The sequence below is a fragment of the Oncorhynchus tshawytscha genome, linkage group LG03, assembly GCF_018296145.1.
Source record: "Oncorhynchus tshawytscha isolate Ot180627B linkage group LG03, Otsh_v2.0, whole genome shotgun sequence".
Classification (NCBI taxonomy): Eukaryota; Metazoa; Chordata; class Actinopteri; order Salmoniformes; family Salmonidae; genus Oncorhynchus; species Oncorhynchus tshawytscha.
In genome coordinates, this window is record NC_056431.1 from 16228810 (window position 1) to 16372337 (window position 143528).

A 143528-nucleotide genomic window follows, 5' to 3' on the forward strand; every position below is an offset into this window, starting at 1 on the left:
AACGTGAGAGCAACATGACATAATTTCTCACATCTGTATCCCCTGAAACCAGTCACTGCAAATCCAGGCTGCATGCACGCACACACACACACATATACACACACACACACACACACACACACACACACACACACACACACACACACACACACACACAATGTATGTGAAGAATGTATTAGATCAAATTGGCATGTAAGCTATTATCATCATCATCCAGTGAACCCCTTCCTCCTTCCCAAGCACCCTGTCTTGTTTCAACTTAGTTGCACACCCAGTGCTGTGATATCACTGTTTGAAAGGGTAAGTCAGCCCAAAAGGTTAATACAAAAGAGGAACATTTAAGCAGGCAACAAAACCAGTCATTTTCCCAGTCTGTTTTATTTCCCTCGGCAGCAGTGAATGTCTCAATTGAGACAGTAGGAAAACTGCAGACAGAGGTCAAAGTAGAACAGTCTCCTGAAAAGACAATCTCATAATTGCATTGAGCAAAATTCGTAACAATTCATGTTACATCTGAATGTTCTCATACTGATAATCAGACGTATTAGAAATGTGAGACATATGAATAGAACCAAAGGGAGAGTGTGTTCAGAACATTGGAACAGATCATTGTCAGTAGAAGGTCAAAAAAGGACATTAACAAATTCTAAATCAAACGGACCGATGGAAGGCATAATCACATGTGCATGCCTGCGCCATTTAGAGGTTTTCATAAATCAACCTTGACAACTTTAGTAATTAATCAAAATAATTAACAGTCAAATGATCTGAAATGCTTGTAATGTAGATTGCATACCAGTACTCATTTATCCAAGTATTGGCAGATTTCAAATCAGGATGAAGAGTATCAGTTACCAATTTCAATTATCATACCTGCTAGCTGTTCTCTTTGGCTAAATAAGCCATCATTGATACACAACATCATCTATTTGCTGTATAAACACAGTTAGCCATGTTGCCGTGGAGTGCTTTCAAATTCAATCACTTGGTCTTCATAAGAGTATGTTATTAACTTAATACTCATAAGGCTTGGAATTCATCGCTTTAAACAATATTAAATAGAAGACTAACAGACGTTTTGACATAGAAAACAACAATCATTCACTAGAAATGAAATACACTTTCATGACATGCAGGCAAAAGCAATACTGTTGCCTGTTGACATACAGCCCCTGTACAGGTGGCCCACCACTTCAGGCGTAATAATTATATTGTGGTTTATTCCAGACCCTCATAACACTTTATATTAAGTTGCCCTTATACCATGTAGTTACTCAAACTGCAGAGAAGGAACATAACAATGCTTGAGTTGCACTAAAAGGATAAGTGACAAAAAATGTTTGACATTAATTACCAATCTAGTTACATGAAATAAGACAGAAAATTATATTTGGTGTAACTACATGGCATTGCTGTGACTTAATGTAAAGTGTGAGCCTATCGTTTTTTTTGTTTACATTCAGTCTGTGCGTTTCCCCAGTTTAAGAAGTGAATCCCATGGCTTGGTTTTAATTCACCTGAATATGTAAAGACATTCTAGGAGTGCACTTAACTCATTTCGGCCAAAACTGGTGCGGCACAACTGAAAGGTACAAAAAAGGCAACCGATCTGTCACAACGTAGGTCAGTCTTCGAGAAGTGGCCTCGCGTTTCACAAAGTTCAATCTACTTCCCCCCCTCACTTTAAATAGTCGTTATTGTAGAATTAAAACTAGTAGGCAAGTAGGCAAATTCTCTGGTATCTACAGTTGTACAGTTAGTTGTACAGCTCTGCAACCGAGAACGGCTAAAGTTTCTGTGACACTATTCTCATTTCATCTCATTAGTCAGAGGGTTGCTTGCAAGGTCCTCCCCCTCAATGACACCATTGTGATGGAGATCAAAGGAATCATTGTGGTGAATGAAAGTGTTGATATGCTTCTTTATTCCAGAAAGAGAGCCAGAGGTGGTCTGGACTTGTTTCCTGAGGCCTGCATTAGCCAAGTCACTTAAAATAAAATACTGCAAAATGGTGGCCACAGTCGGAATGGGAGGATGACTTGGGCTTCAACCTATAATTTGAAGAGTAATAAGTTATTCTGAAGCATCACAGAGCATATTCAAATGTGCTAGTGCCATAAAGTAGGCCCACCAGTACTGGGCCTTTAATCTTGATTGAGCTTATCCTCTGTGTTGACATCCGTTTTTGTAATTGTCAGTTAATGTCAAAAGCAACCCAGTTTTCATGAAGTGTTCCATCTTTGACGGATACTTAACTACATCCATTCAGTTTCTCAACGGATCAACCTGACTGAACATTCCAGACCTTCTCTGCTTTGCTCGGAGTCCCAGTCTGTCCCAACATGGCAGGTAACCAACCAAGGAACCTGTCAGTCTCTCAGTAGGAAGGCAACAGGAAATAGTTTAGGGGGGCAGGGAGAGTGAAACGCAGCCTTCGTTTGGAGACTTCTGGGTTCTGAGCCGTCCTATAAGGGTCTCCATAATAAAACTCCTGGCTGAATCAGTGCAATTCGGGCTGTCTGGTTTAAGAGAATCCTAGTGGTATTGAGGGTCTTTGGTGGTTAAATCGTAGGTGTCGAGTTAGGTTTTCTGGGTTGTGACGTCCGTACTGGAGGTAAAGGGGCACGTCTATGTGAAAGAGAGAGGGATATAGAAAGATAGAAAAGGTCACCTCCAGCTTTTGTTACAATACTGTACAACGCCAACTGTATGTGTCTATCTGCCCATTCATCTGACATCTATACATTCATCAACTTAGCCGAACAATACAGCCACTGAAGTACCTGGAAGGGATGGCTGCAACAGGAGGGCCAATAGGTGGAACTGAAGTTATACTCGCTCCATGTTGAACGGGGGCACCAGATGCAGCGTACCCAGGATGGGTGGGATGTGACGGGGGGTCCGAAGGCAAGGACTTCCTGGGGGCTGGTGGTTTTTTGGGTGGTACAAGGGCCTGAAGAAAATACAATAGAAACATATAATACAATCCAGGTGTGACACAGGATGATTTTTGTTGATTATAGCCGTCTCGTCACACAGAGTTTAGGTAACAGAGACAAGACAATTGAAGATTGAGGGCTCTAGACCAACTCCAGTCCTTGGGGAACTGATTACTGTCACTTTTGCCCCAGCCACAGCTAACACACGACTCCAATTATCAACTAGTGATCTTCAGTTTAAAAACGCAATTCGTTTAAATCAGCGGTGTTTGCTAGGGATGAGGAACTAGTGTGACCACTATGGCTCCCGAGGACTGGAGTTGCCCATCCCTGCTCTAGACCAAAAGTAGATTTAATTGATTCACTTTTGGTTTAGTTAACTGTTCTGACAATAGTACTAGAAATCATTTATGCGACTTGCTGATATTGATGTGTTGAAGGTTGCCTGCTTGTACATGGACGATGCAAACTACACTCACTGGCCAGTTTATTAGGTACACACATCTAGTAGAGGGTCTGGGCATTCCACAAGGGGTCAGAAACGTTCCACAAGGAGGTTGGTCCATGCTGACGCAATGGCATCATGCAGTTGCTGCTTATTGGACGGTGGTATATTCATGCTGCGAACAGCCTGTTCCATCTCATCCCGAAAATGCACTATTGGGTTAAGGTCTGGGACTGCGCAGCTCACGCCAGGCAATGTTTTTTCACTCCTCGGTTGTCCAGTGTTGGTGATCGCGTGCCCACTGGAGCCGCTTCTTGCTATTTTTAACTGATAGGAGTGGAACCCGATGTGGTCGTCTGCTGCAATAGCCCATCTGTGACAAGGACCGATGAGTTTTGCATTCCGAGATGCTATTCTACACACCACTGTTGTACTGTGCCATTTGTCTGTTTGTGGCCCACCTGTTAGCTTGCACGATTCTTGTCACTCTCCTTCTACCTCTCTCATCAATAAGCTTTTTTTGCCCACATGACTGCCGCAGACTCGATGTTTTGTTTGTCACAACATTTTCAGTAAACCCTAGACACTCATGTGAAAAGCCCAGGAAGGCGTCCGTTTCTAAGATACTCGATCCGGCGCGCCTGGCACCGACTATCATTCCATGCTCAAAATTGCTTAGGTCACTTATTTTGTCCATTCTAACCTTCAATCAAACAGTAACTGAATGTCTCGATGCCTGTTTTATATAGAAAGCCACGTGACTCACTGTCTGTAGAAGCGATCCCTTTTTGTGAACGGGGTGCTGTACCAGTGAGTGTATTTACACTACACCAATATATTAAGCATGGTTTAATATGCAAATGAAGTATCAACATCAATAAAATGCAGTTAAAAATGAAAATTTCACCTAAATATTTTTTTATTTTCAAATAGTTACTAACATTGCCATTAGCTATAGCTATAGATTAGCTGTGCATTCTTTTGTAACCAACTTTTTAGAGCCACTTCCACTTCTGTCTAAGGGAGTGAATATGAAGTACTTTTTTATCTGCATTTGCACATAACTGTAAATTCAGCAATACAATACAATTCTGAACTAAAGCTTGATTAGTGTGATTAGATTCATTGTCTCAAATAATTAAATTCATCGAATCAACCAATCAACGACAGACTCCTCAATTAACCACACAGTCAACCATTAAATTCCTCCACAATCAATTAACCAACCCACCCCACTCATCACATAAATCAACCAATCAGACCCAATGCCAATGCCCACATGCAGCCATGTCTACATGCTACTCTGGTACCTGGCTGCCTGTTAGCACAGGGTCAGGGGGTAGAGGCTTGGTGGGAGGAGCTGGCCGACTCAACGATGGCTAGAATAACGGACGGAAAACAGAAGAACAGGAGGAATAGATGGAGAGAATGAGAGAGAAGGGTGAAGAGACTAACCAAAGGAAAGGGACTATTCAGCTATTCTAACTGAATGAGACTCCAGAGTAGTCACAATACTCAAACGTTTGCCTTTTGTACGATAAAAACAACAAACTTCAGATGAATTCTCATGCAATGAGATGTCAAAGACACAAATCATTTCTATTAGCAAACCACAGAGACGATACAGCTACAGTGGGGCAAAAAAGTATTTAGTCAGCCACCAATTGTGCAAGTTCTCCCACTTAAAAAGATGAGGCCTGTAATTTTCATCATAGGTGGAAAATAAGTATTTGGTCAATAACAAAAGTTTATCTCAATACTTTGTTATATACCCTTTGTTGGCAATGACAGAGGTCAAACGTTTTCTGTAAGTCTTCACAAGGTTTTCACACACTGTTGCTGGTATTTTGGCCCATTCCTCCATGCAGATCTCCTCTAGAGCAGTGATGTTTTAGGGCTGTTGCTGGATTTTCTTTCTCTCATTTTGTCTGTCATAGTTGAAGTGTACCTATGATGAAAATTACAGGCCTCTCTCATCTTTTTAAGTGGGAGAACTTGCACAATTGGTGGCTAACTAAATACATTTTTGGCCCACTGTACCTCTATTCATTCGCCATCATGCTCAGTTCCATGCAGGTAACAAATGCACTCTAAAGAAATGGCAGAGAATCCATTACGTTACTATTGACAAGACAGATTCCAATCATGGAAGTAGATGATAAGAGGGAAAGATGAGCGACACCAGTGCTCCTCAAAGCCATACAGTTGAGATGGATTTGCCCACACTGACCAAAACGTTAGAAATCAGCAACTTGACCAAGATACTTTTTGAGGAACAGTGGTAGGGAATCTACACTGAGTGTACAAAACATTAGGAACACCTGCTCTTTCCATGACAGATTGACCAGGTGCATCCAGGTGAAAACTATGATCCCTTATTGATGTCACCTGTTAAATCCACGTACAGTAGATGAAGGGGAGGCGACAGGTTAAAAAAGAAGGATTTTTAAGCCTTGGGACATGAACTGTGTATGTGTGTCATTCAGAGGGTGAATGGGCAAGACAAAATATTTAAGTGCCTTTGAACAGGGTATGGTAGTAGGTGCCAGGCGCACCAGTTTGAGTGGGTCGATAACTGCAACACTGCTGAGTTTTTCACGCTCAACAGTTTCCCGAGAGTATCAAGAATGGTCCACCACCCACTCAAGCCAACTTGACACAACTGTGGGAAGCATTGGGGTCAACATTGGTCAGCATCCCTATGGAACACTTTCAACACCTTGGAGAGTCCATGCCCTGACGATTCAAGGCTGTTAATGAGGGCAAAAAGGATTGCAACTCAAAATTAGGAAGTTGTTCCTAATGTTTTGTACACTCAGCGTACATTGACTTTAGAGCGTCAGCTAATTAACGATGTAGCTCTAAATTTGAATGTTATGTAATAATGCCTACCGTGTTTTTTAGGCATCATCACAGAAGATTCGACACACAATTTACGAAAGTGAATGTAAATAAAGAGATTAACAACTCTGGTGTGTGGAGCCACAGTCTTTGTCAACTGGTTCAATTATTGTGTCTCAGCACATAGGCTACTCTTCCAGATCTAAACTGGGGATAGAGTTCGCTCATGTGGAGGGTTCTTTTGCTAAGTGCAGATTTACACATCTAAACAGGAGAGTTAATCTTGTCCTAAATAAACCCCTGTTAAGCATTAGACACTGTGGCTACTGTTGGCGCTTACTAGGAGGAACATGCTCCCCCCCCCCATGCCAGTAAGTAATGCTAAATATTCAAAGTAATGCTGTGGTTGGTTTTCAACATCAATTTGTAAGTCACCCTGTACATGCAGGTTTCCATTCAGACTGACATGTCATATCCTCATAGAATATATTTTTCGTAATATCCAATTGGTAGTTACAGTCTTGTCCCATTGTGGCAACTCCCGTACGGACTCGGGAGAGGTGAAGGTTGAGAGCCATGCGTCCTCCGAAACACTACCCTGCCAAGCTGCACTGCTTCTTGACACACTGCTCCCTTAACCCGGAAGCCAGCCACACCAAATTTGTTGGAGAAAACACAGTACTGGCGACAGAAGTCAGCGTGCCACAAGAGCACGATAGTACAAAGAGATCCTGGCTGGCTAAACCCTCCCCTAACGACACAGCCTGGGATCAAACCCGGGTCTGTAGTGACGCCTCAAGCACTGCGATGCAGTAACTTAGACCGCTGTGCCACTCAGGAGGCCCCCTCATAGAATAATTTTAAAGAAACAGTGTGATGGCATGGCCTTCTAAACAGATACAAAAACAGTGATTGCTTGAGAATCAATTTTGGAACCACAGCTCTGAACAATAATAACTACAACTATTACTACATATGGACGAAGACCTCGTCATTAATGGTAACCTCTGACTGTACCTGGTTGTTAGGGGGGCTGGGGTCGGGGGGCAGGGGCTTGGTGGGGGCTGGCCGTTTCTTTCTTATCTAATGATGGATATTTGGAAAAAGTAGAGGAACAAACACGGCTTTGCTATAATACTGCAACTACACATACATAAAGACAGAATGTTAGTTCTAGAAAACATGAGGATTCTTATAGATAAATAATGATAAATAAGTTAGAGATTTCATCTCATTGCATCGTACACACAAGCATTTTTCAAGCTACCCATCACCTCACAGGCCTAGGCCAGGTTACCTGGGCTTGTTTTAAGACAGGGTCAGGAGGAAGTGGCTTAGTAGGCGGAGCAGGTCTGTCCTGAACCTGATTGGAGAAAACAGGAGGCAAAGGGTTTTGACAGCCAATGGAAACATGCATTGGGGGGGGTAAATTAGTTATTAGAATTAAGCAGAACATATACAACTCAGATTGAGAAAAAATGAATTGGTTTCTTGAACATATGCTGAACAAAAGTATAATCGCAACACGTAAAGTGTTGGTCCCATGTTTCATGAGCCGAAATAAAAGATCCCAGAAATATTCCACACAGAAAAAGCTTATTTCTCTAAAATGTTGTGCACAAATTTGTTTACAACAACTGCATTTTATCGATGGCAATTTGAATGCACAGAGATACCGTGACAAGATCCTGAGGCCCATTGTCATGCCATTCATCCGCTGACATCACCTCATGTTTCAGCATGATAATGCACGGCCCCACGTTGCAAGGATCTGTAAACAATTCCTGGAAGTTGAAAATGTCCCAGTTCTTCCATGGCCTGCATACTCACCAGACACGTCACCCACTGAGCAAGTTTGGGATGCTCTGGATAGACTTGTACGAAAGTGTGTTCCAGTTCTCGACAATATCCAGCAACATCGATATAGCCATTGAAGAGTGGAACAGGCTACAATCAACAGCCTGATCAACTCAATGAGAAGGAGATGTGATGTGCTGCATGAGGCTAATGGTAGTCATACCAGAAACTGATTGGTTTTCTGATCAATGCTCCTATCTTTAAAAAATATTCTGTGACCAACAGATGTATATCTGTATTCCCAGTCATATGAAATCCATAGACTAAATAAATGTATTAAATGTACTGATTTCCTTATATAACTAACTTAGTAAAATCTTTGAAATTGTATGTTGCATTTATATTTTTGTTCAGTGTAGTTACTGTAGACCTTGTTTATGTGTTAGATGCTTTTTAAAATTTCTTTATGCTCCCCATCTTCAGGCAAATCTTACATAGCTCCCCACATGAAAGAAATACTATAGTATACAGTGCCTTCGGAAAGTATTCAGACCCATTGAATTGTTCCACATTTTGTTACGTTACAGCCTTATTCTACAGTGGATTAAATGAAAATAAATCCTCAGCAATCTACACACAATACCCCATAATGACAAAGCATCAAGAATGGTCCATCATCCAAAGGACATCAAGCCAACTTGACAACTATGGGAAGCATTGGATACAAAAAAAATACAAAACAGAAATACCTCATTTACATAAGTATTCAGACCCGTTGCCATGAGACTCGAAATTGAGCTCAAGTGCATCCTGTTTCCATTGATCCTCCTTGAGATGTTTCTACAACTTGATTGGAGTCCACCTGTGGTAAATTCAATTGATTGGACATGATTTGGAAAGGCACACACCTGTCTATATAAGGTCCCACAGTTGACCGTGCATGTCAGTGCAAAAACCAAGCCATGAGGTTGAAGGAATTGTCCGTAGAGCTCCGAGACAGGATTGTGTCGAGGTACAGATCTGTGGAAAGGTACCAAAACATTTCTGCAGCATTGAAGGTCCCCAAGAACACAGTGGCCTCCATCATCCTTAAATGAAAGAAGTTTGGAACCACCAAGACTCTTCCTTGAGCTGGCCGCCCGGCGAAACTGAGCAATCAGGGGAGAAGGGCCTTGGTCAGGGAGGTGACCAAAAACCCGATGGTCATTCTGACAGCCCTCGAGAGTTCCTCTGTCGATATGGAAAAACCTTCTAGAAGGACAACCATTTATACAGCCCTCCACCAATCAGGCCTTTATGGTAGAGTAGCCACACGGAAGTCATTCCTCAGTAAAAAGGCACATGACAGCCAGCCCGCTTGGAGTTCGCCAAAAGGCACCTAAAGGATTCTGAGACCATGAGAAACAAATTGGTCTGATGAAACCAAGATTGAACTCTTTGGCTTGAATGCCAAGTGTCACATCTGGAGGAAACCTGGCACCATCCCTACGGTGAAGCATGGTGGAGTGGGAGACTGGGAGACTAGTCAGGATCGAGGTTAAGATGAAGGGAGCGAAGTACAGAGAGGAACTCCCGAGTGGTGCAATGGTCTAAGGCATTGCATCGCAGTTGCTAGCTGTGCCACTAGAGATCCTGGTTCATGTCCGGGTTAGGGGAGGGTTTGGCCGGCAGGGATATCCTTGTCCCTCTAGTGACTCCTGTGGCGGGCCGGGCGTATGGACGCTGTCACGGTCTCAAGGTGTACAGTGTTTTCTCCAACACATTGGTGTGGCTGGCTTCCAGGTTAAGCTGGCATTGTGTCAAGAAGCAGTGAGGCCTGGTTGGGTCGTGGTTCCGAGGATGCAGGCCTGGTTGTTCCGTGGTCCCGAGGACCTTCGCCTCTCCAGAGTCCGTATGGGAGTTGTAGACTATGAGACAAGACTAACTACCAATTGGATACCACAAAATTGGTGAGAAAAAAAGTACAGAGATCCCTTGATGAAGCTCTGAAGCAGGTTCTCAGACTGGGGGCGAAGTACTGAGTAAAGGGTCTGAATACTTAAGTAAATATGATATTTCAGTTTATTTGATAAATTTGCAAAAATGTCATTATGGGGTATTGTGTGTAGATTGATGAGGGAAATAAACAATTTCATACATTTTAGAATAAGGCTGTAACCTAACAAATTGTGGAAAAAGTCAAGGGTTCTGAATACTTTTTGAAGGCACTGTAAATACTGTAGTAGTACTATATTTATATACTATAGTATTCACTGTAGTGTTTTTTTAATTTACTGTACACTGTAGTGTTTGTGTGGACATGACTGTAGTATTTACAATTTACTATAGTATAAATGCAGTAGTATTTCTATAGTTAGAACTTCCGCTTCGGGGGTATCCAGATTGTCAAACCGGCCTTGAGCCATCCCGGAATATTCTGTAATACCGGCACTGAACAGAAGGGGTGCTATTTTCAAACTCCATTGAGCCTCTGTAATCCAAAGGTTAGCAATGTTGATTTTGCCAGAAAATTCTACCCGCTGACTTACAGCTGCACTATGTTCAGACAGCATTCCTGTGTATATTAAGACACCACTGAGTCAGCGCAAGATATGGCTCAGAAAACGTAATGCGTTGTACTCTGAATTGACCCATTATCCCAACTGTTACACCGTGAAGACAATGGGACAATTAGGAGTACAATACATTTCTCATCCCTGGATTGAGGTACATTTTAATCTCCACAGGAATGCTGTTTGAACCTAGTGCAGCTATAAGCAAGCAGCTTGGATCTGCTGGCTAATAGATAACTAGCTACTAAATTAGCAAACCAAATGCCCAACTACAGAGTAGTGAGTATATTTTAGACAGTTAACTTAACAGTTCTAAGATATCTAGCTGTCAAACATTTAGTGATGAATTCCATACTGTATCTAGATCACCTGGCGTGTGCTGCGCAACAGTGTGTGACTCACAAGGCTCCGGTCTTTTGTCATTGTGTGCTTGGAAACAAACACAATGTGATTAGGGACTATCAGTAAACTTCACAATGAAAAATAATGTGACAGGTGGAAGATAGGAGATAAAGAAGATTGCATTCTAACGTATTGCACAAGTTGACTGCAGGTACCCTACTTAAACAGAAGCTAAAATAAATAATAAAATAAAGTTTCAAAGATATTGACAGTATTGAAAAAACATCTTGTGGCTATTTCCAAATACCCCAGTATACGGTATACTGCCCAAGCCTAAAATACTATAGTATTTATTATAGTGTTTTAGTTTTATTATCTTTGACATAGAATTGGTGGCTTTCTCCTTGAGGAATCCTACTGGACAAATACTAAAACATTTCCATAACCTGTAGGTAGAAATTCTATAGTAACTACTACACATGATTAAGGTATACTACAGTGTGTAGTACAGTATTCTACAGTACACTACAGAATTATATAGTAAGCACTACACAATCGAGGGGAATACCAGTGTGTCGTACAGTATTCTACAGCATACTACAAAATTCTATAGTAAACACTACACGATCGAGGGATACTACAGTGTGTAGCATATTATTCAACAGTAGGGATTAATATTTTCCATACAAGTTCCAATACTGGGAATAATTCATATTTATCCTGAAAGTTCCGGTAAATAGCAAAAAAAAAAATCAGATGTGCCCATTTAAAGAGTTTAAAACCAAGATATGTTCACTCTGCCAGGGTTCTCCCCAAATAAGAGAGTAAAGATTTCAGAGAAAATTAAACTGATATTTAGTAACGATAGAGTAACGGTCTTTGATTGCCAATGACATCGTTGTGAATTGCGAAACAGGCCGTTCATAAATTCTGAGCCTTACGTTCCTCAATTAATTCAGCAAATTTCAGCAGTAAGCCATCTCGACACAGAGCACACCCAGAGTAGAGTTGTTGAATCACTCAAACTTTGTAACGACAGTCAAACAAAAAGTCAAATTACCAAAGTTGCTAAGCTTGCTAGATAACCTTCAACGAATGACAGAATATCTCCTCTTTTTGGCAAAAATCGAGTTAATGATCATACGAATAGCAGATCAGCTCAAGAATAAACAGGAAGATGAAGAGTAGAAATAGTTTAAACATCAAAGTAACTCTGTTTTCAAAACATCCATATCTACTCCCATATTGTTTGTTGAGCACACATTCTCTACCGAAGCTCTATGGCAGCAAGTCCAAGACAGCGCAGAGAAGTTAGAGAAGTTAAAGAGATGTTAAAGCGGTATTTTGACATGCATAGGCGAGAGACATGCTTTGATAATGCAACCTATGGATTACAGAATAAAGTTAGGAATTTTCATGCAAAACAGGAGTCAGGGTTTAATAAAATAGCCTAGGCTTTAGGACAGGAGAATATATCATTTCCCCCTCATCCCTACCCATAGATTTCATGCCTGTGACAGAGAGGACTATGTAATAAATTGTGCATAGGCCTATCAAATTTGTGACTGTCTGAAGACTCACTGAAGAGGCAATGACAGCTCAAAGAGGCACATGTTGTTTTATAGGCTATACTGTAGGGCTTTCCTGTAGGGTTCATTAACTGCAGTCGAGTCGCGTGTGCAGTCCAGCAGTCGCAATTACGAGTGTACTTTGAATTTATCGTGACTTTGTGTGAAGTAAATACGCTAGACTAAAGGCTACCATGCGACATCCTGTTTGGATAATGTGCTATTAAATATTTTGCTAATCTGATAATGCGCATGTTGTGTATTTTGTGGAATTGCATTAGTGCCGACATTGGGGAGCATTTTTGTAATTTTCCAGGTGTTGTCATTTAATCTTTTCGGGAAATGTGTGTTCATGGGTCAGTCAAGGGATCTCGATTACCCATGTTAATCCCTATTCTACAGTTTACTACAGAATTCTATAGTAAGTACTATAGTATTCTATAGTAAATTGTAGTATTTTTTCATGTGGGTCAACTCAGAGAGATTGACGTCTGCTAAATAGCTAATATTATTACAACAAAGTCAGTGTTATCGATTTCATGTACCTATAATAAGGGCACATATGAACAGTGCAGGTGGAAAAACTATTTGAGTGACAGTCAGGGAAGGCCAGGCTGGGTCATCGTGGTACCTTGTTAGAAGGCGGAGACGGGGTCATTTGGATGTCACTCTGGCGGCTCCAGTGGTACCTCAGTGGTTGGACCTGTTCCCCGTTACGAGCATCCACTCGCTCGGTGGCCGGTGTCCTGGGAGACGGCACACACTCACACATTACCATAAAGTTCATACCACAATTTCAATAATTGGGTGCTGACAAATAGTAAGCTGAGCACTGTCATAAGAGTTAAGAATGATGTTTCTCTATAACACTGGTCCAGCCCTCAAAGAATGGCTGTTTGGTTACAATACACATGATATTACAACCTAGGGGAATAATCAGTTCTGGTTCTAAAGAGTCAAAGGTCATTGCAGTGGTACAGTACAAGTAGAAATGAGGTTGACAGAAGTAACACTCAAAATAAGCTTATAGAACTGAGAATCTACAGAATGGTCACCATCACTATCCACAAAACCGGCTCTAAAGGAGTCTTATCTAAAACATTGAAGAAATGGGGAACTAAACTGGGGTGAGTTTCCCAAAGCCTTCGTAGCATTTAGTTGGTCGTTACATCCTACTTAAAGTGCATCGCTAGTATCTGAGCTGATTACTCAAAAAACATATGTTGAACTAAAACTGATCAATCAAATTCTCTCTCTTTAGATTATAGTGACTTATTTTAATATGGACCAACGTTCACGGATATTTTTGCAAACTAGAGACTCTTGGTTGTTATATGGAACACTAAGCATTAACGTTGCACTTCAGTAACGATTCGTCGTAAATACACAGCCCAGAACTGAGCAGCTAGAAACTAATTCCATGCCTTTACTCTACCCTTAACATTTAGTACCTTTTAGCCTGTTCCACAGCAAACACCAAGCCCCAACTCTCACTATGGGCCACACTTACCCCACTGAATTATGAGTAGTGAAAAACACAGTTAACTCTGACCTCCATTGATTGATGAAGTGCAAGATAATTGGACACGCACAAGGTTTCAAACTTGCACATAGTTGACTATAGCCACTTTCATTCCATTATAGCTATTAAAAAAACACTATGGCCGAAATTCTGTCCATACTGATAGCGGTTTTCTGCACTGCGCAAACATATACATACTATATAAACACTGTAACTAATATGTGAACACAGCTGGTATCCCCTGGATCAGGGCTCTCACCGGCTCTGTCGGCGTCCGGTGCCCTTGTGGAAGAGGCTGGTAGTGCCCAGGCAGGGCAGGTTGCGGTGACAGCGGGGGAAACGCAGGGCGAGGAAGAGGAGAACCACTGGCAGGATGAAGAGGAAGATGACCAGCAAGGCCACACGTCCCGGGTCAGATCCTGGAGATACAGAAAAAATGGAGGTCTTGGTTATCATGGCAGACATAGAATTAAAGCTGGGTGCAGGTTACTTATTTCATCCTACTTTTATTGATACGGTGTCCCAATATATCAAGGATTTGATTAAGATAAGGAGTGTAAATCTATGAGTGCAGTCAGGTTGTGCATTAACAGAGGAACGGTGAGGTACCTCTAGGTGCTCTTGCAGGGCCACTGTCCACACTGCCTCCATGGCCCGTGTACCTACAGTCTGGAGGAGCCCAGCCCACGTCACAGTGGCAGTTCTTATTGCTGTTGCACACCTGGCAATGTCAGAGAGAGGATATTGAGCCATATTATTCATTTAACATCAACAACAGTTTGGACCAGTCTATTGTGAGCTATACAATATTACTTCTATAAGGGGAGACAGGCAGCTGGCTTGCTTACCCCGTGTCCGTTGCATTTGCTCTGACACTCGTCGACGCCGAACAAAGACACATCCTGACACCGCTGGTTCCAACAGGCCTGAACCACAACATGGTCAGTAATAACAATCATCATTTTAGATATGCATGTAAGCTTAGATAACAACACAGAAAACCTCCCTATTCCAAAGGGTCAAATGACCCGTTCCACAAAAACAGAAGTATTTTGCATTGTATTTCTATAGTTGAGGAAATGCCCACCTTGCCAAGACCACACGCGGTGCCCTGTGCCACCATGGCAGGGTCGGAGACGTCGTCGCCAAGGTGGAAGTAGGTTCCCCGGCAGACAAAGTCGCTGTAGTTAAATTTTACTTTGGTGGTCAGGATCTCAGCGCTGGTGCCTAGCAACGGACGGTCGTTGCCTCCCTGGCACTGGAGCCTCCCACAATGCACATCTCTGAAAAGTCAGACACAGTCAGAGCAACAGTCAGACATATGGAAGTGTTCATTAGGCACCAAATGGAAGAAAAAGGACTGAATCAGGGCAGGACTACAGGAACTTACCAATAAAATATGCTAATGTGTAATCTGTTGCAAAACATTTTGCTACGTTGTTCCTTAATGAACGTGGTACCTACTTGCTAGGGCAGGGAATGTAGGTTCCGTTGGCCATCTGGCCACAGTTGCCATATTTGTTGCCCTGTTTGTTGACGGAGGAAAAGCAGACAGGCGGAGCCCTGGTGGAATCTGAAAAGAAAAGGGAGTTCAAACAATCCCAGTTGTCTCAAAGATTTTACAGTAAAAGTGTCTGAACAACACTGCCTCCTGAGTTTATGAGCCATTCTTAATTCTCCATCTCTGCAACATATGGCATATGAAGATTTGATATGATGTAATAACTCGCCAAAACAGTTTCTTCAATCAAACACTAGTGGTGACATTATATATAGGAATCCTTTGTCCAGGGAAGTATTCTCTGTTGCTTTTAAAAGTTCCAGTTCCGCTGACCAGTCAGTCCAGAACTCTGGGGTTCAGATCTCTTGAGGTTCCACAGTACTTGGTCAAAGTACTGAAACAAGTCAAAATAACTAGCCACTAGTTCCCCAGTGGTATCACTCCCAATGGCTATCGGGTCCAGAACATTTGACCAATAGTGCAACTCACTAGGTCCCCACAACATCTGGCATTGTGTGTTGAGGCTGGCGCAGACACCGCTGTAGCAGTAGGAGGAGCCTTCCTCGCAGGGCTCGCCGTTCTGCAGGAACACGTTGGGGGGGCAGTAGGGAGAGGTACCAGTGCAGTGCTCTGGGAGGTCACACTCCCCCAGGGGCTGCCGACACATCCATCCACCTGAACGCAGCTGGTCAGACAGAGAAAATAGACAGTAGATCAGTAAAGGAGTTTATGATTTGCACCTTTGTTCAGCTTCTTGTGATAGATCATGTAATAGTTTAGTTCATTAGGATCACTAGCTATTGCACATGCAGCAGCTACTCTTCCTGGTGTCCACATAAAACATACGTGACAAAATATAGAACCGTAATAGACAAGAACATAACATATATAATTATAGTTATAATAAATATGAGACTAATGAACTGAGCTGATTTAAATGTAGGTGTTCAGTAGTGTGTTCAGTGATGGGGTTGAGTGTGTGAGTGTGTGTCAGTAAGAGTCCAGTGAAGGAGACAGAGGCAGAGAGGCTTGCCCACCCTGCAGTTGTCACAACAGATGCCATCGGAGGAACACTGGGCCCCAGGAACCAGTTTACAGGTGGTGGCGTTGCAGCAGGGATCGTTACACTCCTGGACACCCAGAGACAGAGACACTTAATAATTCATCCTAATCCATAAATTAGGGATCTTCAACCTTTTCTTTCCCAGGGATCCCCTCCCAGGCAAACTGGCGACCCTGGGACCCCCATCATACGTTAGTAACATAAACATTAAAATAACCAAATAAAATGTGAAATTTGATATATATATTTTCGCGGGCCCCCTGATTGAATACCCCTGACCTAAATCATAAAGTCTGTTAATTGAATTATCATCTATGGTGGCAGGTTGGTGATGAATCTTGTCATTGGAATGAATCTTGTCCAGGAGGCAGCTCTGCACGGTGGTCAGTTCCTGGCTCATCCACAAAGCCATAAAATAAGATTTTAAACCTAACCTTAACCACACTGCTAACCTTATGCCTTTACATTAAATTAAGATCAAAAAGCACTTTTTTCCATTAATTTTGTATGATATAGCCAATTTTGACTTAACAGCTGATCCATCTAGAGGAAACCGCTCAGTGCTGCTTCCAGGGCAAGATTCATCCAAATAAACGTCAACCTGTATCTATGGTGAGTTATGCGGTCCTTCCTAAAAATATCAAATTTACTGTCCAACATACATCCAGCAGGCCGCAGTCACACTCCTCTCCCTTCTCCACGTAGAGGTTTCCACAGCGTGGCCCCCCCAGCAATTTCTCAGGCTGGGGCACGTTGAAGAGGCACATCCCCCCACCATGGAGCAGGCTGAGGGACAGGTCTCTGGCACTGCAGCTGCTGAACAGCTGGCCTGGCATGAAACTGGAAGAGAGGGGCAAAGAGAACAAGACATTTAGTGGATGCTCTTATCCAGAGCTTCTTAGAAGTGCATTAAAATGAAGTGCCTAAAAATGAACATAATACAAGGCAAGTGAGGATCACAGCTGCACATAACTGACCCTCTGTTTTGTATCATCGACATTGCAAGGCCTGGTGCTTCTGTAATTCACATCAAACCTAGCCCACCATAGCCCGCTAGACCCTCACCCAGTAGATGGCTCCATGATGCAGCCTCCCAGGCGTGGTTCATTCTGACACTGGCAGCGCCGGTCGGCCGTGTCGTGATTCATGCCCAGATTGTGCCCGAGCTCGTGGGCAATGGTGGACGCCACCCCCAGTACACTGACCAGGTGATCCTACCCACGGAGAGGGAGAGAGAGACACAAACACAGAGTCAGTCTACCACCAGACTTATACTGTCATTGTGGGGCAGATACCCCTGTACTCCACTGATAAACCTAACTGAAGCTAACTAACTCACCACATTGACCCCTCCTGACCGGTCCTTGGAGCACATGGAAGACTGAGATGCCATTCCCACTGTAGTTCCATCAAATGAGCCCCCCCTGGAACAGATCAAACACATACAGTTATAGTTAGTCTATTTTCACAAAGAGGCCATCCACTGGTATATACACATGTATTTGGGATGAATCTGCTTCCATAATGTACAGGTGTGAGAAAGGCACCGATTAACTTCAACCAAGTCCATTTGACTACTCACATAATGAGCTGAGCATTGTCGTGGCGCAGGCGTGGCAGCAGCTCTCTGGTGCGCCACTCCAGGAAGCGGTTGAGAGTGTCTGAGGGGCTCTTGTCAACCTGGATCTTATCCTGGTCACTCCAGATCTCCACCCCAGTTAGAGCCACACGCACACTCAGCGGCCGATAGAACTAGAGAGGGGTAGATGAGGACCACCATGACAAACCAATGAAAATCTAATACAAATATACAGTGGACAGTTTATTAGGTACACCCATCTAGTACCGGGTCGGATCCCCCTTTGGCTCCAGAACAGCTTGAATTATTTGGGGCATGGAAACGTTGCTCAATTTGCATCAAGGGACCTAATGTGTGCCAGGAAAACATTCCCCACACCATTACACCACTGCCACCAGCCTATACCGTTGACACCAGACAGGACGGTGCCATGGATTCATGCTGCCTATGCCAAATACTGACTCTGCCATCAGCATGACGCAACAGGAACCAGGTTAAGTTGGACCCGGCAATGTTTTTCCACTCCTCAATTGTCCAGTGTTGGTGATAGCGTGCCCACTGGAGCCGCTTCTTCTTGCTTTTAGCTGATAGGAGTTGTTGTTGTCTGCTGCAATAGCACATCCGTGACAAGGATTGACGAGTTGTGTCTGAGATGCCGTCCTGCTCCATTATATGCCTGTTTGCCTGCACGATTCTTGTCATTCTCCTTTAACCGCTCATCGAGCTGTTTTCACCCACAGGACTGCCGCTGACTGGATGTTTTTTGTCTGTGGCACCATTCTCTGTAAAAACCTACACACTGTCGTTGGTGAAAAGCCCAGGAGGCCAGCCGTTTATAAGATACTGGATCCAACGCGCCTGACACCGACAATCACACCACGCTCAAGGTTGCTTAGTTCGCTCCTTTTGCCCCTTCTAACGTTCAACCGAACAGTAACTGAATGCCTTGATGTCAGTCTGCCTGCTTTATACAACAAGCCACAGCCACACTGTCTGTAGGAGCGAACCATTTTCATGAACGGGATGCTGTACCTAATAAACTTGGTGTAAGACATCCTCCAGCAATTTAATTAGACTTTTGAAAAGTGATATCCCAAGTATAAATACAGTAAAGTACACACACTAAAGGGTGAAAACATTTGTTTTTCGCAAAATAATGTTTTTTAGACACCTGCAAACTTCAAGGAGTAGGGCATTCAAGGAGTTGGTCTGTTGGGAATACACGATATCGTCGGCCTCCTGCTTGCTTGAGGAACAATAGAGGAGCAGGAGACGATAGAAGAGGAAAGGCCTACCCCACCACTTGTGCCATGTCACAACTTACCTGGACCACTTACTGAGATGAGGCTTTTGTCAAGTAAATCAGGTGTTAAATGAGGTGAAAAGGAGACAACTTTAATATTAGGTTACATACCCAGTCTACTTGGTTGGCCACATCCAGCATTCGATAGATGATAGTCTTGTTGATTTTCTGATAGTTACGGTACTGTAAAAAATAACAGTTATTGGTTAGGACAATAGAGTCAGAACATGATGTGATTGGTCTAAATGTACTGGGGTCTCTTCAAAGTGCAGCTATGTCAGTGCCTCGCTTACAATAGGGGGCATTGTCGTACATTAGCCTTATCGTACATTACCTCTTTGTGATCAGCTACAAGCACAAGCTCTATGTACTTGGTCTCTGAGAGAATGTCCCTCTTACTCTGCAAAAAAGCAAAGTGTAAACAAAAGACATTCGGGCCAATGTACACTATACGTTGTCGACAATTTCCAGCAGTGGCAAAAACGTCAGTAGTTCTAATCCCAGGATAAACAAACATTTGATTGTGCTTCCAGCCCCTCTCACCCTGTGTGGGACTTGTGGTGGGATGTGGATGGGAGGTACAGGTGTATGGGAGATCCCACAGCCCCCAACACTACCCCTCTCCAGAGGTCTGGTGGAGTAGAGCAGGTGCATCCCCTCCTCCTCCTCCTCCCCTCCACTCTCCTCTGCCCCCTCCTCGTCCTCATGTTCTTCCTCAGGCTGCAGCTCAAAGCTCAGGGTGGAGTTGATGGCCACCACGCCCCTGAGAGAGTGGGGAATAAACAGGACTCTCTCAACAGGGAGTCAACAGGGACAAAAAATGCCATCCAAGTTCAAAGTAAATACAGTTACTTCATGTGAGGACATTGTTCAAGGCTTTGCTAGCAACCAGATTACGTTCGCTACATAAACATGACCCTAAACCGAGTATATGGCCACATGGTCTGCCCACGCAGTAAAGAGCTCTAAATAACTCCAACTCTAAATAAAGGTCAAGAGGATTTTCCATGGATTTCCGCCAAGTTCATTTGGATATCCCTAAAGTACCCAAGCCAGAGGAAGGGACCCCAGATTAAAACTGGCGCTCTCTCAAATCGGGTGATTAGTACGCTTGAGGAGGTCAGAGTTCTTTCAGATTAATCTGGATTGGATTAAAGCCACCTCACGGTCGATCACTCCGCCCCACTCACATAACCATGACGCTCACATAACCATGAGGTTGTCCGTACTGCAGGTGAAGTGAAAGTGCCCTTAGTACTAGTAAAGTAAAGACTAAGGGCACTTGAAGTGCTGCAGGTGATGTGCCCTTAGTAAAGACTTCCCCTTTATAATAATAGGTTTACCATATAGTGCACCACAAAGGGTTTAACTGAGGTGAGTGATTAAGTGGGATAAGGCTGACCCCTGTTTAGATCACTTTACTGGTTTTAAATGCATTAACCATTACATAACAGAGAAGGAAATGCATATGCTTAAGGTCATAAGGTCATGCGGGTAAACTTATTGAGCTGTTAGGCTCTATTTCATAATGGAAAACCTAAAAGGCATGATTACACAGTATGAATTTGTATGATCTCACTTCCATGGACACCATTCTCAAATCAAGAATGTTGACTGGGTACATCAACAGGGAACATTGATCGCATGCTGTTGCCTTGCTTGTGAAGTTCCGTGAAATTGTACATTCCTTTGGGTAGTGACAGAGGGGAAATTATCCTAATTTTGACAGGCCACATACCATCCTGTAGTTTTGACAGAGAGTTAAAGTTGATATTATTACCTGAGTCCAGAGCAGGTACTGAGAGCCACCCTGGACTGTGGGAAGCCCCTCACTGAGCCGTGGTAGTAGCAGTGAGTCTAGGAGATAACAACCAGGGAGAGAGTAGTCAACATAATATAATGACAACATTATTATCCAAGCTCATATGAACTAACTTACCGTTAACTATCCCTATAACAATTCTACCTATAACAAATCAGAACATTTACAACACATGACTTACCACTGTGCTCTCCTCTAAAGAAACCCCAGTGCCATTAGGGAGGTAGTAGAAGACATTGGGGGGCCTGGGCAGGAGATCACTGTAGGGAGAGGACAGGGTTACTGTTACTACTTCCTCTAAAGATTTGTATGAAGTCCGATTTTTTTGTTATTGCTAATGATAAACCCCTTTATGAAACTATGAAGTCTTAACAATGGCAAAGGTTGTGGCATCACATCTCCCCATTCAAGTAGCTAAGGCCTAATATTAAAATATGTCATTTTCTGATATTTCAAAAGGGAGTATATTATGTTAGTGAGCTTACTGGTTTTTCTCCAGGTCCAAAAGATAGATGCTGCCTCCAAATTGAAGACCACACTGTAGCTTGTCTGGGTGACCGTTCTGTGAAAGGAAAATAAACATACACCTGGTCATGTGTACTGTGATTTGTATCCTCATAAGTTAGTGGATAATTTAACTAACTGTATTGCAAAAACCGGTTGGACATTTCCCCCTAACAACTGTTGTGCTAAAGGTGAACAAGGACTTTGTGTGGCCAAATTAACTCATCGTCCAACAAAAATGACTGTTTGCTGTTGTTATTGTAATCGCTCAATGTTTCAACATGGTGTATTCATGATTAGCATGTGATGGGTGTCTTAATGAGCGAATGCAGCCAAGAGCAGCTTGAAGTGGCAAACAGGGCAAAGGGACAATCTTCTTAGTGAAACAGCAGCAATATCCAGTACCACCATGTGGTCTTTCTTCATAAACCTGCGAAGGTTAACGGATTCAGGCTTAGGAAGTCCTGTATAGTTAATAAAGAACAGGTTATGTACACAATGACCTATATCCTTTAGAGGCTGATGGACAACATTTCAGATGTAGTAGACAGCTATGAAGCTCTTGTCCTTTCTCTGCACTAAAGTTCCATAATTACACAATGCTCAGATTGGATAATACTATATACTTTGAATCCCTTCAGCCAATCAATACTCATCCCATCAAACCAGTCAGCAGACATGAAATGAGATGGTGCGATTAAAGTTATACTTTGTCTATGGCTGCAGCTGCCCCTGAGCACTACCGGTCAACGCTTACACCTGTATGCTCTCTAAAATAGACCCAGTCTCTAAATGCGTGCAGCACCCAGTCCTTGGTAGGCACTGGTACCTAAGCACAATACTAGAGCCCAAATGGGCTGAATCAGACTGTCAGCCAGGGTTACCCCTCATAGGCACTAAGGACCAGGCTATAAATGGACTTCCTTTACCTGCTGCACATTTCTCTCACCAAAAGCAGAGGCAGCACGGAAGTGGATAAATTACATCCTATCCCTCTTTTCATGTCCGTTTCCATCTCATTATAGTCATTCCCCCCAGCGGGAACTAACCTGTCTCCCCTCAACACCGTCTCTCTTCCTGCCAATCAGTCACTTTCTAGCGCGTTTAGCGGCTCCACCTTTGAAGACAGTGAGTAAGTGAAACCCTTCCTGTTGGTGCTTTCCTCCTTCCCCACTGCAGAGTGCTGCTTTCTCCTCTCCAGCTAACTGGCAGGAATTGGCTGAGGCTTGGAAATGGGACTAGAACTAGGAGTACTGGCAGTAAGGTAATGGGTGGTGACAATATGCCAGAGAGGTCTGTTCAGTTCCAAGTAGCGGTTAGTGACTATGAGGAACCAAAACGTCTACCTCCTCTGTGGACCGGCGAAATCATGCTGGATAATGTCATTGCCGGGTACCTAAATCCAACAACAACTTACACCCAATTCACTCAGAAGTATTCTACTTTCCACAGTCCCAGAAATTTTGTAACGTCATCATGGTTCATATGACACAACGGTGTCCCTTTACCATAGGCTCCAAGAGGCTATTAGTAATAACATAACTATTCACACTGGAACCTAGTCATTGGATATGTGCAAAATATAACTGGCTCCACATCCAATAATATCATAATCCAAGAAGAATTCCAGAAGTAGATGCTAATAATTAAGGGGGATTTCCAATACATTTGAATGAAAACACAACTCTGGTCAATTTCTAGTTTCTATAGTCTTTATTATAATCAGAGTGCTTTGGTGAGGTCATTCCCCACATTACGTAAGGAGAGTGTGACTGACTTATGTTGGGTGGGTCTGTGTTGTTGTACTGCCAGGGCAAGAGTCCAATAGGTAACCAACAAAGACTCCAGGCACAACGGTGATCTGGCTAAAAACTACAAGGCAAAAAACTAACTACAGTAAAATGTCAGTTATGCAACCAAAGAGAAGAAAGAATAAGGGAGAGAAAGAGATGGGAAGACATACCGTACATGTACACACTCAAACATCTGCAGCTTTTGGCAAGCTGCCTTGGATTGTGGTTTTGGGGTGAGAGGTCAGAGTAGAAACAGGGCTCCTTCCAGAGCACAGCAGAGCTACATCTGTTCAGGGCTCTAGTGGAGGATCACACCCAAATATCTGTAGCTCAGCCATGAAACACCCACCCTCTCCACACTTTGTTTGTCATTGCCTCACTTCTACCTTTCTCACCCTCTCATTTGAGCATTACAATTTATCTTACATTCTCTCCTCGTCTCTACCTTCTATTCTCTCCCCCCTGCTGAATGAACCCTTACGTCACACTCGCTACAGGTCTCTCGGTTCACTCTCACTGGCTTCTTACACCTCTGTCACTCTATCTAATCGACAACCATGTCCACTCCATCTCTGCTGCCATTACCTCTCCTTCCCCCACTCTCTCTAACTTCACCCTCTCCTCCTCTTATTTCCCTCCTCTCCCTGTGTGAGGTAAATGTCCCAGGCCGATCTCCTGCTACTAACAAGATGAGCTCACCGCCACATGAATGCTGGGTGGGGTCCATTCAGACCCAGAGCTGCTTGTGACCCACAGCAGAAGAAATAAACCAGGGAGGAGGAGAGGGGAACATGGGCGGAGGGGGTGTAACGGAGGAAGGGAGAGAGGGAGGGACAGGGCAAGTCGTGATTCCTCTCCAGCTCTTTCAGCTCAACGGAAGAGTGCAAGGGAGGGAAATACAATCAGTCAGCTCCTGGGATGTCTGTCTTCCTCAGTCCCTGTAGTGCGTCTCTGTTATTTAGTCTGACCCAGAGCAGCCCTGGATCCTGTTTATGGATCAAGTCTGGACATGTGAATGGAGTGTGCACGTCCACTATCTGGGGGAAATCTCTGGGTTAGTTCATGACTTGTGTATCCCTTTGCATTACAATAACAGCCAAGTGAATTCATGTACAATGGACAACATGAGGTAGAGGAGTGTCACATTCAACTCCAGTCCCAAAGGGAAAGTGATGTTTGCTGGCTCTGCTCATCTTCCCTAGCACTTGACAGATTCATATTGATGGACCAGAGAGTGAACACTTCCTGTTTATAGATGTTCAACAGATTGTGGTATGAAGGCAAGAGTGAAAACCATTTCACTGGAACTCATGTGTGCCTCTGTTTTCTTTACTGCTGTGCATGGATATCCAGAACTAACCTCACCAATAGGAAAAGCCTGCCTACCTGCCTGCCTGGCATTACCTTCACTTGGGCTCAGAGAAGTACTCAGTGATTTGAATTACTTTTGGGGTATAATGAATGATCTGGTTATATAAACAGGACCCCTGGTTGGGGATTTTATTTATTTTTATTTCACATTTATTTAACCAGGTAGGCAAGTTGAGAACAAGTTCTCATTTACAATTGTGACCTGGCCAAGATAAAGCAAAGCAGTTCGACACATACAACGACACAGAGTTACACATGGAGTAAAACAAACATACAGTCAATAATACAGTATAAACAAGTCTATATACGATGTGAGCAAATGAGGTGAGATAAGGGAGGTAAAGGCAAAAGAAAAGGCCATGGTGGCAGAGTAAATACAATATAGCAAGTAAAACACTGGAATGGTAGATTTGCAGTGGAAGAATGTGCAAAGTAGAAATAAAAATAATGGGGTGCAAAGGAGCAAAATAAATACAGTAGGGAAAGAGGTAGTTGTTTGGGCTAAATTATAGATGGACTGTGTACAGGTGCAGTAATCTGTGAGCTGCTCTGACAGCTGGTGCTTAAAGCTAGTGAGGGAGATAAGTGTTTCCAGTTTCAGAGATTTTTGTAGTTCGTTCCAGTCATTGGCAGCAGAGAACTGGAAGGAGAGGCGGCCAAAGAAAGAATTGGTTTTGGGGGTGACCAGAGAGATATACCTGCTGGAGCACGTGCTACAGGTGGGTGATGCTATGGTGACCAGCGAGCTGAGATAAGGGGGGACTTTACCCAGCAGTGTCTTGTAGATTAACTCAAGACCATTCTTTAACCAGCTCAATCCACCACACTTTCCCTACAGACACTATCTTAAGTAGATAAGAGCCCCTCTATTCCCCTCACGTAAAGAATCAGTCTTACCATGCTTGGGTGTAAGACAATAATGCCCCCCCTCACACACTCGGCCGTCTTAATGGTAGGATAAAGGGTTGGGGTGGCAGAAATGCTGACTGTCAACACAGAGCGATCAGGCTCTGAATTAGCTGAGATCCCCTTCTTAAGCTGTATTAAGGTGAAGCCCCTGCTGCACGCCTTACACAGAGCTCTGTGTGTGTGTGGTGTCACAAATCCATTCATAACCAAGTTGGTGTGGAGTCTAATAATAGCAGGCACCAGAGAGGTGAGCACTGAGCAGCAGAACAACTCAACAAAAAAGCGTTACCTGCAAACTGATAACATGTCATATACATGTCTGTATTTTCTTCTTAAAACATTTATTTCCAACATCAATGTGGCAACTGTCTGAAAGTTTGTCTGACAAAGTAGATCTAGTCATGGTTCAACGTTGACAGAAGCTATTCAGGCCAAGTCAAGTGCCTCTCCCAAGAGGACACAAGTCGCCTGCTCCACCGTAAGAAATGAAACTAACACTGTGGTGACTGGCATGTTTTCTTCTTTAATATCTCACACATACAGTGGGGAGAACAAGTATTTGATAACCTGCAAAATCGGCAGTGTTTCCTACTTACAAAGCATGTAGAGGTCTGTAATTTTTATCATAGGTACACTTCAACTGTGAGAGACGGACTCTAAAACAAAAATCCAGAAAATCACATTGTATGATTTTTAAGTAATTAATTTGCATTTTATTGCATGACATAAGTATTTGATACATCAGAAAAGCAGAACTTAATATTTGGTACAGAAACCTTTGTTTGCAATTACAGAGATCATACGTTTCCTGTAGTTCTTGACCAGGTTTGCACACACTGCAGCAGGGATTTTGGCCCACTCCTCCACACAGACCTTCTCCAGAGCCTTCAGGTTTCGGGGCTGTCGCTGGGCAATACGGACTTTCAGCTCCCTTCAAAGATTTTCTATTGGGTTCAGGTCTGGAGACTGGCTAGGCCACTCCAGGACCTTGAGATGCTTCTTACGGAGCCACTCCTTAGTTACCCTGGCTGTGTGTTTTGGGTCATTGTCATGCTGGAAGACCCATCCACGACCCATCTTCAATGCTCTTACTGAGGGAAGGAGGTTGTTGGCCAAGATCTCGCAATACATGCCCCCATCCATCCTTCCCTCAATACGGTGCAGTTGTCCTGTCCCCTTTGCAGAAAAGCATCCCCAAAGAATGATGTTTCCACCTCTATGCTTCACGGTTGGGATGGTGTTCTTGGGGTTGTACTCATCCTTCTTCTTCTTCCTCCAAACATGGCGAGTGGAGTTTAGACCAAAAAGCTCTATTTTTGTCTCATCAGACCACATTCTCCCATTCCTCCTCTGGATCATCCAGATGGTCATTGGCAAACTTTAGATGGGCCTGGACATGCGCTGGCTTGAGCAGGGGGACTTTGCGTGCGCTGCAGGATTTTAATCCATGACGGCGTAGTGTGTTACTAATGGTTTTCTTTGAGACTGTGGTCCCAGCTCTCTTCAGGTCATTGACCAGGTCCTGCCGTGTAGTTCTGGGCTGATCCCTCACCTTCCTCATGATCATTGATGCCCCACGAGTTGAGATCTTGCATGGAGCCCCAGACCGAGGGTGATTGACCGTCATCTTGAACTTCTTCCATTTTCTAATAATTGCGCCAACAGTTGTAGCCTTCTCACCAAGCTGCTTGCCTACTGTCCTGTAGCCCATCCCAGCCTTGTGCAGGTCTACAATTGTATCCCTGATGTCCTTACACAGCTTTCTGGTCTTGGCCATTGTGGAGAGGTTGGAGTCTGTTTGATTGAGTGTGTGAACAGGTGTCTTTTATACAGGTAACGGGTTCAAACAGGTGCAGTTAATACAGGTAATGAGTGGAGAACATGAGGGCTTCTTAAAGAAAAACTAACAGGTCTGTGTGAGCCGGAATTCTTACTGGTTGGTAGGTGATCAAATACTTATGTCATGCAATAAAATGCAAATGAATTACTTAAAAATCATACAATGTGATTTTCTGGACTTTTGTTTTAGATTCCGTCTCTCACAGTTGAAGTGTACCTATGATCAAAATTACAGACCACTACATGCTTTGTAAGTAGGAATACCTGAAAAATCGGCAGTGTATTAAATACTTGTTCTCCCCACTGTATAATCAATCTGATCCTAATGGGGCTGGGAGCTACATGCATTTCATCAAAAGAAACTCGTAGTTCTTTTGAACTAACTAAAATAATAATCTGTATTTATAGCATTGTAGTGTTATGCGAAGAATATACACTCAGATCTTTTTGCCTCGAGAGAACATTTACGATCATCTTATCTATAGCTAATCTTGCTTTGTTAGACAAATAAAGATCTACTTTTGATGTGATCAAGTTGCAGGGTAGCATAGTGGTTAGAGCATTGGGCTAGTAACTGGAAGGTTGCAAGTTCAAATCCCAGAGCTGACAACGTACAAATCTGTTGTTCTGCCCCTGAACAGGCAGTTAACCCACTGTTCCTAGGCCGTCATTGAAAATAACAATTTGTTCTTAACTGACTTGCCTGGTTAAATAAAGGTAAATAAAATAAAAAAATTATCATGGTGATTAATTGCACTCAGTTTCGAGTGGTGAATTTAAATACTTTTAATTGGTGTTATTTAGAGCACAAGTGGTGGCTCTAACTTCTAAGGTCACACTTGGCTCGGGTTGGTGTGATCTTTATCACGTGAATACCCTGGACGGGGAAATGGAACGTTACAGGAATTACATTGTTCAGGGGATGGGTGGGTGTTGATGAGGGTGGACGGACAAAGTTTGAATCACAGACACATAGTCACACCCCTCCCATATGGCACCATCCCCCACCTTTCCTCTCATTTCTGACAAACAATCTAAAAACAGGTCCCGGTTACCATGGTTACACATTGCGTGTACTTTGAGTGAGTATGTGAGTCACTGGTGTTATGTTCGTCAGTATGAGCAGTAGGCTGTGGGTGCAGTAACCTCATGACAAGTGAAAAACGGCTACTCATTCATCAATGACTGCAGTGATTTAGAGGATAAACCACACAATAATGTAGGAATTAGGAGTGACTCTCCACTGAGTCTTAGCCAATGAGGCCCACTCAACTGTTATTTGTATGACAGTGCAGTGCCCTGGTTGGTTTTGAAACCAGTAAACAAACATCTGGGTGCCTGATGGAGACTGCTTTGCCAATGGGATTCAACCTTTTGAAAGTTAACATTCCAATCCTCTAGCTGGCTAAAAAGTGATGTGCAAAAATGTAGCCCTGTCATGCTCTTATTCTCTACTTTCCTCTATGTGTATGTGGAAAGGAGGAGGGTGGGGGGTCTGCTGTCTGTTATATTAGCACAAAAAAGGAAGCCAGAGGAAGGAAGTAGGTGCCTTGACATACTTTACAGGGAGCTTCCAGAATAAAACCTATGATCTGAAGAAGGTGGGGGGGACTGGGGCACTTTAAGAGGACGGACACTTCCTGTGCAGCTGACAGGAGGTCTGAAATCATACCCTGTAGAATTCCCCCATATCACTCACTCCACCCAGAGAGGAGAACATCATAACACTGACGACCTTCGAATAGAAATAAATGTGAGCCTCACAGTTGGAATAACCAGGTGTGGGTTTGATGTTAGTCTGAGATATAAAACTGCATTTTAAAATTAGAATTCCTATAAAACCTGTAAAAATAGAATGGTTATTAACCTCTGACACTATCTAAAAACATAAAGGCCACGTTATAAGTGCTCTGGGATCACTGAATGAAGAATGGTAACATGTAAGCATGGAAATAGAAGGCAGGTAGTGAAGTAGGACCCAGAGTAATAGTATGTATGTGAATGGCCCTGTGTAGAATGATACTCTCACACATACATTCTCTTGATTTCTGTAGACTCACCTGCAAGGCCTCACTCAGACTTCTCTTGTGTCCGTCCACTACCACAAAGGGCCTGGTCCTCTCCAGTGGCTTTCCGTGTCTACTACCATGGTGGTGCAATGGACCTGGGGACAGGGAGAGATGGGATTCATAGGAAAATATTGTCTTATGTCCCTTGAGGCGCTATATTCAGATGAATAAATAACTTTGATACTATAACATCAGCGGATGGAGAAACTATTTTGTTAGTGCTAGTATTGACCCTAAAATCTAAATTCTCAGCTAATGGCAACCTATTACCCAGCCGTAGTAGTCAGTGAACACCTTCCTCATGGGGCAATGCTAATTATAAGATCAGGTTAGCCACATCTCAGATGGATATCCCTTAATAGTAAGGACAAACTAATGTGGTATACAGGCTTAGGGTAGGAAATGCAGGAAATCTACCATTTTCATTAAATGGTTTCAATATGCCAGGAAAACAACTCTGCATCACAATCTAAACATGTACAATTCAAGATAATTGCACAAACCAATCAGTGATGCCGGATGTGCTTATAATAGCTCATGCTCTCCCTTTCTCAGCCGGCATATCTTCTGACTCCTTTCTTCACACACACATAAAACAGACAGCTGCATTAACATCAGTACAAGAGGCTCTGTGTCCCCTGTCCGTTCCTAGTACAGCTGTTGTCCAGAGCCTGTATTAGGCTTGTTATAGATGACTGGCTGGCTGGCAGGTGTCTCGAGGACAAAAAAGCAGCAGACCACCTCCCAATGCTCATTTTACAATATCCTACCTATGTACACTGAACAAAAATATAAATGCAACATGTTTTCATGAGATGAAATAAAAGATTGCAGACATTTTCCATACACACAAAAAACATCTCTCAAATGTTGTGCACATGTTTGTTAACATCCTTGTAGTGAGCATTTCTCCTTTGCCAAGATATCAAGAAGCTAATTAAAACAGCATGATCATTACACAGGTACACCTTGTGCTGGGGACAATAAAAGGTCCCTTTAAAATGTGCAGTTTTGTCACACAATGCCACAGATGTCTCAAGTTGAGGGAGTGTGCAATTGGCATGCTGACTGCAGGAATGTCCACCAGAGCTGTTGCCAGATAATTTAATGTTTATTTCTCTACCATAAGCCACCTCCAACATCATTTTACAGAATTTGCCCGAACGGTACTTGAACATGTGCCCTGCGACTGTCAAGCCAACAACTTAAAAGTTAAGCGAAAAGGTCTGAATCTCTTCACTGGGTGTTGGGTTTGACAGTCACTGAGCCAGGGTCCAAGTCCTGGTTGGGCTTACACCTAAATTCACTAAAAACATGTTATTATAAGTGTTTAGAAAGTAAAGGTATCAGATAAATATTAATTGTAATTGGCAGAGTGTTACATGCTAGGCTCCAGTATCGAGAGAGGTTTAACTGACTGTAGGATAGGTCTAAAAATGTAAGGTAATTTTGGATGCATTTGCGAGTGCCCAGGCAATGACTGAAATTAAATTTTAATGACAGTTCCTTTGAAGTTGCCTGGGCTAAACTAGGGTTACTACAAATACCTACTTGTAAGTGAGGAGTGAGACGATACTGTTGTTGCGTTCAAAGGAGACAACTTCTCTTGTGGCTTCTGCATCTCTGTTTTATTTGAGTTCAAATGACTTTCCGCCAGCAGATATTCCTGCAAATCGTTATCGTCCAGTAATCCTAAACGGCTACTAAGTAACGTATTTGATTGAGTACCGCGAAATGTAACAGTCTCGAGTAGCACCAATGTTACCAGAGCTCCAGACAGAAACATTGTTGCGCAGTGACATTGGCTCGTGTCCATCAATTAATCCACCTAAAGGATGTAAAACAAGGCATTCAGAAACGGAGAAAGGCAACAGGTTCTGTCGGAGGCAACTATATGGCTACCTCAATTTGCCTACAAGGGCAATTGTCAAGCGAAAGTCCATGATAGGCATCCACAAAAGCACGCGCAGAGCAGAAGTGTTGCATGGGCCAGTCAATCAAACGTGTAACTTTATTTCAAGAGGCTTCATTTACCTGCGCCATTAGCCCACACCATAAAGTCCTGTAACAAACCTCTAAACAAGACCGGCCCGCTGTCCGTAGCCTCTGGCCACAGTTATCGCAGGGTCATATTTCCAGTACCGTTACCTTCACACTCAGAGCTACTACAACATATGTCCCTTCCGTAGCGGAGATGAGCCACTGTGATCTTGTTAAATTCCCAAAGTGCTATCCAAAATATCTTAATTCCTGAAAGGCAGACAGTTTCGCACATGCAAGACATTCGGGCAAAAGACTGAGTGCGTGTTTACAGCGATGGTGTAATCGCATTTCAACCCCCGTACAGGGCGGGATTTTCTCTTGTGCTTTAACTCTTTACTGCCTGAATCTTTCTGCGCGGTCACATTCTAGACGGCCTTCTAACAAACCTTACACAACATTTATATATAGCAAATAAAAAAATAGATTTATAAAATCCTGCATTTAAGATAATTAAGTGTGACTAAATTATGCAAACGTTTACCTTACACAGACATAGGCTATTTAATCTGACAATATGTCATCCTATTGTCTGAACATCCCAAATAATTAGCTGGATCTCCAGTTGTCAATTGTTAGCATTACTAAATAAATAAAACCCCTGTAGAAGCAAATGCTATTGTTATACATGTCTAGTCGATTTAACTATTAACTAGTCACAGGAAATAGAACTTTGGACAGGGATTCAAGGAATGAAACAATTTCCTTCAGAACAATACTTGAAAGAAATGAACCAAGATAAACATTTAACAGTGTGTGATGAACAACTGTTCATTCGGCAAGTTTGCTTTTATTGTTATTGAAGAAGATTGAGGACCAAAACCTGTAATGGGCTAATATGCTAAATATCTTTACGGTGTCTGCATGTGATTTAGGTGGTCGCCCTAATGGACATAGTACATGTCTGTGTCTGAACAGCTTTCTATTGGATCCCAGGTACTAGTGGGGACACAGGCGTAACAGATCCTGCCCAGGTCCCTCCAGCACTGGGGACAGTAGGCCGCCTGGCAGCCTGAGACTGTGCACTCCACAGCCCGGTCACCCCTCTGCCTCTCCCCACACACACAGCACCACCGCAGCCTGCAGCCCAGCCTCTCCAGTCTAGACAACACACCAGACAACACCTGAGCGGGAGAGAGTGGAGGTGAAGGGGAGAGAGACAGCAGAAAAGTGGGAGGAACAGAGAGAGTGGGATGGGGAGAGTACAGGAGGTAGAAGGGGCAGTGTTAAATAACAGTACAATTCAATGAAAGGAACATATTTTCCCTAATTAGATTATTGGGTGTCGCATGGAACGAAAAGCATTAGTGAAGACAGAAGAGGATAATACAACAGCATGTAAGACCGGATGGAGAGAGAAGGGCCCAGGAAGGAGAGTGGGAGGGAGGCTGCATCCCAAAGAGTTTGTGTTTGTTTAGATTCGTCTTGGACATCATTCCTGGAAAAGAGTGAGCCCATTTGACTTCAAAATTAAAAGGCACTGTCATTCTGTCATGAGTTCTCAGAGGTCATCCAAGAACCATCCCATCAACTAAATCAGGAAATAGAAGGGTTCAAAGACCTTTAGGAAAATAAAGATGTTTAAACTCTGTTTAATGAGAGAGTAGTTAAATACACACAGTACGCACTGTTTTCTCTCCTGTTCCTAGCTGCATGAGTCGTGTCCGTTGCCTTTTGGTGTATGAGATGCGCCTCTGGATCTGCAGGTTATAAAGGAACAGAGCGCGCCTCTTCTCCCGCTAACAGACAGGCAGCCACAGCAGAGGGTGGACAGACAGAGAAATGGGGCAGTCAGATAAATGACAATGAGCTAATATACTGTGTAGAACAGTAGGGCCACAGTCAGGTAAGATATAGAAAAATCGAGACATGAAAAGATAATAACTTTTTTTCTGTTGAATGAGATATTTGAATCACCCTGAACATGGGTTCTAGACTTCACCACTGCTGTATGAACACTCAATACTGTCCACTATGAGGATGCTTCTGGAGCGCTGAACACCTGAGGCCAGTTGGATTAGTCTGTGGGCTGCACACTTTCACCATGTTGCACGTCTCTCCCAAATGCTTTACGTGCAGCAGCTTAATTTTGCTTGATTTGTGAAACTAATCCCCTTCAGAGAGCATAAGTGGAGGACTAATAACAGTAATGACACTTCAGCTGATTTAGTGCTAAGTGAAACACACAGAGGGCAATCCTTCACTCTATCTACTACGCCAGTCTCTCCCCTCGCTGTAGTTTCTCTATAGGTGCTTTCACACTGGCATTTTCAACCCTTAAGTAAACCCAGGCAGCTATTCAATTATGATCCTGGAATGGCAAAACACTTCTGGTTTTTCTTCCTACTTGATCTATTGCACTCACCTCATCTGGTGTCCCAGGTCTAAACCAGTCCCTGATTAGACAAGAATGAAAACCAGAAGTGTATTGGACCTCAAGGGCCAGATTTCAAACATGCATTTTCAACCCGGGCCAGAATTTTAAGTGCTCAAAATGCCTTTGAAATGCTCTCCCTGTTGTGGAAATGCCAGCATGAAAAATGTCTGTATCCCCACTTTCCCTCCGTTAATCTCTTACTCCCGCTAATTCTTAGTTTCTCTGCATACAGTATACACGCCTTTTTCGCCCCTCTGTGCAGTACTGTAGGTAGGGCTTCAGTATGAGCAGAATACGTAGTGTCTAAGGCTATTACAATAAGCTGCTCTCAGGTAAGCACTGCTTTACTCGACACACACGAGCCAGTGCATTTCTTACAGGATTGGGGGAAAAGGGCCACATTCACTCTGTGTACACATTGTGCTAAAGCCTATTGAATTATAAACTGGGTGGCTCGAGCACTGAATGCTGATTGGCTGACAAATCCGTATACCACGGGTATGACAAAACATTTATTTTTACTGCTCCAATTACATTGGTAACCTGTTTATAATAGCAATAAGGCACCTCTGGGGTTTGTGATATGTTGCCAATATACCATGGCTAAGTGTTGTGTCCAGGCACTCCGCGATGCGTCTTGCCTAAGAACATATATGGTATATTGGCCATATACACCGCACCCCCTTGTGCCTTATTGTTTAAATATACCTCAACCAGCAATGGTGCACAAGTTTGCATGAACAGTTATATCTATTACGTCTGGATTAGGCTAGGTTTCTTCTTTTAGTCACGTTCCTATATGCATATGTGCATGTTTATGAAGAACGTGTATCTTATAAGCCTAGAGGTTCCTGGACTTCATGTGTTCATTTCATTAAACCCATTGCTTCCTTTGGAACAATTAAAGGAAATAAAAAACAATAAAAAAACAATGTGCACAACTGGCCTTAACGAGGTAGCTCAGCTTATATGTTGAATTTCACACAAATAGTGAATGATGTAAATGAAGGCTAAGCTTTCTTCTGAACAATGATTTGCTTTATTTTCATTTATACTCAGCAGTCGACACAGTAGCTGCTCCAATTTCCGGGGAGATATCAGTAACACATCTATAAGAACTCCGGGGAAATCCACCCTTTGTGACATCCAGATCGACTGCAAAAACTAACAGTATAAGGAGCGCTTCTACTTTGTGGGACATTGTATTCTTTGTTTATTTGGAGGTCGACCGACAGGACCCTACTGTTTGTTCAAACCTTCCCTGTGCCAATTCCACCAGGGATAAAAAAAAGGGGGAATAATAAATGTTAGCCTGCCTATTTAAAACGTTACATAGGCTGGACCCAATGCCAACATGTCTATGTGCATGTTGTGTAGAGGATCCCAGAGTTTAAATGTAGCTACTACTGATGTTTTGATCACAGTGGATGTCGTCACCTGTCTTGATACATTGCATACATTATATTATGACCTTATAAATCTAGTTTATTTCCCTCTTCATTTTAATTACTATACTGAGCAAAAATATAAATGCAATATGTAAAGTGTTGATCCCATGTTTCATGAGCTGAAATAAAAGTTCCCTGAAATTTTCCACACACACAAAAAGGCAATTTCTCTTAAATTCAGCACAAATTATATTACATCCCTGTTAGTAAGCATTTCTCCTTTGCCAAGATAAGCCATCCACCTGAAATGTGTGGCATATCAAGAAGCTGATTAAACAGCATGGTCATTACACATGTGCACCTTGTGCTGGGGACAATAAAAGGCAGCTTTACAAATGTGCAGTTTTGTCATAACACAATGCCTCAGATGTCTCAGGTTTTGAGGGAGTGTACCACTGAAATGGTGACTGCAGGAATGTCCCCCAGAGCTGTTGCCAGAAAATTGAATGTTTATTTCTCTACCATAAGCCATCTCCAATGTCGTTTTAAAGAATTTGGCAGAACGTCCAACCGGTCTCACAACCGCATACCACATGTAACCATGCCAGCCCAGGACATCCACATCCAGCTCCTTCACTTGCAGGATTGTCTGAGGGGGTGCTGATGAGTATTTCTGTCTGTAAGTAAAGCCCTTTTGTGGAGAAAAACTCATTCTGATTGGCTATGCCCGGCTATGCCCTCCCAGGCCCACCCACATCTGCGCCCTTGCCCAGTCATGTGAAATCCATAGATTAGGGTGTAATTTATTTATTTCCATTGACGGATTTCCTTATATGAACTGTAAAATCTTTGAAATGGTTACATATACATACACCTTTCTTTCGACCCATTGAAAGACAGTTGAAACTTCAGAGAAACCATCCAAGTGGGTATATCAAATCAGAGCAATCAATCAGCACCTTGTGGCACGTACACTGTAGTGTAGGCTCTTAACAAGAGAACGTTCAATTATCAGATTTAAGAGCTGAGAATACCTTTAGAGGATTTAAGAGCAGAGGTTACCTTCAGATGATTTAAGAGCAGAGATTCCCTTTAGAGGATTTAAGATCTACATGTATGACTGGGACAAGGTGTTAATGTGAGAACTATAATTAACACAAATACTACAGATTACATACAGGCAAGCCTAACATGCCGTTAATACGTTATACATTGTGTCATACATCCGAGTTACAGTATGCAGAGGTTTCGTTCAACCAAGAGGATGGTAGGTGTGGTTGAGAGTGGGCGTGTGTGGCCTCACCTTGGGGAAGTAGAAGGCAGCGATGACTCTGCGCAGGCGGTTGCTGTACACCTGCAGGCAGCACATCAGCGCCATCATCAAGAGGGGCACAAAACTCCACAGGTAGTCCTCTATGGTGAGAGCCCTCGGCTGGGGCAGACAGTCTGAGAGAGAATAAAAAAAGAAAAGGGGATTGTTCATCTTGTAAATATTGCCACGATTTGACTGATCTGTGGTCTCACTTAATCCTGATTATTAGCACATACTATGAGAATGTCCATTTTATTGTGCATGGATAACTCTTAGTTGTCATCCTGCATATGGACAGACATGTGATGCTAGAGTATATGTGTGTTCTATGCCTCTTGACAACACTGTCTAAACTATCTAGCCAAGACAAGGCTGTACACCACTAGACCAGAGCAGATTAGTGTTGTAGCCAGTAAGACAGGGACAGGTCAACACTAACTAGCCACAACACACACATCTGGCACATCCGTCTTTGGCACATTGAGCAGTGAGATTACAGCAGAGAGGCCACCTACGCTGGTTACTAGACTGCATATCCAGGTTAGAGGAGGTGTTGAAGGCCCCGATGGTCTTCCTCAGGAGCTTGGCCATCATGGACTGTCCTCCCACGTTGATGTCTATGTGGTGGCTACCTGTGGAACACAGTGGCATGAGTTAACACAATCACACTGTGATAATGATACGGTACAGGAGAAAGTGTGTGTGAGACTCACTGGTGAGGGAGAACTTTGTGAAAGTGTGTCTGCGGATGATGTCAAAGATGTGGTGGAGGACCATGTCGACAGCCAGTAGCACACAGACAAACACAGCCAGAGAGATTACCTGCAGCAGGCTCGCCATCTGTGGCCCAATGACACAGATCTGGGATTAGATTTAACTCCCTTTTGTGATTGTAAAAAGACTTGGACAAGTATTTTGATCAATCACAAGATTGTTCTTCAGTCTATATAACCCTAAAGTCAGCAAGGAGTGGAAAGATAGTAATGAACAAGTCATTGGAGAAAATGATTGGATTGAAATACACCCAGGAGAGATAAGCAACGCACCACTAGTTTAAGCTCACTGGGATGTATGGACAGGCTGCGGGGGTTGATGAAAAGGCCCCGCTCAGCTTTCTTCAAAGGTAACAGATAACGTTTGTCCTGAAATGTCAAATGTACATATAAGCTTCCAGACGTTATACCCTCCCCTACATATTTATTTGGACAGTGAAGCTAAAACAATTAATTTGGCTCTATACTCCAGCATTTTGGATTTGAGATCAAATGTTTTGCATGAGGCGACCGTACAGAATGTCACCATTGATTTGAGGGTATTATCATACACTCGTTTTGCTGTTTAGAAATTAAAGCATTTTATGTATTTAGTCCCCCCATTTGAAGATAAGTATTTGGAAAAATTCACTTATAGTGTATTCAATTTTGTCAAAAATGTACTATTTGGTCCCATTTTCCGTGCAAAGAATACATCAAGCTTGTGACTGCAAACTTGTTAGATGCATTTGGTTTGTTTAGGTTGTTTCAGATTATGTAGTGCCCAATAGAAATGAATGGTAAATAATGTATTCTGTCATTTTGGAGTCACTTTTATTGTAAATAAGAATGTTTCTGAACACTTCTACATTATGCCACCATGATTACGGATACTCATGAATGAATCGTGAGTAATGATGAGTGAGAAAGTTAGACATACAAATATCACCCACCCCACACAAACGCTCGCCTCCCTGTTATCGGTAATGGAAGGGGTTAGCATGTTTTGGGGGGCATGATCTTTGTGCAACTTACGCACAATTCATTCATGATTACTCATAATCATGGTACCATCCACATTAATGTAAAATTGTTCAGAAACTATACGTAAAAGTGACTCCAAAAAGAATACATTATTTACCATTACTTTCTATTGGGCATAATAAAACAAACTGCAAATGCATCCAACAAGTTTGTAGAGAGTCAGAAGCTTTATGTAGTCATTGCGTGCTAGGAATATGGGACCTGTGACACCTTTAAATGGGGGAGCTAAATGCATAAAGTGCATTAATTTCTAAACAATAAAACAGATATGTATTAAAATATCCTCAAATAAAAGGTGACATTTGATCTCAAATCCAAAATGCTGGAGAATAGAGCCAAATTAAACATTTTAGCTTCACTGACCAAATATATACGTTATCTTTTGTTTGCTTACTGCTCTCTTTCTCCTGGCATCAATCTGTCTGAAGTAGGTGGTGATGTAGATGTTGTCAAAGCGAACGTCTTGTGTATACTGCCTCGCATAGCCAAACGCTCTTCACGGGAAGGCAGAGAGCGAAGAGAGGCACACATGCGTTGATTACATTAGAAACTGTATAAACACTTTATAAAAATAAACATCATCATGGTACTGCAGTGAGTCCAATGCAGGGGTGCATGACTTTAGTCCTCGAGGTCTGCATTAGGCTGGCTTTCAACCTTGACTGATTCAGACCTGGGAAACTGGATGTATGGACTCTGGCCAATCACTGACAAAAGAAAAGGACACTGCCACTTTGGAGAACTAAAATAGCCAGCTTCTCAAAAAGCAGAACATCTAACACACCCCTACATTAGATGGAATGACATGTGTATTTATGCTATCATATCTAACTGAGTTGCTGTGTGGTTGAGTAGGCTCACGAGGTGAAGATGGTGATGAAGGTGCAGGAGAGGAGGAGCTGGATGAGGCCCAGAAACTGGTCCAGAATGACCTTGGTCTCCTCGAAGGCTTTACTCAGACCCTCTGTGAAATCCTCCTGTAGGGCTGACACACCAAACACAGACTGCTGCTCCTCCTCCTACACACTCTCTCGCACGCACACACACACACACACACACACACACACACACACACACACGAGAGGGAAAGGTGGAAGCTCAGGAACTGTAAATAACATCCAATTAAAGTATTGTGCAAAGTGCATCTTCAAAAGAGTAGGGCATAATACATGTATTTTGAGTAGAGAAAACCTCCAAATGACCTAATTATGTGTAAACTACAGTCTTGTATTTCTTTCATTACTTAACTGCCTTGGTTTTAGTGAGAGCAGACAGAAGAGTTGGGCTGTACCTGCAGCACCACGTTAGTGCTGAATTCTCTGGACAGTGCGTCAATGGAGAAGTTGAGCTTGTCGAAGGTTTGCCCAAAGTTCCCTTCCACTGGGATATCCTCCCTGCACCAGGGCTTCATGACTGACAGGAAAAGCAACCAAGCAAACATCATTCTAATCAGAAAAATATATCACCCCACTTGACTAAACATCTGGGCTACCAATGAAGTTGAACCCCTACCTCTCATGATGTCACAGAGGAAGTGGAATCTCATGGACACACACAGGATGTGGTTGATGACTGGGGCTTTGATGGCATCCATGCAGTCCTGCCACTTGACCTCAAACCACTCCCGACAGCGCTCTATCCCCTGCTCCACCACATCTGTCGCACAATGCAGAAAAATAGGTGAGTAATGTTAATACATTCACAATGTCACACCCTGACCATAGTTTGCTTTGTATGTTCTATGTTTTGTTTGGTCAGGGTGTAATCTGAGTGGGCATTCTATGTTGGATGTCTTGTTTGTCTGTTTCTGTGTTTGGGCCTGATATGGTTCTCAATCAGAGGCAGGTGTTAGTCATTGTCTCTGATTGGGAGCCATATTTAGGTAGCCTGTTTTGTGTTGGGTTTTGTGGGTGATTGTTCCTGTCTTTGTTTGTTACACCAGATAGGGCTGTTTTTCACTGTTCTTGTATATTGTTCTATTGTCACCTTTATTAAAGATGTATCAAAAATAACCACGCAGCGTTTTGGTCCGCCTCTCCTTCAACAGAAGAAAGCCATGACACACAACTAATTATCGACCAATAACAACCAACTTCAATCTGCTGAATAGGTTTTTAAATGCAAACCAACACTCACTGTCACATCGCATCATCGTCTTTGCTGCATACAAATCCTGGGTGCTGCCAGCAGCAACAGGGCCCTGTTCCATGGAGTCATAGCCATACTGCCCCATGACCTCATCCCTGATGCTCTGAAACTTCCTGCTCACACTCTTAGCCTCGTCCTGGAACTCCCCATTATCCTCCTGACCCAGTAAAGGAAGGAATGAAGGAAACGTTGAGGGCATATCCTTGAAATATCAGTTGATAATGTGAAACAAACCTACTGAACTAATACAATAGTGAACTGTGTCGCATTAGTGGATACTCAGACTGCTCTTAGGGCAGGTCTGCCAGTTTTGACTAGCAGAAGTGACTTTTCGTAGCAGGTTAGGATAATTAACGTAGCAGGTTAGGATAAATAAGTTTAGGAAAATTCTCATCGCAAATATATTTAGCTAGAACCAGGCCTGCCCTGAGAACAGTCTTGGTTTCCACTAATGCTATTCTGCCAATAGTGGTCCACTGACCATGATAATGTGTAACTTACCACAATACCCTGCACCACCTGCATGAAGGGCTCCATCACCTCCCTCCACATGACCTTGCTGTGTTTGATCTGGAGCTCGATGTTGCACCCCATAGAGAAGGCCACATCCTGGACATTACGGTGGATGTTAGCGATTGGGCCTGACAGGATGATCAGAGGATTGCCGGTTTACACCACAGCGAAGCCATACTGCTAGCAATCTATTTGGAAAGTATCAAGGCAATACATTTTTTCCAGAGCTATTTTCAGTTTACCCCTATACAGGCCGTAGAGGACAAACAGCATGAGGTATGCCCTGCCACGAGAGCCGAGCATGCTGGGAAAGATCAGGAGGACCGAGCAGCGAAAGTAGGAGGAAAACGCCCCACCCAGAATACATACAGCTGAAAAACACACACAGAGCATGACTAATATGTTTCCAATTTGTTTACTTTACTGATTGACTCCAAACAGTGTTCAATTGCAGTACCATAATCTACTCACCAACAAAAGCATATCCTGCTAAGAGCCTATTTACACTGGTCATTGAGACATTGTGGAAGAGACCCAGAAATAAACCTGGAGGGGAAAATTCACAAGACACGTTTTAATACAATTAACTGCTCAAATTATAACCTGAAACATTGTAGCGTTGTGGAATCAGTCGACCCTACCTGCACCGCTGAGAGCACCAAATAATGCTCCCAGGAAGAAACGAGCAACTGGGAACTCCTGTGACCGACTAAAGAGGAACCGGTGGGCAAAATCTGGCAGAACCCACCTACTGATCCTCTCCAAGGCTGTGACAAAACACACACAAACACGGTAAGTATCAAATTGATCATCAGTGGCACAAACACCAACTCATTATCTGGAATCTACTAACTGGAATGTGGTGCTTTTTTGAGTCTTCGGAGTTCACTCAAATGAACCATTATCACTGCCATTAAATAATTTTGCATCCACTCGTTTAGAACACGCTGGAAGACGGAATAATTCCAGAAGAGGGAAGAACTCCATCCTGGTGACCTCATAATTCAACTTAGTTCTGTGGAGGCCTGCAACAATAACGATTCTCTAGTGACAGACTTAGAGATAAGAAAACAAATATTTTGTCTATGGGGACAGCATAGCATACATGTTTTTTTTCAAAGGTTCGTGCAAAGTGGCCAAGCCGCGATGGAGTGTTTGAGGGGGGTCCTCAAGCGGTAAGGGAATAAATTGTCAAATTGACATTATTGAGATACATAGGCTTACTACATAATGCTGTCATTGGTGAGTTTAGCCTAAATATCTAACCTTTTTGACAGGGTTCCCAGATTCCCAAGGCGATGCCCACGAAGCAAGACCAAACCTCGTCTCAGTGGGCTTGTGCGGAGTTTGGGCGGGTTTTTGTTTGGCCTATTCCTTGCCTCTGTGTACGGAATGACTGCACTGTTCGTACAGAACCAAGGCCTGTGGTATTGCGTGTATACCACGATCGCCATAGCTTTCCTCACAGCATTTGGTATGGGCCTCTCCATCCGTGTGCGAGCGAATGTTATGCTAATGATGCCAATGCTGTGTTCAAGTGAGTAGCCTATATATGAAGATTGTTTTAACCATACCACAAAAAAATGGTGTATGTGCTGTTGAAATGTACCCAGTTACCCAGTCAAATAAACACTGGCAATATTTAGACAGGTAGCCCAATTATGATCTTTCCCCCCCCCCCCCACTAATTGGTATTTTTAACAATCAGATTAGCTCTGAAAACTATCTGAAAATACCAATTAGTGTGAAAAAAAATCAGAATGCAGCCTTTCAAACAGAGAGACTGAAACGGGATTTCTGCAAACTGGATATATTGTTTCCCGATATGGTGTAGGCACTTACAGTAGAAGGGAAAGACCGCCATTTTGTACGAAACAGGTGGAAACAGGTGGAGGTGCGTCCTCGTCATAGCCTGTTTGTTTACATTTCTTCCATTCTGGATCGATGAGGTGTAGTGTCGAGGACAACAATGTTGACAACTAGCATTGTAGCTAAGCCTAACCCTTATCATTTTCCTAACCTGTTACATTAATTCACCTAACCTACCACGTTAGTTATCATAACCTGCTATGTAAACATACCATATGTGGCGACAAATCATCAGTATTACCACACATGGAATGAACCTTTGTTTGGTTGTAGTCCGCCAGAATACCCCACAGAAGAAGAACATAATAAAAGGCACAGGCACCTTCAACCTGTTTACATTTTTCCCCGCTTTGAAAAGAAACATTTACTAAAAATAAAGCACTATGTAGGCTATCTTTCATAGAGGAGTCGTGAGCAGCTGGCGACGTTTCCTAGTAGCTCACCCACTAGCACAATCTCTTTAGGACCGTCAGTTTGGAGATGCCAGAAGGGCTGGTCCATATTCTTTCTAGTGGGCCTGTCTAACTTTTTTAGTGCAAAATTATCATGATCTGGCTTATGAGAGTCTCAACTGAAAAAATGGGCTGTTGTGGGAGCCTCGTGGGAAACAAATGGGCTAGTGTGTTAGAAATGCCAGCACCAATTTCTGGTCCCAGTCTGCCCCTGAGATGACAAAAGCAGTGCAGAGGTGGAAGATGTGTAGGTAACTGCTGTTTAATTTGACAGGAAAATAAATTCAAGTTTTTAATCCCGGTGCTGAGCTAGTGTGTGGCAGCTAATTGCTGTAGGCTATGGCATGTGTTTGTTCTAGAATGTTATGTACGTCCCTTATCGATGGGTGAATAAAGCTAAAGCAGCCAAGGTGATAATGGCTGGAGTCATTTTTGCTTGTTTTTGCTTAGCCAAAGAAAGTTTTCCATTACTGTGACGGATTTCCATCATATGGATTCTGAGGTCGTTTTTGAGATCAGTGTAGATCCTCAATAACTTGAATATGGATTCATATGGATCATTTCAAATAAATGTATTTGAATAAATTAGGGCAGATGCAAATTAACAGTTGAAACAGTTATTCAAAACACCCCTGGGTGGAAGGAATGACCTACAATGTATTACTCAGTAGACCAACTTGTTCTGGGTATTACTAACACACCTTTTTATGAATTTCCTCACAGTGAAGGGCAAGAACTTCCTCCTCTTCCTCATTTTCTCCATGTTGGTCCAGGGCCCCATGACCAACACCCTGGAAAACTTTGACCGTGCAGCGGACAGCGTGGTGTGTGGGGCCGAACTTGCAATGAACCAGACCCAGCAGCTGATGGAGCGAGCGGCTACACCTCTTCTTTGTGAGTCCAGCTGTTCCATAAAATCACACCACACAGCTGTAATTACACTCATTATACATGGTGTCTCAAATAGTTCACACTAGCTTTGTTTTCTCCATGGTCACTGAACTGGAAGGACATTGCAGGTGGAGACAATATGGTTGATGACTCCTTTTACAATAAAATTTCTACACAATCTGAGTGCTCTGCAATGTCACACACCCTTATAAGCTCCTAATGTCCACATGTTGCAGCTGTGCTGGGCAAGATAAAAGAGATCACCAAAAATGTCCATTCCGTGGCTGGGAGGGTACAGAACTTAATCCAGGCCCTGACTGAGTCTGTCCGCCATGTAGGTAAGTCTGTGGGCCATGCTTATACTAGCGCTGTCATCACTTGAAGACATTGTTAGTACAGTTACTGTATCTAACAATTTAACTCTCCAAATGAAGCCTTCCATTGATTTCTGTGCCCTCTACCTCCTGTTACAGCTCGTTCCCTGAGAAACGTGTTACACTTCCTGGTCGGCATTGGCGAGGTGTGTAATGACAAACTGGGCACCCCCTATAAGAAGTGTAACAAGCTGTTTGATGATGCCCGGGATGACTGCATGGAGCTCCTGTCTGTGTTCAACTTCCTTTGTCACATTGTGGATGGGTTTCGCCCCCTCTGTGGTCTCGCTCGAGGTTGGTTGACATGTTGTTCCATCATACAGTAGAATCACTATCCTCCCTCACCCATACTTCCGTCCGCTGTCAGTAGTAGAGGAAGGGTAGCTGTTTGTCATAGTGTCAGAGGGATAAATTATTGTCCACAAAGAAGCAGGATCAAATCGCAAGAGTAGGAACCTGAGAGGCTTTAGCACATATACAGCTGTATCAATAGAGCAAAGGAAATGTGAAAATGACATCAATCACTGTGGAAGGTGTCTGTTGTTTAAAAATAAGAAAATCTATGGTAGTGTTATACTTAGGTTGTCATATCTGTATTGTCATTGTCGCAGTCTTAGCTCAATGTTTCTCTTAAAGAGCCATTTTGATGAACAACTTTGTTAGGGCCTTGCCTCCTAACCATTGCATGTTTTATCTGAGATGTTTGTTCTCTGTTTTTAAGTCTTTCCCAGGTAGCAAATTTGGTTCCTTAGCAGTTTTGAGAAAGTACGTTTTTGGTTTCCCATTGGTTTGCGAACAAAGCCATAAGTTTCCTTACCGTTAAGGGTTTTCTAAAAGTTCCAAGAACAGAAGTGAAAATTTCACCTGTTCTGGGAACATACATTTTCAGGTTGCAGGGAGGTTCTGAGAAAGTTTTCCTATTGTTTCCTGAAAGTTTTCCTGGGAAGTTTTATTAACGAACGGAAATGCTAGGTTATTTTAAGGTAATTAAATAACATTCAGAGAATGTTTCAATAAGACTTTTAATAACACTGCTAGCTTAGGTTTACTGTTTTGATCTCCAAGCATAGATAGGACACATGGAAATTAATTTGCTTAGGCATTAATCATGCAAGCACATTTGTTTTTTATTGTGGCATGGTGTCAGTGAGATTCAAACCTATGATCTTCTGCTCTCTATCCATGGAATTAGTCCACTGCGCCACGAGGATGGAACTAGCATGCCAGGTTTTTTAACTAATGCAAAGCCGTTCATTTTTGTCAATTCAAAAAGACCCTATTTCAAAGGAAACAAGCACTCATTAATATCAGGTGTGGCCAACACACCTGAAAACACTGAACAAGATAGAGGATAGAGAGACATTTGTTGTTGCTGAGAATGGAATGTTTATGTTCTTTAAACGTTAATGTTTTCTTGGAGTTTTTATGGAAAGTTTTCTTAATGTTCTGAGAATGTTCTTAATGTTTAAATAGAACCATGAGGAAACCTGCAAAAAACGTTATGCTGAAGTACTGGAATTTTCACAGAAGAACTTTGTATGCTAACATTCTCTGAACATTCTGAGAAAATTCCTTTAAATAGAACCATGAGGAAACCTGCAGAAAACATTATGCTGAAGTTCTTGAATTCACATAGAGGAACGTTGTTTCTTAATGTTCTCTGAACATTCGGAGAACATGACTTCCAATAGAACCATGAGGAAACCTGTAAAAAACCTTGTGCTGAAATTACCACAGAAGAACATTGTTTCTTAACGTTCTCTGAACAATTTGAGAACATTACTTTAAGTAGAACCATGAAGAAACCTATATGAAATGTTATGGGAAGGTTGTATGCAAAATAACCATTGGATAACCATGCTCTCATCAAGCTCTAAGCAACATATTAAGGTTCTCAGAACATTATGTGCTAGCTGGGTTGACAGTGTTTTAAATCTTTTGAAACTCAGTTAGTGTTCCCTTTTTTCGCACCCAAGCCTGTTTTTTTTCCCGATTTTTGTGAAAAAGTGCTGACTATAAATATGTTAGCTCATGGAAAAATAGATCATCCATTGTTGTGAGGTTGACATCAGTGTGGAGGTACAGCACAGCCCTCCTCTCTAGCAGCTCTGCAGTGCGCTGTGTTATTCTTTAGCCTAGGAGGGCAAGGTAACTTAGGGGCCAAGGTCTTGTTAAAACCCTCCAGCCCCACGCCGCTCTCAGGTTTCCTCTCACATTTTCCAGGAGGAGCGCAGCCGTGAGTCACCCTCCGTCCCTCTGCCTCCCCCTCCATACATATGGCCCCCCCTCCGTCCTTCTGCCTCCCCCCTCCATCCATCTGCCTCCTATGTTTTCTTTTCAAATGAATTATTGTTTTATATCCACCGCTGCTCTCGGGCCAGCCAGGAGCCAGCCGGGCACGGGTGACTTTTTAATCCAAACATGACCTGAGGGCCAGAGACAGGAGGAAGAGAAAGAAAAGATAAAACACACTTCCTGGCCCTTGGGAGATCTAGAATGCTGCTCTCAGCATAAAGTGAATGGTGGCATTTCACTTTCTAAACTATGGGTCATAAATCCTATATAATGCTGTCTTATAAACCTGACATGACACTTGGGTTTACTTTTAATGACCGTTCACAATGGTTTTATGAGACAATGAATAGAGCCTGTGATGCAGAGATGCATTTGTCACGTAAATTAACTAGAGGTTATGTCATTGTAGGTATGAGGACAGTAATTCTCAATACATTCCTCTCATTTCAGTTGGTCAGCTGTTTTGCATCATCCCTTCTTACATTGTTGGCCACATGAAGACAAAGATTGCTGCCCGTAAGTAAAGTGCAGAGGTACAAAAACCTTGACCTCATAATAGTTTCAACTACTTCTCTATTCAAAGGTAGAACATTCTTTAATACCATCATTCTACTGTAACTCCTTTTTGATGGCCATTCTAAACAGTCACAAATGCACAGTGGCACATTTTGGTGCATGTCTCTTTGCTCTCTTCTAGCAACCATAGCAGCTTTCGAGAAGATGAAGAAGGAGTTTGAGTTCAACATATCGGCCTCTATGCACTTTGACATGAATGTGAACAGCAGTCAGTCGCTGCAGCAGGTGTCACAGGATATGATGGAGGAAGTGTCGGTGGAGCTGGGACGTTTCCAGGAAGTGATGGGGCTAATAGCCTACATAGGCCTCTTCCTTCTGCTGCTAATGTACCTACAGTAAGTCTATATTCATTCACATGGGTCATGCAAACAAGGTTTGACGAGGAGCGGTATACTCTATACCAGGGTTTCCCCCCTCCGGTCCTGGGGCCCCTTTAGCTGTATAGTGCAAAAAAACAAAACTTGCACCTGGGGGGACCCCAGGACCGATTTTGGGAAATGATGCACTATACTGTGCGTGTGTGTGTGTTCTTTGTGTGTGTGTTTGAAAGGGCTGTCCTGTACAAACACAAGTACCTGCACCAGGATGACTTTGACAACACTTACATCACAGAGCAGTTTGAGGAGCTCGACCAGAGATTGGCTAGTGAGGGAAAAACCCCTGTCCTACCTCTCAGCCAGAGAGAGGCCCGCACCTACATCAGACCATGTGAGTGGAGCAGGAAGAGAGGGAATGCACAGGAAAGAGGAGAAGATAAGATAAATGGATTGTAGGGAGGAAGCAGTGTGGGTGTGGAGAGAAAAGGTGCAAAGCGAAAGGATATAGGAGAAGTTAGAAAATGAGAGAGAACAGCAACAACAAAAATGTCTAGAAAGGTGAAAGAGAAAGTCAGTGTAACATTGATGTCATGGCAGTGAAAACACCCACCCACCCACCTAACCTCCCCTACCCCACACCCATCCCTGTCCTCTAGTCTCAGTGTACCTGACAGCCAGGGAGCGGCAGACGGCTGCCCTCAGCGCAGTGTCCATTCTCAGGCACATAGCCATGGGATGCCTGGTGGTGGCGCTGGACCTGGTGGTCTTCTGGATGTTTGACCTGGTGCACCACCAAGCCCAGGGGGACATCGTGGCCAGAGGTGAGACAGTCTGACTACAGGGAAATAAATAGATGATGTTCAGTTCAAGGTTATTTACTGTAATAAATACATTGGAAATCTTACTAGCCACCCCACCCATCAGTGTACTCACAGGTGCATGGTTAAAAACAGAAATAGACGAGAGGTATAATGTCTGCATTCGTTATTGCTTCCAAAAATGATATTTACCTGAATGAAACCAGAAACACTGCAAACAAACCAAGTCTCAAGCTATTTTATTTGTAGACGTTTTGTTTGGGCTGATATTTTGGACTTCGTTTTTTTAGACATAATGAACAGTTTATTTTATGAGAGAAAGTGGTTGTTTGGTGTGATGAGTAACCTTGCCTGAAACCTGAGACTTGTCCTGAACATCACTTTACTCCGTTCTATTCAGTACAATCAAGGAATTAAACTGGACATCAGTTTCCAATTAAATACTATAGTACAGATTATTCTAATGAAATTGTATATCAAACCATATTTAGAATGAACAACATCATCCAAGACATTGTTCTCTCTTTGTGCTCTCTCTAGCACCCATCGTAGTGGCGGTGGAAGTAAATGGCACAGGCTATGCCTCGGACATCTTCAAGGACATAGTGGCTGCCTTTGCCATTCTACAGAAGGGCAACATCACTGTTCTCAGCAAGAAGTGTCTGATGGAGCCTTCAGAGCCAGACCACTCAGGATACATGCTCATAGGTAACACCTGGACTAGTATTATTTAGTATTTACTAGGATCCCCAGCTGCTACCAAGGCTGCATCTACTCTTCCTGGGGTCCAAACAATACAATACAATACTACATTAAGTAAGGGATAGTCAATGAGGAGCTACAGTATATCACAAAAGTGAGTACACCCCTCACATTTTTGTAAATATTTGAGTATATCTTTTCATGTGACAACACTGAAGAAATTACACTTTGCTACAATGTAAAGTAGTGAGTGTACAGCTTGTATAACAGTGTAAATTTGCTGTCCCCTCAATAACTCAACACACAGCCATTAATGTCTAAACCGCTGGCAACAAAAGTGAGTACACCCCTAGGTGAAAATGTCCAAATTGGGCCCAAAGTGTCAATATTTTGTGTGGCCACCATCATTTTCCAGCACTGCCTTAACCCTCTTGGGCATGGAGTTCACCAGAGCTTCACAGGTTGCCACTGAGTCCTCTTCCACTCCTCCATGACGACATCACGGAGCTGGTGGATGTTAGAGACCTTGCACTCTTCCACCTTCCGTTTGAGGATGCCCCACAGATGCTCAATAGGGTTTAGGTCTGGAGACGTGCTTGGTCAGTCCATCACTTTTACCCTCAGCTTCTTTAGCAAGGCAGTGGTTGACTTGGAGGTGTGTTTGGGGTCGTTATCATGTTGGAATACTGCCCTGCGGCCCAGTCTCCGAAGGGAGGGGGATTATGCTCTTCTTCAGTATGTCACAGTACATGTTGGCATTCATGGTTCCCTCAATGAACTGTAGCTCCCCAGTGCCGGCAGCACTCATGCAGCCCCAGACCATGACACTCCCACCACCATGTTTGACTGTAGGCAAGACACACTTGTCTTTGTACTCCTCACCTGGTTGCCGCCACACACACTTGACACCATCTGAACCAAATAAGTTTATCTTGGTCTCATCAGACCACAGGACATGGTTCCAGTAATCCATGTCCTTAGTCTGCTTGTCTTCAGCAAACTGTTTGCATCATCTTTAGAAGAGGCTTCTTTCTGGGACAACAGCCATGCAGACCAATTTGATGCAGTGTACGGTGTATGGTCTGAGCACTGACAGGCTGACCCCCCACCCCTTTAACCTCTGCAGCAATGCTGGAAGCACTCATCCGTCTATTTCCCAAAGACGACATCTGGATATGAAGCTGAGCACGTGCACTCAACTTCTTTGGTCGACCATGGCGAGGTCTGTTCTGAGTGGAACCCGTCCAGTTAAACCGCTGTATGGTCGGCCACCGTGCTGCAGCTCAGTTTCAGAGTCTTGGCAAACTTCTTATAGCCCAGGCCATCTTTATGTAGAGCAACAATTATTTTTTTTCAGATCCCCAGAGAGTTCTTTGCCATGAGGTGCCATGTTGAACTTCCAGTGACCAGTCAGTATGAGGGAGTGTGAGAGCAATGACACCAAATTAACACACCTGCTCCCCATTCACACCTGAGACCTTGTAACACTAATGAGTCACATGACACCGGGGAGGGAAAAATGGCTAATTAGGCCCCATTTGGACATTTTCACCTAGGGGTGTACTCACTTTTGTTGCCAGCAGTTTAGACATTAATGGCTGTGTGTTGAGTTATTTTGAGGGGACAGCAAATTTACACTGTTATACAAGCTGTACACTCACTACTTTACATTGTAGCAAAGTGTTACGGTATTCTAGGTGTGAAGGAGAGTCGGACCAAAATGCAGCGTGTAGATTGCGATCCATGTTTAATAACGAACGTAAAACACGAATCAATAACAAACACTACAAAAACAATAAACGTAACGAAAACCAAAACAGCCTATACTTGTGTAACCTAACACATAGACAGGAACAAGGACACTAAGGACAATCACCCACGACGAACTCAAAGAATATGGCTGCCTAAATATGGTTCCCAATCAGAGACAACGATAAACACCTGCCTCTGATTGAGAACCACTCCAGACAGCCATAGACTTTGCTAGATAACCCCACTAGCTACAATCCCAATACAAACACACCAGAACCCCAAGACAAAACACACCACAATACAAAAACCCCATGCCACACCCTGGCCTGACCCAATACATGAAGATAAACATAAAATACTTAGACCAGGGTGTGACAGAACCCCCCCCTAAGGTGTGGACTCCCGAACGCACCTCAAAACAATAGGGAGGGTCCGGGTGGGCGTCTGTCCATGGTGGCGGCTCCAGCGCGGGCAGTGGAACCCACTCAGTTAATGTCTTAGTCCCCTCTCCTCGCGTCCCTGGATAGTCCACCCTCGCCGCCGACCATGGCCTAGTAGTCCTCACCCAGAAACCCACTGGACTGAGGAGCAGATCGGGACTGAAGGACAGCTCGGGACTGAGGGGAAGCTCGGGAGTGAGAGGAAGCTCGGGAGTGAGAGGAAGCTCGGGAGTGAGAGGAAGCTCGGGAGTGAGAGGAAGCTCGGGAGTGAGAGGAAGCTCGGGAGTGAGAGGAAGCTCGGGAGTGAGAGGAAGCTCGGGAGTGAGAGGAAGCTCGGGAGTGAGAGGAAGCTCGGGAGTGAGAGGAAGCTCGGGAGTGAGAGGAAGCTCGGGAGTGAGAGGAAGCTCGGGAGTGAGAGGAAGCTCGGGAGTGAGAGGAAGCTCGGGAGTGAGAGGAAGCTCGGGAGTGAGAGGAAGCTCGGGAGTGAGAGGAAGCTCAGGCAGGTAGGTAGATCTACCAGATCCTGGCTGGCTGGTGGTTTCAGCAGATCCTGGCTGACTGGCAGATCCTGGCCGACTGGCGGATCCTGGCCGACTGGCAGATCTGGAAGAGTCTGGTTGACTGGCAGATCTGGAAGAGTCTGGTTGACTGGCAGATCTGGAAGAGTCTGGTTGACTGGCAGATCTGGAAGAGTCTGGCTGACTGGCAGATCTGGAAGAGTCTGGCTGACTGGCAGATCTGGAAGAGTCTGGCTGACTGGCAGATCTGGAAGAGTCTGGCTGACTGGCAGATCTGGAAGAGTCTGCTGACTGGCAGATCTGGAAGAGTCTGGCTGACTGGCGGATCCTGGCAGACTGACAGCTCTGGCTGCTCCATGCAGACTGACAGCTCTGGCTGCTCCATGTAGGCTGACAGCTCTGGCGGCTTCTTACAGACTGACAGCTCTGGCTGCTCCATGCAGACTGACAGCTCTGGCGGCTCCTTGCAGACTGGCAGCTCCTTGCAGACTGGCAGCTCCTTGCAGACTGACAGCTCCGTGCAGACTGGCAGCTCCTTGCAGACTGGCAGCTCTGGCTGCTCCATGCAGACTGACATCTCTGGCTGCTCCATGCAGACTGACAGCTCCTTGCAGACTGACAGCTCAGGATGCTCCATGCAGGCTGGCAGCTCTGGCTGCTCCATGCAGACTGGCAGCTCTGGCTGCTCCATGCAGACTGACAGCTCTGGCTGCTCCATGCAGACTGACAGCTCCTTGCAGACTGACATCTCTGGCTGCTCCATGCAGACTGACAGCTCTGGCTGCTCCATGCAGCCTGGCAGCTCTGACTGCTCCATGCAGCCTGGCAGCTCTGACTGCTCCATGCAGCCTGGCAGCTCTGGCTGCTCCATGCAGCCTGGCAGCTCCATGCAGGCTGGCAGCTCCATGCAGGCTGCGCTGAACAGGCAGGAGACTCCAGCAGCGCTGTAGAGGAGGAAGGCTCTGACAGCGCTGAACAGGCGGGAGACTCCGGCAGCGCAGGAGAGGAGAAAGGCTCCGACAGCGCTGGAGAGGCGGGAGACTCCGACAGCGCAGGAGAGGCGAGGCGCACTGTAGGCCTGATGCGTGGTGCTGGTACTGGTGGTACTGGACCGAGGACACGCACAGGAAGCCTGGTGCGGGGAGCTGCTACCGGAGGGCTGGGGTGTGGAGGTGGTACTGGATAGACCGGACCGTGCAGGCGCACTGGAGCTCTTGAGCACCGAGCCTGCCCAACCTTACCTGGCTCAATGCCCACTCTAGCCCGGCCGATACGAGGAGCTGGAATATACCGCACCGGGCTATGCACCCGCACTGGGGACACCGTGCGCACCACTGCATAACACGGTGCCTGCCCGGTCTCTCTAGCCCCGGTAAGCACAGGGAGTTTGCGCAGGTCTCCTACCTGGCGTAGCCATACTCCCTGTGAGCCCCCGCCCAAGACATTTTTGGGGCTGACTCCCGGGCTTCCTTGCCAACCGTGTTCCCTCGTATCGCCGGCTCCTCTCTCCGGCTGCCTCTGCTCTCCTAAGTGCCTCCACCTGTTCCCATGGAAGGCGATCCCTTCCCGCCAGGATCTCCTCCCATGTGTAGCAACCCTTGCCATCCAATATATCATCCCATGTCCAATCCTCATTGCGCCGCTGTTGCTGCCTTTGTTGCTTCTCCTGCGGCTCCTGCCTGTTGACACGCTGCTTGGTCCATTTGTGGTGGGTGATTCTGTTACGGTTTTCTAGGTGTGAAGGAGAGTCGGACCAAAATGCAGCGTGTAGATTGCGATCCATGTTTAATAACGAACGTAAAACACGAATCAATAACAAACACTACAAAAACAATAAACGTAACGAAAACCAAAACAGCCTATACTTGTGTAACCTAACACATAGACAGGAACAAGGACACTAAGGAAAATCACCCACGACGAACTCAAAGAATATGGCTGCCTAAATATGGTTCCCAATCAGAGACAACGATAAACACCTGCCTCTGATTGAGAACCACTCCAGACAGCCATAGACTTTGCTAGATAACCCCACTAGCTACAATCCCAATACATATACACCAAAACCCCAAGACAAAACACACCACAATACAAAAACCCCATGCCACACCCTGACCCAATACATGAAGATAAACACAAAATACTTAGACCAGGGCGTGACACAAAGTGTAATTTCTTCAGTGTTGTCACCTGAAAATATCTACTCAAATATTTACAAAAATGTGAGGGGTGTACTCACTTTTGTGATATACTGTATGTGTTCTATTGAAAGTTCTGAACGACGTGGAAGGTCTGTTCCACCAAGCGCTAGTGGAGTGGAACTGACCGTCCATGGAGTTACATTATTTTCCAGAGAATGCATAGAGCCATAAATGAATTATCCTTTTTATACCATGGCTACAATTTAACACATTTGGCATTAGAAATGTGTTCATTTGTTTGTATAAATGTGTTCAACATCCATTAAAGTAGCTAGCAAGTTTACTAGATGGCTACAGTAGTATCCGTGGTAACCAAACAAACAGACTTGCTAGTTTATCTAACCAAGCCATCAGTTCTAGCTTGCTATTATGAATATCAAATTCAACAATACCAATACTGTGTTCAATTCGACTTTTGCTTTTAAAACCAGCTCAAACAAAACGTATAAAAATGAACTATAGCCATTGAATTCTACAGTGCAAATATACCGAGCTCTTAAAGCCAATCAAAAAGGAATGCCATGGTATAATACAATATTACATTACAATGTTTGTGTGTTAGAGAGTGTGTGTGTCTTTTCACAGCCCGTGTTGTGCTGTGACGTGTTGTTTTACCTGTTGTTTTTTCATCTGATTTTACTGCTCGCTTGAGCTACTTGATGTAGAAGAGAGTTCCATGTAGTCATGGCTCTATGTAGTACTGTGCATTTCCCAGAGTCTGTTCTGGACTTAGGGTCTGTGAAGAGACCCCTGGTGGCATGTCTTGTGGGATATGTATGGGTGTCTGAGCTGTGTGTTAGCTGTTTGAACAGACGGTTCGGTGCTTTCAACAAACACATCAATACCTCTAACAAAGACAAGTAGTGATGCAGTCAATCTATCCTCTACTTTGAGCCAGGAGAGATTGACATAAATGGTATTGATATTAGCACTCTATGTACATTTAAGGGCCAGTTGTGCTGTTTTGAGACAACTGCCTATGTCCTTCTTAGTGGCACTTGACCATTTGACTGGGCAGTAGTCCAGGTGTGATAAAACTAGGGTCTGTAGGACTTGTTTTATTGATAATGATGTCCGAAATCAGAGCAGCGCTTTATCAGACATCTCCCCATCTAAGTTACTGTTGCATCAATATGTTTTGACCATTTCAGTTTCAAATCTAGGGTTAGACCAACTTGCTCAATTGTTCATTAAAAGATTTAGATTAAGTTTAGGGTTTAGCGCAGGGGTTCCCAAACCTCAAAATTCTGGTGACCCCACCCCATGTGAAAAAAATTATACATTGTACAGCCAATGTTTACTTTTTAGGGGGGGAGCTAAGGCAGTGAAATGAAAAACATTCTAACCGTTTTTCTGATTGTCTTCTCAACTCACCATCACATACTTTTAATGGAGCGCAGCCAATTTCAAATTAGTCTGTCATAATGTCCCTTATCTCACCACCACTAATGAGATGGGTGTGCTTGAATCATGTTGCATCGGAGCTTCTCAAAGTCAGGGGGCGTGTTCGACCTGGATCGATATTTGGTTTTAATGCAGAAGAGAGCACTGAATCCAGCTTCACACAGATATAAACTGGCGAATGGTAGCCTACCATGAATTTTATGGTGCTTTCAAGACGACTGGGAACTCTGAAAAATACAAGTTCAAATCATGACGACAGTGACCTTTAGGACAGAAAGTCAGAGGCCTAGAAAGAGGCCTGAGTTTCTGAGTTGGAATTCCGAGTTGGATGACCGTTCAAAACTATTTTTCCCAGTCTGAGCTAATTCCCAGTTGCCTTGAGCACACGGAAGTCGGAGATTTATGAGTTCCCAGTTGTTTTGAACGCGGCATTAATGCTCAGAGGGAGACAGCAGGGTATTGCCTTTGAGTCAAGAACCAAAACTCCTCCGTAGTGACCCGTGAATGCATTGTCTGCAGTATTCGGTCACATGACAGCTATGTCAGCTGTTCAATTTCACTTACCGGCATGTCAACTGAGCCAGGATCACATTCAAATGCATTGGGAAGTAGGTCCGTCCCAAAGTGCTCATCCAAGCGTTTGAGGTGAGCAGTTATCACTTGTGTGGGGCACTTCTGATGATGCTGTTTTCTTTTTTTCATTACACAGAAAGTCAACCAAGTCTGTTTTTTTTTGTTTTCATATCCATTGTGAATGACAACAGTTCCTCTCTCAATGCATATTTTTTCCCCCAACACTCCCCCTTGATAACCACCAAGCCTCGATGTGAAACATTGCCATGCTCTGATCACATATCTCCACATAGTATTGCGAACAGGCGTGGGCTCAGTGGATGTGGTTTGATGTAGTTAACCATTTAAGTTACCTGCTGCAGTATATCTCGAGTTCTATGCTCAGCTCTTTTGCCACCAGTTGCTCTCGGTGTATTATACAATGCGTCCATATTGCAGAGGGAGACACATTCATAACTAGAGTGCAGAGGCCTGCCCGCTGATAAATGGAGCTATATCTGTGCAAAATTCCACCATTCGATCCCATATGGAATCTGTTCGTCATCAATATAGCCACGCAGCACACTCAACATCCCATGTCTTTTCATACTTGGGAATCGTGAGACAGAACAATATGTCCTTGTAAATAGCATCCCCCTACATATGTATAGCAAACAAAAGTCAATGCATAGGCATCTCGGCCCTAACAGCTGACATCCATTTGGAGAGGATAAGCTTGGAAGTTTGAGTCATTCAGTCAGAGTTCCCTCTTTATTGCTAGCAATAGCATAAATTCTTTGTTTAACAGTGTTATCTGACAAAGGTATTGAAGTGAGTTTCTGTGCCTCTGCCTCCCAACACATTGTTTTCACCATATCAATTGCAGCCGATAATATCAAAGTCTCTCCTAGCCATTCACCGTGGGAAAGATTCAAGTGCAACGGTCAAGTGCGGCCTTTTCCCATGATCTAAGCGCGTTCTCTGGTTTCATTTTATCTTTTAGATTTGAATAATTTATATATAAAGGTATATATTTAGATTTTGAGGAGATTTTGGAAATTCTCCCGCAACCCCATTTTCATATCAGGCGACCCCCAGTTTGAGAACCACTGGTTTGGTGAATGATTTGTTCCAAGTACAATGCTTTTAGGTTTTGATATATTTAGGACTAGCTTTTTACTAGCCACCATTTCTAAAACTGACTTCAGATCTTTATGTGTTGCAGTGATTTCATTTGCTGTGGTAGTTGACATGTATAATGTTGAGTCAACAGCGTACATGGATGCACTGAATTTATTAAGGCTAATGGTAGGTCATTAGTAAAAATATTAAAAAGTAAGGGGCCAACACAGCTACCTTGAGGTATGCCTAAATCTACTTGGTATTCAACCAGACCTGCTGTTTTCAACTCTCTAGATAGAGACAGCAGGAGAATTAGAGATACTCTGAATGATCGGCTATGAAAAGCCAACTGACATTTACTACCGAGGTGCTGACCTGTTGCACCCTCGACAACCACTGTGATTATTATTATTTGACCCTGCTGGTCATCTATGAACATTTGAACATCTTGGCCATGTTTTGTTATAAACTTCCCCCGGCACAGACCGAAGAGGACTGGCCACCCCGCATAGCCTGGTTCCTCTCTTGGTTTCTTCCTAGGTTCTGGCCTTTCTAAGGAGGTTTTCCTAGCCACCGTGCTTCTACACCTGCATTGCTTGCTGTTTGGGGTTTTAGGCTGGGTTTCTGTACAGCACTTTGTGACATCAGGTGATGTAAGGAGGTCTTTATAAATGCATTTTATTGATTGATTGGTTTAAGTTAGAGAAGCATTCATTAAAGAACACCCTCTGCTTTCTGGTAGATATGTAACTCTCAATCCACAATATGGCAGAGGATGTAAACCCATAAAACATATGTTTTTGCAGCAGACTATGATCGATAATGTCAAAAGCTGCACTGAAGTCTAACAAAACAGCTCCCACAATCTTCTTATTATCAATTTCTTTCAGCCAATCATCAGCCATTTGTGTCAGTGCCGTACATTTTGAGTGCCCTTCCGTGTAAGCGTGCTGAAAGTCAGTTATTAGTTTGTTTACTGTGAAAAAGTATTGCATCTGGTCAAACAATATTTTTTCCCAAAGGTTTACTAAGAGTCAGTAGCAGGATTGGTTGGCTGTGTGAATCAGTAAAGGGTGCTTTGCTATTCTTAGGTAGTGGAATGAATTTAGCTTCCATCCAGGCCTGAGGGCACACACTTTGCTGTATGCTTAGATTGAAGAGATGGCAAATAGGAGTGGCAATATAGTCAACTACCATTTTACTGAGTTACAGTTCATATAAGTAAATCAGTCAATTGAAATAAATGTATTAATCTATGGATTTCACATGACTGGGCAGGGGTGCAGCCATGGGTGGGCCTGGGAGGGCATAGGCCCACCCACTGGGGATCCAGGCCCAGCCAATCAAAATGAGTTTTTCTCCACAAAAGGGCTATATTATAGGCAGAAATACTCCTCAGTATCATCAGCTGTTCAGGTGACTGATCTCAGAAAATTCCGCAGGTGAAGAAGCCGGATGTGGAGGTTGTGGACTGGCGTGGTTACACGTGGTTTGCGGTTGTGAGGCCGGTTAGATGTACTGCCAAATTCTCTAAAACGATGTTGGAGGCGGCTTATGGTAGAGAAATTAACATTCAATGATCTAGCAACAGCTCTTGGGGACATTCCTGCAGTCAGCATTTCAATTGTATGCTCCCTCAAAACTTGAGACATCTATGGCATTGTGTTGTGTGACAAAACTGCACATCTTAGAGTGGCCTTTTATTGTGCCCAGCACAAGATGCACCTGTGTAATGATCATGCGGTTTAATCAGCTTCTTGATATGCCACACCTGTCAGGTGGATGGATTATCTTGGCAAAGGAGAAATGCTCACTAACAGGGATGTAAACAAATGTGTGCATAAAATGTGAGAGAAATAAGCTTTTTGTGCATATGGAAAATATCTGGGATCTTTTATTTCAGCTCATGAAACATGGCACAAACACTTTACATGTTGCGTTTAGATTTTTGTTCAGTAAATATATTTCGGGGGGACTTTTAACCTTAAAATATCTGGTCGAACTTGCCCCTAACATTATCTGCCAAAATAATGGAAACGCTTGAGTAAATGGGGGATACAAAGTATATTGAAAGCAGATGCTTAAGCAATTAATGTTAAGCAATTAACATCCCATCATGCTTAGGGTCATGTATAAAATTATTTTGGCCATTATTTTTGCTACCATGGCTATGTTCCCATAGGATGACAATGCTCCCATCCACAGGGCGATAGTGGTCACAAGATCTCAACCCAATTGAACACTTATGGAAGTGATTCTGGAGCAGTGCCTGGGAACGCGTTTTCTATTATCAACAAAACACCAAATGATGGAATTTCTCGTGGAAGAATGGTGTCTCATCCCTCCGATAGAGCTCCAGACACAACAGTGTATGCCAAGGTGCATTGAAGCTGTTCTGGCTCGTGGTGGCCCAACTCCCTATTAAGAGGCTTTATGTTGGTGTTTCCTTTATTTTGGCAGTTATCTATATCTAGCCCTTGGCCTAGGGATGTGGAGTAAATTCTACAGGGTCTCTGTAATGGACAATTGTTGTGAAAGGATTTTTCTTTTTTGTTGCTAAAAGACACTGACACCCAGTGGACAAAATAACCTGTTCGCTTTGCTTCCTCTCTTATCACAGGATTCCTCTATGGACTCACCTTGTTCATTGTGTTCGCTGGAAGCTACGTCAAGCGGTTAAGGAGGCTCGTGTGTGCCAGGTACCACCCAAAACGAGAACGGGTACGTTATTACTCAGTCACACCTCTCTCCTTATCTGTCCAGTCCCAAACCCCCTCCTCTAGTCCTTACCACTTCTGTGTTTGCTGATCTGAGGGAACCAGGTAGGTGTAGTAATAGATGGATACCTTTCCAGTGGACTTAGCTGTTGCTTCCATCTATCCATTTCCTTTAGATCTGCAAACAGCGACGAGTTAGGGGCTGTCAGTTACATAAACACTACACTGAAATAAAAAGATCCACAGATAGATTTGTTCACAATAGCCACTTCAGGTTGTGATTTTGGGCAGGCACAATAGAACTTGTTCTGCAGTAGTCTGCTGGTCTGGGAGGAATGTGAACCATGCATAGAATTTAAACAATTTCAAGACTTCAGGGGAACAGGCAGGTCAGCACTGCACTGCAATACAGATGTGCTTATCTTGATTTCAGGACAAAAGAACAGACAGAAATTGAATGCTGGTCTTATATTGTGGCGGTCTTTGTCATTGTTTGTATACTAGTAGTGGCACGGTTAGCATCACACTCAGCCACGATCTATTACAAACTGGTGTGACAGGGAAGGTGTTGCCTTATTCTAATGGCAGTGTTCATACACTTTGCCAGCAGCTTCAGGTTTAGTGTTACTACATTTTATACTAGACTGTTGGAATTGAAACCATGTACAGAATGTTGAGCATCGACACCGGGTCTGTGTAACGTAACTTAGTCTATGTGCACACATAACTCGATCTACAGGTAACTGCCAAAATAAAGGAAACACCAACATAAAGTGTCTTAATAGGGCATGAGGCCACCACAAGCCACCAGAACAGCTTCAATGCACCTTGGCATAGATTCTACAAGTGTCTGGAACTCTATTTATCTTTTGGAGTGATGCGACAACATTCTTCCATGAGAAATTCCATAATTTTGGGTTTTGTTAAAACTTCTTAGCGATAGGGTCTAGTTTCCTGAATTTCCGCCTGACGGGCGTGCCCAAAGTAAACTGCCTGTTACTCAGGTCCAGAAGCCAGGATATGCATATAATTGGTAGCATTGGATAGAAAACACTTTGAAGTTTCAAAAACTGTCAAATTAATATCTGAGACTATAACAGAATTGATATGGCAGGCGAAAATCCAAAGAAAAACCAACCAGAATTTATTTTTAGGTCCCAGGCTCTTACTGTGGAAGCTATGGGTTCTATGTAATTCCGGCTCCCAGATTGCAATTCTTATGGCTTCCAGTAGATGTCAACGGTCTTTATTCAAGGTTTCAGGCTATTTTTTTTTTTAAACTAGCAAGAATTTGGAGTTTTGGTGAAGAGAGCACCGGAACAATGTCAGTCTTTCGGCGCGTGAGGAAGAGGGTGCACGCTTACTAATTCTACTTTCCTATTGAGCATACTACTTTCCGTAGGAAATATTATAGTTTATTTACATTTTAGCGCACCTGAGGATTACATAGAAATGTTGTTTGACTTGTTTGGAAGAAGTTTAGCAGTAGCTTTTTGGACTCCTTTGTCTGCATGTTGAATGAGTGGATTACTGAAATTGATGGCGCCAACTAAACATACTTTTTGGGATATAAAGAAGGATTTTATCGAACAAAACGACCATTCATGTTGTAGCTGGGACCCTTGGGATTTCAAACAGAGAAAGATCTTCAAAAGTAAGTGATTTATTTAATAGCTATTTGTGATTTTATGAAGCCTGTGCTGGTTGAAAAATATGTTGTGGGGTGCCATCCTCAGACAATCGCATGGTATGCTTTCACTGTAAAGCCTATTGTAAATCGGACAACGCAGTTAGATTAACAAGAATTTAAACTTTTAAATTATATAAGATACTTGTTAGTTCATGAATGTTTAATATTCCGATTATTTATTTGAATTGCACGCCCTCCAATTTCTCCGGATGTTGTCGACTGGTGTACCACTAGCGGGATGCCTATCCCTAAGATTAATGGTGGTGGAAAACGCTGTCTTAAGCCTCGTTCACATTACCCATAAGCACTCTGTTAAGTTGCACCGGATGTCATGCATTTCAATAGGGAAGTCCACAACGGAGTGCAAATGCAATGCCCCCTTGAGGTTGAAGGCTCCGTTGCAGGACGGACAACGCACACTTTGAAATTTTTGCCAATTTTGACATTTTTCACATTTTGTCGAAGAACAGGAAGTTGCCAGACCACAGAAGATAATATGTTGTTTTCGGTAATGGCTTTATGGGATAGCTAGCAACTTCCTATAAGTGAATAATATTTTAATAGCTATGTTAAATAATACACAGGCTGTTAAGCCAATTCTACTAGATGACTGTTGCCTCCCTTTTTAAGTTCATTGTGATGGTAATAACGTTTGTTTTTGATGATAATTATTAGGTGGAGGTCGCTAGCTACAATGGTATCGTCATCCTAGCCTAGCTTTTAGCTAGCTGTTCTGCAGTGCAATCTAGCTTGACTCGCTATAAAGTTATAGAAACAAGTTGAGGAAAAAGTAACTCAACAAAACATGTTTTATCACCTGTAACAATATATTTATCCTGTCTTGAATGAAAAGGTCACATTTTGTAATCGCACTAAATAAATGCAATCTCTGACGAGAGACAGGCTCTCCTCCATCTTGCATTGCAAACACTACAGTATTGCAAACACTACACTATGTCCGTTCAGTAGCGGGGCAAGACTCCGTGAAGAGGACGCACGGTGTAATGAAATACGTCACGATGTAAACAGGGCGCCGTAAACATGCGCCACTACAGAATATCCCGTAAGTGTTCAATTGGAATGAGAATTGAGATCTGGTGACCGAGACGTACACACACCCTTTAAACCCTTATACTGCTTTGAGACCCCTCTTTCAAAGTCACTAAGAACTCTTCTTCTAGCCATGTTAGCCAAAATAATGGGCAACTGGGCATTTTTATACATGACCCTAAGCATGATGGGATGTTAATTGCTTAATTAATTCAGGAACCACACCTCTGTGGAAGCACCTGCTTTCAATATATTTTGTATCCCTCATTTACTCAAGTGTTTACTTTATTTTGGCAATTACCTGTATTTGTCTATTGTCAGCCGATGGGTATTTATTGTCTTGCCCTGGTGACAATCTTATTTCCTCTCTGAGATTGACAAGCACGATCAGGAAATTCTATAGATTATCAACTGGGCCAGGCTGCAGATTAATTATATTTGTCCAGCACCTTTTCCAGATCCAGACACTTTTAACATAGAGCAGGTAATGGTGTTTCTCGTTCCTCTGTGGGGCAGAAGCGGGTGCATCTCCTCCACAGGAGGATCCAGAGCCAGCGTAAGTCTCTAGGTAAAGCCCTGCTGAGGTCTGTAGCCAGGAGCAGGGCAGACAGAGAGGGGACCAGATTCCTCCAGACACTCACAACCTGGTAAAATGAATGTCAATTTCACCTAAATCTCCCATTCTTGAAGCCATTTTGCATTTTTCACCATATTAATATTTTAACTAGTGCATTTTCTTTGCCCATGCAAATCCAGAGTAGTCCAGGACTGTAACACATGACACATATTTATAGTGGATGTGTGTACAAGTAACTTTGACATATCACTAATGTTATTACAGCTAATGATGTGTTCTTTAATCTAGCCTCCCAGGTGGGTCCTACCTGGCTGAAATTCTGGGGGTGTCCTCTGTCTCTTGCATGGCCTGTGGAAGGAGAGGAGAGGGACAGAGCGACCCCAGCATGGTCACATGCATCACCCCTCAGTGTAAAGGTACAGCAGCCGAACTCAGACCTTTTAAGGTTGTCTTTGTTTGGGGATTTTTGTTTTTGTTTATAGGACCCCCTTGAAAAGTAGATCGGTTTCCTTTAAAAACTCTACAAGCTCATAAATGTTACATGCCTTTCATGTACCGCTTTTCTTTGAGTGTCATAAAATCTTTCCATTTTCCTTGTAAAATGAATTGGAGTTTGACCTTACTGCGTGTACAGTGAGTGAGTTGACTCTGTTAAACTGTTGACTCACCCTAGAAGGATAAGAAATCAGCTAACACCTTTGGTGAAGCACCACGAGGAGTGTTTCTCAAAATCCATTTCAAAACTCTTTGAAACCGCTTAGGGATTACTTGTTGTTTCAGAATGTTAACCCAGATTTGCGAGCCATATCTTTGATATTATTTTGTGACATTGCCCCTGGTCTTGTTGAGTTTTATGTTCCCCTTGGTAATCTGACTTTTCTGTTCCATTCAACTGCTCCACTGTGGTTTGTTGCACTCTAACCCATCTGCTGTTTTAACATTACACAGGGGTATACTGTAAGCAGTGCTTCCAGAGTATGGGCCAGGTGTGTGCAGTTTGCATGGGACCCCTGACCTTTCAGGAGGACTGTGAGGAAGAGCTGTGAGTCTTCCACAGGGGCACATTACTCATGATGACCACCTGTTAGAATGTTAAACCTGTTAGACTCTAGTTGACCATTTAACTATCATGTTACACTTTGTTTGGTTACACTTAAGATACAGTAAATTACTCACTTGCCCCAATTGCATTTTGTAACTAGAAACCAGTTGTCACATAGTAACTAAACATATAACTACTGTGGAATAAAAATGTATTAATGAACTAGAATATGCCCCTTAGTCATACAGAATAGCAGTTGTGTGGTATAACCTGTATGTTCCAGAGACTCCAGTGATGATGAGCAGCTGGGCCTGTGGACCGCCGCCCTAACTTCCCCCCACATCACCCACAGGGGCACCAGGAGACTGATGAAGAGGAGGATCTCCATGGCAACCCGGCGGCGGCCCTCAGAGAGCAGGGTGCAGCGTGGGGCCTACAGCAGTATAGGGCTGGTGGAAGGAGACAGTGGGGACAGTAGTGGTCATATCAGTCCCCCCAGTGACTCTGAACACAGGTAATGGAGATGTGACTCTTCATATTTATGATTATGATCACTACTGTCATTACCATCAGAATTAACATGATCTGACATTTAATTGAGCATTCATTGTCTCTGCCTGTCCTCCCCAGTGAGCCAGATATGATTTACCAAGACTACTCAGAACAGGACCACTCTGAGCCTAGTGACGATGACTATAACCACAACCCCAACCCAACATTGTCCCTCTCGGCCATCTATGTGAGCGGGGGGCTGGAGACCCAAGGGTGCGAGAGTGACACTTCAGACAGTGACGCCTCGTTTCACTCTGTCACCTCTGGCCGGATTGACCACTCTCAGTATGAATCCCTGAGAACGGTCACAGTCCACAGCCTTGGCCACAACTCACAACAGCAAACTTTCTCAGGGATGACCACCTTAACCAACCAGCTCCATTGACATTCAGAAGGAACTAATTGTGCTCAGCTCAGAACACTGCAGTCTGTGACAAAGAGGCTACAGATGCTAATAGGGATGAGCAAAAGACTTTCTAAGTTATATACATTTCATTTAGTATTAAAATACATGTTTTCCATGTTATCAAAGCATTAGCCCATTTATTTTCCATATGTATAAAAATAGGGGAACTTCATAGTGAACTAGTAGATGCATTTGAAGTGTTCTCCAAATCTAGAATGTAAATGAGCTTGTTTGGTTTTGGTTAAATTGCCCCCATTTATGCTTTAGTGCCAGTGGAATGCACTGCATGAATCACCTGCACACCAGCGCTTCATTTATAATCAAACTGATGATAACCTTAGATGCTATAGGGTCAATGGGTTATAGTTTTTTTTAAAAGGATGAATAGTACAAGCTGATGTCATGGATTGTGGATGAACCATGTTAGGACCATTTTAAGAGAATAAATACATTATTTAAGATTTACATTTTATAATGTTAGTCAAAGACTGTTTTGTGATATTCATATTTGTATGTCTCTGTGGAAAGTTGGAAACAGATAAGGACACTATGACTTTGTAAATGGAGTTGTAAACGCACACAAAGTTGGAATTTAAAAAGTACAATAAATAAGTAAACGGAATATCAACTCACACACACACACGTCTCATGTTTCCACCCTCAGTTCGTTATACAGGCCCAGTGTTAAATTTCGGTGTTTCTCCTCCCCATTCCTTGTCTGATGCGGGGGTGGACTCCAGTTTTTTTTGTGGGAGGATACGAGATTCCAGCCAGGATGGCAATGGAACGCTGACAAGAAAAGTTTAGTCCGTTTCCTCTTGACTGGACAGACCAAAACGGACTCGATGGCGACGAAGGTATGATACATCACCTTGTTAAGAGTTATTTTCTTGCCATTAATAATATTTAAGTCATTCGTTATCTGTTTATTACTTTGATATCCATAATTTGTGATTCAAACGCACAGGAGACTGTCATCATGTTATAAACTAGGGCGCCGGCTCTCACCTATAAGACTTTATTGTGTTATATTCTCCTGACATCAGCGCATGATGTACGATAAAGTGCTAACATGTTAGGGCGCAACAAATCGAAACCAATTTTGGGATTTAACCAGAGTATATCATGAGCCTACATTATGATCACTGGCCTTGTGGATTTCATTTTGACACGGAATGCGCAATCTGGGTGCCAGTTATTGTGGAGCAGTTGAATGCCCTGTGCCTCGACTGTCGGCGCAGAGTAATAGAAAGCACGGGGAATCAATCAGGTTCACGCATTCCTTCCTACGGAAACGTTGGAATGGAGTCCATTGGATGCACAGTTTCGATACGCTTTTTTGTTAAGGAGGAAAGTCTATCATTTTGCTTGGCTATTTGAATAATAATTTCTTGCATTGAAAATTGGTTTCCAGCCACCATTGATAGTATAAGTAGACTCCTCACACCTAGAATAGGTGCAGTACATATAATAGGTGCAGTACAGTGGGATTTAATGAGCCCAAAGTTCAGCGCATGGATATACAATGTATGGCAAAAGGCTACCCGAGATTAATAGGAGTAACGTTCTGCAGTTTTGGCCAACACCCAGAAGGTAAATCTGTGAGAGCTGCATTAGGAGCATCCCCTTTTGCCCTCAGAACAGCCTCAATTAATCGGGGCATGGTCTCTACACTGTCGAAAGCATTCCACAGGGATGCTGGCCCTTACTGACTCCAATTCTTCCCACAGTTGTGTCAAGTTCGCTGGATGTCCTTTTGTTTGGTGGATCATTCTTGATGCACACGGGAAACTGTTGAGTGTGAAAAACCCAGCAGCATTGTAGTTCTTGGCACACTCAAACCTGTACGCCTGTCACCTACTACATACACTGTTCGAAGGCACTTAAATATTTTGAATTGCCTATTCACCCTCTAAATGGCACACATACACAATCAATGTCTCAAGGCTTTAAAATCCTTCTTTAACCTGTCTCCTCCCTTTCATATACACTAATTAAAGTAGATTTAAAACCTCTACAGGATCGGTGTGTCCCCCCCGCCGGGACGGTTGAGCTAACGTGCGGTAATGTGATTAGCATGAGGTTGTAAGTAATAATAACATTTCCCAGGACATAGACATATCAGATATGGGCAGAAAGCTTAAATTATTGTTAATCTAACTGCACTGTCCAATTTACATGAGCTATTACAGTGAAATAATACCATGCTATTGTTTGAGGAGAGTGCACAGCTATGTATTAATAAACCAATTAGGCACATTTGGGCATACTTGATACAACATTTTTTTACAGAAATTAAATAGTTCATTGGATCAGTCTAAAACTTTGCACATACACTGCTGCCATCTAGTGGCCAAAATCTAAATTACACCTAAACTGGAATAATACATAGGCTTTTCTCTTGCATTTCAAAGACGATAAAATGTAATTTAAAATAACATTTATTTTTGTATTATCTTTGACCAGATCTAATGTGTTATATTCTCCTACATTAATTTCACATTTCCACAAACTTCAAAATGTTTTCTTTCAAATGGTATCAAAAATATGCATATCCTTGCTTCAGGTCCTGCGCTACAGGTAGTTAGATTTGGCTATGTATTTTAGGCGAAAATTGAAAAAAGGGTCCGATCCTTAAGATGTTTTAACAGGTGACATCAATAACAGACCATAGCTTTCACCTGGTCAGTCTCATGGAAAGTGCACGTGTTCCTAATGTTTTGTACACTCAGTGTATATGTTAACCAGTTAAACACTTCAGAATCCAATACAATCCACCCTCAATTGAATTTTGGAATTGTAGCAATTCGTTCTGAATCTGAGATTCTGCAATAATCTTTTTCCCCATGATGATGCAGATATTGTGTCAGGTAAATCAACATTTGCTGAAATATCAAATAAATTAGGAAATGTCACAATCTGTCTGCTGTGTAATAGCAGTTTCATTAATTACAATTGGAATTCCATTCAAATGCTTCAAAAAGTCATTTTATCATAAGGGTGTGTCAAGCGACAAGCCTTAAACAATGTTCATGACTAGCCCTGAGGCTTAACACATTGTGGTATTGTTCTTGGGTAAACATTAGCCTAACAGTAGTGTGCGTGACGCATATATTCTTTACTACCAGGTGTGCACTGTGCAGGAAACGGATCATAATGTGATTGCAAATGAGTAACTTACACTCATGATTATGTTGTGTTATGCATAGTACAATTTATTTGTCATACACTATTAAAAAAGTGGATTCTCCCTTCAAATCTGCTCTTAATCTTTGTGTTATTCTCTCTCACACACCACAAGTACTCAGATCTGGAGTTGGCGTTGAACACCCTGGTAAGTCAGTTCCATGGTGCTGCAGCCAACAATGCCCCCACACTAACCACAGAGGAGTTCCAGACCCTGGTCTCCACACAGCTACCCACCCTTGACAAGGTAATATGATCCCACACAGTAAAGTACGACTCTGTTCCAATATTTCCAATTTGTTCCTTCCTTCCTTGCGGTAATCACTGATCTGACATCATTAAATTCAGGAAATCTGTGTAGTTTAACCCTGGCTTTAACCTGTCCAGCCATGTTATATACATTTTTATCCCAAGGAAAGGATGAAGGAAGAATTCAGTTTAAGTATTAGGCCAGGGAGAGGTCCCTCATTTTGCATGATAGATTCTTCCCTTCCATGGCAACCTCTGTGAACAAATAGAAGTGCAATCCCAAAATGATCCCAGTCTATTCTCTCCCATCTGGCTGTGTGTTGCCTTCCCCTTGTGGATCTGAGAGGATTGGAATTAGGTTGTGGCTCCACCTACTGTAGTTCAACTGTAGTTCAACACTCTTACATCTATCCAGCCATTACTGATTCATGGAGGGTGAATTGATGGGGTGGGTTAGTGTTCAATAAGAGCTGTTTGGATGGCTCTCTTTAAATATGGACCATAAATTATGTTGATGATATATTTTTCAACCCTTTTTTTCCCAATATATATATATATTTTTTCAACATAACATACACATACAAACGGCAACATCACACAAACATCAACTACATCACACCTGCCCAGACCCACATGCTCACACCCCGATCTTTCTAACTCCACCCATAACTTTTGGACTTTATAACTCTAACCTTTTCTAATAGACAGCAGGAGATGAACAAGGCTTGAGCCAGCTGCTCCAGCAGATTGGAGTGAAGGATGGAAAGGGGGTCTCCTTTGAGAACTTTTGGAACTTAGTCCAGACACTGGCCACCATTCAATACGGACAGAGGAGCCAGGAGAAGACAATCAAGTGTAATTGCATTCTACAGTGAGGAGCTGGTCAAACCTACCACTTAAGGGAACAGTTTACACCACCCAGAAAATCACACTTTAACCTGGGCCCCTCCCAACCACCCCATCCTAGTATTCTAACTCCCTAACTCCTCCTCCCTGGCTGTTCACAACTGGTTGTTATGTGTCTGCCATAGAGGGGGTTAATAAAGTTGTAGGCCTATTCGATGGTTAAATGAAAGGTTTACTTTATAGTCTTCTATTCCATCTGCAATTACCCAACATTATTATTTCAACTGCATTGTTATGTCAGTTCTTATGGATAATAGCATGCTATTTATGTTTTCATTATTTACATTGTTGTCACACTTATTAAAACCAACATGTCTAATGCTAAAATGACTAGAAATGAAACATAGTATGCGTGTTATGTTCATGATAATTGTATTACTTGTTGAATAAAACTTTTAATTTTGTTACATGTTTTGGGCTTATATCATGGAAGCTACCAAAACTTGAATACACAACACTATACAGTCTACTCCTTTTATGTAGGTCTGACTCCACCTACTGACTCTGGATCTGATAATATGCCATTTCTAGAGATAATGTCAGAATTAGAGGTAGAGTAATCTGATCCTGGATCTGTGGTTATGCGGCAATGTCTCGCTCAAAACACCCGAACCAGAGAGTTTCTAAACACAGAGGTGCAACATTGCGAGACTTCAAGGAACGCTTGCTAAACAGACCAAGCAGACTAGGCCTGGACTTTGGGTTCAAGAAGTCAATGCTCCATAGGATCAAAACTGTAACGTATCATGGGTAAATTGACTGATCTACAAATAATAAAGAGTAGTTATTTATGATGGAAGGTGATTTGTAAATCAGTCAGTCGGCAGTCGCTTGCACTGTCTGATGCACCTTCGAACATCCAATGAGAGAAGTAAAACATTCTTCATTAGCTGTTAATTTTCTCGAAATCTAAAGGCACATCTAAATTTGAGTTAATATCTTAAGTAGTTGAACATGTTATAACTCCAACCTCGTGAAAGTGTCAAACTGTCACATTTTCGTCAAAAACGAATTTATGTGGAACCAGTGCCTGACAGCATGCACATGCGCAGTTCGGCGCAAGATCACGGTTAGACCAGATGACGTGATTCTGCGCATGAGTTTAGCTAGCCAACGTCGCCATGGACCTCGCCGACTGCAACCGTCGTGATCGGGACTATCTTTGACTATGCTCAAACTTCTTCCGTTCCAGATTTTTTTTCAGTGAAAGAATATCCGGAGTAACCTTGCGCTGGTTTAGTACCTGCGCAAGGTAAATACAAAAACAGTTGAACGGTTTTTATCCTCATTTGCGTGCGAACGATCATCAATAGAGGTACGTCTCTCCTTAAATATGTATACATTATATTTAGTAATGCAAGGCTCGTTTTTCTCCCATTAAAAATTATTTATCCCGGAATGACTCTTCCACACAGATGAACAATGGCGGGCAAAGCGGAGGTGGCGTTCCGTTTGGGCCGAACGTAGTGAAAGAATCGGGAACATATGGAAATTGTGTCCTATGTGGGTTAACTTTAAACCATGGGCGATATCCCCAACTTCTACCCTGTTTGCACTCTATTTGTCAAGCATGCCTGCCCCCAGTCAATCCAGGGTTGCAGAAAGGTATGAAGCACTTTTGTTGAACACAACTGGGTTTGGTGAATTCACTGTATCGAGCTTTTGGAATAAGGAATGTTCTATCTGACATTTTGGTAAAAAACGAGTTATTCGCATGGCCAGTTAGAGTTGCTCTTGACTTTAGATGGTGTCCTTCACAGAGTTGTTCTTTAGATGTTCTTCACAATTTACGACGGGAAAAAATAGGACGTTTTATCTTAACAAACAGGTTTGCTTTGAACTTGGTTTTATAAGGTTATATTTGCAATTCAATCACACAATTCTGCATTTCCAATCAAAAATGGATGTAAAGTGGTCGTTAAAGAGGAAGACATAACAAAACAGTTCTGAGATCTGGGACTCTCCCTATCTCAAAACTATACATTTTGATAAAAACTAATAGTTCCATGTCCTTGATTATTCATATCATGGGTTCTGACGCTCTTTTGCATTTAGATTTTTTTCAGCACTTTTGTTGAATAATTCCTGGCCACCACTTCTGCTCTTTATGGCAAAAATAATTAAATACAGGTACCTTGGAGCATGTTAAAGGCCCATTGGAGAGGCATCCCTGATTTATTATTATTTTTAAAAAAAATCTTGTTCTATATAGATATTGAAGGAGAATTTCACTGAAAATACAAACTTACCAGATTTCATGGATAACTAGTAAGTAGTTTGCTTGCTCTGTGCATCGAAGACCAGACAAATATATCAGTTTACTCATCCAGAGCTAAGCTTTAGCCATGCTGCTAGTTCTCCATGGTGTATTTGTCATTTTGTGGTTTGGAGGATGGAGGGGATACTCTTCATTTAACGATTAAATGGCTTTACTTTTCTTTTGAAATTAAATTAATCTTATGATTCAGTATCAGAACCTTTTTACTCAACCCAGATCCACATATGAGAATGCTCAATATCTCATAACTAGACTTTTGGCAGATAGAACCTTATAATTCCAAAGTCACAGAATCATTATCTAGGGGAGAGGACAAAGACTATTGAAACATTGAGAAGGGAAGCATTACAACAATGGTCTATTTCTCTCTCTCCCCAGATCTCTCTATCTCTCCAGCGTGTCCGTCCTGTGACATGCCATTTAATATTCTGGAAGTCAAAGATAATCTCTTTATTAAGAACTCTTCCAACGATCTCTGGACTGGTAATGTCCAGGTGAGACACTTTGGGGGTTAATATGAATAACTCCATCAATAATATTAACTCAGTCAATGATAGTGCTGTTCCCATAGCCTGTGAATACCTTTATAAATTTGGTGTATACAATCATCACGTCTGTGACTGCAGTGTACCTGTTGTGAGGGGTTCGTTGCAAGTGGCTGGTGTGTGGAGTGTGGAGAGGCGCTGTGTTCGGAGTGTGTATCTGCACACAGAAGAGTGAAGGTCACGAAGGACCACACTATCCGGCTCCAACCCCCAACAGGTCTGCCCTATATACCCTCAATACCATACTATTGTGCACTACGGCTATTCTTTTCAGAGACTTCTACTCATGTAGAATTTGATAAAATTATCCACAGACATCTTTTCTGCTCAAATATTTTTTCAAACATCATACCATCTTATGCAAACACCTTGTAATATTCAAGTTATATTTTATTATCTGGTCACTACACACGCACATCTGCACGCACACAAAAAAAACATGGGCCTCCCAAACATTGACTTAGAGGTCGACTGAGCCAGACACGGCCATCAAACACTTGTTGATAATAGCAGGACACTGACATAGCATGTTCATATACTAGAATGTATCATATTTTTGTATTCCCCCGCAGGAGTCTCCGCTCCCACAGTGTTTTGTCCCACACACAAACATGAGCCAATCAAGCTCTTCTGTTTGACCTGCGATCAGCTGACCTGTCGAGACTGCCAACTAATGGATCACAGGAACCACAGGTAAGTTTCCTTGCATATTGTAAATATAGTCACAGTATCATGGAAAGTTCAAATACTGTAGAAGAATCATCCTTACCTACCTTGAAGTAAACGCTAAAACACAATTCGATAGGTAAAAAACAAGGTCACTTGATTACTTCAAGGAAGAGAGAAGGACAAGATGGATTCTTTAAGCATTTGAACAGGGCCGAAGTCTCTTCACCTGTTCTCCTGAGTCTCCTCTTCCATTCCCATGCAGTTTCCAGTTCCTCCATGAGGCGATGGTCAGCCAGAAAGAGCAGCTTCAGTCCCTGGTGCAGAGAGTGAGGCAGCAGAGAGTTGCAGTGAAGCAGAGCCTCCTGGACATGGACGGCAGGTAATAACTAGTCAATTACACTGGAATGAAAGTACAATATTGGAACAGGAGTTTCTTGTCACAGGGCATGAACTTCATGTCACAAAAGTAAATCTATCTGCTGTATTGTTTAAAACTGCGTCCTCTGCATCTTAGTTGGAACAGAAACCTTCAGCTGAATATAGTAGGATGTTTTTGGTTAGTTTCTAAAGACTGCAGCTGCATATTGAAGCTGTCAGTGTAAGCAAATACAGCTAAGATCGAGCATCTGTGCAGGTCTATTCAATTATATGGTTGTTTAGGGTTAGGGTTTACCTCCGGGTCCATGCCTTCAATACCTAGACAAAAGTGCTATATCCTACCCACAAATTTTGGATTGAGGCAATGTTTTCAGCAGAATCTAGAATTGGACAAACTTTGATGTGGATGATCCTCTAGACATTTTATTACATGGGACGTTCCACCAATTCGGTGCCTTTTGAGAAGTGTAACTTCTAATTTTACTGTTCGGTCATAAAAACTTCATGAAAAAACAAGTTTTCCCAACTCAAGAGGTTAAATAAAGGAATATGACTATAGTAAGTGCCTATTAAGTTTCAAATAAATAACAGGTTTGACGATTTCATCATAAATCCAATTGTGACAGAGGAATGGAAGCCTGTTGTGTGCAACAGGGAGGGGCAATTGAATGCAAGCTTAATTTTTTGTTGTTGAAATGAAAACATTTCTAGCCTGTCTATCCATGGGTAACAGGTTGACGTGTTATGCTCGTCCCACTCACTTTTCCATCACAAAACAACAGAAAATGGCCAAAAATAGTAGAACCAGCTCACCTGCATTTACACTATAATTTGACAATTACATGTTCAATGTTTATTTTTTAAAAATTATTTAAAAATGAATTGTTTCTCCATTTTAAAACGAGAGTACAGTAACATGGATGACCTTAAAATGAGGGACAGACGTAAATTAATCTCTAATGACATGAAATCAATAATAATCTTCAGAAATGACTTTGTCAAGGCAACAAAATAACTAGGGCTTTACAATGATGGTGAGAACGTTCAGAAATTTTGGAGTTAAATATGTTAAAATCTTCCTAGAAGTCACAGTGTTCATGGAGGGACATGTCAATATGCAGAATTTTGGTACTTTAGCAAGTCTTTATTCATAATGAAAATATGATTTATTTAATTCAACTTGTGGTCTATATTAAAGGACACTTCATTTAATATAACAGGTTTTTGGTGCACAAGTTGTACTTAAGTAGCAGTCAAATGTTTGGACACACCTACTAATTCAAAGTTTTTCTTTATTTTTACACTTTTATACATTGTAGAATAATAGAAGACATCAAAACTATGAAATAACACATGGAATTACATAGTAACCAAAAAAGTGTTAAACAAATCAAAATATATTTTATATTTAGATTCTTCAAAGTTGCCACCCTTTGCCTTGATGGCAGATTTGCAAACTCTTGGCATTCTCTCAACCAGTTTCACCTGAAATGCTTTTCCAACAGTCTTGAAGGAGTTCTCACATATGCTGAGCACTTGTTGGCTGCTTTTCCTTCACTCTGCGGGCCAACTCATCTCAATTGGGTTGAGGCCTGGTGATTGTAGAGGCCAGGTCATCTGATGCAGCACTCCATCACTCTCCTTGGTCAAATCGCCTTTACACAGCCTGGAGGTGTGTTGGTCATTGTCCTGTTGAAAAACAAATGATAGTCCCACTAAGCACAAACCAGATGGGATGGCGTATGCTGTGGTAGCCATGCTGGTTAAGTGTACCTTGAATTCTAAATAAATCACTGTCACCCCCACACCATCACTTCTCCTCCTCCATGCTCCCCGTTGGGAACCACACATGCAAAGATCATCCGTTCACCTACTCTGCGTCTCACAAAGACACGGCGATTGGAACCAAAAATCTCAAATTTGGACTCATCAGACCAAAGGACAGATTTCCACCAGTCTTATGCCCATTGCTTGTGTTTCTTGGCCCAAGCAAGATTTCTTATTATTGGTGTCCTTTAGTAGTGTTTTTTGCAGGAATTCGACCATGAAGGCCTGATTCACGCAGTCTCCTCTGAACAGTTGTATGTTGAGATGTGTCACTTACTTGAACTCTGTGAAGCATTTATTTGAGCTAACATTTGAAGATACTTTAAAGGTTCTTAATTTTGACTTGGTCTTTCACCAAATAGGGCAGTCTTCTGTATACCACCCCTACCTTTTGACAACACAACTGATTGGCTCAAACACATTAATAAGGAAAGAAATTCCACAAATTAACTTTCAAAAAGGCACACCTTTTAATTGAAATGCATTCCAGGTGACTACCTCATGAAGCTGGTTCAGAGAATGCCAAGAGTGTGCAAAGCTGTCATATCAAGGCAAAGGGTGTCTACTTTGAAGAATCTCAAATATAAAATATATTTTGATTTGTTTAACACATTTTTGGTTACTATGTAATTCCATATGTGTTATTTCATAGTTTTGATGTTTTCACTATTATTCTACAATGTAGAAAATAGGAAAAATAAAGAGAAACCCTTTAATGAGTATGTGTCCAAACTTTTGACTGGTATTCTATATATCAAAGGAACACAAAAGGCATTAATTTTGTGGAAATATCCACATGTTCCCTCCCACTTGCAGATTGCTAGACATAACACAACTCAAGTCAAAGCTGAGGGAGAGCCTGAAGAGAATGCTTTTTGCTACTGTTCAACTCTTGAAATCGAGAGCCACGTCGCTCTACAACAACATAGAGGTATTTTAGCTATCCAAGACTAACACAATCCATGAAAGCTAAAGAAAGTGTGTGTGTTCATGTGATTTTGCTCTCAGGCAGAGTCGATAAAATGCTTGCTCATGTCCACCCAGACTATGTGTAATGCCGAGGTGGCAGGGATCGAGACGAGACGGAGTGCACTAAACAAACTGGGGCAGAGGCAGGACTATGTTGCTGACTTTGCTGAGAAAGCCCTGAATGTGGAGGACTTCTTTGCCCTGCTCTCCTACAAAGGGCAGGTAGGAACCCACTTGTTCTGCCTGTACAAAGCTACTCACACATTATTTTTCTTCTTTTGGCTTATATGAGAGTGCCTTATCCCCCATCTCCCCCAAAGACACTTAATTCTGAATTGAGTTGCGAATTTCTCTTTAATTTAAATGATTGAATTGAACTTGAATTGGCCACACCCCACGTGAAGCAGAATTTGAATTGGATTTGAATGAAAGGAAGGAAGTAGAATTTAATTCTATAAAATTCAATGAAATTCAAATGGCTTATTTTTTCCAAGAAATCACCATAGAAATGTTTTTGACATAATGTATGGTTACCAATACCATGTAGCATAAGGTTGAAGATTTTAATTTTTAAATGTCATTCTCCTAAAACCATTTAAAATAATTACAGTGGTCTGGAAATATTTTAAGATCCTGTTGTGGGTTTTTTATAATAATTCATCATTCCCTTAATGTTTTTAGATAACAATACATTTCCCAGAATGCATTAGGTCAAAAACTGCAGTATAGAAGGGAATAATCTAACATCTCATGACAAAGAAAATTACATCTTTGAGTTATAATCAAACTAATATTTGAAATGGTATGCGTGCTTTCATATGGTCTCATGTTCTGAGCAAGGAACTTAAACGTTAGCTTTTTTACATGGTACATATTGCACTTTTACTTCTCCAACACTGTGTTTTTGTATTATTTAAACTAAATTGAAAATTTTTCATTATTTATTTGAGACTAAATAGATTTTATTTCTGTATTATATGAAGTTAAAATAAAAGTGGTAATTCAGTATTGTTGTAATTGTCATTATTACAAATAATTATTTCAAAATCGGCCGATTTAACAGTATCTGCTTTTTTTTGGTCCTCCAATTATCTGTCGGCGTTGAAAAATTATAATCGTCGACCTCTAGTTTGAATTAAATGTTACTTCCTTCAATTCAAATTCAAATGTTGCTTTCTGTGGGGTGTGGCCAATTCAAGTTTTATTCAAATGTATTGTTCAAAATGGAATTAAATTCAGAAATTCCAAATTGATCCCAATCCTGCGTCACAAACATTACCACATCAACACACATGCGCAACCCTATCCACATATGCTCATCTCACTCCACAGATTGGATCCCAGTTACAGCATCTCTTGACTCAGAGTACTGAGCCCCCGGGGACCATGCTTAAGTTGCAGCTGGTGATTACGGATGACTTCAAGAAACAAATAGCTTCCTTTGGTAAGTCAAGATACTCCATCTCCTATTCATGTAGGCTGTTGTCAGGGTAGGTTCCTTGTTCCTTGTCAATCATTGGCTTATTGGTGAAATCAGCAGTCAGACAATATCTTCTTTAAGTAAATCAATCAAACCTTTAATGCAATTGCAGACAGAAGTTAATGGAAACAGCATGTATGTCTGAGAGTAAGTTCTGCGACCAAGCAAAGAGCGCAACTGATTAAATACCTGTGATCAGGTATGGCCAACCTAGACAGTGTTTACTTTACCTAGTTCTGGTCTCTCCTAGCCTGCAGGCACATTCTTGCAACAGCTAGGTCTTAAACACAATGACTAATATAGATAGCTTATGCAAAGTATAGTGGTAGAGTTCCGACACATAGCAACAGTATAATAGTGAGACCTGCTATTATAAGGTCTGTAGCAAGCATATGAGTCTTAAGGTCCCCTTAATCAACAATGGGGAGGGTCTTTGGTACCCTTCCCCTACAATGTGCTGGCTTTGATCTTAACACAATTCTTAGATTAAATCAAGAAAAAAAGGTTTTAGCATTGATTGCCACATAACGTGGTAGTCCAGTATTGCCCATTTAGTGTTGTTAAAATAACATGCCGAAATCAACCCAAGGAATTTTGTCATTGGGAATGGGGACCCCAGGACACAAGCTTGAGACTGTTTGGTTGTGACCATCGCATTTATATCATCGCTCCTACAATAGTATTATTTTTTTCCTTTTTTCCAGGTAAACTTTTGGGTGATATTGTTCCCTTTGCCCAATCACATGTTAGTCAAGACAACCCGCTGGAAAACCAAGAAAGACCCAATGCTCCCTCTGGCCAGGCCTCTTCCAGTGCTCCTAACATGTCCATCCATTCTGTTCCCCCTCCACCTAACCCTGTCTTCCAGCCCCCATGCCCCTCTTACACTGCCCCATCCAACCACCACAGTCAGCCCTCAACTAGTCAGCCCTCCACCTCCCGTGAGCCTCCTCCTTATCGCTCCCTGCCTGTCCACACCCCTTCAACCCTTCCATTGAGCCATCCTGTGACACCCCAGCCCTGCCCATCTACACTAGCCCCATCTCACCCCTCCCTGAATATACATAATCCACCATTCTGTCTACCACCAAACCCTGCCCAGCCATCACTTGTCCCTGCACTTCATGTCCAGTCACCATTGGTCCCCACAAACCCTGCCCAGCCATCACTTGTCCCTAAACTTCATGTCCAGTCACCGTTGGTCCCCACCAACCATGCCCAGCTATCCCCTGTTCAGCCTCCAACCTCCCCATCTCTCCAACCACTGATCGAAGCCACACCTAGACTTTATGGTATGTTCAAGGCAACTCCTCCACCTGGACGATCTCGGAGAGGTAAGGATGGAAAGTCCTGGACGTTCCACTCATACTCACCTGTAGAGATCTGCCACCCACCTTCTGGCTCGTCCTCTCCTGCAGCCGTAGCTCAGCATCAGAAAAGGAAATTTCCAAAATCGCAGCTACTGTGGATCCTCCATCAGCCTCCCTCTGTAAACCCCATCCCTGTCCTCCCGGTGAAAGCCCTAGCAGACTCCCCCTGTGATAGAAGCCTGCCTCCTACTGGTCTGGCAGACCCTGACCCAAACTCTCAGGCCAGGGAGAACGAACCCACTTCTACTGTCACTGAGTTGGAGACTGACACAGAGGCAGACAGTGCTATGGAGTTGGAGGTCCCATCAGCCTGGGGTGATAGAAAGGCAGCTGCCTGCTCGGACAGTACTTCTTCAGATCTGCCTTTCACAGGGACTTTGTCTACTGAGAGGACCTCTAATCATCTCTCTTACAGTGTCTTAACCCACACCCACCACCCCAAAGAAGAAACTGACACGGACCCTAACAGTAAACCCTCTTCTGTGGGTAGGACCCATACTGCCCCCCACAACAATAAAAAGATAGCTTATGACCAACAACATGAGGATGCTAAGGCTATCAGGTCACTTCATCGGCGTGTGAATAACTGGAGAACTGAGCTGCCAACACGCATTAGAGTTCTACTGGAGGGACCCTCTCCACTCCCCACCAGGACAGGTTCGGTGGTGGCCACTGAAATGCCAACCAGGCAACCCAACACCACCCAGCCACCGAGCTTGACCAATAGCAACAATGTTAACAACTCAAGGTCCTGGCAACCCAGGGTCTTGATTTTTCGGCTTCCCATCTCCACCCCCACTCCTGGATGCTCTCTTCCTCAGTTCCTGCTTGTCCAAGGGGCCAGCAAAGATGAGATTATTCTGCAAGAGATTGCAGAAGACCACCAGGTAAGCACGTTGCTGCACTACATGGTTTGTTCTTGATTTAAAGTCTGGGTTAAGTTTAGTGATAAAGCACTTTACGTTCTCCTTTTTAGCTTAGCAAGATAATGATGATGATGATGATCTATCCCCTCCGCTATTGTTGCAGTCCCATGGCGATGACATCACACCACCAGAGTCAGACAGCCTCCTCTGGACTAAGGCCCTGTCCTCCCCAGAGAGTCCCCCACTGCTTCAGTATGTGACCTGTGCGGCCTGTCACACTGTTGGCGGTTCGCTATTCTGTGTAGAGTGTGGGAGGGGCTACCACCAAGATTGTCATATCCCACCCATTGGTCCTTCCTTCTGGTAATCTCCCTAAAGATATAAAGTAGTAGTTTCTGTGTAAAGTTCCAGTTTGGTGGAGTTGATATTGAGGGGAATACTCTAGTCTGAGTTCCGTGTGTTAAAGCTGTGTGCTGTCTGTTTCCCTCTCTGGTAGGGAGGAGTGGAAGTGTTCACTTTGTCAGGACCTGGCCGACACCACAGACCCCTACAGTGATGACAGGCACAGGACTATGTGCCTCAGCCTAGCAGACCAGCGGGTAAGATTCACCCGTTGTGCATTTGAATTCGGATCCTCCTGCTGAGTCGGATAGCATTTAAATTGAACTTTTGGACCTGTAACTTCTTAGATTCAATGCTGGCATTAACCAGATCTTGTTATTTTCTTTGCTAACAGAAATGTGAGCATCTCCTACTCTTTCTAAGGTGTGAGAATGACAGAAACATCCTTTGCAGCACGGCTGAGGTGTGTATGAAAATATATATTAAAAACCAAAATGGCTTATTGTAACTCAATGGCATTAGTGATATTTGTAAATAATCTTATCTGTTGCTATTATTTAGCACATTTATAATGAGAGCTCTCATACTTTTGTCTCTTCAGCCCCCCTCAGATTCAATATGTCTTGACTCCATACATGGAAGGCTGCTACAACATCGATCACCCCCTTACCGTACCCCCTCCGAATTTGTCTCTGACGTCTGGGTCCTTTTCGACACCATGTTGATGAACTCAAAGGTTGTCACATCTTCTAAAATGTTATTTATATAGTAAAAAAATCACTACTGAAAGCATTTGCTAAACTACCAAATTACCTGAGAATTTACAGACAAAAATACCAGGCAAATTACATAGAATGTGTATTTTCTATTATCTCAAAGGACCAGGAGTTGGTTGTCAAGCTACGGGGCAGCTTTCAGAGGAGGTTAGGGGAAGTGTTTGGGACAGCTCTCCACCCCTCCCTCCTCAGCCACCCTAACAGCAGCTGGACTGAGACGGGGGAACCTGAGGAACCAACGGCTGCAGAGTCTCTGAAGAGGATGAAGGAGTTGCTGAATATGACCGAAGTGCCAAAAGCTAAGAAACGTCACTCCCAGGTCAGAGTTGAAACAGATGAAACTAAAATGAAGAAAATGAAAAAGGCTGCAGACTGAAAAATGGCCATTTGAAGTGGAGACTCAGAAATGTTGTTAGTCAGTTATATACAACTGACATTGTACTTTTTTAAATTAAATTAAATACAAAAGGGATTGTGTGTGACTTTGTTTTTGCACATTTGTAACAACTATGCAATATACTATGCATTACTGTAGCCTTTGTACTGTACGATAGTAAACTCAGCTAAAAAAGAAACGTCCTCTCACTGTCAACTGCGTTTATTTTCAGCAAACTTAACATATGTAAATATTTGCATGAACATAACAAGATTCAACAACTGAGACATAAACTGAACACGTTCCACAGACATGTGACAATATTGAATAATGAGTCCCTGAACAAAGGGGGGTCAACTCAAAAGTAACAGTCAGTATCTGGTGTGGGGAGGAGGATGTCTTCCCTGTAACGCACAGCGTTGAGATTGCCTGCAATGACAACAAGTTCGGTCCGATGATGCTGCGACACACCGCCCCAGACCATGACGGACCCTCCACCTCCAAATCGATCCCGCTCCAGAGTACAGGCCTCGGTGTAACGCTCATTCCTTCGACGATAAACACAAATCCGACCATCACCCCTGGTGAGACAAAACCGCGACTCGTCAGTGAAGAGCACTTTTTACCAGTCCTGTCTGGTCCAGCGACGGTGGGTGTGTGCCCATAGGCAACGTTGTCGCCGGTGATGTCTGGTGAGGACCTGCCTTACAACAGGCCTGCCTACAAGCCCTCAGTCCAGCCTCTCTCAGCCTATTGCGGACAGTCTGAGCACTGATGGAGGGATTGTGCATTCCTGGTATAACTTGGGCAGTTGTTGTTGCCATCCTGTACCTGTCCCGGAGGTGTGATGTTTGGATGTACCAATCCTGTGCAGGTGTTACACGTGGTCTGCCACTGCAAGGACGATCATCTGCCCGTCCTGTCTTCCTGTAGCGCTGTCTTAGGCGTCTCACAGTACGGACATTGCAATTTATTGCACTGGCCACATCTGCAGTCCTCATGCCTCCTTGTAGCATGCCTAAGGCACGTTCACGCAGATGAGCAGGGACCCTAGGAATCTTTATTTTGGTGTTTTTCAGAGTCAGTAGAAAGGCCTCTTTTAGTATCCTAAGTTTTCATAACTGTGACCTTATTTGCCTAATGTCTGTAAGCTGTTAGTGTCTTAATGACCATTCCACAGGTTTATGCTCATTAATTGTTTACGGTTCCTTGAACAAGCATGGGAAACTGTTTAAACCCTTTACAATGAAGATCTGTGAAGTTATTTGGATTTTTACAAATTATCTTTGAAAGACAGGGTCCTGAAAAAGGGACGTTTCTTTTTTTTGCTGAGTTTATATCAAATATTCTATGTATGCCTGTGTTTCGAACGTACTAAAATTGGCCTAGATGAAAGGTGCACTGCATGAGCATAAAGCAGCCATAGATTAAACCAGTGGTCTTGGCGATGCTGATACAACGCCACCAGATGGCGCCTGAGTAAAAGCACACTGATCAGGAGTGAACAACTTCTGGCTTTCGTCGAGGGCTGCATTCTTGATGGTTTTTGATTTAAGTTAAAATCACTGATTCCCCAGGGTGTGTACTAACTGTAAATGGTGTGTGCAGTGCATACATTTGCCCTCCCAGAGTTAAAGCTGTCTAAAATTATCATAAAATTATTTGGTTAGTGATTCACATTTCTCTGACATGTTCATATTTCCAGTGGGTTTGTGTAGAGGGGATTTACCAATCGATCAAAGTAATGAAAAATGTTGAATGTAAGATTTAAACCAACCTGAAACAGTTATTTTAATAATCACAAGAAAACTTAGCCATCATGATCACATAACAGCCCTATCAAATTAATCGGAGTTGTGACCCAGCCCACTTAAACAGGCTGTCTTCTCATTGGTTCATAAATGGCCCCACCTATCCTCCAGCTCTTGAAAACTGAATATATATTTCTTGTCACTGTACAGTACATACAGTAGCCTATATCAAAACAGGGTAATTAAAAGAGCTTTTTGAAGCATAATCCATTCCAAATGGTTGTCCAGGTCAAACCTAGCTCGCATCACTGCAGCAAGACAATTGAGGGAACTCAGCAAAAAGTGGAAGCTAATATCTTATTACTTGGGGCTGAAAATGTAGGGAAATCAGGTAAGAATGTGTTCTTGTCTTTGTGTTTAATATGCACCTTGCAATGTTCACAGAGCGGTATTTTCAACAGTTAACGAGTTATCATATGCTTTGCCATCCTTCACTCAACGGGCATTCAATGTGAAGCATGAGCAGGCATCTGGAGTATCTGATCTGACGGAAGGCCTACCTACCAATTGCATATTAGGGAATTTATTTTCAGTGACGATGTACACAAAGTTTGTACACGCTATTAAAATACATTTTGATTAAACTACACAACTTTTTCTTTTCCAGCGCTCACCGTCCGATTTATTACAAGAAGATTTATAGGCGAGTACGGTGAAATAGGTAAGCCTGCCAAATGAGTACATACATCTTGTGCGTAATGCTGACCATTTAATACATTATGATGTTTTTGATTTAATTCAAATGTTTCTCCGTCAGAATCAATTTACAGTCATATCGACACAGTTGACGGGAGGGAAATATCCTTCAACATATGGGACTCGCTCTACCCACAGGTAAACACTCTTGGACTACCCAAATGTCGCCATTCATCATAACGCATTTGCCATTGGCAAATGTTTGTCATCTAGCCATAGTGACCACTCATATGTCATGTTTTTATGTGTTTTTAGGACAGTGCAATAACTGAGTCGATAAGTGAGAAACAGCTTCAATGGGCAGACGGCGTGATACTGGTATACAGCATATGCGACCGCTCCAGCTTCGAGGTAGTGCGTCAACAAGTGCAGCGCATCCGCCACGCCAGTAGGAAGATGTCTACAACAGTGCCCATCATCATTGTTGGAAATAAACGCGATTTGCAGCACCGACGGACAGTCTCAAGTGAGGAGGGCCGACTCCTTGCTCTCTCGGAAGACTGCGTATTTTTCGAGATATCCGCAGCTGAAACATACCACGGTGTTTTGCTGGTGTTCCATGGACTGATAGATCTTATCAAAGAGTCGAGAGCTCTGCGGAAAGGTGCCGCGGGTATTAAAAGTATAGTGAGAAGCATGTCAGCTGTATTCGGGAAGAAACGTGCAGAGTAATCTACCACAGGATAGGCTACATTATGCGCAATGGGATTTGGATAGTCAGAACATGTAGGTATGCTACGCGGTTGGCCAATGCAGGCTCGGAGGCGCAATTGAGAAAAATGGTCTATGGCAGGTTGTAGTGCAACAGCAGGCGCGTTCTAACAACTTCAACAGGTTTTGATAGGGAACTTAATTTGGACGTTTTTTAGAGAGGAGAAATTGGTTCTCTTTGTAGAGTTACACACAAGTTTGAATTGCAGATGGAAGCAATCAATCAATCATTTATTCTACTTTTTGAAGTTGAAAAGTAGGTACACAATACTGTAGATAAACTGTATAAGAAATCATGTGCGCTTCCATCCTTCACTCAATAGGTATTCAATGTGAAGCATGAACAGGAATCTGAAGTAGCTGACATCTGACAATACTGTTGATCTGATGGAAGTCCTACCCATTGCCAATTGTTAGGGAGTTTATTTTCAGTGACAATGTACACTCAAAGTTTGTAAAATGTTGAAGGCTTGATGTGTGTCTAATCAGCAATGCAAAACAATTACATTTCAGTATTATACTTTATCTAAAAACGAACAACTTTAAACTTAGTAATTCTATGTTACAAGTTCTAGCAGACTTGATGCTTATATGTGCTGTGCACACCTTTGTTTGAGAATTGTAAATAAATAAATGAACATATTGATATGTGGATAAAACTTTCATTTCTGTGTAATACATCTTGGGGAAAAGTTATATGTGGTAATTTTAACGTTTATACAATGCATGAAACCGGAATGGGTTAATCTTGGAAAGTACATGTATGAGCTGAGTACTGTACTGTAGATGGGGAAAGGGCACTTTATTTCACTCTTCATAACCTCAATACATTTCACATCAGCAATACAAATGTTATTTATTTCTTGAATACAACCAATGTTATGTTGATGTATTCTGTAGGACAATCTAAAGGTGTCATGTGTTACATGTTCTGAAATATTAAATGTTATGACATTATAATAAAGACATTTTCTACTGTCTATTCGATGCTCATTCCTCAACACATTCAATTTCCTTCCATTATCCATATTTAGGCCAATCAATCAAGACTTCACCTTTAATCATGACAAGCTTTGTTTCTCACGGCTACTTTGGGAAAGAGAAAACAGAATGCGACATCAGGTTAGCACGTCATATAAGAATAGTTAGGTCTAATATATAATGGGATACAAGGTGTATAATGTCACATGATGCTCAGTTAGGAAACCAAAACAAATTTGGGTTGGCGTCTGTACATGAAGTAGAGCGCCTGAATCTTTCAGTCACAAACATTGACACATTTTGTATTACAATGGATTAATCACAGATTATGTCTGCTGAACTATGGTCCTCCTATGTGTACCCACAAACTAAAATCAACTAATAAGTCTTACACCTAGGCCTTCAAAGGGGGCCGTTTCTAGGACACTGGTGACTTCTTAGTGCTCTGTGGCCTCCACCGCGGGTATTTCGGACTCTTCTATATCGGCCTTTTCTGAGTGCCCAGGGTTCAGGTACTGCAGAATGGGGTCTAGGAGGACCTCGACAGCCCAGGAGCGCCGACGCACAGCGCTGGTGTCCAACTCATCCAGGTTGTCCTGCATCTGGCTGCCCTGGAGGCCATTGTGTGTGTTGTCCGGTGTTAGCCGGGGGGATGGGGCGTTGCCTCCACTGGATGAGCTCCTGCGGGAGCGGATTGACAGGCTTCTGCGTCTGAGTGGACTGCCGTCTCCTTTGTCAGAGCAATACTCAGTGGTCTCCACCTCAGGCACAACAGCACTGGACGAGCTCCTGCGGGAGCGGGGAGACAAGCTCTGGCGTCTGGGTGGGCTCTCATCTCTCAACTGTGCATTCTTCTCTGTGGTCTCCACCTCGGGTATTACGGTCTCGTCTGAGGATGGTTCAGAGCTCAGGTACTGGAGGATGGGGCCAAGGAGGACCTCGGCAGCCAAGGATCGGCGACGCAAAGCACTGGTAGAAGAGATGTCCAGGATGTCGAACTCCACAGAGAGAGGCTGGTCATTCCTCATCTGGCTGCCCTGGTGGACGTTGGATGGGTTGCCAGCACTTGATGAGCTTCTGCGAGAGTGGACAGACAGGCTCTTGCATCTGGGTGGGCTCTCGTCTCTGACTTCTGTGTTCTCGGTGTTGTCCACCTCGGGTACAACAGGCTCCTCTAAGGGTGGCTCAGAGCTAATGTACTGGAGGATGGAACCTAGGAGGACCTCGGCAGCCGAGGAGGGGCGACGCACGGTGCTGGTAGAAGGAAGCTCTAGGGGGTCCAGCTCCAGAGAGAGAGGCTGGTCGTCTGGCTTCTGGCTGCCCCAGCGAGAGAGAGGCTGGTCATCTGGCTTCTGGCTGCCCCGGCGAGAGAGAGGTTGGTCGTCTGGCATCTGGCTGCCCCGGCGAGAGAGGGGCTGGACATCCAGATTACCAGCACTTGATGAGCTTCTGTGGGAGCCAGCAGACAGGCTGTTGCTTCTGGATGGGCTCACGTCTCTTGCATCTGAGTAGTACTCAGTGCTCTCCCCCTCGAGTGCAACGGCCTCATCTGAGACTTTCTCAGGACTCTGGTCCTCAGTGGTCTCCACCTCGGGTGCAGAGGCACAGTACGAGCTCCAGCGGGAGCGAGCAAACAGGCTCTTGTGTCTTGGTGGGCTCTCGTCTCTGGCTTCTGTTTGGTTCTCGGTGGTCTCCACCTTGGGTATAATGGTCTCGTCTGAGGGTGGCTCAGAGCTCAGGTACTGGAGGATGGGGCCAAGGATGACCTCGGGAGCCAAGGATCGGCGGCGCAAAGCACTGGTAGAAGAGATGTCCAGGATGTCGAACTCCACAGAGAGAGGCTGGTCATTCCTCATCTGGCTGCCCTGGCAGACATTTGATGAGTTGCCAGCACTTGATGAGCTTCTGCGAGAGCGGACAGACAGGCTCTTGCATCTGGGTGGGCTCTCGTCTCTGACTTCTGTGTTCTCGGTGTTGTCCACCTCGGGTACAAAAGGCTCCTCTAAGGGTGGCTCAGAGCTAATGTACTGGAGGATGGAACCTAGGAGGACCTCGGCAGCCGAGGAGGGGCGACGCACGGTGCTGGTAGAAGGAAGCTCTAGGGGGTCCAGCTCCAGAGAGAGAGGTTGGTCGTCTGGCTTCTGGCTGCCCCAGCGAGAAAGAGGCTGGTCATCTGGCTTCTGGCTGCCCCGGTTAGAGAGAGGCTGGTCATCCGGGTTGCCAGCATTTGATGAGCTTCTGCGGGAGTGGGCAGACAGGCTCTTCCGTCTGGATGGGCTCTCGTCTCTTGCGTCTGAGTAGTACTCAGTGCTCTCCACCTCGGTTGCAACCACACTGGACGAGCTCCAACGGGACCGGGCAGACAGGCTCTTGCATCTTGGTGGGCTCATGTCTCTTGTGTCTGAGTAGTACTCAATGCTCTCAACCTCAAGTGCAACGGCCTCATCTGAGCCTTGCTCAGGGCTCAGGTCCTCAGTGATCTCCACCACGGGTGCAACGGCACTGGACAAGCTCAAGTGGGAGCTGGAAGACAGGCCGTTGAGTCTGGGTAGGCTATCGACTCTGGCTTTTATGTGGTTCTCGGTGGTCTCCACCTTGGGTACAAAGGGCTCGTCTGAGGATGGCTCAGAGTTAATGTACTGGAGGACGGAACCTAGGAGGACCTCGGCAGCCGAGGAGGAGCGACGCACGGTGCTGGTAGAAGGAAGCTCTAGGGGGTCCAGCTCCAGAGAGAGAGGCTGGTTATCTGGCTTTTGGTTGCCCCGGCGAGAGAGGGGTTGGTCGTCAGGCTTCTGGCTGCCACGGCGAGAGAGGAGCTGGTCATCCGAGTTGCCAGCACTTGATAAGCTTTTGCGGGAGTGGGTAGATAGGCTCTTGTGTCTGGGTGGGCTCTCGTCTCTGATTTCTGTGTGGTTCTCGGTGGTCTCCACCTCGGGTATAATGGACTCGTTTGAGGATGGCTCAGAGCTCAGGTACTGGAGGATGGAACCTAGGAGGACCTCGGCAGCCGAGGAGGGGCGACGCACGGTGCTTGTAGAAGGGAGCTCCAGGGGGTCCAGCTCCAGAAAGAGAGGTTGGTCGTCTTGCTTCTGGCTGCCCCGGCGAGAGAGAGACTGGTCATCCGGGTTGCCAGCACTTGATGAGCTTCTTTTGGAGCGGGCAGACAGGCTCTGGTGTCTGGGTAGGCTCTCGTCTCTTGTGTCTGGATGGAAATTGGTGGTCTCCACCTCAGGTATAACAGTCTCATCTGACAGTTGCTCAGGGCTCAGGTACTGGAGGATGGAACCTAGTAGGACCTCGGCAGCCGAGGAGGGGCGATGCACGGTGCTGGTAGAAGGAAGCTCTAGGGGGTCGAGCTCCAGAGAGAGAGGTTGGTTGAATGGCTTCTGGCTTCCCCGGCGAGAGAAAGACTGGTAACCCAGGTTACCAGCACTTGATGAGCTTCTGTTGGAGCCAGCAGACAGGCTCTTGCGTCTGGATGGGCTCACGTCTCTTGCATCTGAGTAGTACTCAGTGCTCTCCACCTCAAGTGCATTGACCTCACCTGAGACTTCCTCAGGTCTCAGGCCCTCAGATGTCTCCACCTCGGGTGCAACAGCACTGGACGAGCTCCGACGGGACCGGGTAGACAGGCTCTTGCGTCTGGGTGGGCTCATGTCTCTTGTGTCTGAGTAGTACTCAATGCCCTCCACCTCAAGTATAATGGCCTCGTCTGAGCCTTGCTCAGGGCTCAGGTCCTCAGCGGTCTCCAGCACGCGTGCAACAGCACTGGACAAGCTCCAGTGGGAGCTGGAAGACAGGCTCTTGTGTCTGGGTAGGCTCTCGTCTCTGGCTTTAATGTGGTTCTCGGTGGTCTCCACCTTGGGTACAACAGGCTCGTCTGAGGATGGCTCAGAGCTAATGTACTGGAGGACGGATCCTAGGAGGACCTCGGCAGCCGAGGAGGGACGACGCACGGTGCTGGTAGAAGGAAGCTCTAGGGGGTCCAGCTCCAGAGAGAGAGGCTGGTTATCTGGCTTTTGGTTGCCCCGGCAAGAGAGGGGTTGGTTGTCCGAGTTGCCAGCACTTGATGAGCTTTTGCGGGAGTGGGCAGATAGGCTCTTGTGCCTGGGTGGGCTCTCGTCTCTGGTTTCTGTGTGGTTCTCAGTGGTCTCCACCTCGGGTATAATGGACTCGTCTGAGGGTGGCTCAGAGCTCAGGTACTGGAGGATGGAACCTAGGAGGACCTCGGCAGCCGAGGAGGGGCGACGCACAGTGCTTGTAGAAGGGAGCTCCAGGGGGTCCAGCTCCAGAGAGAGAGGTTGGTCGTCTTGCTTCTGGCTGCCCTGGCGAGAGAGAGACTGGTCATCCGGGTTGCCAGCACTTGATGAGCTTCTTTGGGAATGGGCAGACAGGCTCTGGTGTCTGGGTAGGCTCTCATCTCTTGTGTCTGGATGGAAATTGGTGGTCTCCACCTCAGGTATAACAGTCTCATCTGACAGTTGCTCAGGGCTCAGGTACTGAATGATGGGGGCTAAGAGGAACTCGATGGCTGAGGAGCGGTGGCACACAGTGCTGTCCAGCTCCACAAAGAGAGGCTGGTCTTCCTGCTTCTGGCTGCCCTGGCGAGAAAGAGGCTGGTCATCAGGCTTCTGGCTGCCCTGGCGAGAGAGAGACTGGTCATCGTCGTTTGCTGGGTTGGCCGGGGCTGGGCCGGGGACTGGGCTGGGGTCTGGGGGATTGATGCTGCTGGATGAGCCCCTGCGTACTGAAGAGCGACGACACACAGCGATGTTGGAAGGGAGATCCAGGTTCTTGAGCTCCAGAGAGAGAGTCTGGTCATCCTGCTTCTGTCTGCCACGGCTGCCGTTGGGCGATTTGGCTGAGGCTGGACTGGGGGCACTGGTTGAGCCTGTTTGGGAGCGGGCATACGAGCTCTTGCGATTGTGTGGGCGGCCGTCCATGGCCTTGAGAAAGAGGCTACTGGCAGAACTGCTGCGAGTGGTGTCAGAGGACAAGGATTCCTGCTGGTTGAGGAAGTCCTCCACCTCCTGATCACTTGGCTGCTGGAGCTGAGACAGAGACAGAGATAGAGAGAGAAAGAGAGACAGAGAAAGGAAGAGAGACAGAGACAGAGAAAGAGAGAGAGAGAGAGAGAAAGAGACAGAGAGAGAAAGCGAGACAGTGAAAGGAAGAGAGACAGAGACAGAGAAAGAGAGAGAGAGAGAAAGAGACAGAGATAAAAAGGTGGGGGTATACAGGGGATTAAGACTGTGGGGAATATACATACAGAGAGACATATAAGGGCAAATAAAGGAGAGATTAGACGAGGGGAGTTGATACAATGAGGAAGGTTAAATAACCTAGTAACGAAGGGTGCAACTAAAATCTAGAAGGCTCACCATGTTGTAGAGAGGGGTGGATTTGACCAGCAGCTGCAGTAGGATCTTGCCCAGCTCCTGTAGGTCGGCCACCACAAGCTGCACCTGAGCAGGCAGTCCCAGCAGCTGATTGATGGGTCCCAGTTCAGCCAGGACCCGGAGCTGGGCCTTCAGCTGGTCCAGGGCCAGCCTCCTCATGGCCTCCAGACGCAACACCTGGGACACGTAGAACAGCTTCAGCATCTGGAGCACAGAGCTCACCACCTCCAGCAGCCTGCTCAGGCCCATCTGATGATACAATGATAAAGCACTTAGCTGAAGACTTTCAGACTTATAATGTCAGTTATATGAATTGAATCAGTCTTTGGGGAAATTGTTGAAGGACCCTTGAAAGCAATTTCTTGCCACTATTTGTGAAGTTGAAAAAACAAACATGACAAACTGATAGCTACTGTAAAACTAGTCATTAACATGCACCTGTGGAATGGTCGTTAAGACACTAGCTGCTTACAGACGGTAGGCAATTAAGGTCACAGTTATGAAAACTTAGGACACTAAAGAGGCCTTTCTACTGACTCTGAAAAACACCAAAAGAGAGATGCCCAAGGTTCCTGCTCATTTGCGTGAACGTGCCTTAGGCATGCTGCAAGGAGGCATGAGGACTGCAGATGTGGCTAGGGCAATAAATTGCAATGTCCGTACTGTGAAACACCCAAGACAGTACTACAGGAAGACAGGACGGGCAGTTGATCGTCCTCGCAGTGGCAGACCACGTAACAACACCTGCACATGATTGGTACATCCGAACATCACACCTGCGGGACAGGTACAGGATGGCAACAACAACTGCCTGAGTTACACCAGGAATGCACAATCCCTCCATCAGTGCTCAGACTGTCCGCAATAGCCTGAGAGAGGCTGGACTGAGGGCTTGTAGGCCTGTTCTAAAGCAAGTCCTCACCAGACATCACCGGCAACAACGTCGCCTATAAGCATAAACCTGCCGTCGCTGGACCAGACAGGACTGGCAAAGAGTGCTCTTCTCTGACGAGTCGCAGTTTGTCTCACCAGGGATGATGGTCGGATTTGCGTTTATCGTCGAAGGAATGAGCGTTACACCATGGCCCGTACTCTGGAGTGGGATCGATTTGGAGGTGGAGGGTCCGTCATGGTCTGGGGCGGTATGTCACAGCATCATCGGACTGAGCTTGTTGTCATTGCAGGCAATCTCAACGCTGTGCTTTACAGTGAAAACATCCTCCTCCCTCATGTGGTACCCTTCCTGCAGGCTCATCCTGACATGACAATGCCACCTGCCATTCCAGCATGACAATGCCACCAGCCATACTCCTGACATTCCAGCATGACAATGCCACCAGCCATACTGCTCGTTCTGTGCGTGATTTCCTGCAAGACAGGAATGTCAGTGTTCTGCCATGGCCAGCGAAGAGCCCGGATCTCAATCAGATTGAGTACGTCTGGGACAGGTTGGATCGGAGGGTGAGGGCTGGGGCCATTCCCCCCAGAAATGTCTGGGAACTTGCAGGTGCCTTGGTGGAAGAGTGGGGTAACATCTCACAGCAAGAACTGGCACATCTGGTGCAGTCCATGAGGAGGAGATTCACTTCAGTACTTAATGCAGCTGGTGGCCACACCAGATACTGACTGTTACTTTTGATTTTGACCCCCCTTTGTTCAGGGACACATTATTCCATTTTCTGTGAATCTTGTTATGTTCATACACATATTTACACGTTAGGTTTGCTGAAAATAAACGCAGTTGACAGTGCGAGGACATTTCTTTTTTAGCTGAGTTTAGAAGCAGATCATATCACACCATCCTCCAGGCTTTTACATTTGAGCTTGTGGTGTGGATCAACAGCTCTAGATAGGCAAACGTTTTACCAAGTCTCTAGAACTAGGCCAAAAGTCCCACAGTTTGGGTGGGGAAGAGAAAAAGAGATGGACGAGGTATTTGGGTCAGCTAAGTGACACGCTATCCCCTTCTGTTCCTGCTTTGTGAAACCAAACCAAGGATTCTGGTGAGGGGGCAGGACACTGGCCCAAAGTAGCCTGGGGACAGACTCAGGGCAAACGTAACAATGCAGCATGATATCCGCTGCCAAATTTCAACGATGTAGGACATCTGAGGACACCACACACACACAATCGCTGTCTCACACACACACATTTCTGTCCCAGTGCCTTAGTCTCTATGGGAGAGTGTGCAGGAGCATTAATGAGAGTGTTTGTCTGATGAGGCCGACCCTCATTGCCTATTCTCCTCTCTCTCCAGCCAGCAGCCTGCAGCAGCAGTTAGGGTCATTTAGCACCAATTACTACCCCTGAACCAAATTCTGGGAAAAATGCTTTGACACTTTACCAAACTGTAAAATTCTAATCCTTACAAATGTGATGTGGTTTATTACAATGTGCTGTAAAAAAGAGAAAGAAAGGAAAAAAATATAATCTCTCTATGAAAGTTCATTCAACAGTTCCTAGTGTTACTGTTTATTATTATATTTTTCTATTCAGTAACTACTTTGACAGCTTCACTATAAACCCAATTTGAGTTCAGAGAACCGTAAACCTAAAAATGAATGTATTATAAAATAATCAATTTAAATTCGAGTAGTTATTCTTCTCAATGTTCATCCTCTTTCCTAAAGACCTCCTTGAGGTGACCCATATAGTGACCCTGTTATTGAATATATCCCCCAATTTCAACTGACCTAAACCCAGTTTGAGCTTCATAAAACAACAAGCCTCATAATGAATTCATTTCTAAACATGCCACCATACTGTTTTTTGTTAGTTTCCACAACTCTTGCTTTCAGAGAGCTGTGTATGTTTACAGTCTGTGTCTTATCGGTCCATCAAAGTCTTGCCCCCCAGCTCTCGGATCTCCTCATCGCTCTGTGTGTTTGTCTGTCTGAGTGTGTGCTGCAGGGGCTGTGGTAGGCTCAAAATCTCACGTAGGCCAAATCCCACAGGGACCATTCTCGGGACCGGAGGTAGCCTAGTGGTTAGAGCATTGGGCCAGTAACCAAAATGTTTCTGGATCGAACCCCTGAGCTGACAAGGTAAAAATCTGTCATTCTCCCAATGAACAAGGCAGATAACCCACTGTTCCCTGGTAGGCTGTCATTGTAAATAGGAATTTGTTCTTAACTGATTTGCCTTGTCACTTGTCTCATAATCTCTCTGTCCCTCCCTCCCTTCCTTCCTTCTGTCCTAAGCCATAGAGTCTGCTATAGCCCCAGGAGATTTGAGTCTGGTACATCTTAATGATGGTTCTATGTGCTCAGAACTCTGTGCCTGGGTAAGAGTAATACTGAGCCCCAGCCCTCTGCCCATGTATACAGGAAATGCAGGGAGTGCCCTAGAGCCTTCACAGAGACCACTGACCATGTCTCTGGGCACGTAGCCTGCTTCTATTTACCCCAAACCCAATAAAGGTAGACAGAGACAGCAGAGGATGTTGTGATGGCTAGACAGCCTCCCGAGGGACCGAGCATCAAGTGATTACAGAGGAGGTCAACAAAGAGCAGCTGAGGTGCTGGCTGAAAGTGCTCTGTTTAATTCATCCATTTAAAGTTATTATGTTGTTTTGTTATTTTATTATTACATTGTTATTATTATTATGTTACACTTTTCGTATAAATTATTATATTGTCTGAATGTTAGACTATTTTAACAGTACATCTAAATGTCTTTAATACCTTGTTTATTTTGTGCTGTACCCTGATTGAGTAAGGAGGAGGCGGTATAGTTTATCATGATGGATGAGAGGTCTTACAGATATGAGGAACAGATGGGTATGTGGGGGAAAATGAGAAGGAAGAGAAAGGTGTAAAAAACACAGGAGAGTGAGACACGGAGGGTGGCTAAGGATGGGTGGTTCAGATGAATGAGAGTGGAGAGTGTGAGAAAGGACAAAGAGGAGAGAGCAGATTGACCTGGGCTAGGACCTGATACGTGTAAAGCAAGAGGCCTGTAGTTGGGACTACAGGGGACGAAAGCAGACAAAGGTTTGTTTTAGGGACACAGCCATAGAGAGGGTTATAGGGGATTCTCACCTTGTCGGTAGCATCCTGTAGCATCCCCATGGCCCGCTCCAGCCTGTTTCTGAGCTTCAGCAGGCGGTGGTACAGCTGCAGGCTCAGACAGAGCAGAAGGCCTCGGAACCGCGTCCACAACCCAGGCTCATCCTCCCCATCTTCATCCTCATACTGCTGTGTCCTCCTCTCCCACTCTAGGCCTGGGGAACACACAGAGACAAGTCAAAATACAAATATGGTGTGGTAAACTCAACAGCAAGATGTCAATGTGTCTTTGTTGCCAAAACTTGCCCTCGTAACTGTAGTGTCCAATATTCGAAGCTGACTGGACATAGCCATATAGACAGAGTGAGGTGTTAGTACTTCCCACCAGGCACACACTGGTTGAATCAACGTTGTTTACACGTCATTTCAATGAAATGACGAATGTGGAGTAGACGTTGAATTGACGTCTGTGCCCAGTGGGTTACTGGTAGTTGGTTGTATTTGCACGGTAGACTGTGTCATTTCAACTCCTATCACCCCTTCCAAACACCTCTTCCCACACACACAGAGCGTCATCAGTGTGACACACTGTCTGATCAACACAGTCTATGCACTCTACAATTACACACCATCATCTAAAAACATACTTGATTGTTTACAAGTTAATGAATGATGAAAGAAAATTGAATTTTCAAGCACACTTTATATTTCAAGTGAGGATATGAGTCAGTATGATTTGATAATGTACTGCAATGTTACCAAGACAACAGTGCATCACATCAATCTGGTTTTCATGTTGATTTGATCTCCTTTACAGACAGCAGGATATCAATTATACTCTATTTTAATGAGTTATTTATTGTATTTTTCCTATGATTAAAATATTTACAAAACAAAATAATAGAAATATTTGAAAACAAGTTTTATTCTCAAATCTGTTATTATGGATATCATTGTGTATTAGAACAGCCTCAAAGCAAATTAGTAGGGACATTATCAAACACTTGAAGAGCATTAACGCCCCCCTGTGGTAAAGTTCAGAAAGCAGCAATAGGATGACCATGCAGATTGTGGTGTACACTGTATACTGTAACCTGACTTTAGACAAAAGACCTCATAAAGCATTCATGAATACACTTCTGCGGAAAGACAACCTCCCAATCCACCATTCAGCAAAGACTGTGTAAAGTGCACTAGCCCCTCCACTACCCTTCACCCAAACTCACGCAGTGTAGCCGTCAGGGGCATGTACTTGGCCATGGCCTCCTCTGAGCGTGTGAGGATGTCGTCCAGGCCCGAGGTGGCCATCTGACCCAGCTGTGACTCCTGCAGAGCCAGGAGGTAGTACCAGGTGACATCGGTCAGCTTGTCCCAGCGCCCCTGCATCCCGTCCAGCTCATCATTCACACGCAGTTGCACGTCATCCAGGGTCAGAAAGAAGGCATCCTTCAGGTGACCCAATACCTGTGGGGACGATGGGGGGTGGAGGAGAGGAGGGTTGTAGGGAATAGGGTGATAAAGAAGTAGCAGGGTGTTGAGATAATGAAAGAAGTGAAAGATAACGAGTGAAGAAAAAGGGGGAGGTGGGAGTGGCAGAATATTTGTAGATGATAAGGCAGAAAGGGAGAGAGAGAGACAATTTGTCATTTGGAAAAAGGGAGAAATAATCAGTCAGAGGAATAGTAGGATATTATAAATGGAATCCATCCAACATGATTAATGGACAGTAGCAGTATCCTTCCACACAGTCTAACGCCATTAAAATTCAATGTCAACTATTGAAACTCTGGTAATGCAAAGTGGTGTTAAAGGTCAATTAATGCTGGAACAATCAGAATGTGTCTACTATAACAGACCAGTCAGTCAGCCTCACACACTGCATCATCACCCAGTTTGCCAGGCAGAACAGAAACAGAGAGAGAAGACACCCACCTCCTCTGTAGACTGGTGCAGGACGGGAAAGTTCTTTTCCAGCTGGTCCAAGCCCATACAAGCATAGTTATTGACGACCTCAACTGCAATATGGAGGAGGGAAGCAATGGTGAGGGATGAGAACCAAAAGCTATTTGGTGGCAGCGGTGGCATTCATGTTAAAGTTATTCAAGTTTGACATTTTATATTTTATGGCAGATGAGAGTTATAAGGCAATAGGGTAGAATCAATCAGTAAAGTTTTCAGTATTCAGTGGACTTACTCTGGGGCTCCAGACTAAGTAGGAGGGGGGTGGCACGGAGAATGGCAGCCTGGGACACATTACGCACCCCAATCTCAGCCACGCCCCCCACCACACTCAGGAGCGGGTAACGGCCCTTTACATCCATGTAAACTGAAACAACAGTTTTCAGGGTGGAGTCGAAGAGCGGCAGACTAGCCACCCGTTGCACGGCGTTGGCCTGGAGAAAGGAGGAGAGAAAAGAGAACAATTTACTCCCTTGGAATCAAACGTTTAACCCCTGGTTATTGTTTTTATATATTTTCCAGCTCACCTCAATGTAATGATTATTTGTGTACGACATGTCCTTTTCACCTTTTTCCTGTAAAACAGAATATGTAGAAAGAGTGAATTACCTTAGTGACTGTCAGGCAAACACCTCATAGGGACACAGGGGGCAAAGCAGAATACCCCAAGTGCTCTTTCCCACATCTGTTTCATAATGACTTCATTATCTTGAATCTAACATCATGTTTACATGGTAATGTCAGCTGCTAGGGTGCCACAATGATAACAGCTGTTCTATACTCCTAGCATGGAAATCTAGTTATCCCTTCAGTGGGCGCTGACCATACCCAAGCAGGATGACAGTGAACAATGGGAGTCATGAAAGAGAATGATCTGTTCAGAAGTGCTGTAATGAAGAAACAATTTCTAACCATTCTGTAATCAATTTAAGCAACAATAAGGAACTCAATAAATATTTACATAAACCAGAGGTCATCCATCCTTACATCAAGGTTTCAGTATGATCAAATATTAAGCCACAGCCTAGTGGTATTGACCAGAAACAGAAAGCAATTTTGCTCAGACTATCAAATTTAAAGGAAAATATTGAAAGACAAGACAATTATATGCTTGGAATAGGATCAAGTAAGCAGAGCTTTGGATATAATTACTGTCAATGATACATATAAAAACTATATGCCAACATGGGCTACCACTAACACCTTGTTGTAACCCAGGCTAATGACTCCATCAGCCTCAAGATTGAACAACTAGGTAGCCTCGCCTAGGCAAAGAATATAACATTTCTTGAAGGCTGATAAAAACGATGGAATAACATTCTTACCTCAGAAAAGTGTAGTTTTAAAGATTTGAAGTATAATATGAAATTTAACGAACTCTTCTCCAAGTTTTAATGTAGGTCTGGCTTGCACAACTGTCAATACGGCCTATCAACTCCCTAGGTTCCAGAGCCGTTCAGCACCAAATAAGTATTGCTGCTGAAGTGCACAGGTTATGACATCTTTGCAATTTGGAAAGGATGCGCATGTGATCGAACTGCGAATCACAGTTTTGCTCTCAGCAATTAGAGGAGCATAGCAAATTGACAGATACGTTGCTTCTGCATTGATATTTCATGCATTAGGCTTTACTCCACCACAAAAGCAGCCTCTGGATGTATTTTTTGTTGTTGCTTGTTTATAGCCTTGTACAGTTTGTTAAGGGCCAGCTTGTTATTATTTTTTTGTTCTGTGGTGGAATGTCTACAACAGTCACGATGACAGCTGAAAACTCCCTCCAGAGGTAGAAGGGTCAGCATTTGAATATCAGGTATTCCAAGCTGAACAGGATTCTGAAGCCTGAGCGCTAAATCTAAATTAAAGCCTTGGCCTACTACTTAGCCCTTCAGAAACTGTACTAGAAACTTAATGTTGAAGTAGGGGCTTTTAATGTCCTATCCCTTGCAACAGTCACTGAATAAATACATTTAACATGCATAAGTGATTTGATTTCCAAAGCAACATTGGAAACACCATACAACGGTTCAACCAGAAAACATGAATAGTCCTACGGGCACAAGATTGAGTCAACTTTCTGTGACTACTGAAATTATTTAGAGATGAAGTTGCTCAAGGTCGTAAGAGGGCTTGACCTTGACATAGTAGATGATGTTACCACTTTTGAAAAGATTTTAAAAGTATCTGAAAGCTTACTACAAACGTATTAGTCGTTGAGGTGTTACTACAGACACCTTGGTTCGATTCCAGGTTGTATCACAACCAGCCGTGATTGGGAGTCCCATAGGGCAGCGCACAATTGGCCCACTGTCGTCTGGGTTTGGCTGGTATAGGCCGTCATTGTAAATAAGAATTCGTTCTTAACTGACTTGCCAAGTTTAACAAAGGTTAAGTAACAAAATAAAAAACAGCACCATCAATGTACACAGAGCCCCACTTGAGGAGGCTATTAAAGTTGGTCAGCTCTAATGACTCAATTATGTGAACCAGTTTAGAAATGACGTGTGATGATATGGGAAAAACAACCCAAGAACCTTTCCGGTTAACTAATCTCTGGACATTTCCAAATTTTAACAGAGGATACATTGTGTGAAACCTACATTCTTTACATGTTCTTAGTTGCCCAAAGCTAATTTAATTTAAATGCCACAGATATCGCTAAACAGAGTTTCTCTGACACTAACAGCTTCTACCCACAAGCCATAAGACTACTGAACAGTTTATCAAATGGCTACCCAGACTATTTGCATTGACCCCCTTGTTTTATCCTTATCTATTATTATTTGTTGCAATGATACAGGATTTTGTCCTCTTGCACAGGATTGATGTACACTCACTGGACTCTAACCACACACACACACATAACCACACACCCACACATTCTACACTGACACTCCAACAAACACAACACAAGACACACACACACACACACACACACACACACGCATATTGACGCAACAGACACACACACACACACACACACACACACACACACACACACACACACACACACACACACACACACACACACACACACACACACACACACACACACACGCACACACACATGCACACACACACACACACACACACCTTCACACTCTTCACTCACGCTGCTGCTACTCTCTGTTTATTATCTATGCATAGTCACTACCCCTACCTACAGTGGGGCAAAAAAGTATTTAGTCAGCCACCAATTGTGCAAGTTCTCCCACTTAAAAAGATGAGAGATGCCTGTAATTTTCATCATAGGTACACTTCAACTATGACAGACAAAATGAGGGAAAAAAATGCAGAAAATCACATTGTAGGATTTTTAATGAATTTATTTGCAAATTATGATGGAAAACTTATGATGGAAAATAAGTATATCTGTATAGTGGAAGTTCCCAGAAACCCTGCTGAATTTCTCAGAGGACTTAATGGCAAATCTGACCATAATTCTATCCTCCTGATTCCTGCTTACAAGCAAAAACTGAAAGCAGGAAGCAGCAGCGCTCTGTCAATAAAAAAGTGGTTAGATGAAGTAGATGCTAAGCTACAGGACTGTTTTGCTAGGACAGACTGGAATATGTTCCGGGATTCTTCTGATGGCATTGAGGAGTACACCACATCAGTCACTGGTTTCATCAATAAGTGCATCGATGACGTCGTCCCCACAGTGACTGTACGTACATACCCCAACCAGGACGTGTACTCCGGACGTGTACTCCGAGCATGCGCTGACCAACTGGCAAGTGTCTTCACTGACATTTTCAACCACCCCCTATCTGAGTCTACAATACCAACATGTTTCAAGCAGACCACCATAGTCCCTATGCCTAAGAACATTAAGGTAACCTGCCTAAATTACTACCGACCCGTAGCACTCACGTCTGTAGCCATGAAGTGCTTTGAAAGGCTGGTCATGGCTCACATCAATACCATTATCCCAGAAACCCTAGACCCACTCCAATTTGCATACCGCCCCAACAGATTCAGAGATGATGCAATCTCTATTGCACTCCACACTGCCCTTTCACACCTGGACTAAAGGAACACCTATGTGAGAATGCTATTCATTAACTACAGCTCAGCGTTCAACACCATAGTGCCTTCAAAGCTCATCACTAAGCTAAAGACCCTGGGACTAAACACAGGTGGGAAGGGTAGGTAACAACACATCCGCCACGTTGATCCTCAACATGGGGGCCCCTCAGGGATGCGTGCACAGTCTACTCTAGTACTCCCTGTTCACTCATGACTGCACGGCCAGGCACGACTCCAACACCATCATTAAGTTTATTCTCCGCACGCTTTGAGGGTAAGACTGTGCCCGCCCAATGCGGCCCACTACCAAGGACTGTGGGCTCTCCTTCTCAACGTGAGTAAAACATTTAAACGTGTTAACCCTCGCAAAGCTGCCGGCCCAGACGGCATCCCTAGCCGCGTCCTCAGAGCATGCGCAGACCAGCTGGCTGGCGTGTTTACAGGCATATTCAATCTCTCCATATCCCAGTCTGCTGTCCCCACATGCTTCAAGATGTCCACCATTGTTCCTGTACCCAAGAAGGCAAAGGTAATTGAACATAATGACTATCTCCTCATAGCACTCACCACTGTCATCATGAAGTGCTTTGAGAGACTAGTCAAGGATCATATCACCTCTACCTTATCTGCCACCCTAGACCCACTTCAATTTGCTTACCGCCCCAATAGATCCACAGACGATGCAATCGCTCAGCATTCAACACCATAGTACCCTCCAAGCTCATCATTAAGCTTGAGGCCCTGGGTCTGAAACCCGCCCTGTGCAACTGGGTCCTGGACTTCCTGACCAGGCCCCCAGGTGGTGAAGGTAGGAAACATCACCTCCACTCCGCTGATCCTCAACACTGGGGCCCCACAAGGGTGTGTGCTCAGCCCCCTCTTGTACTCCCTGTTCACCAATGACTGCGTGGCCAAGCACGCCTCCAAGTCAATCATCAAGTTTGCAGACGACACAACAGTAGTAGGCTTGATTACCAACGATGACGGGACAGCCTACAGGGAGGAGGTGAGGGCTCTGGGAGTGTGGTGCCTGGAAAACAACCTCTCACTCAAAGTTAACAAAACAAAGGAGGTGATCGTGGACTTCAGCAAACAGCAAAGGGTGCAACCCCCTATCTACATCGACGGGACCGCAGTGGAGAAGGTGGAAAGCTTCAAGGTCCTTGGCGTACACATTACTGACAAACTGAAATGGACCACACAGACAGTGTGGTGAAGAAGGCACAACAGAGCCTCTTCAACCTCAGAAGGCTAAATCAATTTGGCTTGTCACCTAAAACCCTCACAAACCTTTACTGATGAAAACAATTGAAAGCACAATTGAAAGCATCCTGTCGGGCTGTATCACAGCCTGGTACGGCAACTGCACCGCCCGCAACCACAAGGCTCTCCAGAGGGTGGTGCAGTCTGCACAATGCATTACTGGGGGCAAACTACCCGCCCTCCAGGACACCTATAACACCCGACGTCACAGGAAGACCAAAAACATCATCAAGGACATCAATCACCCGAGCTACTGCCTGTTCACCCCGTCAACATCCAGAAGGCAAGCTCAGTACAGGTGCATCAAAGCTGGGACCGAGAGACTGAAAAACAGCTTCTATCTCAAGGCCATCAGACTGCTAAACAGCCATCACTAGCACATTAGAGGCTGCTGCCTATGGGCATAGACAAGGAATCACTGGCCACTTTAAGGAATGGAACACTAGTCACTTTAATAATGTTTACATATCTGGCATTACTCATCTCATATGTATATACTGTATTTTATACTATTCTATGGTATATTAGTCACTTAATAATATGTACATATCTTGCATTACTCATCTCTTATGTATATACTGTACTCTATACTATTCTATGGTATCTTAGTCACTTAATGTTTACATATCTGGCATTACTCATCTCATATGTGTATACTGTTTTCTATACTATTCTACGGTATCTCATTAACTTAATAATGTTTACATATTTTGCATTACTCACCTCATATGTACAGTTGAAGTCAGAAGTTTACATACACCTTAGCCAAATACATTTAAACTCAATTTCACAATTCCTGACATTTAATCATAGTAAAGATTCCTTGTCTTAGGTCAGTTAGGATCACCACTTTATTTTAAGAATGTGAAATGTCAGAATAATAGTAGAGAGAATGATTTATTTCAGCTTTTATTTCTTTCATCACATTCCCAGTGTGTCAGAAGTTTACATACACTCAATTAGTATTTGGTAGCATTGCCTTTAAATTGTTTAACTTGGGTCAAACAGTTTGGGTAGCCACAAGCTTCCCACAATAAGTTGGGTGAATTTTGGCCCATTCCTCCTGACAGAGCTGGTGTAACTGAGTCAGTTTGTAGGCCTCCTTGCTCGCACATGCTTTTTCAGTTCTGCCAACCAATTTTCTATAGGATTGAGGTCAGTGGTCTGTGATGGCCACTCCAATACCTTGACTTTGTTGTCCTTAAGCCATTTTGCCACAACTTTAGAAGTAAGCTTGGGGTCATTGTCCATTTGGAAGACCCATTTGCGACCAAGCTTTAACTTCCTGACCGATGTCTTGAGATGTTGCTTCAATATATCCACATAATTTTCATACCCCATGATGCCATCTATTTTGTGAAGTGCACTAGACACTCCTGTAGCAAAGCACCCCCACAACATGATGCTGCCATCCCCATGCTTCACGGTTGGGATAGTGTTCTTCGGCTTGCAAGCCTCCTCCTTTTTCCTCCAAACATAACGGTGGTCATTATGGCCAAACAGTTCTATTTTTGTGTCATCAGACCAGAGGACATTTCTCCAAAAAGTACGATCTTTGTCCCCATGTGCAGTTGCAAATCGTAGTCTGGCTTTTTATGGCGGTTTTGGAGCAGTGACTTCTTCCTTGCTGAGTGGCCTTTCAGGTTTTGTAGATATAGAACTCGTTTGACTGTGGATATAGATACTTTTGTACTTGTTTCCTCCAGCATCTTCACAAGGTCCTTTGCTGTTGTTCTGGGATTGATTTGCACTTTTCGCACCAAAGTACGTTCATCTCTAGGAGACAGAACGCTTCTCCTTCCTGAGCGGTATGATGGCTGCGTGGTCCAATGGTGTTTATACTTGCATACTATTGTTTGTCCAGATGAACGTGATACCTTCAGGCATTTGGAAATTGCTCCCAAGGATGAACCAGACTTGTGGAGATCTACAATTTATTTTCTGCGGTCTTGGCTGATTTCTTTTGTTTTTCCCATGATGTCAAGCAAAGATGCACTGAGTTTGAAGGTAGGCCTTGAAATACATTCACAGGTACACCTCCAATTGACTCAAATGATGTCAATTAGCTTATATAAGCTTCTAAAGCCAATACATAATTTTCTGGAATTTTCCAAGCTGTTTAAAGGCACAGTCAACATAGTGTATGTAAACTTCTGTTGTGAAATAATCTGTCTGTAAGCAATTGTTGGAAAAATGACCAACTTGCCAAAACTATAGTTTGTTAACAAAAAATTTGTGGAGTGGTTGAAAAACAAGTTTTAATGACTCCAACGTAAGTGTATGTAAACTTCCGACTTCAACTGTATGTCATTGTAAATACATTGGAGAAAGTCTGACACTTAAGTCCTTAGGTCAGTTTGTAATACCTTGTGAATTCAATTAAAGTATAGTGGCTGATGGGCTCTACTTGGGAAGAGTTGGTCCACCAAGAGACCGAAGTAGGATGAGTGGAGGGCGGCACCACACATACTTCAAAGAAGTATCTGATGCCCTCCTAGCCACCCCGTCCCAATCTCCACCAAATAACCAATAACCACCATTGAATCTAAGCTATAAAGGCAAACACGGAATTCAAATAATTGGCCTAGCGTCGTCCAGGTTTGGCCGGGGTAGGCCGTCATTGTAAATAAGAATTTGTCTTGAACTGACTTGCCTAGTTAAATAAAGATTAAATAAAAACATTTAAAAAATTAAAAATTGACTTGACATCCTCTTCAATATGTCCAGAACTCTTATTAATTTTACAGCAGGTTTTCAAGTCACAAAAATAAATACAAATACAAATACATTGCAGTATAGATAAATCCTTCCTTCCCTCTGTCCCAACGCAAATGTATCCCTCTCCCCTCTCCCTCCCAGTTTTCCTCCACCTTTACCCCACCCAAACCAAGCTTGTCCCAACCTCCCATCTTTGCCCACTCTTGCCCACCCAAGCTAAGCTTGTCCCTACCTCCCATCCTTACTCAACCAAGCCAAGCTTGTCCCAACCTCCCATCTTTTCCCACACTCCCTTCCTCTCAGAGACACTCACACCCATCTATCCATCTACAAACTAATCCATTCTCACACAACATATACTCTATGCATACACACACCCATTCTCTCCTGCCCACCCTCCTACACATATTCATATTCACCATCCCTCACACTCCCATTCATTCACGCACACACACACACACACACACACACACACACACACACACACACACACACACACACACACACACACACACACACACACACACACACACACACACACACACACACACACACACACACACACACACACACACACACACACACAGAAGAGTTATTGACATACTTGCTATATTTCCAGTCAGCCGTGATACAAGTCAGTGTTCGACGTCCATCCATGTCACACATACACACACAGAAGAGTTATTGACATACTTGCTATATTTCCAGTCAGGTCACCCGTGATACAAGTCAGTGTTCGACGTCCATCCATGTCTGAGGGCATCAGGAGATGACGTGGAAACCTGCCACTATGGGCAACAGTGAGCGCTGTTACCTTCAAGTAGGTTTCCGATTTTCTAGCGTGTTGTCGACGGGGATGGTGGATGGGTGTAAGTATCTGCCTTTGATTTCAAAGGTTTCAAGTTTGAATCCAGCAATATAAAATGATTTTGTTTTAAGCCGATCCCAAACCTTAACCCTTACCCATTCAGAGTTTATGCCTAACCTTAAGATTTCAGAGTTAATGAAAAATGCCTGAACTTAATCTTGAACATTTCAAAATTTGACGTTTGAGAAACATGGAGGAATGTATAATTCTGACATGAGACTGTGAGACATATTGGCATCTGCTACTTCTATTGTTACTTCATAGAAAATAACAGTTACTTGGGGAAAGTAGAGTATACAGTAGATTGTATTGGAGAGAAGGTGAAATAATACTGTCTCAATTTACGATAAACTGTTATCAGGCATCACTGTACCTAGCCTAGTGTGTTTATCACTTTTTTTTATCACTCTTCAGTATGGGGGGACTCTCCTCTTTTCAACTAGAAAGGTTTCTTGCAGTTTGACTAGGGCTTCATCGGCGCTTGTGAATTCCATCCTCTGCTTTTCCTTCCATACGCACAGCACTGACGGGAATCTGAGCTGAGACTTGATCCCCTTTTCCTCCAATGATTGTCTGATCGAAATGTATTCCTTGTGTTTTAGCCTAGCAGACAGGTCCTGGGTGAATTGAATGGATTGGCCGGGGATTTTGATCTCCTTTCCCCCTTGTGCCTTCAGAATGTTGATTTTGGTCTGATTGTTCTACAGTTTGAAGATTACCATGAGAAGGCATTTAGCATTCTTCTGTTTCACGCTGATCCTATGGCATCGTTCCAGATTGTCTGATGATATACCCATGCCAAGAATCTCTTATATCAGTTTGACCACTTAGCTGGAAAGGTCTCCTTTAATCCTCATCTTCCGGTAAGGACAATATTCTCATGTTGCTGGTCCAATTAGTCTTCTAAAGTTTGTAACTTTGTTTCCAAAAGGCACATTTTGTTGTGTTGTTTGCACATGCACACACCTTGTTTGTGTGTCTGACATGATAGCCTCTACTTTTATTGTAGCAGTTAGTTTGTTTTGGTATCCTTTAATTGTTCATTACTCTCATTTGCATCTGCTAGTTGCTTCTTGTCTTTTCCTCTGGGGGAAACCATGTTGGATTTGTGTTGCGGCGGCGCTTTACCAACTGATTGGTTCGCTGTTGTACATAACTGACCGCTCATTCTCTCCTAGTTGCTTGAGGATACTGTATGTTGTTTTATTATTTTAGAGACTTAATTAAAAAACTTTGCTGTCTGGTTTCTACATATAACAACAGTTTTTTAAATCCTTTTTTCTCCCCAATTGGTAGTTACAGTCCTGTCCCATCGCTGCCACTCCTGTATGGACTCAGGAGAGGCGAAGCTCGAGAGCCGTGCGTGCTCTGAAACACGACCCAGCCAAGACGCACTGCTTCTTGACACAATGCGCGCTTAACCCGGAAGTCAGCCGCACAAATGTGTTGGAGGAAACACCGTACACCTGGTGACAGTGTCAGCATGCACTGTGCCTGGCACGCCACAGGAGTCGCTAGTGCGCGATGGGACACTGACATCCTGGCCGGTCAAACTCTCCCCTAACCTGGACGACGCTGGGCCATTTGTGCGCCTCTCCATGGGTCTCCTGGTTGCGGCCGGCTGCAGCAGAGCCTGGACTCGAACCAGGGTCTCTTGTCTGTACAAAATGGAGCTACTCACATCCAATGTTCCACCCCAAAAATATAAGCACTGAGCAAATTTCAGGTTTGCTGAGTGCAAACTTGAATGTTGTGAAACTTCTGTGCAACTTCCAGCACACATTTACTGTGAACACTGAGGCTGTACCTGCTTTAAGTTACAGTTTTAACAGTGGTCAAGTAAGCTACTGTGGCTATTTGATCATAATGAAGAAAAACGCTTCCCGTAGCCAATGCTACAGAGCTGACCATGTTAGGCATGTGTTCAATGCCTACATTCCATGAGACTTTTGAAAAAAAACATGCAGTGCTTGACATTATCCTGTTTTCCACTTGTTCTTCAGCTATTGAAGTGACTGAAAATGTTGTGTTTGATGCAAGAAACTACTTTCAAAAATAAAATACATTATTATTCCCGTACCGTTCTTACAGAGAATCAGACAAATTATGCTACGCTGTGCTAATTGGCTACTTAGCTTATTCAAGACCATCTAAAAATACCACACATCCTTTTAAGACATAAGGAAGTTCTTTACCTGATTAGCTTTTCAAAGATGGCTACTGCAGCTCTGATTGGTTAAGGCACACCGGTAGGTGTAGACTACATGCCTGAGTCGTGCCTGTCAATGCAATAGAATCCTACTCCAATGCGCTCTGCCTACAAGAAAATCACACCCCATACCTCCTCCTCCTTCTCCTTCTTCTGTGGGTTTTATGGTAGACTACAACCCAAAAAGGTGTATTGCCACCTAACTGGACAGATTGAGAAAAAACAAGATTAAAAGAAAATCCATGCGTGATATGGAAAACTAACTTAGTCACCCCCCCAAAAATTGTACATTGATAAAAACAAAATTTAAAAAACACTTCTTCCTTCCTTCAAATCTCCATATCTCCCTTCTCAGGCTCTAGGGCCTGAGAGGGTTGTACGGCTTGTGACAATACTCCATGCAACTCCTCCACAGAGAAATCTTTCAGTCCCAAGAAGAGCTCCTTCGCATCCACAATGAAATCAATTTTCCTGGACCTCCTCTCCATCTTGGAAGTGCCATTAATCACCATAATCACCATAGCTACACTACATGACCAAAAGTATGTGGGCACCTGCTCGTCGAACATCTCATTCCAAAATCATGGGCATTAATATGGAATTGGTCGCCCCTTTACTGCAATAACACTCTTCTGGGAAGGCTTTCCACTAGATGTTGGAATATTGCTGTGGGGACCTGCTTCCATTCAGTCACAAGAACATTAGGCACTGATGTTGGGCGATTAGGCCTGACTCACTGTCGGCGTTCCATTTCATCTCAAAGGTGTTCGATGGGCTTGAGGTCAGGGGTCAAGTTCTTCCTCACCAATCTCAACAAGCCATTTCTGTATGGACTTCACTTTGTGCACGGGGTCATTGTCATGCTGAAACAGGAAATGGCCTACCCCAAACTGTTGCCACAAAGATGGAAGCACAGAATCATCTATAATGTCATTGTATGCTGTAGCATTAAGATTTCCCTTCACTGGAACTAAGGGGTCTAGCCCGAACCATGAAAAACAGACCCAGACCATTATTCCTCCTCCACCAAATTTTTACAAGTGGCACTATGCTTGGGGCAGGTAGTATTCGCTTGGTATCTGTCAAACCCAGATTCTTCCGCCGGACTGCCAGATGGTGAAGCATGATTCATCACTTCAGAAAACGAATTTCCACTGCTCCAGAATCCAATGGCGACCGGCTTTACACCACTCCAGCCGACATTTGGCATTACGAATGGTGATCTTAGGCTTGTGTATGGATGCTCAGCCATGGAAACCCATTTCATGAAGCTCTCGATGAACAGTTCTTGTGCTGTTGCTTCGAGAGGCAGTTTGGAACTTGGTAGTGAGTGCAACACACTTCAACAATTGGTGGTCCCATTCTGAGAGCTTGTGTGGCCTACCATTTCACGGCTGAGACATTGTTGCTCCTAGACTTCACAATAACAGCCTTTACCTTTGACCGGGGAAGTTCTAGCAGGGCAAAAATTTGACATACTGACTTGTTGGAAAGGTGGCCACCTATGACGGTGCCACGTTGAAAGTCACTGAGCTCTTCAGTAAGGCCATTCTACTGACAATGTTTGTCTATGGAAATTGAACGGCTGTGTGTTCGATTTTATACACTTGTCAGCAACGGGTGTGGCTGAAATAGCCGAATCCACTAATTTGAAGGGGTGTCCACATACTTTTTTGTATATATAGTGTATAAAGGCCAAGGTCCACCTTCTTAACCTTTAAAATATCTGGGTTCTACTGGTGAAAGGCAACCCCTGCAGTCTGCAGTGAAGGCCTATCCACCACCATGGACTCTTCAGGAGCACCATTCGAACCCTCAACCCTTTTAACAGCCGCTGCATATGAAATGCTCTGGACAGCCCTGACTTTGGCCACCTCATTCTTTTTCACCCTTGTCGGGCATTCCAAAGACGTGGCTTCATGATTCCAACTTGTCACATTTTTATCCCTTTTAAACACATGATCTTTTCCACAACTTGGACATATTGGCTTCTCCCTTCTACAAACACTTGAAACATGTCCAAAAGCTTTACAGTGATCATTGGTCTTGGGATAAATGCTCTGAATCTGTAGTTGATATACCCCAACTGCTCTTGAGTAGCAAGAGACAAAAAAAAAAGAACAGAGACTCTTCACTTTTTCACCACACAATTCATCCGACACGCATCAATCACTCCAGGAATATGCTTTATCTCTTCAACATTGACTTCCCTCGAGACAAGCGACACGTCAAACTTCTCAAATCGGGTGAGAGGCAACATATGTTCCTTCTTATCCTAAGTACAAAAAAATTTAAACAAGCCCACCTCTCGTGATCCTCACAGCCTTAAGTTTACCCAGTACTCTCTCCACCAGTTTGGATATCGCAAATAGATTCTTCAAGATTGGTAATCTGATCAGCTGCTCCTCCATTAACAAACAATGCTACTACAAGATAATGTAAAAAAAAAATTGATAATGATCCAATTCTACTTGAGTCTGCTGCCATTAGGTACCGAATCTCTGTTGTAACAGAACATTTTCCTGCACAGCAGTGTATTCAAGTTTTAAAAAGGCTTCTTATCAGGAATCAAGGTAAGACCCAAGTGTAGACTGTGTGAAGTAACAATGTTTATTGTAACCACAGGAGCAGGCAAATGACAGGTCAAGACTGCTAGGGGTTGATCATCCAGAGCAGAGGCCAAGGTACAGGAAGGCAGGTTGGCTCAGAGACAGGTAGTGGTCAAAACCCAGGAGGACGAGAAAAAGAGGGACTAGGGAAACCCAGTCTCTGAGACAAACCACTGGTAGGCTTGAACAAACAAGATGAACTGGCAACAGATAGACAGAAAACACAGGTATAAATACACAGGGGATAATGGGGAAGATGGGCGACACCCAGAGGGGGGTGGAGACAAGCACAAGGACAGGTGAAACAGATCAGGGTGTAACACTTCTTAAGTTTGTAATTTCCACTTAAAAATGTCAGACTTGATTTGCGCTAATGAAACATTTTATAACCCCTACAAAAATGTCCATGAATTATAATCCACATAATAATTCACATCTTGTTTCTACATGATTCTTTTGTTGTTAAATTTGACCTTGATATCTACTTCTATGATTATTGAAGTTATCCTTGTTGCTACTCTATTACAGTTGTATGAATATTGTTGCTTGTTTTTTGTTGTTGTTTGTAACAGTTCAAATGAAAATCGTTACGGACCAATGATCTACGCTTTTATTCCACTGATCTATGTATGTGACAACTTTCTTAAATTACACAGACAACTAGTGTTACTTCAGTCACAGGACTTAGAACTAGATTACACCAGAAGAGGGTGTTGATTGTCATTATATTTTCAATATTTTCATGTTGCATATTGTGCTTAATGTAGCTCAGTTATGAGAAGTGTGTGAGTGTATGTACACGCTTACAAGCCTGTGTGCGCGCATGCCTCCATGCATGTGTGTCAAGATTCTGGTGATGTAAAGCTGTTTTAAAAAAATGAGCTGCAAACACTGGAGTATAACTTTTTATTTGCACGTTGAATGACTGTTAATGAAAAAAACACACAAGTTAGCATCCGCGTAATATACTCAGCACATAGGAAAATGTCAGTTTTAGACACCGTTTGCATTACTGGCAAGTATTTCATTACATAGTTTAACTCCATGTATTTGGACAGAAGATACCTTGAAATAATCATTTGTACCAGTCCACGATCAGTCATTATTACAGTTTGTTTACATTACGTTTCATATTTTATTCCAAATTAGTTAACAAGGATATTTCAACAAAGGAAATAGCTACACTGAAGGTCGAAGGTGGGGAGACAAGGTGAAGTAAGCCCCTTTTATAACCTTGTTCTAACTTGCGTCCTTTGTCTTGATCTTGTCCACAGTCTGATTGTGCCCACATTTTTAGACAGGTGTTGACAATCAAAAGACACGTTGTGATCTGATTGTGATCTTTTTGTGTCTAGACATCTTACAAATGTAGACAGATCTGGACAGAAAAAAACATTTAAATCATCATTATTCCGGCCTCTAAAATCAGTGATAGGTGGCTGATTACATCAATATGTGTCTTACAGTAAATACATATACAAATATTATAGCTGTGAAATTATTTGTATAAAGGAAGGGACCAGGAACTCTGGTCACAATGCAGACACAGTGGATAGATAACAGACTCATTTTAATACCATGTGTAGACACACTTCTGGAAATGTGGGCACAATCAGAATGTAGACAAGATCAGGACTAAGGACCCATGTTAGCACCAGGTATAAACGGGGCTATAGACAGTCAAAATGGTGGGGGTTCTGATCGCAGGAGTTTGCTGCCAAAAGCAAACAAGGCAGCTCATATGTATTGCAACACAATTTTATGCTTTCCCCTTGCCCTGTCAAGACACAAACCTGCAGTCTTACTTAAGTTTTCTCACCTTGGCTTCACTGAGATTACTGTTCTCCCAGAGTTTCACACAGTCAATTTGCCAGACTGCACTGCAGTAAATGTTACACAGTGTGATGTAAAGCCATTGCAGCTAGACTCCCCATGTCTCCACTGAGTAGTCCTACAGCACAGGTGTCAAACTCATTCCACGGAGGGCTGAGTGTCTGCAAGTCCTCCCTTGTACTTGATTGATGAATTATGGTCACTAATTAGTAAGGAACTCAGCACTACTTGTTGTCTAGGGCTTCATTGAAAGGAAAAAACAAAAAACCTGCAGACACTAGGCCCTCCATGGAATGAGTTTGACACCCCTGACCTACGGTGTACAATGATGACAGAGCATCAGTCATACAGCCAAATCCTCACAGGGTGTGATAGGTGTTATGATGGGTTCACTAATATGTCAAATACTGTGACTTCTCTCATTATGAGGAATGAAGCATTAAAAGGAATTTGAGATATTAGTGATCCAAATAAAGGTGCAAAGAAAGAGTTAGAGAGAGGAGACGGGAGAACGAAGGAGATTGAGGAAATAAGGGACTGTAAAGAGAGAGCTAGAAAGAAAGTGCGAAGGAGGGTCAGAGACAGTGAGAGAGCAGGAGAAAAAGAGGAGGAAGAGAGGATGGAGAGGTTGGTGACAGTGGAGGTTTGCCCACCTGTGTCTCGTCCTTCTGGTCAAAAGCCTAGCCAAGCCAGAAGCTAGCAGTAGCCACCCCACTGCCATGACCTGCTCTGAACCCCATCACCACTTATATTATTCTAAACAGTGCACCTGGGCTCTGCAGTCTCACACACACACACACACACACACACACACACACACACACACACACACACACACACACACACACACACACACACACACACACACACACACACACACACACACACACACACACACACACACAGAGTATCACCAACAACATACAGGAGCTTCAACCTGTGAGGCTATTCACTATAGAAAATTGTTGCCTTCAAGATATAAAGTACTGTTCTTTTATACAATATAATCTTGAAATTAGCCAAATGAAAGAGACAAAAATACACGAAGGGCTCGATTCAATCCATATCGCTCAAGTTCAGCGCTATTGAAATGTGAAGGCAATGTAAAGCCAATGTTCCCAAGTTCGCAAAGACTGCATTCACGGTAAACGCTGCATATGACAGCTCAATAAAAAATTACGTTTTCATTTCAAGCACACTATAGCGCAGAACTTCGGTGATTTGGATTGAATCGAGTCCTAAAAGATGAGCATGGCAGCAAAGGCCAAAATATATATGGAATATACTGTATAAACCTTTTGGAAACCACACAGCAAAACATGACCCTTTACAACTCTTCATGTCAAAACCATTATTCACAATAATATCAGTAACTTTCAAAAAACATCTGGCACTACAAGCTCCTAACTAGCATGTGTTATTACCTGGTTATTACAGTACTAAGACTAACCTGCTGCAGTGATATTTCAGTCATTTGCTTATACTGTGGTGAATGCTTTTTCAATGCCACAGTATGAGAATATGTCATATTTCTTGTGATCACATGTTAAATCAAATCAAATCAAATTTTATACATGGTTAGCAGATGTTAATGCGAGTGTAGCGAAACGCTACATGTATCCATGTAATAATGTTTTGGTTGTTTATTACATTCATATTTTCAGACCGAATTTGTTCTAAAAATGAACTCCAAATAAATATATTTGCAGTGAAATCACATTTGTCTTAACAACAAAGCATCAATTGGTTTGAAACCTTGATGGTTTTCATGTTAGATACAGAGCTTGTCATCAAATGTGGTAATGCCACTAAACGACAACAGTTAGGCCCCAAAACATTTCATGGGTAGAAATTTCTAGCTGTCCTATTTGTTGCTACCTTTAGAGAAACTGCAACAGAGAGTCAGTTGCATGAGATTTTCTCATTTTAAGAGAGATTTTTTTTCTTCTCACTTTTCTCACTAAGCAATACTTCTGTTTCCTTACATTTGATTTGATGATATTTCTGTTTAATTCAGACATGCAATGAATGAAGTACAATATTGGCAAGGGGAGGATTTTGAAGTCTGACAATTCTTTCTTTTTTAAGCATTTGCATGTATCCTCCCGTCGCCTAAACTTCATACAACATGGCCAGACAATAATTCATAACAGCCTTGAATGTGTGATCCTGGTCAGATTTTGGTTAACAAACAACTTTTTTATTTTCATTACTCTTACCCAAATGCTGAGACTGAGTGTCTCTATAATTCTGTAGTGGTGTGGGTTATATATGTGTATGTTTATCTGTATGCATGTTTGTTACTTTAATTCGATCCTGTAATTGAACCTTAACCACTGTAAAGTCCACTGTACAAGTCCCACCAGGAATGTTGTTCATTTTTTGTTGGTATTATTCACAAGAGAATGTATGGCATGGGGGAAAAGCCACTCTCTCGGCAAGAAGTCCCTCTCTTCCCCTCCTTCACCTCCCCCTATACACAGGTAGAACTATATGCATTAGGCGGTGGGAGGAGCTAGTATTCACTGAGGTTGTGCCACTTTGAGATCTGCCGACGGGGGTTTTCGCAGACTTCCCGCCAGTGGGCGGCGCCAGAGGGACAGGGGCTGTGCAGGCCGAGGGGCAGGCGCCCCACCACCTCGTTCTTAGTGGTACGGTCAAAGTCGACCACCACAAACTCCACGGAGATCTCATGGAGCAGCTCGGGGGGCACGTCGTAGATGAAGGACTCGTTGAAGACGGGGTTTAACGTGCACTTCTTCACGTGCGTCTTTTTCTTGGCGATGCGCTTGCGTCCGTAGAACACATTGACCTTCACATATGGGTCTAAGGGAGAGAAGGACATTTTGGAATATTGTTATATGTAAAGGGGACATTACACAAGCTCCGCTTTTTAAAATTGTCCACAGGCACACACGCACACACTGACATACACAGTGGTTGAACTCACTTCCAGACAGGCCAGAGATGTCCATCTTGGGCAGGTGTTTGGCCTTCAGCACCACCACACTGAGGCGGTGGGAGACAGGTTGGTAGGACAGAGACACCAACAGCTCCCCACGGCTCTCGCACTGCAGGAAGAGACAGACACATAGAGGATTTAACTATTGATTCATTCAAAAGGAACAATCATCAAACCCACCTACTCAGCCTTTAAGACACAATACAACAATGAAACAGCCATAATCGTACAGTCATAGATTAAAATAGTAATTGGGCACCAACTGCCAAGACAATAAAACTCAGCAGTCTTTGGAATGATCTATTTGCCAACCTTGTTCTACATGCACAATTATAAACTGGGTGGTTCAAGGCCTGAATGCTGATTGGCTGTATGACAAAACATTTATTTTTACTGCTCTAATTACGTTATTAACCAGTTTATTATAGCAATAAGTTTGTGCTATTTGTGGTTTGTGGTATATGGCCATTATACCTCGGCTAAGGGCTGCATCCAGGCACATTGCGTCTTGCCTAAGAACAGCCCATAGCCGTGGTATATTGGTCATATACCACACCCACTCAGGCCTTATTGCGTAAATATACCATACATATCTGCGTGTGGAAACAGACTAGTGTGATTCTTTTAGTGTTCATGTGAGAAACAGCACAACGTATACAGTATAGCGGTTTGTATAATCTAGATGTTCTGCATAGTAAGAGCATGGAAATTAAACAATGAATCAGATGAACTGTGAACAAAATCTGTCATGCCTGGCCTTTACACTGTATATCCATATAAATGTAAATCAGATATTGGTACTGTATATATTAATACAGATGACAGTAGGTAGACATGATGTATGATGCTACAGACCAGCACACACATGCACTTTCTCATATTCACTGACTTGCAATTGATTTCATATTATTCCAACCCATCACTAAAAGGGCATTTTCTAATCTAATGATTATAAAATGAGGATTTGCTGAGAAGAATCCCTAGGTGAGTGTCCTGGTGATTGGTATGCTTATGATGGATTATTTCAATAAGCAAGAAGATGACATTGCTTTGATGAAGGTTGTTTGACTGAAAGCTTAGCCACACAAATTTGCCCTGACACAACTACAGTGAGCCAAGGTTCTCTTCTCATTCTAGTGTAGTTTTAATACACCTGCAACTTACTATCCTAGTCAGGTATGAGGTTGATTCCCATGCATGGTGTATCGACTTCCCCCATGCTACTGCAATACCTTGCCCTCCACAATGAGTACCGAGGAACACTATCTGTTTTTACGATCAGACGTCTTCTTTCAATGAGGAAGTAATAACCCCTGCATTGCATCCATACAAAACATATCCAGCCCTTCTTATATTGAACAGCAGATGGGTTATACACAATGGTCACACAGGGAGGACTAGTGCCACAGGTACATGTAGGAACAAAAAACAAAAGTTCTTGGTGAGTCCGAGTTGGGTACACACTCACATACACACGTGTGGCTGTGATGATGAAGGGAGCCTGATGGATGGCTGGCTGCATTGAGAGATTAGATGGAGGCGTTGTTTCTGTCTCCTCAGTTTGGCTGCAGTTAAGACTTGAATGGGGACCGAATCAATAGAGACACATTGACCTTCCTGTCAGACAACCCCCTCTGTGTACTGCACTGCGCTCAATTCCATGTGTGTGTGTGTGTGTGTGTGTGTGTGTGTGTGTGTGTGTGTGTGTGTGTGTGTGTGTGTGTGTGTGTGTGTGTGTGTGTGTGTGTGTGTGTGTGTGCGCCGGGCCCCAACTTCTAAGAATATTTTGGAATTGTCTGTTCATGCTTTTAAACATGTGTAGGTCCCCCCCCCATTCCTCACCTGCATGTTCCTCTTGCTGATTTGCTGGGTGATGTGCACCCGCCCCGTGCTGGGTTCCAACTCTGTCAGCGGGACCACCACCTCTCCTATGACATCATCTCGGGCGAAGCGGTCGAAGCTGAGCACCAGGAAGTGCAGCGTGAGCTCGGGCAACGAGCTGTAGGCCACGCCATAGAACGTGAACGTCTCGTCAAACACCGGCTCCAGTGTCTTCCTCAGGACCCTGGTCTTCACCCGGTGCTTCTTCTCAGGGAGGATGGTCATCTTCACGTAGGGGTCGGAGCTGTTCCCCTGTTCGTCAACTGCAGGCAGGCCATGGGCTCCAACGATGGTCACCACCAAGGCTTTCTTGGGGAAGTTGTAGTCCAAAGCCAGGCTGAGGGAGCCCAGGCTGGTTTCAGGCTCTGATTCTGGGTCGGAGGACGCGGGGGTGAAAGGTGAAACGGTCTTGCTGCTGTTCTCGCTACTGGTAGCTGAGCTATCCAGGCAGCAGTAGTCGGCCCTGACGGGCAGTGCCGCCTCCATTCTGGGCTGGCCAGCAGGGGGCACCAGGTGGCTCATCTGGAGATGGGTAGGAGCATCCAGGATGTTGTTCTCAGCATCCACCAGGACCATCCCGCGGCCACCACCCCTCTCTCTGTCTCTCTCCCCCTGCCACCCAGCACGCCTGGCCACCCGTACTATCCTCTTGCTGCTGCTGAGGGACTCTGGGTAGATACTGATGCCCTTCAGCATGTGGATGAACTTGTAGGGCGGGTCTTCAGCCGAGTCGGTGTACTGATCACCATGGAGCTTGTACCGGCCCATCACCCGGAGGTTGCGACGCTGGCAGAAGGACCACAGGAGAACTAGGATCACCACGGCAACCACCAGAGCCGCTGCACCGATAAAACCAGCCAGCACCGGTGACATGTCTAAAAGAGAGGGGAAGATAGAATGAGTAAAAGCCTTTGCACAGTCTAGACTGGGATGTGTTTGCAATGTCTGGTGTAAGAAATATTTATACTGAAGTCTCTAAATAAAGTAGATAGTCAAACTGTCGGTTGCATTTAGTTCATCCAGGAACTGGAACTGACTCAGATTAAAGAAATTCAACTCTTTAAGCTGCACCAAGTGTTGCAGTACTGAAAATCAAATAGGAAATCATGTAACTGCCCTCCAGTGGCTCGTTACTGTCAGGTAGGCTAAATAATGTGTGACCACACCACCCAGGGTGAGTGACTCCACTCCACTGTGACTCAACACTGTGACTGTGCCATACAGCAGGAGTGACTTCACTATAGTGTCACAGAGCACAAGGCAAGGTGTGAGTGGGAAACACATGAGCAATATGGACATCATTCAACCAGGTGTCACCAGGCTGCTTAAATGTCAGCCCCCAACACCACACAAACACACACACACACACACACACACACGAACACACACACACACACACACACACGCACGCACGCACACACATACATGCGCTGCATGCAAATGCAACTATGGCTGTCTGACTCTGGAGGGTAAATAGGAGCATGGGGAGCAGTCTGTGGAAACACACACAGCCAAGTCAGGCTGCATACACACACACACACACACACACACACACACACAGAGACTTGTACAACTAACCTTGTGGACACACACAATTCAGTCCTATTCAAAATCCTATTTTCCCTAACCCGAACCCTTACCCTAACCTTAACCCTAAAACCTAACCTTAACCTTAAACCTAACCATAAAACAAAAACCTAACCTTAACCCTAAACCTAACCCTAGCTCCTAACCCTAAATCTAATTCAAACCATAACACTAATTCTAACCTTAACCCTAAACCCCCTAGAAATAGCATTTGACCTTGTGGGGACAAACAAAATGTCCCCAGTTGATAAAAAATGTTTTACTGTTAGTTTACTATAGTTAAACACATCCACACACACAGTCCACCTCTTTATTTAAGTCATTAGTCATTTGCCTCCCTTAATTGATCCCAGTGACGGTGTGCTTTATCTAGCAGACAGACCATGTTCCAGGGCTGGTAATTACGCCAGACTAGGTCGTGTATTGTCTGCCTCAATGTGTCTGGGAGGTATAGCCCCATACCCTGTCTCTGTGTGTGTGTCTCTGTATATGTGTATGTGCGAGGGGTGAGGTTCTAAGTGTCTGTGCACATGCAGGTATGCATGAATCTATGTCTGACTGTGTGTGCGAGCCACCACCCACTCATTTGCTGCTGGGGTTAATGTGAGACTGTGACTATGTGCTGTGCGCACATGTTAAGGCTGACTGTGCTGATCCCAGCTGTAATGGGACTCAGTGGACAGAGTCTGCTGCAGCGGGGCGGGAGGGCCGGGAGAGGGCCCTTTGTTTGGCCAAGCCCCTGAAAAGAGACGCATTGTGCCACCCCCCCCCCCTTCAGCCCTCCACGGGGAACATTTCCCTAGCTGTGCTGGCCTTCTGAGCATGTCACCATACTCCAATTGGTAAACTTGTCAGTCTATACAGTGAATGTGCATGAGCATGCACATATGTGATGCACGAGGCACACATGCATGCACATACACACGCACAGACTCTATCTTTCACCCTCTTTACCTCAGCTATCGAACTACATTTATATTACGTCTGTTTTTCTCTATCTCTCTCCCGTCTCCATTTTCATCTGTCTTTGTCAGTCTCTCCTCTCCCTCCTTCAACTGTCTGTCTTTCAACAAAATACTGTGCCCTTCCTTCCTGTTGTTGTTCATTGGCATTCTGGGTAGGGATACCAGGAGGATGATGTCAGATTTTTGGAAGGAGCTTAATGCCAGCTGAGCCCGTTGCCCTGGAAACATACCCCAGGGGGATTTCAGTAGTGAGCTCTCAAATCTTCCGCTTCAATGGGTCCAGGAATTGTCCACAAAATGTGTTAAGTAAAAGCATAAATTGAATGTGCTGATTAACAGAACCAAAAATACACCGTACATTTTTTTATTAACTAGACACAATGCCAATCTCCTCAGTTCAGTTTTTTTTTCTGTGGGTAACTTTAAAGATATTTTTTTTTCTGTGGATTCCATCTGTTAGCCTTCTGCATAACCCATTTCAGATCCTTCATCAAGAAAAAGAGCTCAGGTTGATTTGCAAGGAATTATGTAATTCTATCTAACCATAGATTACAGATCAGACCACACTACTGTATAGGTAGTTTGACATTCCAAATATGAACAGCACACATGCCGAGTTCAAGACATCCTTTTTGTTTAAATATGCACAGCTACTGTCAGTGGCATCATGCCTATAGGGGACACAAAGGCATGCGCCCCCTAAGATTTGTCATGTTTTAAAATTAATTTTATCATAATTATTTATAAAAAATATGTCAGCTGTACTTTTCGCAGGGGGCACACTGACTGGACCAGGCAAAGTGTACCCCCCTACCTTATTCTCCCCTAGTAAGTGGTTCCTTCCAAGGTGCACAGAGCAGAGATGCCTCGGCAGGACGCTAGATACTCTAGTGTGTGAGGTATCGTCAGTGGAGGAGAGAGTGTAGAGTGACACACACAGCGTTTGATTTGATTTGAGCCATTTCCAGTGCCTAACCCTGCCACTTTGTTTGATAAACTGAGTCATGGGGCTGGGGAAATGTAACCACTGTTCATAGACAGAGCTATGCATGCAAAGATTGACAGACAATTTGATTGTTCTTTTCAAAACTCAAATGACAATAAATTGATACATAATTGACTAAAATTACTTTAATTATTGGGTTATGATACTATATACTGTACCAGGGTGGCAGTTGCACTAAACTTCTAAGGCAAAACAGATCTTAAAGAATCAATGTGCATCCTTAATTAACATGACAATTGAACAGGTAAGGAGATATGCTTAAATAAGGAGATAAGGAGGTAAGAAGATATGCTTAGATAAATTATGCAGAAAAATAGACAGTTTTGACATATAATTAGTCATTATAACTATGGCTCTAGATTGCAAGAAAAAGCTGTTTCTGGTGTTTGAAGAATGCAAAATTATCCAACTTCTGACCAACTGCCCGTCTTTCTTTCTGCCTGGCACCGGTTGGTACAGCATAAACCCCATCATCCACCAGCCTGGTAAACAGTGCTGAGTGACCATGGAGCACTGAGACAATCTGTCTGCATTGGCAACATGTCTTATTGTATACTGCCTGTGAACATAAGATTCAGTTGATTTGCAGAACTCAGATTGTGATGTGGACCAGATGTGTCTTAATCCTGATGAGTGAACCAGATTAGATCACTGGCTGTAATCTGGGTTTCTGGAGTCTGTTGGGCTGAATTGCAGATATCCAACTCTCATGTTCTACTGCATCCGGCAGGCTCAGGGCCAACATTATGTTTGCAATAACACATCTCTAACACTCAAGCCTAGATTGCACAACTGTTTATCTTGAGCCTGTATGAGATGAAAGGTCAACTGCTTGTTGTAATGAGGTTTTTCAAGCAGTTCAATGTTTAGATGCTCTTGATGGTTTAATCTTAAATCAACCAAGAAATATGAGAATGCATTTATTAACAAAAGCCTCCTCTTCCGCATGGACATTAATCAACTCCAACAGGTTACAGGCCCATTCCTGGCAGTGCTTATTGGTTTATATTTTAGAACAATCCATTTTGTTTCTGCACTTGGGTTGTCCTATTCTTCTGATGATATAATATCCATAACCCTCCCCATTCCCCATCACCTATTCATGTCACTTGCTGAGAGGATCTGGCACTGTTTGGGTCACCAACACCCCCTGCCTTCAGAGCACTACACTTCTTATTATGGCAATGTGGCATTAAACTACTGTTCAGGGATCTTAATTTAAAGCTCGGGGTCTGATACAATGAAAATATGTCCATTTGGCCAAGCTCCTAGTTCCGGGATGCTTGCTTTAACAAAAACAAAGGAACGGGGCTGGCGATGCTTATGCAGGAATAGACATCACGTCATCCTATCCACCCCATCGTACGCGCACATTGAAGACCACCGGGAGAAGTGACAATGTTGGGAATGGGCCGCAGTACTCGATCTTTTGATAGAATAGGCCTACAATTATTATGTTGTTGGACCAAATTACTCACTGATTAAAAACAAATAATTGCATAATAGCAAATACTGTAATAATAGGCTCCCACTGGGCACACACTGGTTGAATCAACGTTGTTTCCACGTCATTTCAATGAAATTAAGTTGAACCAACGTGGAATAGACGTTGAATTGATTGACGTCTGTGCCTAGTAATGTTACTATCTCTGTTGAACATGCCTGTGTAATCAGTTTCGTTCAATTTCCAAATTACATTCGATGCTATTTACATTAACATAGGCCATGGTAATGAATAAATGTCAAATTTACATTTGGCAATCTTTGATGACAGCAATCAACTTAATCATGCTATTTGGGTGTGTTCACTCTCATATGGCCTTATTTCTAAAACGAATGGGCATTATTGAACATTTTGCCTAATGTAAATACAAGACATCATATAACGTTAACATCTGACGACACAATAAACAAAATGCCAAATAATTCCGAAAAATGTCTGCTACTTACCATATGCAGGTCGTAATTCTGTAATCTCAGCCATTTTGAGAATTAACGCAGGATGCTTTACTGGAAGCCCAGATAAAAAGGGTAAATGAAAGAATATAAAGCTGATTTGTCCCTATTTTATATCCATAGAGAATGAGTAACGATACTTCAACCAAATATTCCAGTAAATGAGCTCACAGGTTAATAAATAATGATTGTCTTCCTCTTTTCGTATGGTCTATTCGCTCTCTACACGCCAAACTCAATGATGCTATTATATCTCGGATGCTGCGTGGGGCTCGAGACTGGTACTCACGGAATCGCAGGAGGGTTTAGACCCGCCCCCAGGTGGCGTCAGAATGTAATTTTTTTCTTGTATGATACAGTGTATGTATGTAAAGGACCAATTACTGGTGGATGGGTAGCACACTTTCATTCAAATAGTTGCTTGGCAACATTACACAATAGGTCTAAGGACCATACAGATTTTATAAAAACGGTTTAATTCTTGGCAAACTTTGGAATAATTATAACATACATACAGCATTTGCAAAGCACACCATTTTACATACTCCCCCCACTAAAACAACCATTATAAAGCTATGTTCAAGACTAATGCAAAAATAGTATATTTTGGTCAATAATAACTCAATAATAAATCATATTGATATCTACTAGATACCGAAACAAGCTGACTACAGACAGCTGAAAGTACACTGTAAAAAACAATGACTGCTACTAATATTATGATTTACAAGTAGAATACATGACAAATAATTTAATATTATTGATATGTTCTCATCTTTAACCCTCACATGATTACCATTAGGAGCTTGAAGAGAAGCAGAGACCCTCATGTGTGTTTTATAAGTGTCCCAAATTAGACATAAATAAACATATAAAACAATACATTTGTTTTATAAACCGCTATATTCTGGACATATCATTTGGTGAAGTAAACCAGTCACAGGCCCTACATCAACATGGATGGACTGCAAATGCACGTAGTACCCATAAAGTTCACTAGGTGTCCTACTGGACAAATGTAATACAGCCAATGAAGTCATACTACACGACATGTACAGCATGAGGCTATTTGTTTTCTCACTTTACTAAAACACAATCGTAAGTTGCAGTACATACATCACTTTGGCTGACAAGAGGTGCATTGCAGCAGGAATGTACTGAGAAAACCAACAAATGAAGGCCGTTTTTTCTGTGGGGTTTGTAATCTTTGTCAGTACTTCAAAATTAAGACACCAATTTAATTAATTAATTACCTATTCTTTAATTAGGCCTAGAAGTACTTTAGTTAAAGGCATATCTTGGCATACATCAACACAAATACATGCTTTGGTTGAACAAAGGCAGGACATAAAATGAAGATAGGCACATTCAGCAAAGGTTTTATGGCCATAAAATAGCGGTGAAAAATCTTTCACTTTCTGACAACTTTGGTCTGACTGAATAAAACGTTACAAATACTGTGTAAAACCTTCCATCAATAAATATAATCAATGAGATTCTTGATATTCCATTTCTTGTTTTTGGTAGCTATACTGAACACAAATATAAAGGCAACATGCAACAATTTCAAATATTTTTCTGAGCCACAGTTCATATAAGGAAATCAGTCAATTGAAATAAATTCATTAGGCCCTAATCTATGGATTTCACATGACTGGGCAGGGGAGCAGCCATGGGAGCACATAGGCCCACCCACTTCGGAGCCAGGCTCAACCAATGGGAAGCCAGACCCAGACAATCAGAATTGTTTTTTTCCACAAAAAAAGGACTTTATTACAGACAGAAATATCCCACTCCCAGAATATCCTGCAGGTGAAGAAGCCGGATGTGGAGGTCTTGTGCTGGCGTGGTTACATGCGAACTGCGCTTGTGAGGCTGGTTGGACGTACTGCCAAATTCTCAAAAACAACATTGGAGGTTGCTTATGGCAGAGAATTGAATTCTCTGGCAACAGCTCTGGTGGACATTCCTGCAGTTATCATGACAATTGCACACTCCCTCAAAACTTGAGACATCTGTGGCATTGTGTTGTGTGACAACTGCACATTTTAGAGTGTCCTTTCATTGTCCTCAGCACAAGGTGCACCTGTGTAATGATCATGCTGTCCAATCAGCTTCTTGATATGCCACACTTCTTAGGTGGATGGATTATCTTGACAAAGGCCCACCAACATTAATGTAAACAAATTTGTGCACAAAATTTGAGAAAAATAAGCTTTTTGTGCGTATGGAAAATTTCTGGGATTTCATGAAACACGGGACCAACACTTTACATGTTGAGTTTTATTTTTGTTCAGTATAAATATAACTGAGTCAAATGATGCAGGTTAATGAAAAATACTGATAAGAGAAAAGGTTGATGGAGATTGTGGTGACTATTGTTTCAATTTCTCCCTGAAGAACAAACAGACCCTACTGAAGGCAGTTAAAGGACAGCAGCATTCTCCAGATGCAATATACCTGTCTGAGTCTGCTGCCCTGTAATCAAGGCATCATTCCAACACTGCTTAAGTGAGAATCCACTGCAGCACATGTGCTATCATTCTGACTTTCTGAACAATTCCCAAAGTGTTTTATCCAGGCAAGTTACCAGGTCATTGGCGGTGCGAGGCTAGTTTCCACTACTAAAAAGCATTGATGCCTTTAGTGCAAGTTCCAGTCTCTGTGAAAAGATTGGCTGATGAGCAAGTACATTTTGCAGTCTAAACTGCTTCAGGAAAATCAGGCGATTCAAACAGGAAAATATATAAAAGCATTAAAATACCTTTTCGATAGAAGTTCGATACAAGTTTCTATCAGAGTCTACAGTCTTTGTTTCAGGTGCTGAGGAAAAAGGTATCCAATCCAAAATGTACTGTAGTGTTCATGAAGGTTATCATCCAAACCAAGCAACTGAGACACCGCCACCTCTCTCTCACACCCACACACACACTGCTTAGTTGACATGTCCATGTCCTCCTAGGTCAGCCAGAGGCATAGTGTGCAGCACCTCATCCAGCAGCTGCAGGGCACGGTGCAGGTGGACCTCCACCCAGCAGGGGGTGTGCTTGATGCTCTGCCGAGGGTAGTCGGGCCCCCAGCCCTTCACAAAGCTGAGCCTCAGGATACACAGCCGCCGCAGGTCGTCCACACCTATCCCGGCTGCCGCCGACAGACCTGGGAGAAGAGAGATTTACTGAGTGATTAAGAGAGCGAGAGAGGAAAAAAAGAAAGAGATTGCAAGAGAGAAAGAAAGAGAGTGAGAAGGACAGAAGCACTCACTGACTGCCGGGGCGATTCCCCCCACACTGCCAGGCCCTGGGATGTTGCCTGCCACCGCTGCAGCCTGTGCTGCTGCTGCAGCCTGGGCCGTGGCTGCCTGCTGCTGCATCTGCCTGTGGCACTGACGCAGGTCAAACACCTTCATGTAGGCCCCAGGGTAGATCTTGTGAACTGCGTCTCCCGGGGCTCGCCCCGCCTCCCGGTCCAGGTAGTAGCTCTGTACGAACACTGCATGGTCACTAAGGCAACGCATCCACACATCCCCCTCACCACGACACTCCAACTGCACCCCCTTCCCAATGTGCAACCTGTGAAATGGAGATAGGAGTTCACACAAGTGAAGAGAAAATCACAGACACTGGGGATTGTATTTATTTCTATACAGGCGATAAATATGTTTGCCCTGTGTATTCTGCACCCCAACAAAGTTCTCCAATAGCTAGTGGTTAGGCAAGGTGGGTATATTAGGGGCATGCTGATAGACCTGGCTCTTTCGCTGGCGTCGGTGCGGTGCACGTTGCTGAGCTGGCCCAGACAGAAGCGGTCGCCCCCCGAGGGGTCCACGTATCCGTCCACTGTCACCACGGGGCAGTTAGCCAGGACCTTGAACATCTCCCCAACCTGAATGTCCATCTCAAAGTAGGAGATGGAGCACCAGAACTCTGGACCTGGCAACACACACAGCATGAAATATTATATGAAACATTGCAAAATGGCTGCCATGTGTCCCTCATGTGGGTACTGTCCATTGGTGGTGGATGGGGTGAATTGCCCAACACCATGTGTGTGGGTAAGTGTGTGTGTGTGAGTGGGTAAACGTTGGGTGTGTACCTGGATGGTTGGAGACTGGCTGAGGAAAGGCGGGTGCGCTGTGATGTTGCTGAGACCCTTTTAAGAGAAATGAATTAGCAAATAGGACAACGCTACCATATACATTAAGTAACAGTCCTGCATTTCTGACAGAAAGATTGATTGACAGGTGATTGACATACAGAAGTGGTTGGGGTGGTGCAGTGGTGGTTGCTGGTGGCCACGCCCATTCTGCTGGGGTCCTACAGGGGTATAGGAGGCCGTGCTGGTGCCTGTCCAGGTTGCTGGAAGATTGTGAAGGAAGAGAACAAAAACAGTTGAAACTGACACAATGGAATTGACACCATCTCTGTGACACTGCCAACCTGGTTTGTTAGTAACTCACTGTGATAGGAGCTCTGTGTCTGTGTGTGTTTGGAGCTGCTGCTGTAGTCACTCTGGCTGTGAGGGGTAGGGGGCTGGGGGGTGGTCCGTGTGTGGGGGTGGTTGGGGGTGGCGTCTGGGGAATGCCCTGGATTTGGGGAGACGCGATCTGGAGCAGGCCCTCGCCGTGGCCCCCAGACATGGGCCCCATCATGGAGCTGCTCACTGGAGGAGGGAGATGGGGGAAGGGGAATAAAGGGTGGAAATTGTAAGGGATAGAGTTAGACATGAAAGCAAAAGAGTCTAGTTCTTCTCAGCTGCATTGCTTGTACAGAAGTACTTCTTATTACCAGGTTCAGTTTATCTCACCTGGCGGAGAGAGGGGCATGCTGGGGTAGAGGTTGACGGAGGATGGGGCGCGGGGCGGCTCTGGTGGCATCTGCAGAGGGGGGAGGGGCTGGTTGTAGTGCTCGGGCTGGGGGGGCATCCTGGAGGGGAGGTCCATCTCATAACAGTCATGGATGTACTCCTCTTTGATCAGCCGACCTGGAGGACCTTGTAATGAAGGGAGGGGGAGAAAGAGAGAGACAGAGTGGGAGGGAGAGAGAGGGAGGGATGGAGAGGGAGAAAAACAGAGAGAGAAACAGAAAGCAAGAGAGAGAGAGAGAGAGACAGACAGGCAGGCAGAAATCAGGCATGAGTCATGTCATGTTATTATTGTCACACCCTGATCTGTTTCACCTGTCTTTCTGATTGTCTCCACCCCTTTCCAGGTGTCGCCTATCTTCCCCATTATCCCCTGTGTATTTATACCTGTGTTCTCCGTTTGACGGTTGCCAGTTCGTCTTGTTTGTCAAGTCAACTAGCGTTTTTGGCTCTGCTCCTGCTTTTCCCAGTTTCTCTTTCTCTTTTTCTCTCCTGCCTGCCTGACCACTCTGCCTGCCCCTGACCCTGAGCCTGCCTGCCTGCCTGCCTGCCTGTGGACCTGTACCTTTGCCCCACCTCTGGTTTATTGACCTCTGCCTACCCTGACCCTGAGCCTGCCCTGACCCTGCCTGCCGTCCGGTACCGTTGCCTCACCTCTGGTTTACTGACCCCTGCCTGCCTTGACCTGTATATTGCCTGCCCCTGTTGAATTATTAAACCATTGTTAATTTGACATTGTCTGCATCTGTGTCTTACCTTCATACCTGATAATTATTATATTTTTCGATTCATGAATGGATACATTTAGAATAAATTCCGGAATTTACTGCAATTTAGATCAAATTGATGGATGGTATTTATTGTTGCCTCTATCTGGGAGTGATTTTTGCCCTGTCATGCAGCCTGTGACACCTTGTTGCAATTTGATTGAGGTGTCCTACTTGTTGTGTAGACTAGCTCAGACAGGTATGAATCTGGCTGGTTTAGAAGCTCTGCATTCCATATTTTTCATCAGATTGCCAAGAGCACATCTACAGTATATGTGCATAAAAACAGTAGTATTGCCTGTGCACTTTGGGAAATGCGATAAAAATATATTGGTTAGAATGAGTTGCTATTGCTTATTACCATTTTGATGATGTTTGATGATGCTGAAAATAGTGTTTTCCTCCTCACCTGCATTTTGAATGCTGAGACCAACTTGAGGAGAGGGACAGAAAGGGAAACAAAGTTAGAAACAGCATGGTTGTTCTGAAAAAGCCTGTGACCCAAAGAGCCTGTTAACAACTTCATATTCCCCTTCCCCATTTGTGCTTCTATTTCATTAGAGGAAGTGAAATTGTGAACAGACGCACCAATGCCTGGCGATACCACTCTCTCGTAGTGGTAGGGGTTGACACACACGTTGTCATACTTGAGGTCAAAGGCGAACTGGCAGAACTTGACATGCTTCAGTTCATTCTTGTGGAGGTCTGGCCAGCGCCAGAGCCTAGCGTAGATCACATGGGGGAACCCTTTCCTCCCAGCTACCTGGATCGAGAGAGGAGAGAGAATGGAGAATGAGCGCCTGGAGGAATTCCTTTCCAACATCCATCCAGGAAATTTAGGGTGATTATTTACAATAGGATGGTGGGTCTCAGAAAGGGAATGGGGGACAGTATGGAGGCTTTGACGGGGTTGGAATTTGAGCATGGAGGGAGTGTAACTGTGGGGAATCTAAGTGGAGGGGAACAAGGGAAAGAAACAGAGAGAAAAGATGGGAGAGGGAGAATGAGAATGAGGAGAGCAAGAGGGAGCTGGTAGACAGGGAGTGGTCGAGGAAACAGGTCATGAATGGAAATTTACATCAATGTTAAACACACTCACATACACACACACACTCTCTCCAGGCACACACTCTGGGTGGGGAGGAATAGCCTTGGAGACATTAAAACATCTCAGACTGAGATGAATAGCACAAATAGTGACTATCTGAGTATTTGTTATTGAGGAAGAGTGTGAGTGTGACAAAAGAGGGAGCTGGTATAGGGTTAACTCAACAAGCTGAGCTGGAGAGGAATGACATTGTCTCACTTTTGCTGTGTGTCTTTGCTGTGTGTGTGTGTGTGTGTGTGTGTGTGTGTGTGTGTGTGTGACAGACAGAGAGAGAGAGAGAGAGAGAGAGAGAGAGAGAGAGAGAGAGAGAGAGAGAGAGAGAGAGAGAGAGAGAGAGATCAGTATTTTGGGATCAAAATACCCTTTCTCCACTAACATAAAGAGAAAGCCAAAATGGACTCCGTAAACTTTTACCTTTTCTTTTTGATTATTCTTTCTTCCTGAAAACCAAAGTGACCTTCCTCAGACAAAGAGTCAGAGCTGGCAGAGTGCCAGCCCAATTCCAGCCAGCAGACTGACAAACACACACACAGCCTACAGTCCTGAACAAAGAATAATACAGTACATTGTCATATCTAGTTCTCACACATCACATTAATATGTGTCACTAACATCCGTATATCCACAGGCAATCTCAATTGTAGAAACTGTTGATCTAAGTCAAAACCTGCATTCAATAATAAACACTTTTCTCTCTCTATCTCTCTCTCATAATCACAATCTCACACACACACAGAAAATACTGTGGTATGTCTGAGATTACAAATATACTTCCACAAACTTTAACACTGAAAAACTCCAGGCACAAACACACACACACGCATGTACGCACACACACACCAGAGACAGACAGGCTTAACTTAACCCTGCCCCTTTCCTGTGTCTCAGACAAAACAACCCCCGCTACCCCTCCAGTACTCCCTCCCTCCCTCTCTCCCCCTCACAAGAGCTGGGGGAGGGGAACTCCCTCTGTCTCCTTCTCTCTAATTCCCTTGCTCTCTCTGTAAGCAATTTTTGGGTTACACTTCTACATATTCAATAGTATGTTCATTCTCTAGAAGTTAGCCTATAGGGAGACCTAAACCCCTTGACCTTTTTCTCCTGTTCCTCCTCCCTGAAGTGTGTAAGTAACCCACGAGTTGAATGATTCACTTGTTGAGTTCTAATCTCATCACGGACAACTTAGCTAATTAGTAACTTTTCAACTACTTACTACTTTTTAACTACTTAGCACATTAGCTAACCCTTCCCCTAACCTTAACCCTTTCAGCTAACTCTTCCCCTAAACTTAACCCTAACAGCCACGTAGCTAGAATTCGTAACATATCATAAGTTTAGAAAATTCACAACATATTATACGTTTTGCAAATTCATAACATATAATACGAATTGTAATTCACAAAATATCATACGGAATGTGTGATAGTCATCCACAAATGAATATATACCATACGAAACGTAACATATCATACTAAATGAAGTGTCTCGGATTTACGTACAGAATAATATGAAATGCTCTGACACCAGGTTGCACACACATGGTATGGGCTTAAAAAAAAGGAAGACACCTGTGCCATGTCAGATATAGAATTGAAATGTATTCAGGTTTTATTTTGCGTCACAATATTACACTTTATATACATCACAGAAGACTGAAATATGACAAAACTGTTTGACATAGAAACACCAGATTTTTGCCCAAACAAGCGTGTCTCTGTGAAATGTCAACGGAGCACTGAGCGTATAACAAGCTTTTTATTTTCAAAGCCTTTTACATTTAATTATTCTTGTGTCATGATAACTTTGCTTTTTGCGACCAGTAGAAATAACTTTGAAGACAACGACCTCAAAATGTAAAATCCTCAAAAGTTGTTACGAGAAACATGCACCGCTATGTCAACAAAGCTCAGTGCTTATTATCGGATGTATTAGGTTACTGTTCATGAAATGTTAGAGAAAGACCCCACTGAATGATTCAAAACATGAATAATCATATTTGTCTTGGTAAAATGTATTTTATAACATAAGGAAGTGAATTTCATCACCAAAGAGTGGGTGGACACCCTAAACTATATGAGCTGCCTGCGAGCCAGGCCTAATCGCCCAACATCAGTGCCTGACCTCACTAATGCTCGAGGCTGAATGGAAGCAAGTCCCCATAGCAATGTTCCAGTGGGAAAGCCTTCCCAGAAGAGTAGAGGCTGTTATAGCAGCGAAAGGGGAACCAACTCCATTTTAATGTACATGATTTTGGAATGAGATGTTTGACAAGCAGATGTCCACCTACTTTTGGTCATGTAGTGTATTACCACAATCATGACTGGCTGAAATAAAAGTATAGGCTTTGTTGCTGGCAGTACCTGAAAGGTGTATTAGTCAGACATCAAAAGCGACCAGCTATTGGTCACTGAGTTGACAGAGTCTTTGTGCCATACCACCAATAACAATTCATCAGTGAATAATTAATTAATGAGATCCACTGATTTCATAAACAGTCCCTCTACAATCAGTGATACCATACCGGCCTAAGCCTCATTCAACCCAACATAACAGTAGCCTACCTGCAGGCGTCCATCAAGCGTCCTTTGGATGGTGACACACTTGCTGGGGTGAACTCCGTTGGTGGTGATGGCGGTGATGAGCGAGTCCAGCTCATCCTTCTTCTCCTTCAGCTTCTTTACCAGGCTCTCTATGGCACGCTTGGCAAACCCCTCGTTCTCACCGCCCTGTCGGTGGCACATGAGGCTGTGCACGATGCTCAGGCAGGCATCGTTGCTGTTGGGGGGGTTCACTGACATCTCCCTGGGTTGAGGGGGGTTGGAGAGGAGGAGGTGAGAGACCACTATGGTGAAGCAACCAAATGCAATTGATTTATTTGATTGTTGTTTGATCACTGACACAACACTGAAGTCTGGACCTGAGTTGGTACTTCAGATCAAGATTCAAGTCATAGCCTATCAGCAACCAAGGTCCCTATAACAATCAAATAACAACTTTACCAGTATTAACAACACAAAATGTATGGGGCTTTTACAGAGCAGAAGATACAAAGCAGGCCATGTAAACACACAATTGAGTTGGCCAAAATGACTTTATCCTTAAATAGGTATTTACTACTTATTTGAAAATACATTACATTAACCTAAAGAAAATTGACATTCTTATGATCCATGTGAAGTGTAGGGCGGCAGGTAGCCTAGCGGTTAAGAGCGTAGGGCCAGTGACCAAACGGTCACTGGCTTGAATCCCCAAGCCGACCAGGTGAAACATCTGTCGATGTGCCCTTCAGCAAGGCACTTAACCCTAACTGCTCTTGTAAGTCGCTCTGGATAAGAGAGTCTGCTAAATGATGTAAATGTAGGTGACTGAGTGTGACATACGTTGTTTACAAACACCCCCCATGTGTGTCATACTAGTGATGAAGTTGAGCTTGTTTTTCTTTGCACAACTAGTCTGAAAAAAACAATAATGCAGAAAATGTGTGATTCCCTAAAGTAGGCTATATAACAATCCACTTTGATAATGATAATAAAACTGTAATAAACTATAACAAACAGAAATGCTCCACTCAAGAAATTCTAAGAGCATTTAGGAGGTCAAAAGTAATTTGTTTACATGTTTACAAAAGCATGTAGGCCTACTGGGGGAAAACACATAACCACCACTGTAGGCTACAGTGTACACAGTACTTTGACATAGGATAGACATTGACTTGAGAGTAGTTGGATGGGGGGGGTCTGTCTTGGCTGTCTGTCTCACTAACTGTAGGCTATAAATCTGTCAACAATCCATGTGACTCAGACTGGTTTGGTCAGCTAAAAAATCCCTATGGGAATAATCAATACCAAAATGTAGTTTACTTACAAATCAACAGGAGAACTGGACAAATATGTAGAGAGAGCTCTGAAGCAGTATTCCAAATGTATTTCCCCCTTTACCCCTCTCTCTGTGGAGCTGTCTGTCTCGACTGTTGTCAGTCTATCACCCTCTCTCGCTCCCTTCGTTCATCCTGCTGCTCCCTCGACTCTTCTCTAGTTTGCTTGCAATAACAAAAGGGGGAGAGAGAGAACATCGTACGCGTGAGTTGTCTCGGGCAAAATTTCGAGCCAATCGCTGCGCCCGTTTCATTCCAGACGGTGGGGCTCTCCGCCAACTATGACGCTGCTCTCTTACAGCTAACAGCCAGCCACCGGGGGCTGAAGTCTGTCTGGGTTGCTTGTTGATTGACAGGTCTGTGCGGCTGATTTTTTTTTAAAAGTGGCGCCGGTGAGATTACCCCGCCCATTCTCCCTCCCCTCTCGTCCCACCAACTCCAGTGGATCTCCTCTCTGTGTAGAAAAACGCAGTGCATGTGGGACCAAACTCTGGACGCCGTATGTAGAATTACATTTTTAACAAACACTACGGATTGCGGCACCAGAACAAATTATGTGTCTAACTAAAACTACTGATTGCAGCACCCAAATAAAAAAAACGCAGATACACAGGACAAACATAGGTACAAAGTAAGCATTAACGAATGGACATTTTTCAAGTGTCGACTGATAGTGACTCGATGGTACACTCCGCCAACACTCATCGCAATTTTTAAGATTAACATGATTTTATCGGTAAATTATGCAACTGAAATTTGACTTCCGCTTTTAACCCAACCACTCCAAAAAGACACAATTTATAAAGTTTTCAAATTTTTCCAGTTTCTGGCTCGCCTCTAACCACTAGGCTACCTGCCACCCTGTATGCTCAACAAACCCATATGGTTTTCTTAGCTACCCAGAGGTGGTACAGGGACAAGTACTCTTGTGAATTTCAATAGTGTTGTCTGTCCATCAAATCGTGCTGTGTGGTCCTGAATCCTCTACCTGATTCCGGGTTACAAAGGGCTTGTCATTGACGGCCATATCCGCTGGAGGGCAACTGCCAGATAGCACTATAGGCATATGTCATAAGTATGGACCCATCACCTATAGGTGTTTGTTTTCGGTATAATCAATGGCTCTGCATCTTATGGTCTGTTGCTGCTCTCTAGTGGCTAGTCCTGGCAGTACTACGGAGATCGCTTGCACGTGTGTGTGTTTTCTGATCAAATTGCGATGTAAAAATAAAAGTATTAGGTCTGAATCACATTTGTATGTAATGGAAATACTGAAAACCAGCAGACACTCAAGCCTAGAGTAGTTGACTTTGCTAACAGCCTGTTAAACTGCTTGGGGCAGACTGCACTAACAGCTGAGTGAGTGTCATGAGGTGTGGTTTTCGCTCGTCGATTAGTTGGCAAAGGTCTTATAGGGGGTGATAAGTGCCCGAATTGAACCTAGACAACCGTACCACCATGTCGCCTACCATTGAACGTCTGATTGACATGACTTGATACCAACACCCTACTAATGTCTACATGTTAATGAAAGTCATAAGGTGCATAGTTTATATTCGTATTAATTAAATCTCAACCATAAATGTTAGAAATGTACAACTTTTCCCGTGCTAGCCGACATTCCGATGTAGCCACCTTGAGCTATAGTGTAGCCTACGGCTTGTGTATTTCCTGTTATCGCTAATGAAAATATTATGGTAATCTATAGGTCTGTCTTTCCCTCAACACCTCATGGAATGGTATGCTATCTTATCTCGCTGTATACCGATTTAAATGTTGTTAGCCAATCACAGACTGTGTTGTTACCAGGTCACAGTATCAGACAACCACAAAGAGTTTTGTCAGTGGCTTTCAGTCAAATAGAGGAGTTCATAGGCATTCCCAGAAGGTCCGTGCTATTCCTGTTCCTTGTGATGTCCATACCTCAATCAAGTATAAATGTAAAATAGTTAAGTTTCGTGTTAGTTAAGGGTTATAGTTTAGGGATGTAACAAGGAATCTGGATAGCTGGATATCTGGATAGCTGGATATCTGGATAGAGTGAGAGACAGGCACGATATTTGAGAGCTCGGCAGCGACACAGACATAAATTTTTTTACAAGCGGCAGGTGTGATTTTTCGAGAGTGTCTGCCCCAGGTAGTTTCTTTAGAGACGATGAAAATAATTACCAAAATGTCCTTGATCTGATTGAGGAGTAAATACGCAATATTTAAGTTGTGATATCATTAGGAAATATTTAGTCCTACTGTGTTGATAATTACTTTTTGTTGATAACGAGTTGTACGAAAGACTATTGAGAGTAAATATTAGTTCATCATAGGAAAGCTGTAGTTCCACCCACCAGTGATGTGGAGCAGAGTATGCTAGGCGATCTCTAACTAAGGAGAAGGAAGTAACTACAAAACGTACACAAACAAAGTGATAAGTTCCAGCTATCTTCTGTGATGACCTTTTAGTTAGCATTCTTTGTTTTAGCCAAGGCCAGTGTGCGTCCTTCAAAAATGTGAGTTCATATTTCTTACTATTCATGTATTGTGGACACACTCAACTTTGTTATGCTAATTAGCATTTTTTACCGCGAGCTAGCAACTGTAAGCGTGCTAACCCTGTTTCTGTTATCTCATTTCAGACATTTAGCATTTCAGCGTATTGTATAATGTCCACCAGTGTCTAGTCTAATATGCGCTGTGGTTGTATGGATGTATACTGTGTCACGCCCTGATCTGGTTCACCTATCCTTGTGCTTGTCTCCACCCCCCTTCCCCACTTATCCGGTGGGCTTTTATACCTGTGTTTTCTGTCTGTCTGTGCCAGTTCATCTTGTTTGTTCAAGTCAACCAGCATTTTGTCTGAGCTCCTGCATTTCCCCAGTCTCTCTTTCTCATCCCTCTGGTTTTGACCCTTGCCTGTTCTGACGCTGAGCCTGCCTGCCGTCCTGTGCCTTTGCCCCTACTCTGGATTACCAACCTCTGCCTGACCTGAACCTGGGCCTGCCTGCCGTCCTGTACCTTGGCCCCACTACTCTGGATTATCGACCCCTGCCAGCCTTGACCTGTCATTTTCCCTGCCCCTATTGTTGCAATTAACATTGTTACTTCAACACAGTCTGCACTTGAGTATTACCTGAAACCTGATAGTACGAACTCGCCATGACTGACCCAGCAGACTTGGACCAGGTCTGCAATGCCATTTCCTCCCAAGGAGCCCTCATTGGTAGACACGAGGAGTTGCTTCGTGGGCTGATGGAAGGGTTCCAGGACGTAGCCGAACGTCACAACCTAGCATTGGACACTTTGTGGGAGCAATTCCATGGGTTGCCTACTACGCAGCCTACCACGACAGTAACCTCCCAGCCCCCCAGTATCCCGGCTGGTTGCAGCGCCGTCACCCCGGTTTCCTGGGTACTCCGCTTACCTCCCCTGGAGCGCTACGATGGAGATTCCAGAACGAACCTGCCGGGCTTTTCTCTCCCAGTGCCCCCTTGTTTTCGAGCTGCAGCCTTCTTCGCTCTCCTCGGGCCGCTCAAAGATAGCGTACATTGTTACGCTGATGTCCCGGAGGACACTCGCCTGGGCCACGGCGGTGTGGGAGCAACAATCCGCCGTCTGCCTCAGTTTGGAGGTATTCGTGGCGGAGGTGAGAAAAGTTTGAGGCGGAGGTGTCCAGGAGAGAGGCTGTCCGGAAGTTACTCCAGCTTCAGCAGAACTCGCTCAGTGTGGCAGACAATGCAGTGGATTTCCGCACGCTAGCAGCGGAGGGTGTCTGGAACCCGGAATCGCTGTTCAACACGTTCCTGCACGGACTATCGGAGGAAGTAAAGGACGAGCTCGCAGCCCGGGAACTACCGATGGATCTCGACTCACTCATCGCTTAATTTATCCGGATTGATGGTCAGCTACGGGAACGTAGGAGTGAGAAGAGGTCTGATTGTGGTCACAATCGCTCACTCAAGGATCCCACCTTTCATCTGATGAACTCCGGAAGTCCCCAGTGTCTTCGTCCCCAAGAGGATCCGAGGTTACCCGAGTTCCTCCAAGAGCCTCCTCTGATTTACCCCTTCCCGAGCCGATGCAGCTCGGCAGGGCTAGGCTGTTTCCAGCCGAACGCGTACGCAGACTTAACACCCAGAGCTGTCTGAGCAGTACTGCCGGTAATTATGTGTCTACCTGTCCCTTCAAGAGACCTAGCTCATTGGTAGGAATGAGTACTCTGGTGGTTCTTAAGGATAATGTTGCTTCTCCCTCTACTCGCCCCCCTCTCCATGCCACCCTGCTGTGGGGCGACCAGTCCAAGTCTCTCCAGATACTCATCGACTCGGGCCGAAATGAGTCTTATGGATGTTACCCTGACGTCCGAGCTGGGCATCCCCACTCAACCCCTCTCCATTCCCATGGATGTTAGAGTGCTTGACAGGCGCTCTATAGGCCAGGTCACCCAACATACCACCCCCATCAACCTACGAGTGTCGGGGAACCACAGCGAGACGATCCAATTCCTGCTAACTCAAATCAAATTTATTTATATAGCCCTTCGTACGTCAGTTGATATCTCAAAGTGCTGTACAGAAACCCAGCCCAAAACCCCAAACAGCAAGCAATGCAGGTGTAGAAGCACAGTGGTTAGGAAAAACTAGGAAGAACCTAGAGAGGAACCAGGCTATGAGGGGTGGCCAGTCCTCTTCTGGCTGTGCCGGGTGGAGATTATAACAGAACATGGCCAAGATGTTCAAATGTTCATAAATGACCAGCATGGTCAAATAATAATAATCCCAGTAGTTGTCGAGGGTGCAGCAAGTCAGCACCTCAGGAGTAAATGTCAGTTTTCATAGCCGATCATTAAGAGTATCTCTACCGCTCCTGCTGTCTCTAGAGAGTTGAAAACAGCAGGTCTGGGACAGGTAGCACGTCCGGTGAACAGGTCAGGGTTCCATAGCCGCAGGCAGAACAGTTGAAACTGGAGCAGCAGCACGGCCAGGTGGACTGGGGACAGCAAGGAGTCATCATGCCAGGTAGTCCTGAGGCATGGTCCTAGGGCTCAGGTCCTCGGAGAGAGAGAAAGAAAGAGAGAATTAGAGAGAGCATACTTAAATTCACACAGGACACCGGATAAGACAGGAGAAGTACTCCAGATATAACAAACTGACCCTAGCCCCCCGACACATAAACTTCTGCAGCATAAATACTGGAGGCTGAGACAGGAGGGGTCAGGAGACACTGTGGCCCCATCCGATGATATCCCCGGACAGGGCCAAACAGGCAGAATTATAACCCCACCCACTTTGCCAAAGCACAGACCCTACACCACTAGAGGGATATCTTCAACCACCAATTTACCATCCTGAGACAAGGCCGAGTATAGCCCACAAACTTCCTCCTTTTCATGAGACTAGATCTAAACACGTCTCACTGCCCTTTGTCTCCTGTCTCCTGTTTTGACCCTTGCCTGTCCTGACTCTGAGCCTGCTTGCCGTCCTGTGCCTTTGCCCCTACTCTGGATTACCAACCTCTGCCTGACCTGACCCTGGGCCTGCCTGCCGTCCTGTACCTTGGCGCCACTACTCTGGATTATCAACACCTGCCTGCCTTGACCTGTCATTTGCCTGACCCTGTTGTTGCAATAAACATTGTTACTTCAACACAGTCTGCACTTGGGTCTTACCTAATATACTGTATATATTATGTGGGTATTTTGTTAGCATAGAGCCTTGTGGATGTAGCTATATACATTCAAGTTCATCCAGTTTTGTGAGGATGAGGGTGCTGCTTGGTAGGGCTGTGTAGTTGCACTCCTCTGATCATTCATTAGTGAAGTCACAGCCATGTTGTTAGGTTGTATTGCCCTGTGCAGCAGATAACCTATTGTAGCCATATTATTTATAGCTTATGTAATTGGAGGTTGTATTACGTTTATACCTGCCATTTACTATTGTATTTAATTTCCCCCTTTTCAGAACCATACACACTCTTGGTTAACAGAATTGTCAAGCCATACACTGTACTGTTCCTGCTCTATGTGAATCAGCTTCATTAATAAACTACCTCAACTGGAATTGTGTGTATTGTTGTGAATTGTTAGATACTACTGCACTGTTGGAGCTAGGAACACAAGCATTTCGCTACACCTGCAATAACATCTGCTAAATATGTGTATGTGACTGATTTGAATCCTGCCTGTCTGTCAGCTGTGCCCTTACAAGCACCTGGGAGAGAACACATAGTGATCAACTACACAACTTGATAACGTATTGTCGAAAGCAAATAGGCAATATTATTTAATGTGTCGATAGGGGAGTAGGCTAGTGTACAATAATAAAGTAATTTGATGTGCTAGTATTATTTATTTCATGGATGAATTATATTGTAAATAACAATATACACATGGTGCTATAGGATACAGTTGAAGTCGGGAGTTTACATACAATATAGCCAAATACATTTAAACTCAGTTTTTCACAATTCCTGACATTTAATCCAAGTAAAAATCCCCTGTCTTAGGTCAGTTAGGATCACCACTTTATTTTAAGAATGTGAAATGTCAGAATAATATTAGAGAGAATTATTTATTTCAGCTTTTATTTCTTTCATCACATTCCCAGTGGGTCAGAAGTTTACATACACTCAATTAGTATTTGGTAGCATTGCCTTTAAATTGTTTAACTTGGGTCAAACAGTTTGGGTAGCCACAAGCTTCCCACAATAAGTTGGGTGAATTTTGGCCCATTCCTCCTGGCAGAGCTGGTGTAACTGAGTCAGTTTGTAGGCCTCCTTGCTCGCACACGCTTTTTCAGTTCTGCCAACCAATTTTCTATGGGATTGAGGTCAGGGCTTTGTGATGGCCACTCCAATAGATTGACTTTGTTGTCCTTAAGCCATTTTGCCACAACTTTGGAAGTATGCTTGGGGTCATTGTCCATTTGGAAGACCCATTTGCGACCAAGCTTTAACTTCCTGACCGATGTCTTGAGATGTTGCTTCAATATATCCACATAATTTTCCTACCTCATGATGCCATCTATTTTGTGAAGTGCACCAGCCCCTCCTGCAGCAATGCACCCCCACAACATGATGCTGCCACCCCCGTGCTTTACGGTTGGGATGGTGTTCTTCGGCTTGCAAGCCTCCCCCTTTTTCCTCCAAACATAGCGATGGACATTATGGCCAAACAGTTCTATTTTTGTTTCATCAGACCAGAGGACATTTCTCCAAAAAAGTACGATCTTTGTCACCATGTGCAGTTGCAAACTGTAGTCTGCAAACTTTGTGTCATGCACAAAGTAGATGTCCTAACCGACTTGCCAAAACTATAGTTTGTTAACAAGAAATTGGTGGATTGGTTGAAAAACAAGTTTTAATGACACCAACCTAAGTGTATGTAAACTTCTGACTTCAACTGTATATACATATTTTATATTGTAATACACTACCCCTACATGCCATTCTGTGCTGGAGCTATGGGTTTATTTTTCTACTGTCACTAGGCCTACACATTAACACTTGAACTGAATTGAATGGGGGATGCATAAGTACTTTTCACTGAAGAAGGGAAACGAGGTACAACATTGATCGAAGACCTAAAATCATGCCTGACAAGACCAATGAAATCATAACGGTATCCTAATATAGTGTGGATACAGGATGAGCCTATTCTACAATAATGTAACTATGTGCTAGTATTATGTATCTAATTTATAAATTAAGTTGTAAATGTGGATGGGTACACTACTTCATTCATGGATTATGGTATTGTACTAGGTAGAAACAGGAGTAGCCTGAAGTCTACAATAATGTCATTGAATGTGTAATAGTATAACACTTCTATGTAAGTCTGAGCAGAGGTTGACGAAAACCTTCAAAGGTGGTGGTGCTATGTTGCATGTTATCTTGAATACCAGGAAGATGTTAAGGTACAGAATTAAATGGTGTAAACTTAACAGGATAAACTCGTTGAGTACACTCTTTGAGAAGGGTTCCAACAGCGTTCTTTGGCTGTCACCAAAGGAGAACCCTTTTTGGTTCCATGTAGAACCCTCTGTGGAGTGCAAAAGGGTTCTACCTAGGCACAGAAGGTGTTCTACCTGGAACCAAAAAGGGTTCTCCTATGGGGACAGCGAAATAATCCTTTTAGGTTGTAGATAGTGTAGGCCTATATTGCAGTGGTTGTTCCGTGGTTTTCTGTTTTAAAAAAAAACAGTTAATTGGTTGTGGGGTATTTATTTTTATTTTTTACAGGGACACAGTGCACATTAATCAACATTTCAGTAAAAGTGTGGATTTTAGCCAGCCGGCTAATTTTCAACCGCAGTCCCTGGGCAGGTTATTAAAAACAGTTACAATAACAATAGACAATCAATGAGCAGTGAGCACACGCAGAGCAACATAGGACAAGCAACACGTAGCATGAAGACAGACAAATAGCACAAAAAGCAACAAAATACCTCTGAGCAACAAAGTGTTTCCACATCTCACAAGCTACAGACAACATGGAAAGCGACAACACACAGCTAGGGATTATTATGTTCACAAGTCTGATTGGCCTTTATCCACGTCTTCATGTTTTTTGTGAAGGTGTGATAGGTGGTGCAGTTGTGTGTGTCCGATGGCAGTGTGTTCCAGACATGGGAAGCTCTCACAGAGAAAGCAGATTGACTAAAAGTGCTTTTTCCTTAAGGTAACTATACAGTCACCTCTCATGGCAGACCTTGTGGATCTGCTGCCATGGGTTTGGGTTTTCTGTTTAACAGAAGTAGTGAGTGGAGGGAGCCAGGCCATTTAGGATCTTGAATGCAAGACATGCGTCGATTTTTTCCAACCCAGGAGCTCATGCTATCTGAGGATGTAATAGTGATGATGGCTATTGGGCTTCCTATCAAGCACTTTGAGAGCCTGTTTGTAGACAAACTGAATGGGTTTTAATGTTGAACAGCAAGTTGTGACCCACCTAGTCAAGCAGTATGTTAAGTGGGGTAGTATCATAGATTTGAAGTACAGTTTTGCTACCTCTGTAGTCAAACATTTTTTTATAAATCGGAAATTAGATAGGTTGAATTTGGTTATTTGATTTACCCTTTTCGCCTACTTAAAATCGGATACCACCTGGAGCTTCTCCCCTGATATATTGACATCTGGCTCAGTAGCATCAGTTGTCCTCTTTGTGAAGAACATACAAACAGTTTTTTTCACATTGAGATGCAAACATGAGTCACTGAGCCACTTTGTAACCTGGACCATTACAGTAGTGAGTTATTATGCAGCTTGATGCTTGCTTTTTGCATGCACATATATCACTGTATCATCTGTATACATTTGAACTTCAAATGTTTCTAAAACACTGGGTAATGCCTTCAAGGTATGATTTCATCCATCTCAAAGCATCGGGGAAAAGTTAAACTTGGACAATTTTGTGAGGAGAACCTCATGGTTAACAGTATTAAAAGCTTTCCTTGGGTCTAGAAATCCAGCCCCAACAACTCCCCCGTTGTCCATCTTGGACTTCACATTTTCCAGAAGAAAGCAGTTGGCCGTTTCTGTGGATTGTTTTTCTCTGAAGCCAAACTGCATGGAGTGTAATGTGAAAGGTGTTGTTGTTGAGGTGGGCTTTCAGTTGC

The 143528-nt window shown here is 43.6% G+C and overlaps 9 protein-coding genes across 12 annotated transcripts; 3 read left to right on the plus strand and 6 right to left on the minus strand.

Moving 5' to 3' along the window:
• Positions 1 to 359: 359 nt before the first annotated feature.
• On the minus strand, positions 360 to 32105 carry LOC112228500 (disintegrin and metalloproteinase domain-containing protein 15-like). Of its 4 annotated transcripts, XM_024393872.2 has the most exons (24): positions 31311 to 32104; positions 29751 to 29854; positions 21760 to 21836; positions 21456 to 21534; positions 21233 to 21309; positions 19996 to 20215; positions 19787 to 19852; positions 19564 to 19635; positions 18153 to 18322; positions 17910 to 17994; positions 17636 to 17784; positions 17233 to 17410; positions 16545 to 16637; positions 15997 to 16192; positions 15471 to 15579; positions 15094 to 15289; positions 14855 to 14932; positions 14616 to 14727; positions 14266 to 14425; positions 13116 to 13230; positions 7523 to 7588; positions 4695 to 4763; positions 2784 to 2953; positions 360 to 2628 (listed from the first exon to the last, which is right to left on the minus strand). In XM_024393872.2, the coding sequence occupies exons 1-24, from the start codon at positions 31573 to 31575 to the stop codon at positions 2562 to 2564; spliced, it is 2973 nt and encodes a 990-aa protein (XP_024249640.1). In that variant the 5' UTR covers positions 31576 to 32104; the 3' UTR covers positions 360 to 2561. The 4 variants fall into 4 exon arrangements, with proteins under 4 accessions (XP_024249640.1, XP_024249648.1, XP_024249657.1 ...); XM_024393880.2 differs by lacking the exon at positions 4695 to 4763; XM_024393889.2 differs by lacking the exons at positions 4695 to 4763; positions 7523 to 7588 and having other exon boundaries at positions 31311 to 32103.
• Positions 32106 to 32337: 232 nt separating this feature from the next.
• On the minus strand, positions 32338 to 42116 carry dcst1 (DC-STAMP domain containing 1). The gene is made up of 15 exons (XM_024393911.2): positions 41975 to 42116; positions 41805 to 41879; positions 41576 to 41704; positions 41322 to 41461; positions 40809 to 40977; positions 40185 to 40328; positions 39964 to 40085; positions 39534 to 39691; positions 39067 to 39166; positions 37923 to 38018; positions 37590 to 37716; positions 37392 to 37508; positions 36868 to 37010; positions 33428 to 33538; positions 32338 to 32923 (listed from the first exon to the last, which is right to left on the minus strand). Exons 2-15 carry the CDS (start codon positions 41845 to 41847, stop codon positions 32684 to 32686), a joined length of 1839 nt encoding a protein of 612 aa, XP_024249679.1. The 5' UTR covers positions 41848 to 41879; positions 41975 to 42116; the 3' UTR covers positions 32338 to 32683.
• A 164-nt stretch (positions 42117 to 42280) lies between these two features.
• Positions 42281 to 66247, plus strand: dcst2 (DC-STAMP domain containing 2). Its single transcript, XM_024412375.2, has 16 exons — positions 42281 to 42508; positions 42611 to 42870; positions 44378 to 44548; positions 44782 to 44883; positions 45019 to 45213; positions 47665 to 47730; positions 47912 to 48125; positions 48341 to 48498; positions 48764 to 48928; positions 49466 to 49633; positions 60237 to 60337; positions 63590 to 63720; positions 63939 to 64066; positions 64599 to 64692; positions 64976 to 65206; positions 65323 to 66247. The coding sequence occupies exons 1-16, from the start codon at positions 42480 to 42482 to the stop codon at positions 65627 to 65629; spliced, it is 2520 nt and encodes an 839-aa protein (XP_024268143.2). The 5' UTR covers positions 42281 to 42479; the 3' UTR covers positions 65630 to 66247.
• A 4845-nt stretch (positions 66248 to 71092) lies between these two features.
• Positions 71093 to 81963, plus strand: trim33l (tripartite motif containing 33, like). The gene is made up of 15 exons (XM_024393945.2): positions 71093 to 71306; positions 71407 to 71596; positions 72648 to 72763; positions 72896 to 73031; positions 73387 to 73507; positions 73746 to 73862; positions 76505 to 76619; positions 76733 to 76879; positions 77990 to 78101; positions 78842 to 80394; positions 80537 to 80736; positions 80870 to 80972; positions 81110 to 81178; positions 81317 to 81451; positions 81595 to 81963. Exons 2-15 carry the CDS (start codon positions 71407 to 71409, stop codon positions 81865 to 81867), a joined length of 3387 nt encoding a protein of 1128 aa, XP_024249713.1. The 5' UTR covers positions 71093 to 71306; the 3' UTR covers positions 81868 to 81963.
• Positions 81964 to 83820: 1857 nt separating this feature from the next.
• Positions 83821 to 86065, plus strand: zgc:171704 (ras-related and estrogen-regulated growth inhibitor-like protein). Its single transcript, XM_024393965.2, has 4 exons — positions 83821 to 84009; positions 84286 to 84339; positions 84436 to 84512; positions 84630 to 86065. The coding sequence occupies exons 1-4, from the start codon at positions 83895 to 83897 to the stop codon at positions 85044 to 85046; spliced, it is 663 nt and encodes a 220-aa protein (XP_024249733.1). The 5' UTR covers positions 83821 to 83894; the 3' UTR covers positions 85047 to 86065.
• Positions 85809 to 91147, minus strand: LOC112244652 (serine/arginine repetitive matrix protein 2-like). Its single transcript, XM_042310763.1, has one exon. It carries the CDS (start codon positions 91007 to 91009, stop codon positions 86504 to 86506), a length of 4506 nt encoding a protein of 1501 aa, XP_042166697.1. The 5' UTR covers positions 91010 to 91147; the 3' UTR covers positions 85809 to 86503.
• A 163-nt stretch (positions 91148 to 91310) lies between these two features.
• LOC121840999 (perilipin-2-like) lies at positions 91311 to 97988 on the minus strand. Its single transcript, XM_042306676.1, has 7 exons — positions 97959 to 97988; positions 97667 to 97865; positions 97405 to 97487; positions 96699 to 96936; positions 95506 to 95687; positions 91448 to 91741; positions 91311 to 91316 (listed from the first exon to the last, which is right to left on the minus strand). The coding sequence occupies exons 1-7, from the start codon at positions 97986 to 97988 to the stop codon at positions 91311 to 91313; spliced, it is 1032 nt and encodes a 343-aa protein (XP_042162610.1).
• Positions 97989 to 112016: 14028 nt separating this feature from the next.
• On the minus strand, positions 112017 to 123587 carry syt11b (synaptotagmin XIb). The gene is made up of 4 exons (XM_024394017.2): positions 123309 to 123587; positions 117762 to 118675; positions 115908 to 116028; positions 112017 to 115783 (listed from the first exon to the last, which is right to left on the minus strand). Exons 1-4 carry the CDS (start codon positions 123340 to 123342, stop codon positions 115473 to 115475), a joined length of 1380 nt encoding a protein of 459 aa, XP_024249785.1. The 5' UTR covers positions 123343 to 123587; the 3' UTR covers positions 112017 to 115472.
• A 1995-nt stretch (positions 123588 to 125582) lies between these two features.
• LOC112228561 (mothers against decapentaplegic homolog 4) lies at positions 125583 to 134217 on the minus strand. Its single transcript, XM_024393995.2, is given in 12 exon segments — positions 125583 to 126470; positions 126576 to 126883; positions 127060 to 127243; positions 127407 to 127463; positions 127568 to 127669; positions 127771 to 127836; positions 127839 to 127973; positions 128118 to 128303; positions 129351 to 129374; positions 129530 to 129704; positions 132611 to 132851; positions 133914 to 134217. Coding segments are annotated over 11 exon segments (1695 nt in total). The 5' UTR covers positions 132848 to 132851; positions 133914 to 134217; the 3' UTR covers positions 125583 to 126249.
• Positions 134218 to 143528: the final 9311 nt, after the last annotated feature.

Excerpts from the sequence above, each read along its gene's own strand:
- zgc:171704 (XM_024393965.2), top strand. The coding sequence starts at position 83,895 with ATGGTTGTCCAGGTCAAACCTAGCTCGCATCACTGCAGCAAGACAATT. Across the intron at positions 84,010-84,285 it reads TGAAAATGTAGGGAAATCAG|CGCTCACCGTCCGATTTATT; the intron begins GTAAGAATGTGT and ends TTTCTTTTCCAG. Across the intron at positions 84,513-84,629 it reads GGGACTCGCTCTACCCACAG|GACAGTGCAATAACTGAGTC; the intron begins GTAAACACTCTT and ends ATGTGTTTTTAG.
- dcst1 (XM_024393911.2), bottom strand. The coding sequence starts at position 41,847 with ATGACCAGTGTAAATAGGCTCTTAGCAGGATATGCTTTTGTTG. Across the intron at positions 39,167-39,533 it reads TTCATCACCATCTTCACCTC|AGCGTTTGGCTATGCGAGGC; the intron begins GTGAGCCTACTC and ends CTTCCCGTGAAG. Across the intron at positions 37,717-37,922 it reads CCAGTGAGCTTAAACTAGTG|ATGGCGAGCCTGCTGCAGGT; the intron begins GTGCGTTGCTTA and ends ATTGGGCCACAG.
- syt11b (XM_024394017.2), bottom strand. The coding sequence starts at position 123,342 with ATGGCTGAGATTACAGAATTACGACCTGCATATG. Across the intron at positions 118,676-123,308 it reads AGAATTACGACCTGCATATG|ACATGTCACCGGTGCTGGCT; the intron begins GTAAGTAGCAGA and ends CCTCTCTTTTAG. Across the intron at positions 115,784-115,907 it reads CATCTCTGGCCTGTCTGGAA|ACCCATATGTGAAGGTCAAT; the intron begins GTGAGTTCAACC and ends TCTCTCCCTTAG.
- dcst2 (XM_024412375.2), top strand. The coding sequence starts at position 42,480 with ATGGAGTGTTTGAGGGGGGTCCTCAAGCG. Across the intron at positions 49,634-60,236 it reads CTCAGGATACATGCTCATAG|GATTCCTCTATGGACTCACC; the intron begins GTAACACCTGGA and ends CTCTTATCACAG. Across the intron at positions 64,693-64,975 it reads GAGGACTGTGAGGAAGAGCT|AGACTCCAGTGATGATGAGC; the intron begins GTGAGTCTTCCA and ends TGTATGTTCCAG.
- LOC121840999 (XM_042306676.1), bottom strand. The coding sequence starts at position 97,988 with ATGTCGTACACAAATAATCATTACATTGAG. Across the intron at positions 97,866-97,958 it reads CAAATAATCATTACATTGAG|GCCAACGCCGTGCAACGGGT; the intron begins GTGAGCTGGAAA and ends TCCTTTCTCCAG. Across the intron at positions 91,742-95,505 it reads TACAGGATGCTACCGACAAG|CTAAGTGCTTTATCATTGTA; the intron begins GTGAGAATCCCC and ends GAAAGTCTTCAG.
- LOC112244652 (XM_042310763.1), bottom strand. The coding sequence starts at position 91,009 with ATGGACGGCCGCCCACACAATCGCAAGAGCTCGTATGCCCGCTCCCAA.
- LOC112228500 (XM_024393872.2), bottom strand. The coding sequence starts at position 31,575 with ATGGACACGAGCCAATGTCACTGCGCAACAATGTTTCTGTCTGGAGCT. Across the intron at positions 19,853-19,995 it reads CACCACAAGTCCCACACAGG|AGTAAGAGGGACATTCTCTC; the intron begins GTGAGAGGGGCT and ends GCTTTTTTGCAG. Across the intron at positions 17,785-17,909 it reads GGTCAGGAGGGGTCAATGTG|GATCACCTGGTCAGTGTACT; the intron begins GTGAGTTAGTTA and ends CTCCGTGGGTAG.
- trim33l (XM_024393945.2), top strand. The coding sequence starts at position 71,407 with ATGAACAATGGCGGGCAAAGCGGAGGTGGCGTTCCGTTTGGGCCGAAC. Across the intron at positions 73,032-73,386 it reads CCGGCTCCAACCCCCAACAG|GAGTCTCCGCTCCCACAGTG; the intron begins GTCTGCCCTATA and ends ATTCCCCCGCAG. Across the intron at positions 78,102-78,841 it reads GAAACAAATAGCTTCCTTTG|GTAAACTTTTGGGTGATATT; the intron begins GTAAGTCAAGAT and ends CCTTTTTTCCAG.